At 37.1% G+C, this 113085-nt stretch overlaps 2 protein-coding genes across 2 annotated transcripts; one reads left to right on the top strand and one right to left on the bottom strand.

Moving 5' to 3' along the window:
- Positions 1–606: 606 nt before the first annotated feature.
- Positions 607–53382, top strand: ammecr1 (AMMECR nuclear protein 1). Its single transcript, XM_084386902.1, has 6 exons — positions 607–2261; positions 13925–14035; positions 36020–36134; positions 42157–42247; positions 42387–42483; positions 51496–53382. The coding sequence occupies exons 1-6, from the start codon at positions 1792–1794 to the stop codon at positions 51608–51610; spliced, it is 999 nt and encodes a 332-aa protein (XP_084243028.1). The 5' UTR covers positions 607–1791; the 3' UTR covers positions 51611–53382.
- Positions 53383–56198: 2816 nt separating this feature from the next.
- Positions 56199–96990, bottom strand: tmem164 (transmembrane protein 164). Its single transcript, XM_084386903.1, has 6 exons — positions 95933–96990; positions 86971–87020; positions 66176–66242; positions 64893–64971; positions 60423–60523; positions 56199–57691 (listed from the first exon to the last, which is right to left on the bottom strand). The coding sequence occupies exons 1-6, from the start codon at positions 96368–96370 to the stop codon at positions 57485–57487; spliced, it is 942 nt and encodes a 313-aa protein (XP_084243029.1). The 5' UTR covers positions 96371–96990; the 3' UTR covers positions 56199–57484.
- Positions 96991–113085: the final 16095 nt, after the last annotated feature.

Raw genomic sequence — 113085 nt, 5'->3', positions numbered from 1 at the left:
TTTCTCCATTTTGTATTGGAATTTTTTTTTTCTTAAAGATTTTTGCAATTATCCTGTGGTTTGATCATCTCCAGTGTGAAGAGTGTGGAGTACTTCACTGCTGTTTCCACTGATTGTTTAATTTATGTTTTTTCCATAAGGCTTATCTCATTTTAAGCAGATTTGTGGTAACATGGATTTAACATAATCTAGACTCAATAGTTTCAGAGTAGGTCAGAATATAATCTTATTTAACAATTTATTATTAGTCAGGTAAATGTATCATGCCCTGGGCGATGGCACACCCACAGTAAGCAAAATATCTGATAACTGATTTTATTCTTCATTATTTTTCTGCTTAGTCTTTGATGCTCGGACACTATAACTAAATGTTCTAGCAACACAACTGAAAATCCCCATGACTTTTTAGTGACATTTTAATGTGGTATCATTTTTTATGCATCATTAAAAAATATATATTCTGGGTTTTCTATTGTCATGTGAACCAATAATACGTTTAGTAAGGGGTGGTGAGGCTATCAGGTGAGAATAAGCTGTTTTCATATCGTTTAGTGAGTTTGAAAATAATTCAATGAGTGCAGATTCGACATCACTTTGGCTCGTTTCAGTGACTAGAACATACGTAGCTCGTGTCAGACAGGCTGGATTCTGCTGGGTCATCATGATACTCGCTAACTGCTCTATTCTTTCTCCATTAGGTTGAAGACTCAAACTAATGATGACAAGACAAAAGGATGACTAAACGGATTTATGCGTTTCAGCGCATAACAAATGTCTGTTTCAATGAAATGACTGTCAAAACGAGTCTGTTTCCCTCGATGAAGAAACGGCGCCGTGATTACGTACAAGTTGGTGAATACGTAGAATGCGTATTATACGCAGGAATCTGTCGTAAAATACGTCCTGGGCTCTGTACTCCGGCGTGAAAGTAGAGAATACGAGTGCCTCAGATGATCGCATAGGATATTTTCTCAACCGCAACCGAGCTTAAGTTAGCAGCCGTGAACGGAACACACAGAGAGTCCGAGGGAATCCAGTGGATTTCTGGCGGAGGCCATATTATGCCGTTTGAAAATGTACCCGAATAATCGGATGACAGCACTCCAATCCATCGAAGGAAAACTTTCGAGTTCAGTTTAAACGGTGGGCTTGCAATAAAAGGAGGTGGTGTGGCTAACAGGATCCCGAGGGCTGCTGTGAACCGAGGAGCTGTGGCTAGCATGGTGCTAACATCACACATGCAGCCGAACTACATCGATTGACTGAAAGACTGCGTCGCTTCTCGGGTCTGCTAATGTTCATGAGGCGTGTTTGGGTCCTGCGTTCTCAAGATCCCCACTCCCTTGTAGGGAGACCTGAATCCGATCTGCTTTACGGGCCATAAATTTGCCTAGCTTGACTGTCATTTCATGTATGGATGGACGCGTGCATTCTTTGACAGTATCCTGCGTGCATCGTTGCAGCGGCACAGAGCATCCAAAGGAGGGGCTCTTACTCTAGCAAATATACATTGGATCTGTCGAAGCATTTAATTTGCGGAGACTCGCGGCTGCTCGTCTCCCTAAGAACACTACGTAAGGCTTCAGCGTACCCTACGTCTTTTCGAAGGAATAATATCGGGTGACATTGCAGTCTCTCCCCTCTCTCTTGGAGAGATATAACGTAAGCTATTCTCGCTTGTTACGTCTGTGAAAGGAAGGGAAGGTGGAGCATTGCCCGTCGTACGTGCTGACGCAGTGGGATTTCTACGTGTGGTCTGCGTTTCGACCCGCCCTTCCCGCGGTGACGGTGATGGGTCGGAAGCGGTGTGTCGGTGCAGATTGTTCGAAGATGGCGGCCGGGTGCTGCGGGGTGAAGAAGCAGAAGTTGTCGGGATCCCCCGGTGCGGGGGGTCCCGGCGGGGCGGGGAGCGGGGTAGCTGGGACCGGACATTGTGGATCGGAATTGGGGATCGGGTCGTCTTCGACTGTCGTGGCCGGGAACGTGAATCGGGTGAACGGCCTGGGGGGTTCAGGGGGTAGTAGTAGTAGCAGCAGCAGCAGCAGCGGCAGCAGCGGCGGCAGCAACACCAATGTTCTGTCCCCAACTCCAGGAGGCTACAACTCAACGGGCCTCTCCCCGACTCTCAGTCCCGGACCTGGCTCGGGAGGCAGGAAAATGGTCGTTTCGGCGGAGATGTGTTGTTTTTGCTTCGACGTGCTTTATTGTCATCTATACGGATACCAGCCTCCTCGAACACCCAGGTTTACAAACGACCCCTAGTAAGTAACGTTAGCAAGATGGCTATTTTGACCTGGTTTGCCTCAACAACAGATGGTGTTTCCTTTTTCTGTGCAGTAACAAACAAAGTTTTGAGTATTCATGCTCCTCGGCGAAGTTTTGCTCGTGCCTATCTTGGTCTAATGCCTTTTTTTTCGTAATGTTAATTACTTTGTTTGTCCAAACCAAATGCAGTAAGGAATAGTTTACTCGCTAACCCAAGCGATCCCGATGAGCTGTTGTTTGTCATGTTCCCAAACTCGAGGTTTCTGAGGAGTTAAAAAAAAAAAAAAAAAAAAAAAATTCGTTAATGTATAAACACCCGCTAGTCTAGTCGTATAGATTAATTTTATTTATGGTTAAATGATAATTTTGACATAATATACGTTTGAAGGTTTAAAATATTTAGGATGTATGATTTAGAAGACTGGTGAAATTATCGATCACTAATGTAACGTTACCCGATAATTAGGTAGTAAGTTAGAGCTGATGTATTTTTTTTCTTCTCTGAAAGAGATTAAATGGGTGTTAGCCTGCTCTTCTTTATTCAAGCTTCTCTGCAAGCTAACATGCTAAGCAACGTTAGCCAGCTCACACGGTTCACATTTCGGCGAATATTTGACTTTTTCTGTTTATTTACCCTCAGTTCCCTTTCTTTTTTTAATTCGTTAGATTTTTTTTTAAAGAAACACCGAGTAATATTTCGTTTTGATTCCAAAAAAAAAAAAAAAAAAACACTGCTGTTAGTGGTTAGCCACCGTGAGCTAGTAAGCTAACAAAACCCTGAGTTGTTTACGTTTCCTTAAGAGATTTACATGAAACGGTATTTTTCATTCAAGTTAGTAAAAAAAAAAAAAAAAAAAATACAAGTGATACGAGGACACACTAACATTTCACGTGTTAACTGTTAAATCACAAACAGTTTTATATTGGGGTATTTTGTCACTTGCCAAACACTGAATCTTTATTATTTAGGACCCTTTCAGGTAAGTTATGCTGTTTACTCGAGCTACAGTTCTTTTTTTTCTTTCTTTTTTATTATAAAAAGAACGTTAAAGGAATGTGTATCTTATCCAGTTAGTCAGGGTTCGTCGAACTAATGAATGTCTTCACTGCAGTGCCTCCCTCTGCTGTTGCTGATAGACAATGACCGGATTTGGACTGTGCACACACACATATGCATATTTAAGCTAGATAGTACCTTAAGTTTCTGCATTACAAAAATATGAAACCGTTGTCTTGGTCATAGTAGTCAACTGTTATTTGGCCATAGACAGTTAACTTATTTGCTGACACCTCAAATTGCGTGAGACGATTAGAATTCGGTTTGATTCTGGAGTATGTTGATCAGTAGATTCATATTCTGATATTATGTGCCTATTTTACAAAGAAATATATATTTTTAAACTTACAAATGTAACCAAAATATGTAACATGAACATTTAACTGTACTCTGTTAACATTGCACATCCTGTATCCCAATTGGGACATCCACAACAAAAAAACACTTTAGATTAAAAAATTAAATAAAAATTCTGATGACAGCTTGACAACAGTCTAGAAAGTCTTTCATGCTTCTGTGCTAAAATGTGCAATGTGTAAAATCTAGTGCAAATCCTCATTGGGAAACAGAAGTACTCCACATCATATTTGTAATATGGCTTAAACCGAATTTAGACCTTGAACTGAATTTGATGTGCATGTAAAAATAGTCATTGAAGTTTACAGGGATAGTTTTTAAAGGGATACATTTTTTGGTGCACTATTCCTTTATCAAAGACTTGCTTGCTGTCTGGATGAACCTTTTTGCAAAATGGAAATACTTTTACAAATAGGGATACAGCCTTAAAGGAACACTCCACTTTTTTTTGTAAATAGGCTCATTTTCCAACTCCCCTAGAGTTTTATCGTTTTCGAATCCATTCAGCTGATCTCCGGGTCTGGCGGGTAGCACTTTTAGCATAGCTTAGCATAGATCATTGAATCTGATTAGACCGTTAGCATCTCTCTCAAAAAAATGACCATAGAGTTTTGATATTTTTCTATTTAAAACTTGACTCTTCTGTAGTTATATTGTGTACTAAGACTGATGGAAAATGAAAAGTTGCGATTTTTCTGGGCCGATATGGCTAGGAACTATACTCTCATTCCTGCGTAATAGGAACTTTGCTGCCGTACCATGGGTGCAGCAGGCGCATTGATATTGCGCAGCGTCACGTTGGAAGTTACCTAGCTGGAGACTATTTTCAGTAATATCATTGCGCCTGCTGCACCCATGGTACGGCAGCAAAGTTCCTTGATTATTACGCAGGAATGAGAGTATAGGTCTTAGCCATATGGCCTAGAAAATCACAACTTTTCATTTCTCATCGGTCTTAGTACACGATGTAACTACAGAAGAAACTCTTTGGTCATTTTTTTTGAGAGAGATGCTAATGGTCTAATCAGATTCATTGATCTATGCTAAAAGTGCTACCGCCAGACCCGGAGATTGGCAGAATGGATTCGAAAACGGTAAAACTCAACTGTTTGGAAAATGAGCCTATTTCCAAAAAAAGTGGAGTGTTCCTTTAAGATATAAGTCATGGCTCATATTAGGGCTCCACAATAATCATTAAACTGATAATAAAGATTATTTTGTGCAAAAATTATAATTCCGATTTATTAATCATGATTATGATTATTAATTTGAAGTGTGTGTATTATAGGGCTGCCCCTATTTTTCTAGTTGAATAGTAGCCATTAATTTAAGCCATTAGTCGACTAATTGCACGTTTATATAAAATCAATTAATGTAATAACAAACCACAATGGGCCAACAGTTCACAGAGAACAAGACGGCAGAAAGCTCATCCTGTTTGTTTTCTTTTATACAAAAGCACAATGTTTTGTTATTTTGATTATACAGAAATAAAAGTAGAATTAGGCTATGTTATGAAGTTACTAGTGCTGTCAAAATTAACACGTTAATGCATGCGATTAATTTTCAGTTTAACGCATTAAAAATATTTAACGCACCATCCGTTTTTTCCCGTCATCCTTTAGCTAGCGTTACATTATACAATCACTCTCTCATTCATGCAAATGCTTTTCAAGCGTGGTAAGACACAAAGGAGAACGTAGTGCTGTACTGGCATGCGTCTGTGAATCTCCTGTCTGTGTGACACACATATGACTTGTGCGCACAGAAAGCCACTTCAGACAGCGCTTGAATGGATAAAAACACACAAAATTGTGCCAAAATTCACATTTTGTCGAGTATCCTCACAAGCACAGTCTTAAATGGTTAGTTCGCCAAAAATTTTAATTCTCACCCTCATGTCGTTCCACACCCAAGACCTTCATTCATCTTCGGAACAAAAATTAAGATGTTATTTTTTACGAAATCCCCATAGACTGCAACGTCATAATCACTTTCAAGGCCCAGAAAGGTAGTAAAGACATCGTTAAAATAGTCCATGTGACTACAGTGGTTCAACCATAATTTTATGATGCGTTTATGACGTTGCAGTCTAGAGGGGTTCAGAAAGCTCTCAGATTTCATAAAAAAAATCTTAATTTGTGTTCCAAAGATGAACGAAGCTCTTACGGGTTTGGAACGACATGAGGGTGAGTAATAGAGATGCGCGGATGGGCTATTATTTCATCCGCAACCGCATCACAAAAATCATCATCCGTCTGCCATCCAGCCGCACCAACGTTTTTGACCAATTTTCAAAACCGCACCCGCCCGCCATCCGTTGATTTGTGTATACATATATTTTTCATTTGATTGGTTCAACCGCCCGCCACCCGCCCGAATTTAATTAAAATATTATTTTTCGTCACGTCATCCGCCCAAACCGCGGAGTCCGCGGCTGTAACCGCCAACTCTCTAACATCTCTAGTGAGTAATTAATGACAGAAATGTCATTTTTGGGTGAACAAACCCTTTAAATTAGTTAAATGATGTCTTAAAGGGGGTCCTATTATGTCCTTTTATGAAGTCTTGAGTTTGTTTTTTTGGGTGTACTGGAATATGCTTTTGTGTTTGATTGTTCAAAAAACACATTATTTTTCACATATTTTACATTACTATAGCACCCAGTCTGTCTCGAATGCGCCATTTAGTTCCTGTTTCGATTAAGCTCCTCCTTTCTGAAATACGAAATGTGCTGTGATTGGTTAGCTGCCCCACTGTGTAGTAATTTGCACCGCTTAGTAGGGCTGCAACGATTCATCGAGTTACTCGATTTACTCGATTACAAAAAATCCTCGAGGCAAAAACTCTGCCTCGAAGCCTCGTTAAATTCCTATGACGCGCACTATACGCGCAGGGATCTGATTTCACACGGACCGTTGTTCAGTGTTCAGGAAGCACAATAGAGCGTGATACATTTAGAATTTAGTTGGCGCGATGGCGGAGAGTAAAGATGTCCATAAACGGCAGAGAATGTCTAAAGTTTGGGATCGCTTCCTTTCAGCGTTGCTGAAACAAGGTAACGATTCTGTCCCCCGCATTTTTTTTTTAACCCAGCGCCAATATTTTCGCCCGTGCCTAAGCCTACACATTGATATTCGCTGATTTTAATCCCATACTGTATTTGTAGTGATGTCGTGATGCTGTTTGACTAGATATGATGTTTAGCTTTGATGTTTTAAAGTAGTAAATGTATTCACGTTCAACTGCAAGAGAGCCTAAAAAAGAACCCCTTCACACACACACACACACACACACACGCACCCTCGTCTCTCTTACGCGCCAGTCAGACCAATTGCGGCGGCAATGCATCACATGCTTAAACTTTTATGTAGCCACGCAACAATAATTTCAGCATGCATTCACTGTATACACCGGGACGTGATGGAGGAACAAATATTGCATTGCAGTCTTTGCGAGACCTTGTTTGTCACGTCTGCCAAATAGTTACAGACAACAACAAAACATGAAACTCCCCAGCCTGCTTCTCCAAATCCACTCGTACTTTTGGGGAAGATATAATCGGCTACCAAAGTAATTGAGCATAGAACATTTTCAATTAACAAAAAAATATAATACTACAAAACGTGCTAATATACTTCAACTAGCCTAAGTGAGAAACAAAATGCTGTTCTTTTTCTATTTAACAATGCATATTTGCAATAAAACATTCCCCTTTTCAAAGCTACACTTATTTTTTTAATAAATTGTATACATTATGTACCTGTTTGGCTTGATATTTTATATTCATTTCATTTATTTTTGTTCTCCGGTGGGTAATTTGCAGAAGGTGCAATCCTTTTTTTGTAATGTATTAAGAAGACAAAACTAAGGCCAAATGGCCTTTACTATTTAAGTTTGTATTCATAGTTTTACAAGTTATACATGTTTTACAGTATAAAGTTGACTTAACTGTATTGTTTTATAATTGTTGGCACTGGCACTTATAAACACTAAATGGATAAAAAGTACAATAAATAGGCTTAGTTTTGGAGCCAAATGTTGGAGTTGGAATAAATACCTCTGTTTTTTTTTTTTTGAGAAATAAAAGCCAAATGCTTGATTATTTTACAGCCACATCATTTTCGTTATGCATTATTTGTTTTGGTTGTTTAAAAACACACAAATTTTTTTATCCGATTACTCGATTAATCGATCGATAAGGTGCTAGATTAATCGATTACAAAAAGAATCGATAGCTGCAGCCCTACCGCTTAGTGCGTGTTTGAGAAATTTCACACCCCTTACCATAACAGCGAGCTCTACTCAGATGTAAATATTAAGGATGGCATCAATTTCTAACCAATTTAATCTTGATTCAGACTAGGGCTGCACAATATATCGAAAAATGATCGTTATCGCGATAATAGTATATGCGATATCCGTATCGCAGAGAGGTGCGATAAACTGCATTTATTTTATGTGCCAAGCATTTGTCATGCATGCATGCATAGGTTGTTTATCCAAATTCGACCAATCAAATGTGGCCTTACTATCTTTATACCCGCCTCCCCAGTAGGTGCTATTATGCTGTTGGGCCCAAAGGGGGAACCTAGTGGCTCAGAGCAGAGAGTGGAAAATAAAAACTAATGGCGGGAGTAGAGACAAGCGAGGAAAATGACAACAGTGAAGAACCTGTGCCTTAAGAGAACTGTACGTCTGAAATATGGCAATATTTTGGCTTCAATAGAGAAGACGTGTCATAAATGCAGCCAGGTACTGTGAAAGGGGCCGTTCACATATCGCGTCTAAAAACTCATGGAAAGCGCGGCCGCGCCGCTATCTCCTTCTTTCCACAAGCGCTTGCGTCTGTCGTTGCTATGCAACCATGACCTGCGTGAGCGATGTTTTAATCTCGTCGTGGCATAGGCGGGCCTGGAAAAATGTGCTTCCATTTTCCGCGCAAAAAACGCAATATGTGAACATAAGTGACGGTGTCACTAAGTCGTGCCGAAAAATTTTGCCCACATTGAGAGGAAACTAATCTCCACAGTCGTCTGGAACGCAATCTCAGGGAGCTATATGAAGACTTCAAAAAGTGTAAGCCCAAATCTACCAAAACTGCTAACGAAATGCCAAGTAACAATAACAGAGTCTCACAGACAACCATTAATCAAAGTGTTGCATGTGTAACCTAAACTGTTTATGAAAAAACTGAGATATTCTTCTGAAGATCAAAAGAATATCTATTAGCCTACCTGTTTATTTTAGTAAGCATATTTTCGCTACCCGCATATTTTCCCCAGTATCGTGTAGCCCTAATTCAGACTTAAGAATGATGACAAAAAAGAGGATCTTGCAGAACGGATTTCATGCATGGATTTCACAGGACGTTTCAGAGTGGAATGTTTTTTTTTTTTTTTTGTAATGTTATTATACATTTTAGATAGGATATTATACACAATTTAATCATGATATTTGTTGGAAATCTAATGGTAATACAAACAGTAATCGATCTCAAAACCATGGTTAATTTTCCCAAGGGGTGGTGAATGGCCTTAAAAACAAGAGTTTACAAAAGCTAAAGAAACACTATATAGTGTAGATTAGGGCTGCACGATTTGGGGAAAATGTCATATTGCGATAATTGAGGTCAATATTGCGATTACGATTACGATATGCGATATAATAAACAAATGGTTTCATGAGTCAACTTGCTTGGTTCTCAAGGAAAATAAATGCACACACAGATTAGTGATAATCACCCTAAAGAAAAAAGTTCTTTAGTCAAGAGCAGTGAGTGTTTTTCTCTGTTCCCTTTGTTCTTTGATTAACTTTAGCGACAGATTTTTTTTTTTTTTTTTTTGCATTTTAACAAGAACAAAACATAATTTACATACAAGAGTACATATAACCATACATGTCAGGTTAAAGAAAAATAATAATAATAAAAAAGAAATTGAAAAAAAATAAATAATAATAATAACTTTAGCGACAGATGTAATTAGTGGCTACTGTACTGTCCCTTTAAGACAAGCCGCTGTCAGAGACGCGGATCTCACACGCGCCTCATTCTTTCACGAGTTATCACAACTCTTCGTGTTCATCATAAGACTACTCTTATGTTATGAAGACACTCGACAAAAAGACATTTTTGCATAATTGTGTGTGTTATTGTTCATTCAAGCTCGAAAGATAACTGTATTCTGTCATGCTGTTTTGTGCGCACGCACGATATTAGCGCGAGTCTTTCTGTCTGTCACAGTCAGGACATTCACAGGCAGCGCGTTCAGCATGTAGGCTATGTGTCTGTGTGTTGTTCGTTCTACCGCGAAAGAGAACTTGATACTGGCGCGCGTCTATCTGTGTGTGTGTGTGTGTACATGTGTGTGTGTGTCAGGAGGACATTCACAGGCGGCTCGTTCTTTTATGTCTTATCGCGCATGAATGGTTTAAAAGCATTTGCATTAATAAGTGCGTTAACAGCGCTAATTTGTTTATTTAATATAAAATCGCAGCATTTTGCGTCATATAATCGCGTAGGCTTGACATCGCGATTGCGATACGATTAATCGTGCAGCACTAGTGTAGATATATATCAACACTAATGTTGGCTAGCAGGCGAGCAGAGGCAAAGCTTTGCCCTTTGTTTACATCATAGCAACAACATAAAACTTATAATTGGAACTACAAATAATAAGAAAAACACAAAAGTTGTGATCCACAAACAACTGATTGTCCCGAGAAAGTGGGAACTGCTCCATTTCAGGAGAAGCTTTTGTGTGTAACCTGCATTGTACTCATCTTAGGTCCTGGAAGCTGTTCTCTGTAAAATGTGCACCACACAGATAAAAGTTGGGCATATAATGTTCAGGAACAGTGTTTAAAATAAATTGTAATCACACTAAATTAGTCAGCCTTAGGAAGGTCAAAGAAATTAGTTTTGGAAACGGGGTGGAAAAAATAGTGTCTCTTTGACATAGCTACAACACTGTCTTCTCTAACACAGCTCATCCAGGCCTCGGCCTCTTTTTTTTGCATATTATTTTGGCGGCGATTATTTAAATGTGTAACGTTGTGACTTCACAAAACCTGGAAAAAATGTGTTGTAGTCCAAACGAGTCGTTCGTTGTAGTTCTTGGAAAGTGGATTTTGAGCTTTGTAACCTTGCAGATCTTTTTTTATGCTCAAACAGCAACATTACACATTAACTAAAGTTGAAAAAGTGAAAAAGCATAATAAGGACCCCTTTAACTTGGATGCCGACGCACTGAAGCGTTCTTTGTTTAAATTAGCTCAAAGATACAGATAGATGTAATGTAATGTAATAAGCTTGACAAACTATACATTAAAAAGATCTAAGGGCGTTTTCACACCTGAAAGTCCGCACCAAGGTCCGAACCAAAGTTTATGTTTTGATACATTTTATACATTCGGTAAGTTTTGGTTTGGTTTCACATTGCAATTATGTGAGCGCACTAAAGAACTTTACATGACCTACTTGCGTCCTGTCATCATTATCTATGTGGGCTGCATCTTGACATTGATTGGTTTGTATGTGATTGTATTGGATTGGACGGACGTGCGTCTGACGTCAGCGTGTTGTCAATTCGGCAGGTAACTTTGACAAGAATAAAAAAAAATCCGGACCAAACAAGGTAGGTGTGAAAGAGCCCTATGATTCAAGCTTCAAATGTTGACAACTGTCTTACACTCAAAATCTTATAGGGAACGTAATTTGTAAATATTTGTCTATCTTTTGTTTGAAATATGAGCGTCAGCCGCCCCCATTCAGAAAAAATCTCCTGTACGGTTGTCATGGAAATGACAAAACGTCCCTCAGGGCTTTTAGTTCCGAAGCATGCTCATTTGGAGAAATATTGATAGATTCTCATATGTTTGTCACATTTCTATACAGAGGAGTAATATTTATTCCATTTTTACCCAAAATCATACCTGCAAACTTGTCGCTTTTCGGCGACAATCGCCGTTTTCTTGGTCAATTGGGTCATTTACGTGAATCGCGTAGAACCGGAGAGTTTTTTTTCTGGGGGGGGGGGGGGGGGTGCTGGGGGGTATATTGTTTCTCACAGTAACTGCCATGCAGGCTAGAATTGCGAAACATTATTGGATAATTCTTATAATTGACATTTCTCTGGGCCAATCGGAATCTTAGCACTTTTTCTCTTGGCCAATTGGAATCTTAGGACTTGCGTCCGAATCTTGAAGCACACAGCGTCAACTGAGCTGAGCTCGCCATTTACCTGGCTACCGTGCGAGTCTAATGGAAACTCGCGCATGAATTTTCCTGCATTTTAGCGCCCACCAAAATGATTTTTTGTCCCGCCAAACTCTTATTTGATCGGTGAGTAATGTAGATGAACGGCTGCGTTTGTGACAGGGCGTATGTTTAACTGAAAGAACGAGCAGAGAGAGAGAGAGCCGGTCGCGCGCGCGCACTCTCAGTAAACGACTTCACCGTCTCCAAACTAGGCGCTGTGTTGCTCTCTCTCCCTCGCTCGCACATATTAATCAAAAATAAATCGACACGGTGGTAAAAGGTCGAAAGACCTTTTTTTTCTGAATTACTGCTGGGTGTGACTTTTGCTAAATAAGTTTCCTTATCTTCTCTGAAAAGCGTTCTGGACATTCAGCCGACTTAAACAACACTCTCTTATATCGATAAGAGAATCGATAAAGAATTGGATCGATAATCAGAATCGTCAGTGGCATTATTATTGATAAAATCTTATCAATTCCCATCCCTATGTGAAGACCGTAAAATTATAATCAAACATTAAAGAACATACATGTTTTTTTAAGAGGTTTTTTTTTTTTAAGAGTTAAAAGATTAAAACATTTTGCTAACATGAGGTCTTATTGTGTCACTGTCAGTCTTTTTACATTAGTGCAAAACTAGGGAATGCAGATTAATTATTATTATTATTATTATACATTATTCATCAGCATGCATTGATTAATCCCATGGCATGTAGCAAAAAAAAACATGATATCATCCACCGAACCCCCCCCCCCCCCCCCCGGCGACACTGTCACCTTTTTTAGTCTGAGGAGTTTGCAGGTCTGCAAAATGTGCCGATGTAATCATTATGAGCGCTGGATACTGATGGAGCGCTGGATACTGATGTACTGTGTTTTCAATTCATACTGGCAGCCTGAGGGTTCCCTATGGACATTTACTCCACAAATGGCATACGTGGTGATGAGGCATATCATGTTACTGTATATATGGTTTTATATGTATATAAATATATTTACTTGTTTTTCATCAATGTATTTTATAACAATACAAAGAGCAAGGTGGAACATTTTACCATTTATTTGTTCCTCACTAAATGTTTATTTTCACTAAATGTTCAGGTTTTATAAAATTATTGTGCACTCATGATTTTTCTAAAATGACTCTTGGTGCTGTATTATCCTCTAACCTAATTTTTAATCAAATGTTTGCCATAGATTATGAATATAGTCATCTCTTACTGTGGCAGTCTTACTGTTGCAAATAAATATCTTGCGAAATTTGTTTTGACGGAGATGGTTGGTACTTTTCAATTCCAAAGAATACAAAGCTGACAAAACTTAAATTTATGGGCTCATGCACAACTCTCTCATTCGTCACAAATCCAAATGTTTGTCTGCGATGTAACATTTAATTGCTAACCTATTATTTATTTTGTAAACAAAGCTTTGTGCTTCACTCCTGTCATAATATTCTTGTAAAACTGCATTCACATACAAAAAAATGTGTTTTGGCGGACCACCGCCGGTGCTATTCAGCCACCGTGGTGTCGCTTTACAACCGTAGTGGTACGGTTGTCAAGTTTACCGGTACAGCCCTAGTGTTGATTTGTTTTTCAAAAGCATTTCTCAGAAATCGCTTACTGCCCCTTTAATAAAGTGTCCTCTGTATTTGATCAAATGATTATATAAAATGTCTCCTATCTCCTTGGCATCTTGGTAACGTATTAAGCAAGAATTGGGCAAGTGTCATCTGTTTGTACAGATTTGGATCTCAATCCTATTTGTGGGTGCAAAGCCCTTTTGTATGTGATTTTAGTGGAAGCTGAACAGACTCTGGCTTTTAAGTGATTAATTTGTTTTACTTTCTTCTGTGATTCTAGAATTAGATTTTGTTTTGTTGGTATACATTGTTTGCAGAATGTTCACACTTTGTCCTACTTTATGGTCACTTGTTTAAGTCCTGATTTTACTGATGCTAATAGGTGTTCTTTTCTTTTCCAACAGCCCACTGTTTGTCACTTGGAAAATTGGCCGGGACAAGCGGTTAAGGGGTTGTATAGGTACATTTTCTGCCATGAACCTGCACTCAGGACTCAGGGAGTACACCCTTACTAGGTATGCCACATCTTTGAAATTCTGCTTTTCTCGCTCTAATATGTCCACTCATATCATAAAATTAATTCAAGCTTAATTCAAGCTTATTTATTTGGATGGATGGGGGGGGGATTTGGACTTCTAATTAGATTTATTACTAAAATATGAGGGTTTCCTGTTTTAACACTTATTACTGCATCTTGACTTAATTTCTCTGAAAACTTCTCTAAAAGACCTGCCCTTTTTAAAGTGGTGTGTTATTACTGCAGCATTAGACCAGCTCCCTTTCTTTTTTTTTTAAGTTAACTTTGTCCCACCCCAAACTATTGGTTGACCCAGAATTGTTAGGTTTCGAAATTTAAAATTTTGAAAGCGCCACAGTTTACACCGGGGTGTTAAAGGCTGCGTTTACACTGCAGGCATAAGTGGCCCAAATAAAAAAAAATTGACCCAGATCTCCACATTAATTGTGCTCCCTCTCTACTGATGATGATGATGATAATAATAATAATAATAATAATAATAATAATAATAATAAATATAGCTGCAAGCGGCAATTAAGTGGGCAAGCACAAAGGCGGCACAAGTCATGCAAGCATGGCTGGGCATTAGAGCAACCGTAACAATGAGCAATTAAAGGCATATTAATAGGATTTTAGGCAAAATGCCTGAAAAATAAAATAAAATCAGTAGTAATGAGATTGAATGGTTTATCACTTTTGACCAATAGGTGGAGATGTTACGAAACTGATGTGGTGTGATCAGAATAAGATGACTAACACATGCAAAGTTTGGTGTCAATATGCCAAAACACTGCAGTGATACAGCCTCAAGAGTCATTTTGGCATCATGCCTCAACTTTTTTGCTGCGCTATACGAAAACGGTTTCATCTATCGACACGAAATCCATAACTTTTTGTTGGGGCGGTCTTAAGATGATACGATTAAATTTTGTCATATTCTTTTGCGTGTTATTCGAGAACGGGTAGACGAATTGAGGAAAAAAGGATTTTGTTTCTATCCCTTACGGTTCTAAAGTTATTAGCATAAACGTTAGTGCAACTTTGGACAGTTGGTGGTGCTAGAGGGTTAGAGATTTGCTATGGTGACAGTTTAGACTGTACTCTATGAGTGTGCCAAATTTCATAACTTGAAATGAAATTTCAAGTTATGCAAGCGGTTCTATGGGCTGGCAATGTGGGCAAAAAAAAAATGCACATGTACACTTGGCGAATAAAGCTCATTCTGATTCTTAAGCTCAGTTATAATTTTTAGTGTTCAAGTGAATAAGCGATGGGAATTTGCTTGCTTTGACTATCTCACCTATGTGCATGTGCTGAATATGGTTACGCTTGGCTCTAGTGGAATTATGCCAGTTTGAAATGGCACGCACCTCAGTTGTCTTTTGAGCTGTCATTTCTGTGACGCATGTGATCTGAGGTAAAATAAAAAAAGATTAGGCCCTACTTAAGGTATTGGTAATTATTTTTCCAAGTGTTGTATTTTAATGTGCAATTTAAAATGCTTTTAAATATAAATGTAACAGTGTTCAAGGCTTAGGGAAGAATGGGGAACCGGTGAACGGTAAATGGAAGTTTAAAAAAATAAAACAGAAGTAAACGGCAGGTGCTTCAAAGCCGACTGCTGCCCATACATAGACAAAACGCAACATAAATGTCCCAGGCCTGGTCTTCTCTCGTCTTTTACTGTCGTCACTCCACCTCTTATCCTTTGGAGCTCCAGGGACTTCAGAGTGGTGTAGCGCGCAGTGACGTTCATTAACACTCGTGCCACCGGCCTCTCTCCGTTTCCACAGCTCACGCCCTGCTCTTCACCTTAACATTAAAACAACAGTCATTTGAACAGTAAAATCTTGGGTATTTTTTTCCTGTTGTCGACTAGTAGCAGCTGTTCCGTTTAGTTGTCTAGTCTTGCACATCCCTTCTAAACATGTATATAATATCGCATATAATCATAATAATGTAAATATCGTTTATCGTGTTGACTCATCCCTTTTCTTAAAGGTTTAAAGGCTGTAATGTGAGGCATATCATTTTAGAAAACTTTTCGTTTTTTTTTTTCAAAACTTGTAGTTGAACTAAAGTTTTTACACCAATTTTATGGTTTATGATGTGACCATAGACATTGCTCCACCCCTCCCATATGGTATTAATTTATAGTGCAATTACTACATATGTAATTAGTTTAATAATTAGGTAAATAAAAATATAAAGACCTTAAGATAAATACTTCTGGGCTTGCAAACAATAACTTAAAACTCATTTGAAACTGACCTATGACATGAAATTCATCTAAATTGAATTGACCTCATGGATGTGGCTATTGTGGTTTGTGGTCCTAGTGGCACCTGCTGGCTGTAGTAAATGTGGCATATTCAAATGACTTTGACGTAGTCCTTTTATATTTACTTGCTTTAAATGCATATTGCTCGCCTTGCACAGTTTTCCTAAAGCCATTGGGGTGGCGGTGCCGCTGGGTCTTGGGCCCGTAATCGTTGCTTGCAACTATATTTTTTTACTTTGTTACTTTACGTAAGTACGTGTTTCAAGCATCTGTTCTTTATCAGAGTATTTGAATTTGGGAAACTTTTACTTTTACTTCTCTAAATTCCAAAGTGTAATATCATACTATTTACTCCACTACATTTCATAAAAACGTGTCGTTCCTCGTTATTTTGAACTGAAGAATTTGTTACCCTCTCTGAGATGCAATAGCGGTGTCCGATTCGTGAACAAGCTGATTCTTTTCAGTTAACCTGTCAAATTGGTTCGCAAAGCACACTGAACAATTCATTCGTGAATTGGACCTATCCGACTGCATCTGTTCTCGAGTCAGCAACTCACTGATTCAAATGATCCAGTCAGAGTGAGTCTCCGGTAAACAATTCACTGAATTCAAAAGTCTGACTCAGAATGAGCCAAGAACGGGAGATCCTCTAAGTTACTAATGCCGAATTTTAGGGTTTATTACTGTAAATGAGAATCATATTTAGGTCATGACTGTCATTTGTTTGTGAACTAATCTGTTGTAAAAGGGCGAGCTGTATGAAATGCATTGAATGTGGACATGTCCACATTTGTGTTTTACTGTTTGAACTTGGTAGGTTTTAGGTAAAAACTAAACATAACTTTAAAATAATGCAAATTAAGGCCCATGCATCCTCGCTGTCGTAGCAGTTTCAAATTGTTAATAATTGGTAAAATGTTTTAAATTGTAAACCTAGTATGTTTGCATAGTGTCCCTCTTAAAATGTGTACACGTTTTGCCCTAAGTGACATTTGTTTTTATATTGTTTGTTTATATTTGTTAAAACATTTTGTTTTTCCTCAATTCTGTATACTATATTTTATGATTTTCGCTTGTTTGCACACTTGAATAAATCAGTAATTATCAGTAGTAATAGTTATCAGTGTATGACATGTTTTGGCAATAAAATAAAACATTGTCTTGCAGATCAGTACATGTCTGCATAATCTTCCTTGTTCACTAGTGCTGGCTACTTGACAAATCATTATAATTCATAATGATGTCAGACTGAGCTGTAACCTATTTAAGATCTATCTGTGTGTCTAGTACATTCATTTACGACCCCCTCCCCTCCCTGAAGTTGAGTCTGCAGGAAGGTAACCCTCCAGGAGCAGGGTTGGCTTCCTCTGCTTTAAGGAATCCCTGCAGTTTTCCCCCCAAAATATAAGCTGAATGGTTTAATATCTGTAAATGAAGAAATTAAAACGTAAATATTAGTAGTGAAATTGTACAGTTGTACTATAAAATACAACTATTTTTATTTAAAACTCTTAGTCAGAAGTTGATAAGTACTCTGACATTTGATATAACATCAGAATCGGCATAAATCAAGGAAGGTTATGTCACTAAGAAAACTAATTTGACAATGTTTTCAAAAGCTTTTCTGTAAAAAGCCTTATATCTACTGAAAAACTTTTGTGCCAAAAGGTCAAAGCTTTTAAGAAAATATCACAATTTATGACAAATTTCAAAATGTCAGACACAGGCAATTTGTCCGATCCTGGCAAAATCAGTATCAACTAGGGATGAGCAAGAGTACTCGAACTCGTACGTGACAGCGACGATCGATCATGAAAACGATGATCACCCTGACTTTAACCGATCAGAATTATTATTATATATATTTTTTTTATTGAAGCATTTGGGGCGGTTCCTGAGGTCTGATTTGTTAGCGTTAGACAGCATGCTTTCCAGACCGGCGAAATAGTGAAACTGGATTTGAAAGCGTGCACTGCAGTGATGCCTGGAATCACTTTGATCATGAAATGCAGTTAAGTGCAAGATGTGCAGCGCCAAACTATCATAACATAACATAATGAGAACACGATTGTAATAGAATGTTGTAAATTCTCTGCTTTAGTTTTTCAGCGCAAAGGGAAAGCACATCCACAACAAGTACACATCAGACTAGCACGGTCAAATTCATGTGTGCATTGGCGTCCTTTTTTTGCAGATGTGAGTTGTAAGATTACTTTTGTTTTCTATATCTGATTAATCTCAAATATAAGACATTTGGTTGAGTTTAATAACCAGCTAGCAAAACGCTGCAGTTTACTGACCGTTCATTCATTTTGAGCTCAAATGCATTTTTTCCTCATTTTTTTTAACAGTAAACCTATGTTTTATTTAAAGTTGTTTCTCATTATGGCTTCGATAACGCACAGTGACTGTAATCGCTTTCTATCATGAAAAATAAAATGATGTGCAAGATGTGCAGTGCCAATATACATGCCATATATAGCATTGTAATGAGAACATCATTATAGCATTATAATATCACAACAGGATTGTGATAGAATGTTGTAAATTCTCTTTGCTTTAGTTGCCCGTGTATCATCTGTTAAGGGAAGAGCGCATCCAGAGTTTCCCTTTCAAACCATAGACTGTAAAAAACGAGCACACTGGAGGTCACATGTGCATTTGCGTCCTTTTGTGCAGATGCTAGTTGTAATGTTTATGTATCTAGGATATCTGATTAATCTCATAGGATGTGTCATAGAACGGGCTTCAGTTTACTGGAGATCATTTAGTCTTCAGCTTTACCTCAATCAGTTGTTCCTTTTAGATATTTCTTTTTCGATAACATTGATGCATCATAATCTAGCAGTGTTCTTCTTTTTTTTTTCTTTTTTTTTTTGTACAGTGCATCCGGAAAGTATTCACAGCGCTTCACCTTTTCCACAAGGTATGTTACAGCCTTATTCCTAAATGGATTAAGTTCATTATTTTCCTCAAAATTCTACAAACAATACCCCATAATGACAATGTGAAAAAAGTTTGTTTGAAATCTTTGCAAATTTATTAAAAATGAAAAAATCACATGTACATACGCTTTCACAGCCTTTGCCATGACACTCAAAATTGAGCTCGGGTGTGTCCTGTTTCCACTGATCATCCTTGATGTTTCTACAACTTGATTGGAGTCCACCTGTGGTAAATTCAGTTGATTGGACATGATTTGGAAAGGCACACAGCTGTCTATATAAGGTCCCACAGTTAAGAGTGCATGTCAGAGCACAAACCAAGCCATGAAGTCCAAGGAATTGTCTGTAGACCTCTGAGACAGGATTGTATCTAGGCACAGATCTGTGGGAGGGTACAGAAAAATGTCTGCAGCACTGAAGGTCCCAATGAGCACAGTGGCCTCCATCCGTAAATGGAAGAAGTTTGGAACCACCAGGACTCTTCCTAGAGCTGTCCGTTCGGCCAAATTGAGCGATTGGGGGGGGGGAAGGGCCTTAGTCAGGGAGGTGACCAAGAAACCGATGGTCACTCTGACAGAGCTGTATGGTAGAGTGGCCAGACCGAAGCCACTCCTCAGTAAAAGGCACATGACAGCCTACCTGGAGTTTGCCAAAAGGCATCTGAAGGACTCTCAGACCACGAGAAACAAAATTCTCTGGTCTGATGAAACAAAGATTGAACTCGTTGGCCTGAATGGCAAGCGTCATGTCTGGAGGAAACCAGGCACCGCTCATCACCTGGCCAATACCGTCCCTACAGTGAAGCATGGTGGTGGCAGCATCATGCTGTGGGGATGTTTTTCAGCGGCAGGAACTGGGAGACTAGTCAGGATCGAGGGAAAGATGAATGCAGCAATGTACAAAGACATCCTTGATGTAAACGTGCTCCAGAGCGCTCTGGACCTCAGACTGGGGTGACGGTTCATCTACCATCAGGACAACGACCCTAAGCACACAGCCAAGATAACAAAGGATTGGCTACAGGACAACACTGTGAATGTCCTTGAGTGGCCCAGTCAGAGCCCAGACCTGAACCTGATTGAACATATCTGGAGAGATCTGAAAATGCCTGTGCACTGACGCTCTCCATCCAACCTGATAGAGTTTGAGAGTAAAATACTTGAGGCTGTAATTGGTGCCAAAAATGTAATTATTTTGCAAAGATTTCAAACAAACTTCTTTCACGTTGTCATTATGGGGTATTGTTTGTAGAATTTTGAGGAAAATAATGAATTTAATCCATTTTGGAATAAGGCTGTAACATAAAATGTGGAAAAAGTGAAGCGCTGTGAACACTTTCCGGATGCACTGTTTTCATAGACATGTTTTCATGTTATTTTTATTTGTCATTTTTATTTGTCAACATTAATTTTTGTCAATATCAACCGATTCAACATGACCCAAGGAATCCGCAGAGACCAAGGTTATGATTTTCTGACAAAAATTTCTAAAGTTATGAGCAAAAATATAATTTTCAGATCTCATGGTGCTGTTCCCAACTTTCGCATGTACCCTCAGATCATGATTGCATTTAACTTCATCTTTAAAATGTACAACATTTTCTTCCTGGGGATATATTCTCGGCACCCCATAGAGGAACAAGTCCACCTCTCAAAGTCTCACAAAATCCTGCGGGAAATTCTGATGCGGTGCAATTGCTTGCCAATGTTCTGATGATGAACTTTACTAAAAACAACTATGAGCAGGGCCTGAATTTCTTTTTGGAAAAAATAAGTGATTCTTATGGAGGGGATTTTTGTTTAAAGTTTTTTTTAAATTACATTTATCTTACCTAAATGTTTGCTCACTCATTGTATTTCTATTTTTACAATGGGGTAATTTTGTTGCTCAAGAGTTCAAGGAACTTGCTCAAGGAAGCTTGATTTCAATCTTTGAATTAAATTGAAAAAATACAATACAATAAAATAAAGATACAAGTGAAATAAAGAGAAATAATGAAATGCTTTTTTGGGGGTAGGTCTAACACTAGTATTCAGGTACAGATATAATATAGAAACGGAATAAAAAGTAATCAAATGTAAAATAACACTGGATAGTCTCTTAGTCCTGGATAAATTAAATGCATAGGCTAGTAATCCTGATTCCTAGTTACCATTCAGTCAGCTATATTTTGTTGTTTTATCAACATTAATGACAGACACTGCTGCTGTCACTTTAAGATCTAGTGCATGGATCCATGTTACGTTTTCTTTATCAACTACTTATGTTTAGAAGTCATAATTATGTGTAAGGCATAATCGATTGTGTTAACGAGGATACTCGCTAAGACCAGAATTTTGACTTTTTTGTGTTTTTGACCGTTAAAGCGCTATAGCTGTGCTCAGTTTTGTTACTAGCAAGCTGTTTGTGATGCTGCCTCATGTATGTGCACAGAGAAAACCATTTTTTAGAGAGTGCACAAGTACTGAATAGTTTAAAATCGCTTGAATGTGTAAATTGTTAAGACTTAAAAAGACGACCAAATGATAAACATTAGTGACGATGCAACACTTGCCCAATTGGGCAAACTCGAGAGTCTGGTATCTCCGCCTGCAGCGCGCTTGACGCTTGCCTTGTGCATATGCAATGGTTGATGTGTAGCTCATTTTGAGAGCGCGAGAGAAAGAGAAAGAGAAGAGGCAGCACCGCTGAATCACTTGCACTGTTTGTAAAATTACGTCTCAGAGAAAGTTAAAGTTAAAATGACTGATTTGATTTTTATAATCTGTGTGGATTAATTTACCCATACAACCTACATGCCAATGTGATTAAATGTTTGCGGGAATTTCCCGCATTAAGTGTGAGACCTCAAATGATTAATGATGAATGATGAATTTAATCGAATGATTAAAATTATGCTCAAAATACCCACACCGAAATTCAAGCCCTGACGAGTCTCACATTCAGAGTGCCATGTGACTGAACTTCTCCGCGTGCTGTCTTAAACATTCCTGGTTAACACTGTTCAGGAGGAAGTTGACCTCCAGTTGGTTTACTTGAAGTTGCCTGTGCATATAACTTACACGTGTACATGCATTGCCTATAAAGAACATCTTAGACATCTCTATCTCTAGCAGTTGCTTGACCTTGCTTCCATGTCATCCATCTGTAGATCTACAGCCACATTCTTCCCGCAGCAGGGACGGAGACACCAGAGCAGATGCTTGTGCCTTGGCTCAGTTCAACCCAGTATTCGCTGCCAAATTCCCACTTCTCCATTTTCTCATTAACTTTGTAGCAGCTTATATAACCAATAACAATGTCTGTTTTCTTTTTTTCTTTTTATGTTATGAGTATAGTAACTAGTAGATTAGAATTTAGCATCACAGGTGCTGCTGCTATAAACATAAACATACAATCGTTGCATGTCTTTCTAACACGATCATTTGCTGTAAAGTGATGGTTCACCCAAAAATTTAATTATCATCACCTGTATGCATTTGTTTCCTGTATGCAAATGTCAATTTTTTTTTTTGTCCATACAATAAAACGTTAATGGGGTCCAGTGTTGTTTTGGAAAATGTTAAAATAGACAAAAAGTGAAAATATCAATATTTAAGTTTCTCAAGTGTATTTAGATACATTAAAGGGATAATGAGCTGCATTTTACATTTTTGTTTCCTGAGGTGCATTTTTGTTAGTAGCATTTTTACATCAAAAATAAGATTTAGAAATAAAAAGCCATATTCTACCCTGATTTAAGCCCTCTTATTTGAACACTTAGTTAAAGGGGTCATGAGCTGCTTTATTTATTTAATTTTTGAATAATGTTCTTTGAGGTCCACTTATAATGTTAGCAAGATTTTTACATAAAAAAACATCCTAATTTAGAAGTAATAGGTTATTTTCTATCCTGTTTTTGACCCTCTCTTTGAAACACTCCGTTTTGATAGGCGTGCCGCATTCAAGACTTGGAAGTAACTGCCCACTGGTATGATTGGGTAACAGTTTTGCATATTAGAATAATTTTCAACATACCCACTACACGTGTGGAATTGTTTTGAAAACTTCCGATGTTCGCCATACATGTTGGAGCCAGAGTCTAAACCCGAATCAGAAGACGAACCTACTCCTCAAATACCAAGGATACTGCAGTCTGCGACAGCTTGGTAATCATCTTTATTTATATTTATTCATTATGTATTTGTGAGGTAGTATTGTATTTTATTACATTATATTAGTGTTAAAACGAAGACACTACAGAAAGGTGTTTATCTTGTTGCATAGAAACATTTGCCAACTGTGAAACATATATGCATATTACATATGCTTATGACATTATTACATATTGTAGTGACAAATAAAGTTTAAGTACTTGGAGTTAACACTGTTATAGTTGACAGGATAACTTGCGGTTTTGTATAAATGAAGTATGAATGAATGTACCATCGTTTGTCGCACTGTCATTCTTATATTCATGAGTACATATCAAACGATCTTTAACAAACAAAGCAATAGTTACACATGGTTAAAAGAACATTGCTACTCGCATTACTGTCGGATCCATTATAGTCGGCACTGAATCATCTTTTAGTCTCTGAAAAGCCTGTGTCAAAATGTTTCTCATTTAAAAATTACGCAAACAGAGTAAAGTGTCTTTACTGACGCAGTCTGGAACTTTGTTAAAAATAGTTCAGACATGCTTACTGACTTTAACAAACAATTATTGGCAGAGTCCGATACCTATATTTTTCACTTGATCTCTTTTTTGAACTTTTGTCATTAAAATAGATAGTTTTGATCACATTTTAAACCCGCAAACTTCAAAGGAACCATGCATTAAGTTATACTAGCTAGTTTATTGCTGCATCATCAAATAATTTCTAATGAACATGGATTGGATCTATTTAGTATTCAGCAGGCCTACATAAATACAACAGAACAAAGATACACATGAAATAAACAGTGCTTTTAGGTCGGTTTAACAGTTTTCAGGTAAAGATATATGTAAAACAAATGTAAAATAACTCTGCATATTCTTCACTGTATAAATTAAATACATATATTATCATTACATTGAGACGAAGCTAAATTCTACTGTAAAACTAATATATTTCTGTCACAATTACAAGTTAAACTGAACTTTGATTTTGGCGGGTTACTGTGAAGACCTTCTAGTGTCTGTGTTTGATATGATGATAGATTTTCTTAAATGAATGGTAAAATGCTCAGAAAGTGACTCTTGAAGTTCATGGATTCATGTCCGCGTATAGTGAGGCAGCAGAGGCTTAAAAACACAGTGAGCGTCACGTGTGCTTCAGTGTGTGTGAGGTAAATGAAACCACATGTCTGTGCCATTCATTCACACAGAAACACGCAGAACATGCAGGATTCATATTTAAATTCTCTTTTTGCGGCTCAATATTCAGTACTTTTTATTTATTCATCAAAACGTTGACAAATTCATTAACATTCCGCATTTACAGTAAATTCCATTCCCTTTCGAAAGCGGTCACTTCGACATTGCGTAGTAACGCTGAGGGAACTCTTCCCCTTCTCCAAAATTCCTGAAACCTTATAGGATAATGCCAGTAAAATAACCGGCCAATTGTCGCAAATATGCAAATCGCATGAAAATGCTGACGATCCCTCAGGCAGTATAAAATGCGGCGGAGCGACAATTGCATCAGAATCTTATCCTTCATTCTGCCATTGTTGAAGACAAACACAAAATACTTCACCGCATCCGATGGCTTCCTTCTGTCGACTTTGCGTGGGCCCCATCGACCCGCACAAGTATTACAAGTATACGCCGAGGCTGCTTTCTCTGAGTCCGACTGTGGGCACTGCGCTGACATGCCGCTAGTGGACTTTCTCCCCCTTGGGGTGACTGTGACAACTCTGCCCGGGGCCATCGCCCCATTCCCCAGTCCTCTTCTCTGATGAGAGCCTTCACCCCCGGCCACAGATGTCATGCCCCCCGTCGAGGAGACAGTCGCCACCATCTGTGCCCTTCCTCGACCATGCTTGGCGCGGATCTCAGCCTGCCATCCAAGCCGTGTAGACTGACCGCCCACCTTGCTGACAAGGCCTACATCTCCGCGGGCAAGGTGGCTTCCGCACTGGCCGTGCTGCGGAGACATGGGTTAGTGGTCGGATTTCTCAGGGGGAGAGGAGGTTAGATCCCCCACGCTCACCTTCGGTACTACCATGGGACCTAGCGCTGGTTCTGAAGGCCCTTTTGAGCCTTTGGCAACTATCGCTGTTAAGGAGCTTTCTCTCAGAACTGCTTTGCTTCTCGCACTTTCTTCGGCTAAGTGCATAGGAGATTTACATGCGCTCTCGGTGGGCAGCGATTGTATTTGCTTTGGACCTGGTGACTGTAGTGTTACTCTCTGGCCAAGACTGGGTTATATGCCTAAGTCTCTTTCTACTCCCTTTAAAGCGCAGGTGATTTCTATACCCGCCTTGTCTTCTGAGCCGTCGACCTCGCGTGACGGTGATGCTCAGAGCGTTGTTTGCCCTGTTTGGGCTTTGTGGGGCTACATGGACCACTCGGCTGCCTTTCAACAGTCGGACCAGCTCTTTGTGTGCTACGGTGGCTGTGCTAAGGGACGTGCAGTTTCGAAGCAGAGGCTCTCACACTTGGATAGTGAACGCTATTGCTTTGGCTTATGCGAGCCAGGGACAGGAATGCCCTCTCAACATCAGAGCTCACTTGACGAGGGCTATCGCCTCTTCATGGGCCTGGTCTAAGGGCACGTCCATATACGGCACGTTGTGGGATATGTTTTGTGGCTTGTTGGTCATTACAGAACACTTTCGCCAGGTTTTACAAGTTGGATTGTATTCAGTGCAGCCCGCTCTCTTGAGCTGATCTGATATTGGTGTACCTGAGCTAGCAGTTCATTGGTTTAGGTCCACCTACCAGCTGTAAGCACTCGTAGCGGCATCACTGTTTGTTGAATTGTGTGCTATTCTACTCCGTGATTGGTGGGCTGATCTTTGCTACTCACGCCGGAATTGTACACCGTTCCCGCAGCGTTGCTACGCAATGTCGAAGTGACCGCTTTTAAAAGGGAATGTCTTTGGTTACTGTTGTAACCTCGGTTCCCTGAGAGGCGGGAACAAGACTGAGTATGGCGTCGTGTTTGCTGCTCCATCACCTGTGCAAGCGTTCAGTCTAGGTTCTGACGCATTTGTCACTGCCCCGCATTTTATACTGCCCGAGGGATCGTCAGCATTTGCATGTGATTTGCATATTTGCAACAATTGTCCAGTTATTTTACTGGTGTTATCCTATAAGGTTTCAGGAAATTTAGAGATGAGGAAGAGTTCCCTCAGCAGTGCTATGCAATTTCTCGTTCCTGCCTCTCAGGGAACCGAGGTTACAACAGTAACCAGAGACGTTTTTATGACTGGATTCCGTGATTCCGTCCGCGTTATTATAGGGTCCTATACATACCGTACATATTAATCTTTATGAAAGTCACAAAAGTTATTTAGTCAAGAGTAGTGAGCATATATATATAATTTTTTTTTTTTTTTTATTAAAGGAGAACTCCGGTCAATTTTAACATTGAGCTCTTTTTTTTGTACATTTGGAGTGCTGTCAGTACAGAAAACGACGACAAAAATCGGTGTTGCCTACACTTGTTATCCTCTTTTTAAAATTTGCACCCTGTTGACTTCAATGGGGCAAGTTTTAAACCTGCTTTTAGCCTCTTAACATCCTTGATGTGTCACAGGTCATGTGAGTGATTTCCTTCTGAGTGAACGCGGGTGAATCTGACTGCAGTAGATGTGAAAGAAATATATAAAAAATGATGTTTATTCAGCCAGCGCACATACCTGTATTTACATCCTGTTTTCGGTCGAAGTCCACAGTAATCGATTGTCGAGTTCACGTGCATAGGTTTAGTACCTATGATCACGCGCGTGAACTCGACAATCGACTACTATGGACTTGGACCGAAAACAGGATGTAAATACAGGTATGTGCGCTGGCTGAATAAACATCATTTTTATTCATATCTTTCACATCTACTGCAGTCAGATTCACCCGCGTTCACTCCGAAGGAATCACTCACATGACCTGTGCACTTGTAATGACACATCAAGGATGTTAAGAGGCTAAAAGCAGGTTTAAAACTTGCCCCATTGAAGTCAACAGGGTGCAAATTTTAAAAAGAGGATAACACGTTGTAGGCAACACCGATTTTTGTCGTTGTTCTCTGTACTGACAGCACTCCAAATGTACAAAAAAATGAGCTCAATGTTAAAATTGACCGGAGTTCTCCTTTAACATTAAAACGCAGACAGCAGCACAGCAGAAATATTAGATTATGGATCAATCTTGGATTATGTAGCAGGCATTAAACAGTTTAGTGCTTTTACGCAGTTAAATAATAAACCATTGTTGTAAATTGATAAAAAACCGGCCGATAAATATCGGTGGCCGATACATCGGTGCATCTCTACAAGGAAGGCAATGCAAAGACTGTTATTCCACAACTTGGCACTGCAGAACGTCTTGCAATCCTCTAAGGCATCTCTATAATTTTTGTTGCTGGAGTCTTCTGCAGAGGCGGTCTTTCATCACATTATGATGTGATTTCAATGAGGAAGTTTAGATTTCTGAAACTTGCAGGATATTTTTATTGTACAAAGACCTCATTTATGTCAAAAGATCAAGGAAAATTTGATTTCTCAATTCATGACCCCTTTAAATGAGCAGTCTGTTGTAGTAGTCTGTCCATATAATGTGCAAGTGGGATGGGCTAAAGAGGCAATGATGAAGAATTAAGGCTCCGATATACTCATGGCGAAGTTCTTTTTTGTTCTTCACTTAGGGGTAAATAGAAGTTCAAATGCATGACTGAGATTTCTTTTAAGATTTTTTTTAAGAGGTGTTTCACCTATGGCTGGGAGATATAATTATGTATAGCTCCTTTTTTCAATTATATATATATATATATTCATTTGTTTATTCATTTGTTTGTTCTATTGTCCCTTAAATACAGGTACATGTTAGCAAATACAATGTACACAAAATTGTTTAAATGGAAACCTTTTTAAACTTTTCAGTTCATAACACTACTGTTAATCGGCCAACCATGAAGATAACACCTATTATCTCCAAAGCCCACACATCGGCTGATTAAACAACCTGGGCCACATTTTGCAAAAGCATTATAAGCCTAAGTAGATTGAAGAGACCACATGTGCCAGGCTTACAAAGCTTTTGGGAAACGCAGCTCTGGCCAGTATAATGTTAGATCACTAGTTATCATTAATGGTATAATCAGTGCACATACACAAACAATGGCCCCCTTTACACCTAGCATTACCATCTATATCATATCCAGATCTATTTTGTATTTAGATTGACCATGAATGTGGTCTAAACTGATCCAATCACAAACAAATGCATGGCAAATCCTACTGTACGTTAACTTCCTAATGCCTGGCTCACACTACAGGAGTTTAAGGCCGATTTATCCCCGATTTTCCCCTCCCGAAAATCGGGGATAAATCGGCCTTAAACTCCTGTCGATGACCTTGATCGGTTCCGATGTTCGGCGCAGATTATCTGGTAATGTGAGGTGTTCACAGATCGAATCTTGCACCTCCTGATCTGCTCTCACACAAATCGGGCTCGCCCCGATCACATCAAACACGTTTGATATTTAGGATTTTAAATCGGGATGAGCAAGCCTGTGGTTACGTCAGTACTGTCCAAATAGCCAATAAGAAACAAGTAGGGCTGTTATAGTGAAGGAATTTCCCTTGAGGTAATTTTGAGTGACTCAACAGCGCAATATCAATAAATAAGTGTTACGCTGTGGTCAGCAGGCACGAAGACGAGTACATGTTCCGTAATGAAACCGAAACTAAATTCATGCGTGTTAAAACGAAGTGGAGTAAAATGAAGGTACAATGTCAAAATAAGGGTCGGGTCCACATAATATAATAAACACAACATAAACCTGACAATGAGCTTGTTAGGCCATTGTTTTATAACAGTTAGTTCCTCGAATCTCACTTTTACAAGAGGCTTTCTGCTGATATTTCACCAGTATTGGCATTGATCTCTGCGCATTCTAGACAGGCGGTCACTCAGTCCAGTTACATTGTTACGCCACTAGTTGGCGGGAAGGGACAGTCTTTGAGTGAGTCATTAAAGGGTAACTAAACCCCTGGTCAGAGCCAGACTCCACCCACTGGCAATATTTGAAAAATCCTGGGAAAGTGGGCAGAGCCCAGTGGCGATAGAGGGGACGAACAGAGGGCGGGACTGAGCGGGGGGCGTGCACCTGAGACTCGTTTCAATAGCGCGCACTCTCTGTAGGCGCAGATGAGTTGCCATGAGAACGACTGACATCTCTATCTTTTGTGTAAGTTTAGAGACGTACTCCAGAAAAAAAGTTCACGGAGACGCAGAGGCAGAAAGCACACCCTGTTTATTTTCTTTATTTTACAAAAGCACAATGTTTTATTTCGATTGTAAGTGGAAAAAGTAGACATTTAACAGTTTATTTTTTCATATTTCTTAAGTCTATATGACAATAAATGACAGAGTATTTTAAGTCTATTTTGCTGCTATATGAATAAATCCAGCAAAACGCGCTTGCGCGTTTGTCGACCCGAGGATTAACTTTAACATAAATTGTGACTAAAAATATATGCTCACTCACATCAAGACGCCGCTGCAGTGATGGAGTCCATGCAGGAGGAGCAGCGTTTGGCACTGCGTCGCTTTACAGCGCGAGCTGTGCTGTTGCAACCAGCAACACTACACATACGTCCCATCCTAACCACTGTACTTAATACAGATAAAGCTAATGCAAAAAATCTACCCTAACTTGAAGCTTTCCTAACTGATGCAATACTATGCTTCTAACAATACTACGCTAACTGCGAATTAACTACCTAGGCTACACGAAATAATCTAAATAACTATATAAATGCTATGCTAACTAGATGTTAATATAGGCTATCCTGATCATTTTCAATGCTCGCAATTCCAACTCCTGACTCACTACAGTGGTTTTGATGAAACAAGATGTTTTTATACCAGGGGCTGCCAAGGGTGTGGGTGAGCTGGAACCTGCTTACGTCACGCAGTACCGTGACATCCAATAGGAAAATTCATTCGTTCAACCTGAAGAGGGCAGCACTCAGACATTTTTACACCATATATTGTAGAATTAAAACACTTTACACCCATATGTCAAAAAAATTTACTCGAATCAATGAACAGCACTAATAAAGCCTCAGTCTTACAGATCATTAACTAAAAAAAGTTATTTTAGGGTTTAGTTACTCTGTCCATTCAGCGGAAATGTAAAAAGGAGAGGATTCATTCAAAGATAGATATAATGAAACAAGCTGTTAATTATTTTAATATTTAATTTGAACTTTGAGCTCCACTTACAAGGCTCAGCTGAGCAGCAATGCAGCGCATGGGCAACGCTGAAGCGTCACTTCATGATCAATGGCATTGATTCATTGTATTGACCAGCACTGACGCCATTCATTAGAAATATCTTTAAATGTTTAAGGGATGATTTTTGAAAGATTTCGCTTTCCTTGGTCACGGCTACCTTTTCACGAATATGACTTGATATGAAGGACAGCTGCGTGAGATCACGTGAGGCGCTTCCTCTGGCACGATAATCTTAACATTTTGTAGTGTGTGATGCGCTGTGATTTTCAAATCTTTTAGTGTGAACATGTTTAAGATTTGAGGGAAGGTGCTGCAACCAGATTTTACTATCGGTTAGGATTTTAAAACTCTTGTAGTGTGAGCCAGGCATAAATGTCAAAATTTTCGAGACAGTCTAAGATAAAAACTTTGACAATAGAACTGCATTGACTCTTATATACAGTAGTCAACATTTGAAGTGGATCAAAAAAGTTCATTAAAGCTGTCCTAAAGACAAGAACGAGTATTGTTCAAAATTCATGTAACTTTCATATAACTTTGATCCCCTTCAAATGTTGACTACAAAACTTTTCTTTTTTTTTGTGTTAATTTACTGTTCATGTCTTTAAGCACGTCTTTTTAAGAAAATGTTCTTAGGCATGAATTAGGAGGCAGATATCTACATGGAGCCATTATAACAGCCATTGTCAAGTCACCTTTATTTATATAGCGCTTTTTACAATACAGATTGTATCAAAGCAGCTTTACAGTGATAACATAAATAATACAACAAAGTTTGTTTCTAGAAGAAAATTGCATCATCATCCACCCTAAAGGGATACTTCAGGATTTAGCATTAAGCTTTGTATTAGTAGAAAACCTGTAGTATTTTCGAATTACCGTGCTTTCCACCCTCATATCCCCCTGAGACGAGAGATTTATGTATTTTTTGTCTGGAAAAAATCCTCAGATGATGCAAATATCGTCATAATGCGTCATCGGAGGATTTTTTGGCCAGAGGCTAAAGACTACAGCCAGTAGTAGGGGCTGTCCCGCATGTGTTCAACCCGCCCATAGAGGGTGGGATCTCACTCACAGAATGTACACATAGTTCAGCCATCTTTCTTTGGAAGCTAAGTTAACAGGCTCTTGTTCTGTGGAGAAAACTGAGTAGTAGGAGAAAGCTGAGCAGTAGGGGTTACAATCCTCTTTATCCCGGACATGTCCGGCCGTCGAGATCGTCCAAAATGTCCGGGATTCGGCTTTTGCTTTCTGCAGTCGCCATTCATTGTTTACATGCACACCTTTTGTTTCAATCTAAGTGAATTCATTCCGATTGGTGAATCTGAATGTAGTTTACATGAACGCTAAACAAGTGATCGGTTGATGTGCGTTTTAACATTGCTAAGAAAATTCCCGCTCCTCCGTGAGAGATGCGAGACCCGGCGCGTCTCAGTAATCACACCACCGGCCTCGCGCCATTCTCCCACGCCCTTCAGCCTCGTCCTGCTCGCCACAGTAAACATAATGAATGGCGACTGTAGAACGCAAAAGCCGAATCCCGGACATTTTGGGCAATCTCGAAATCCCGGGCAAACTCATCACGGAGACTCTAGTAGGCTAGCTTTGTTGTTTTCAACTGCGCTCTCTTACTGGTAGGCGTGGCTTGGGAGTGGCCTCCTAGGGCAGCGAAGCAAGTGCATTCTGGGAGTTGTTGTCTTTCATCCACATAAGCCAAAAATACATTTTCTGGCTTTTCTCAGTCTAGAAAGCTCCAAATTCAAAAATAATTTCACATTTCTTCTACATAAATGACCTATTTTAAATACACATTAACCTTTCCAGAGGTGAAGTATCCCTTTAAGTAAGGCAGATCAGTAATATTGTTGAATATTAAATGTCCCCAACTAAGCAAGCCAAAAGCCAAGGCAATAGTGGCAAGGAACCAAAACAAAAAGGTGACAGAATGGAGAATTTTTTTTTTTAGGAAAAACATTGGGAGAAACCAGGCTCCCAGGATATGCATTGTCTGCATATCCTGTCTTTGGTGAAGGAGAGGGTGAAGGATTTTTTTATATTTTATGCTGCTTAGTTCTGGGCGATATGGGCAAAAAAAATTATCACTAATTATTTTCATATCAGTCGATAATGATAATTATCACAGTAAATGTCAGTCTTTATCTCTTCAAAGTTTAAAGGCAGATTTTTGCTCCTAAAGCCCTATTCTGACAGGACTAGTTTTACATGGAGAGGTGGGGTAAAGTAATTATTACCAGAGCTTCTCAGTGATTTTAGTCCTGTTCAAATTGCCATTTCAGTAATCATTACGGACAATGTCAGTTACCAATGCCTATTACCAACATAATCCAATCTGAAGTTAATTCAAATATCGTTCGACCAGACATAACTGTTCCGAATAGGCCATTATTATTACAGACGTCCTGTCGTAAAATTACATTACTCCAACTACACTTGTAGTTGTAGTTAATCCCGTCCGAATAGGGCTTAAGTGACATTTGTAGAAACCAGACCATTAATTAACCATGACAAACACTTCACATTTTTGAATTCTTTCCACTTTTCCACTAATTTTTCCTTAAAATAAATCTCTTAATAGAAAAAATTTATTTATTTTCGTTTCTGCATGTGCTAACAGATATTGTTTCAAGTCATGAAATAGGTTTGTGTTGCCTGTCTTTATGTACCTTCAGCACAGTCTATAATTACACTGTTGAGCCTTCCTTTACCCCTTAACTCACCCTTAAACCTACCCATATGTGAGTACATGGTAGTTAAAGACACCTAAAAATAAAGTGTGACAGATTTCTTTATTTGATATGATAGTGGCATCTAAAATTATTTAAAAATTATCATGGAAAGTATAAAACATCTTTAACTTAAACCTAACATTTTAGAACAATAAAAAAAAATAATGGACAATCTTAGCTTAAATTTATTATTTATTTAGCTGAAATAATGTTTTTTATTTCATATAGTGATATTCATTGCAGTTGCACCACCAGACTTCCTGGTTGCGCCATCCAACTTATGCAACTAATTTGACATTGAACAGGCTTCTATTTGGATGCCTGTATTATCTTTTGCCTGTGGTAGCAAGTTCATACATAGAATAAAGAAGTTTATCATAAAATAGCATTTCCTAGTTTTACATTGGTTGTACCGTCTGACATGGAAAGTGTACCAACCTACCCACACTTGAAAATAGCTATTTTTATCAGTATATGAGAGAAATCTACTTTTTCTCTCTGCCACAAGGATCAATTTGGGTTTCTGGATGCTGCATTATCATGTTTACTATTATTACCTTGTCAATTCCAATGACCCATGTTTGCAGTTGTGCCACCCTGATATTTGAGAATATACAAATTGCTGTTCTCAACAGCTTTAAAACTACTGGTATTTATAAAATTTATTTATATGAAAGGTTTCAAACCTACAATTATGCCACAGTATTTTTTCACTTCTTATTGAAATACCATTTAAAATAGTTTTCTTAGTCTGTTCATTTGTGCGGTTGCGTCACCTCTCATTTTGGGAGTGTAAGATATCAAAACATATTTATTATTTGAATGTACTAAAAATGAATTCAAACAAAATAGGTTTTATAGAATAAAGTGATACATGTCATGATTTTATCAAATTTACAACATAATTATTAGGAAGAATTAGGCTACTGAATTTTTTTAAATGTACAACTTGGAAGCTGGATAGTGATATGGATTAATTTTCATTGCCCAATGGCTTACCCTACACACAATGGCGCAGGGAAGTTTGATTTCAAACTTTTAATTGAATTGATTTATTTGAACAAAAAATGAACCTGGAAAAGGTGAAAGGAGGTTACATTTTTGTTATTCATCAAACCTTAACCAGCAGGCCAAACAGATTTTCATTCTTTTTGGGAAATGTAGGGCTTATTCATAATGGTATTCTAAAAGAGGCTGGATTTATACCTTAAAATAAACATAAAATATGGAATATTTTGTTTGCTTAAAAAGATTTATTTTACTTGAAATTTTGCACTGGTAGATAATCCCTTGTGCCGAGTATAACCAGTAAGTGATAAAGGCTGTTTTAAATATCTGGCTCCATAGCAATAGTCCTAGCATTATAAACATTTTTTTTTTTTCTTTCTTTCTTGTAATAGCATATAGCATTATTGATTCTAAACTCCAACCCCAGATGCGTTCAGACGTGATGTGGTGAATAAAGCCATTTTTGTCGTATTAAGAGAGATCTGTCACTATTTGCCACATTTGTGATTTGGACTGTTTGGAATTAAAAACTAATATTGAATAAAGACTACCACTGAAAGTTTTATTTTATGTGTAACAGACACACACACACACACACACACACACACACACACACACGACAAATGTAATGCAGACTGAAGCTAACGTATTGTGTGTGTGTTTGAACGAGAAGCGACTTGTCGTGTTTGTCGTGCCAAGTTTAAAATTTCAACACATTGTTTTCTATGATTGTACGCACACTGGTGGCTCCACTTGGCTTCTGTCCGCGGCGCCCAGCTACAATTCAGGAGGCTGTTTAAAATCCAGAGCGCCATTAACATTGTTTTCTTTTAAATTACATTATTTTTGTCCCAAAACGTCATTGTACATACTGGTTTTACCCTGTGCTGCAAGATGCATTTAGTTTTACATTCATAATTTTGCAGCTTGAATAAAGTCTAAACATACAGGAAGAAATATATAATAAATTTAGCTCTTTCTAATCTTTCTGTGCCATATTTTTTCATACACTAACCTCAGTGCGAAAGCATTATGTAATGTATGTCGTGTGCTGCCACCTACTGGAGGAACCAGGTACATAGTACATTACAATACATATCGTACAGTACATACATAATCTTAATTTCATGATGTCTGTAAAACATAACAATATTGTTGACCACAAACTGACAACAGAATGTGAGTGTTTGGTGTGTGAGACTAGACGCGACTCTGCGCTTCTTGTCCGGTGTGTGACCACCTTTAGATGCTGACGTGGCATAAAACGGGTTCCCAATCCTGTTCCTGGAGATCTATCTTCCTGCAAAGTTCAGTTCCAACCCTGATCAAACACAGCTGAACCAGCTAATTTAGGTCTTCAGGAGCACTTGATAATTAGTCAGGTGTGTTGGATCTGAACTCTAGGTAGGTAGATCTCCAGGAACAGGATTGGGCACCCCTGGCATAAAGCAAACAAATAAATAAAAATAAAATCTAAAATGTTACCTTAATGTAAATTATACTTTTGGGGTTATACTACTATCCCATGACGTGCTTTGTCTTAAATCTCATCTTCATGTCCCCTTCACAGTGCCCTTAAAGACAGTCGCTTTCCCCCCATGACGAGGGACGAGCTGCAGCGCCTCTTCTGCTCAGTGTCTCTGCTCACCAACTTTGAGGATGTTGGGGATTATTTAGACTGGGAGGTAAGAGCACAGAATCAATTACTACCAGTTATTAATACATGCGTGCTGTGTATATCATTTATTCACAAAATTAACTAAAACAAAAACTTTGTTCACTTAAGGTTTTTTGCTGCACACATTTAAAAAATAAATGACACTACTGAAATGAAATTTCAGGCCTAATACCAGTAACTGATAATTCACAGCTAGTTATGGCTAAAACCAATAGCCAACGATTATAATTTACTTTGACAGTAACACTTAACCCTTTAAAACGAAGCTACTATTTAATAACGTAAAAACTTCTCAGTTTAAACAGTGTGATTGTATTACAAATGGTTCAAAGAGCAATATATTAAAATGTATTTTGTCTATATATATGGTTATAGAGTAGTGCAGGGATGTTAGTCAGAATTATTGTGCTACTATTCTATTGTGCTCCGTCTGTTTGGTGCGCATGCGCGCAGCAGCGCTCATTCACAGAAGCTTGAATTTTTAGCGAAGATTCACTTGCAGAAGGCAAGTGACAGTTTGCCTCTCCTGACAGTGAAATGGACATATTTATTGACTTTCTAACATTTACAGACAGAGAATATACCTGTGAAATGTAAGTTAAGCACTGAAGAAAGCACCACATATCAAACACATTAAACACAACAGCGTAAGTATTTATCTGTCAGTTAGCAACAGATCTGTCAGAGCATCTGACAGGGCAAGCTGCTTTAAACTTGTTAACTATATCTTACCAGTTATTTTGAAGCCCTTAATATAACATGTTTAGGACAAATTGTACTATGTACTATGCTCACACTGCGTCCTACGCTATTTTTCAGATGTGCTCGTATCAAACTACTGTATATATACGGTATTGCTTTATTCCATATCGTTTCAAAAATTTTTATCGATATATCGCCTAGCCCTACGTTCTACAGCTAAAACTGTACACACTCACACCCCATACCATCTTTAGTTACTTATTATAAACGTATGTTTGAAAAAATAAATATAACTGCTTCAATAATTTTGGGGGATTATTTTAATGGGTATGTGCAGTTTGTTGTAGAACAAAACATCAAAGTATTGTCAAGTTATGTTTACCTCAGGTTTTATTTTACTCATAAATTGGAAAAACTCCATAGGAAAATCTTGAAGGAACCACTGGCGAATTAGTCTTCTGGGTTCTGACATCTCTACACCACTCTATTGTATTTGTGTCCTTTTATTTGAGTATTTACTTTACTTATTCAACCCTCTATGAACACTGAAACTCGAGTCGCCATTGGCTAGTACATTTGATTTCATTTTACTCGCTAGACTTTTTACATGGAATGCAAGAACAATGCAAATGGAAAAATGTGCTTTATCTATCGTTGTTTTGCTGTTTTATCGCTGTTTGCTATATAGGCTATAAACTGTTTACACGGATTTAAAAAAATGGCAGGTGCCAATGTTTCACATGTATTTGTCCAATCAATGTACACTTATGTCACTGGTAGTTCCTAAAATATGCCTTTATCACATTTCCTCGTTCAAAAAGCAGAAGCTTTAAATAACGTAAAAAAAAGTCCTCGTTAGGCTGTATCAATGGCTGTGCCCATAGCACAGGATTGTTGTGATTTATGTAGAATTCAGCACAGATACTTCTAAAGAAACCAACCTCAGTTTACCATCAGTGGATCAGTTTATCATTAATTGATTATTGTGAAACAAAGAAAAAAAGGTGTCATAATATTGCAGCCATACTGTATGTGTATGCAATACTCTAGAGTCTGTTTACCTTTACAGATCTGCAAGAATACGATACAAACAACATAACACACTAAAGAGCATTAGAATTAGACAAAACAAAAAATAATAATAATTCTGACTAAAGTATTTTGGGGGATTAAATTAAAGGTTTAGGGAAAACTTTTAAAAACTTTTCATGCACTTATTTTACAATGCCAGAAATTAGATCAAATTGAAGTTATATTTCCAGCCTATGCACAATTATACAAAAATAACTGATTTGAATGTAAAAGAGTCATATCCTCTGTGTTTGAGTGCAATGATTGAATAGCATTATACTGTAGACAAAAATGGGTAGTAATATAATGCAAAAATAACATTAAAAATAAAATTGAATCAGTCAGATTATTCCTCTGGCAGTAACTTGAGATTTGTGCTGCTTGTTAATCTCCTGACTGGCAACACGGGCAGCGCTGACCATCTCGTCTCTCATATGTTACACGATAAAATAAAAGATGACATGCATTGTAGGGTAGGATGTAAGAATAGAATAGAATAGAATAGAATCGGGCATTTATATAGCGCTTTCATATGTACTACTGTACACCCAAAGCGCTTTACAATCATATCAGGGGATCTCTCCTCAACCACCACCAGTGTGCAGCATCCACTTGGATGATGCGACGGCAGCCACAGTACAACGGCGCCAGTGCGCTCACCACACACCGGATATAGGTGGAGAGAGGAGAGAGAGTGATAGAGCCAATTCAATGTAAGGGGATTATTAGGAGGCCATGATTGGTAAGGGCCAATGGTGGAATGTAGCCAGGACACCGGGGTTACACCCCTACTCTTTACGAGAAATGCCATGGGATTTTTAATGACCACAGAGAGTCAGGACCTCGGTTTAACGTCTCTTCCGAAGGACGGTGCTCTTTTTTGACAGTATAATGTCCCTGTCACTACACTGGGGCGTTAGGACCCACACAGACCACAGGGTGAGCACCCCCTGCTGGCCTCACTAACACCTCTTCCAGCAGCAACCTGGTTTTCTCAGGAGGTCTCCCATCCAGGTACTAACCAGGCTCAGCCCTGCTTAGCTTCAGTGGGCAACCAGTCTTGGGCTACAGGGTGATATGGCTGCTGGTAATGTAAGTCTAAATTAACAGTTTTACATATTGATGTTTATTGTTAAGTTAAACTTAATTAGTTTATTTTTCTTCTTAAAACTGGTGTCCGTCCATTGACGATAATGCAGGTGGAAATTCATTTACGCTACTAATCAGAGGTGGATTTGACAACACATGGACTGTGATAAAGGCCTATTATGTTGGGTTAGACCCTACTTTGCAGTAGGAGCTACTTTAGTCCGTTTAGTCCTTTAAGCGTTCATATATCTAAAATCGTTCTTAGTTCCTGCGGTGCGAACATACCAAAAAAAGGGTACATCTGCCAACAGTTATTGGAACTATGAAAATGTTCCTCCGGTGCAAAAGCCACTATTTTTGAGCCCTGCATTTCGATATAGCACATCAATTCTCTTTACGTGGAATGTGTGAAGCCTGGTTTGTACTTGCTGCGTCTGTATGAGCGCGAAGGTATATACGATTATATTGTCATATTGGTCAACCTTACATTTAATGTGTATGAATATAATGACATGGCACAGAGGCAGATTTTTGCAGCAGTGCTCATCATTCATACTACTACTACTACTACTACTACTACTACTACTACTACTACTACTACTAGTAGTAGTAGTAAAATGATTATCCTCACAGGGAATACAAACACTGAACTATATGCAAACCTGCAAAAATTAAGTATAACTATCCCCAGACTTTATGCAAACCCTGAAAACAGCTCCACATGCAGAAAAAAGCCTCCGGACATACTTTTATGGAAAACAATGACAATGGGTCTTATTCACCAAGCATGTGTACGCACAAATTTGTTCCTGAAATCTGCGTACAAACGTTTTCACAAATAAATCATGATTCACCAAAAAAGTTTGTAAAAAAGTAGGAACAACTGAAGCCACACATATCAAAAAGCACTTTCTCTGTGCGGCCTTATAATCGTGTTAAGAAATTATATTTCATCTTAAAATGGTTATATTATTAATAAATAATACAATCTAATTTCATCTGGAATATATTTCATCATATACAGTGGAAGTTGTTGCGTTAAAGCTTCAGCTGCGAGGTTTCTCTGAATTACGCAGATATACGTGTATGTACAGCTGGCTAATGAGAGCTCTGTAATCTGGGTCTGTGTTTGTTCTGGATTGGTTAGTTTTGTTTAAAAAAATTAATTAAAGGAGCTGTATGTAAGATTGTGGCCAAAACTGGTACTGCAATCACTTTCAAATTACTGTAGAGCGGTGTATCACCCCTACAGTAAGAATGTTCTAACTGTGAACAAACAAGTGTATTCTATGACAAAGATTCTTTTAGTAACTCAGTATTTTAGTAACTATGTATTTTTTAATAATTTTTAAATGGTGTAATATTTGTGAATTGGATTATGTACTTATCCATTTCCTTGTGAGTGCCGTCAAGATTAAAAGCCCTGGTGCCGCAAGAGCCCGCCCACACGCTGTTCTTATGGACTTTGGGTTTTTGTTGATTTTGTCGCATCTCAGTCTCTTCGCCTCTGGTGTGGATAGACAAATTGTTTGTCGCTGGAATCTTATCGCGTCTGGTTAGGACACGGTGTTAGTCTTTTATTTTAGTGTTGACTTATTTAAAGAATCGTTTGAGATCCTAAGTAAAGACTGGTATAAAGTCCACCTTTGGTTAGTCTTTTCAAGCTAGTATTTTACTGAGAGTGTGCTGCAGCTCAGTGTGGAGCTCACAACACCTTCAGAGATGAGACACTTTCAAGATCTGCTTACATATGCACAAAAAGCCATCGGCCCTCAGCCTCCAGTTTTGACAAATGGTCCAGCCACTGCAGCTTGTTGAAGTGCAGCTTACAAATTGCATGATCAGAGAGCGAATCTGGGCTGTGCAGAATTAGCACAGAATTCACTTTAGAATGAACCAGTATGCTACCGACTTAGCCTGGCATACTGTGGAATCTTAATGATTCGGGCCATGCAAACAATATGTGACCTTAGACGAAAAGTCCTGGGTAAGAACTGACGACATTGCCGTGTATTGTGCATGTGTCTTTTCTGTAATGTTAGCAGTGTTGGGGGAGATATATATATATGTATGTGTATTTATTTATGTATTTATTTATGTATTTATTTATTTATAATAATATATTATTAAAAACACAATAATATATTATTAAAAACACAATATATTTATAAAAACACAAAACAGCCACAATGTCAGTTTTGTGGAATTTTCTTTTTCTTTTGCAGTGTTTTTCCTCACTGTAATCTGACCAAGACTCCTCTAAACTTGGCTTGCAGGTGTCTGACTTTAGCCATGAAAATGTCACAAGTAACAGAAATAAGCACAAATGTCAGAGCATGTCAGAACACCTCCAGGGCCCAGAAAACACCTCAGACCCCAGAGGGTTTACAGCTGCATCCAGACAATAGACAATCCCACCGTATGAATACTGAGATCGAAAAAAACTAAAAACTTTTATAATTGTTTATAAAAAGTTTATAACTATCACTCAGACTTTTAGAAAACACATCTTGTCTGAATAGTAACAACTTCAAACCTGTATAAAATATTAAAGTAAAATAAACCTATAATCACCTCTTTTGAATAATGTTTGTTTTGTTTCTCTGCTCACACTGCCTTTCTTTGAAAAAACCAAAATAGCATGACAGTTTGATTGAATGTATCATGCAGGTACCAGTCACTATCCTCTTGCCAAATCATTTTCGCATTCTTTTCCCTTCTGTTCAGATCCTGGAAATTAGAACCAAAGTCTTTGTGTTATGTAGTTCTGCTGCCATTACATATGCATTTGTACCTTTTGTCAACAGTGACCCAGTTCGGAGCTAGACTGTGTTTACACATCACAAACCCAGAAGCAAAATAGTCCACTAGAAGTAAAGTGTAGCAGTTGCTTTAGGAATCTCTCATCAGTGGTGTTTTGTAATGCAAGCATCACTATTGCTCATACCTAGGGTTAGGGATTTGAATAAACACTTCAGGTGTGCTGTTTTTTTTTCTAAGTGAAAGTCCTATTGAAGAAACAGATTTTTTGGAAACGTGAGGAGGAAACGTAATGATCTATGCGTCTCATGGTTTTGTGTCAACTTCAACATTTTCTTACATCATTGATGACAGTTACATGGAGATCAAATCGAAAAAAGATTTTTCAAAATGTGTTTATTTCTTAGGTGGGTGTTCACGGCATTAGGATAGAATTTTTTAATGAAAAAGGATCAAAGCGCACCGCCACCTACCTGCCAGAGGTTGCGAAGGAGCAAGGTGAGAAAAAAGTACACTTGCCTGAGTTTTATCTGCATTCAGTTACAATATAACAGCAGAAACAAGATGAAGAATAGGCCAAAAGGTAACACTCAATCAGTATGAAAAAAACAGGATTGAATTTGTTCTCTCTCCATAGGATGGGACCACATTCAGACCATAGATTCCTTACTTCGAAAGGGAGGTTACAAAGCTCCCATCACAAATGACTTCAGGAAGACTATTAAATTGACCAGGTGAGAGAATTACCTTTTCTAAACAATTTTTGATCACTATACAATACAAGGCTATTTTAGTTTAGTTTAGAATATTTTAGTTCTTGTGTCCAACAGTACTAGTCTCTTAAGGGCATTTTTCACAGGATGTCATAGGCAGCAGATTTAGAAGGTTTTTATTTTTTTATTTGTATTTTCTTGTTTAGTAATTCTGAACGGATCTGTTTCTTTTGAACCGTCTTTTGGCATCTCCATGTGGTCCTGTTTGGTATTGCACCTTGACTAGTTAATTATATATTAGCTCTAAACAATTGTAACATTTATTTTTTGTTGTTGCACTGTATACATGCATTATGAAGTATGAAGATTAGTTTGAATTGATTGAACAGATTGAATTTAGGATTTTATTCACTTATTTCATCAACTCACACATCAGTTGTGTTAAACATAAGCTCAAGCATGTGCGCTTGACATGCGAGAACCAATGATGTTCATTGTCATGTTACGCAGCATGTTTGAGCTTCCAAAAGAGGTTTGTTTTTCGCATCAAGCAGGTTTGGTTGTGCTTCTGTTTATGTTAGCTGATCAGTTTATATGTGAATAAAAGTGTAAATTCAATCTGTTCATCATATAAAAGCAATGAGTCTCTTCAGAAAATTTGGACTGCTCAGTTCATATGGATTTAGTTTTACTTAATGAACTTTTAGCGTCAAAGTGTCAGTTGCGTAGCTGTCTATGGAAGGATTTGGAGCTCTCAGATTTCATAAAAAGATCTTCATTTGTGTTCCGAAGATGAAGGAAAGTCTTACGAGTTTAAAACGACTTGAGGGTGAGTAATTAATGAAAGAATAAAAATTTTTTGGCTGAACTATCAATTTAAAGTACAGTGAGGAAAATAAGTATTTGAACACCCTGCTATTTTGCAAGTTCTCCCACTTAGAAATCATGGAGGGGTCTGAAATTGTCATTGTAGGTGCATGTCCACTGTGAGAGACATAATCCCCCCAAAAAATCCAGAAATCACAATGTATGATTTTTTAAACTATTTATTTGTATGATACAGCTGCAAATAAGTATTTGAACACCTGAGAAAATCAATGTTAATATTTGGTACAGTAGCCTTTGTTTGCAATTACAGAGGTCAAACGTTTCCTGTAGTTTTTCACCAGGTTTGCACACACTGCAGGAGGGATTTTGGCCCACTCCTCCACACAGATCTTCTCTAGATCAGTCAGGTTTCTGGGCTGTCGCTGAGAAACACGGAGTTTGAGCTCCCTCCAAAGATTCTCTATTGGGTTTAGGTCTGGAGACTGGCTAGGCCACGCCAGAACCTTGATATGCTTCTTACAGAGCCACTCCTTGGTTATCCTGGCTGTGTGCTTCGGGTCATTGTCATGTTGGAAGACCCAGCCTCGACCCATCTTCAATGCTCTAACTGAGGGAAGGAGGTTGTTCCCCAAAATCTCACAATACATGGCCCCAGTCATCCTCTCCTTAATACAGTGCAGTCACCCTGTCCCATGTGCAGAAAAACACCCCCAAAGCATGATGCTACCACCCCCATGCGTCACAGTAGGGATGGTGTTCTTGGGATGGTACTCATCATTCTTCTTCCCCCAAACACGTTTAGTGGAATTATGACCAAAAAGTTATATTTTGGTCTCATCTGACCACATGACTTTCTCCCATGACTCCTCTGGATCATCCAAATGGTCATTGGCAAACTTAAGACGGGCCTTGACATGTGCTGGTTTAAGCAGGGGAACCTTCCGTGCCATGCATGATTTCAAACCATGACGTCTTAGTGTATTACCAACAGTAACCTTGGAAACGGTGGTCCCAGCTCTTTTCAGGTCATTGACCAGCTCCTCCCGTGTAGTTCTGGGCTGATTTCTCACCTTTCTTAGGATCATTGAGACCCCACGAGGTGAGATCTTGCATGGAGCCCAAGTCCGAGGGAGATTGACAGTCATGTTTAGCTTCTTCCATTTTCTAATGATTGCTCCAACAGTGGACCTTTTTTCACCAAGCTGCTTGGCAATTTCCCCGTAGCCCTTTCCAGCCTTGTGGAATTTTGTCTCTAGTGTCTTTGGACAGCTCTTTGGTCTTGGCCATGTTAGTAGTTGGATTCTTACTGATTGTATGGGATGGACAGGTGTCTTTATGCAGCTAACGACCTCAAACAGGTGCATCTAATTTAGGATAATAAATGGAGTGGAGGTGGACATTTTAAAGGCAGACTAACAGGTCTTTGAGTGTCAGAATTCTAGCTGATAGACAGGTGTTCAAATACTTATTTGCAGCTGTATCATACAAATAAATAGTTAAAAAATCATATATTGTGATTTCTGGATTTTTTTTTTTTGATTATGTCTCTCACAGTGGACATGCACCTATGATGATAATTTCAGACCCCTCCATGATTTCCAAGTGGGAGAACTTGCAAAATAGCAGGGTGTTCAAAAACTTATTTTCTTCACTGTATATCATACAAAAAAATGGTAGTCACTTTTCATTCAATTTGAGGTTCTCTTAAATTGTCAAGTGTGGTTTCAAATGAGACCGGGGTTATGCATGTAGACTGAAGGGTTCATGAAATGCAGCCATTTCATTTTGGGTATGTCATTTTCAGCTTGTGTCCTTGCTGGTTAAGGGGTTAAACAAGCGTCTCTCTTTGACGACTTCAATGCTGTAATTGGGCTATGATGGTAATGTCTTTGCTTATAAATATTACGTGGAACTCTTTTGCAAAACTTTTATTACGGTTTTACTATTACAACTGGCAAGATTAACTAATCGTGAAAAATGCTGGCTATAGCAGTAAGTTTAGATCTACTCCTATTGCACTGCTGAGCATTGTAGCCAACTCGACTTCTGCACTCTCACAAATACTTTCATAATAACTAACAAAGTGAAAACACTATTTAAATAAGATATTCATTGTGCAGTTTGGACAGTGTCGATTATAACGAGTTTTGGTGACAGTGCGGAATCATTCACTGATAAACTTGACAGCTCCTGTAAATACAAAGTGAGTTCCCTTTCGAGAGGGAACTCGCACTGCGTCGATGACACTATGGGGAACACCTTCCATGTGAACCATTGTCTGAAAAGCTATCCAATCACAGCAATTGAAATTGACCGGCGACAGCCTATGATGTCACTACTAGTGCGACCTGGAAGTATAAAAGGGACGCCTAGAGAACATGTCATCCTTTTTTGTCTTCAGGGACTGTTTTGTCTGATTTGATATCACCTGAAAAATGTAAGAAACAATTATGGCAAGTGATAAGCATTTCAAGAAGTGTGTGGGTCTGTCTCTCAGGTATCTGACACCAGATGATACACACACCTTGTGCATTTACTGTTTGGGCGAAGAGCACGCACGATCAGTTCTTGAAAGACCTGATTGTGCAGAATGTGAGTTTTCCGCTAAGAAAACTCCGCTCTCGTTTGGCCCTCTTCTCGAAGGAAGAGGGACAGGCATCTGGGCCCAGTGGTTCGGGTCCCGCTTGTGCTGAGGCACAGTGGAGACTTGGGATCATGGGGTTCCCAGATGGAGCTCGCTGATGAGTTTGAGAGTTGTTTCTCTCTCAAGACCGTCATAAGCTTGCGAGGGTGAGTTGCTGGAAGAGGATGTTATCTCTTACATCCTCTGATCCAGCAGCAAGTGCTCTGCTGGCACCCAGCCCAAGAGAGCAGGAGATGGCTGATGAGGGTGAAGAAGAGGTACTACCTGAAGCCTCACAGCCTCCCTGCCCCGCGCATGTTGAGCTCTTGGGTGTTATGGAGTGCGCTTCTGCGCATGGTTCCTTTCTGGCCATAATTCCCCAGCTCCTGTGAGCCTTCCATTCCTGCCTGATCTGCATACTGAGATCAAGAAGGCGTGGAAGAACCCATATTTTGCACGCATCCATCGCCAACAGCGAGCAAACTATGCTGATGTTGAGGGAATGTGTGAACATGGGTATGTGTCAATGCCCCCATTCGACGAGACGTTCGCAAACTATCTCGCTGTTGGAGAGGCTTCGGCACTGAAAGCTTCCGACCCTGCCTTCCAAACCGCTCAAGATGATATCTCACTTGAATGGCAGGGCATATGCGGCAGCAGGTCAGGCTGGGGCTGCTTTACACACAATGTCTGTCACAGGCATACCAAGCCAACCTGCTGAAGGATTTGGATCAGGATCAGGGTCAGGGTCTCTCCCCTGCGTAGTGGACGAACTGCGCCGCACCTCAGATCTGGCTCTTGGGGATCCCTTTCCTCTGAGGGTGAATAACTACCACCCTCTTCTCTCTTCTTCCTGACCCCCAATTTTCTTTACCCCAGGTGCTTCTTACATCAGGCTTGAGGCCTGGACCAATGATGATATTTTCCCATTAAAATGGAATCTGGCTTGGTAGTGAGCGAAAGGGCGCCTTTCTAGCCTTTGGGTTTGTAGGCCTTAATTCTGAGAATAAAGTTTAGGTAGGTCTTTATTATAAGGTTGTTAAACTTCAGACCTCTGTTCCTTGTTTAGAAAGTATTAAGGGGTATGTTTGATAGGATATGTAAAAATAGGAATTAGGGCCCTGAAGTTCCCTTTTTTATAGGTAGGATTGCATATCTTGTCATAGGCCTCTTGTGTTAGAGTTGTCAGGTTTATGTAGTAGGTGGTGCCAATCTTGGTCACCCAGTGGTGTACAGGTTGGCTTCATCTCATAGAGAAATCTCTAGTAAGGCCACCATGAACGGGAGCTTCAAACAGATTCTGTTCGGCGTGAGATGGCTTCCTCCCATTTGGGGGGTTTTCTTCTGAGGCCATCACTTTGTATAAAGCTCCAGATAGACCAACCAAGCATTGTCCCTCTTCGGGCCACATGGATGGCCACCTTGTAGCAGGTCTCCTCTCACTTCTGAGAGTTGTTTAAGAGACTATAACTTTGAACTTCAGACATGATATTCAAGTGCCATCCCCACGGGGGCTGCCTTAATATCTGGCTTAGGCATGTGTACTAGGAGTTTGTTGGAGACGATCTGCTAGATGCATTTTCGTCTCGAGTCCCCCAGTATCTGAGTTTATCACTGTAAGGTCTAGTTTTTCCCTGGTACTGGTCCTGGTCTAGAGTCGTGTAGCCTAGGCCTACCTTTGCATTAGGCGATAATGCTAGTGAATGTTAAGGGTAGAATAAATAGCAGCATAGGTGGCAGGCTATTCCTAAGCCTCCCAATTTCGATTACCGTGATTGGATAGCTTTTCAGACACCGGTTCACGTGGAATATGTTCCCCATAAAGTTCTGAACAGAGGTTACAGTCGTAACCTAGACGCTTTCTGCTGAAATGTAATCACAGTTTAAATAACAGGTAATTTTCGTGCTACTGTGGGGAACAAAGTAAAGTTGACGGTGTTATGGACGTGACATTAGCAGTCAAAACTTGAAATTTTAATTCTCATAGAATATTCATTACCAGTATATTGAACCATCTGTTTATATATTCCTAAACAACAACTCTGATGTAGAACATCAGAAAAATATCAGTCTATAAACATGTTTTATATTTTAGATGAGGGAAATACACATACAGACATGACAAAAAAAAAACTAAAGTTTTGGGGAGACCTATTTTGTAGATTTGTCTGTAAATTAAAATACACAAACCAGAAGCAACAGTATCCACCGAATGGAGAAGGTTTGGCTCTCCACAGAACATTAAAATATATTTCATTTAAATTTTCGGTTTCACAATTCGGACAAAATCTTGTTTTAATGACATTTATTTAAAACATTAAATAAGATTCAAAACAGGTTAAGTAAAAAAATGCTGGATAAATAATATTGTGCAAATATAAGGAAGTCAAAGTTTTTGTTTTCAAATAGCCACTCAGATAATTCGAATATTATTTGAGTAGAAGATTTGAATTTTGTTTTTCAGCCATTTTGACAGCACTAGTATCTAAAGGGTGTGACGATACACTTAGTGCACGAGACGATACACGATATGGTTTACGAGAACGAGAGTATTTTTTAAATTTATTTGACAAAGTCACAAAGGTGTAATCAGTCAATTATTTTGACGATTAATCGGATATTCTTTGTGGATATAAAAGTAGACCTAAGTGAACAATAGCCTTTAAAATCACTTAAAATACAAATATAATAACAATGAGGCAATAATATAATTGGTTTAAATAAAGGATCAAAAGCAAGTAATCAATATGGTTTTATTGAAATGCCTGCTCTCTGCGCCAATGGCCCGATTGTTGTTGTTACTTTACAGTAGGGCTGGGCGATATGGCCCAAAAAAAAAATCAGGATAATTTTTTTTATATCAGTCGATATCAATAATTATCACGATAAAAGTCAAATCTTTATTTCTTTCAAGTTTAAAGGCAGATTTTTGCTCCTAAGTGAAAGTTGTAGAAACAAGAGCGTTAATTGTGGCTTTAAACTACTCTTTGTTGTCAGAACATATCATGACAAACACTTACCAAACAGGTGAACATTTCACAAATCTGAGGTAGAACATTCAAACATTTGTAATTTTTCCTTAACAAAATAAATATCTTTATTGGACAATTAATTTCTTAGTTTCTGCATGTGCTATTTGGTAAAATGTAATATTCTGACTGCTTGAGTTTTATTAAACTTAACCATTGGTCATCCAGTATCATGCATTTAGATCATGATAACCACAGATAAAACCAGGCATAGCCTGTAGCACCTCACTATCATGGCAAAATGTAACTTTATGGTTTCTATGGTATTTGTATGAAAAACAGTAGCCTAAATACATTATTAAATACTGTAATTATATTCCATTAGTCCTTTAATACATTGTCTACATTAATAATATAATACAATTCAATATGTATATCCCACATTTCATGGTGCAGTTAATATTACTAGGCTACCGTTACATCGAACATCAAACATTATCGAACTCTTGATATCGTTTTATCGAGAAAAATTCTATCGCGATAATTATCGTTATCGTTTTATCGCCCAGCCCTACTTTACAGAATGATCAAATCCTTGTTTAATATTGGCCAAACATTTAATTTAAATGTCCACTTATTTCTTTTAAGATTGAAAATGCTACAGCCACTGTGATTTTCTTGAACAAGAACATGTGGACATCAAAACATGCAAACTCTAAAGGGTTTAAACTTTTATTTTGAAATCGTGATGAGCAGTTCACATATTTAGAAACATATTGATGTATTCTCCTGTGTTGGTGTAGGTTTATTGACAAAAGCTACAGTACAACGGTGCCAATACGCTCACCACACACCAGCTATAGGTGGAGAGGAGAGGGAGTGATGGAGCCAATTGAGTAGATGGGGATTATTTAGAAGCCATGATCCAGGGCTGGGAGTGAGAGCCAGGGCCAATTCATAGAGATTTGGCCAATGGAGTGAATTTGACCTGGACACTGGGGTTTAACTCCTACTCTTTTATGAGAAGGGACAAGGGAATTTTAATGACCACTGAGAGTCAGGACCTCAGTTTAATGTCTTATCCTTATCCATTCTTGAGTCTATGGCAGCCCATAGAACCATTTGCGGGAAAATTATGAAATTTGGCGCACAGATAGAGGACAGTCTCTACATTAATGTGGCTATTTGCCACATAAGCAAATAATTTAACACAAAATATTAAATTTAAATATTAATATAAAATGTTATTACCTCAAGATGACTCGCAGTACCCGCTTGAACTGTGTATGTGTGTATATGTAACTACAGTAGTAGAAATTACACTGGAGAAAGGAAATGAAAGTAAAAGAAAGTAATTTCACAGTTGCCTAATTACAAATCTGTGGGCCCTGATGGCTTTAGTGCCGAATTCTATTAAAAAAAATCTGTAATAATCTTGTACCAATGATCCTGTACCAGTGATCCAGCACTTGATTAAAAGTGCAACAGCACATAGTCAATTTCCACCAACAATATACAGAGTATAGTATTCATTCCAAAACCTGGGCGAGATGAGCTGCAAATGTCTTCCTATCGTCCATTTTCTCTTATGCCAATTGAATCTAAGATTAAAGGTGAAATAGACTGAAAATTACATTTGTTCAATTATTCATCAGTTTTAAGCCCAATAGGCATATATATTTTCATTTGTGTTGGCTGTTTAACAATTTATAACAAGAAAAATGTAAAGGCATGTGCAATTTCACTAGATTGCCCATTTGCACAAATTTATTTCAGCCGAACACAATGTCCAAACTTAGAATGTCCTTACTATATCTATATGCATGCATGCATACATACTGTACATGCATGCATACATACATACATACATACATACATACATACATACATACATACATACATACATACATACATACATACATACATACATACATACAAACCCATTATAAATGTAGCCGCATGAATGCAAGTATTGTTTTAAGTTAAAAGTTTTTAAATCTGAAATGTTCTGTAATGGTTAAAATTATACATTTAAAAAAATCTCATAATTTGCAGTTTAGGACCGGCTTTCAATTATACTGTAATGTTGAATGGATATATTTACACCCACAAATTGAAAAACAATTAATTTAATAGATGCATGAGTGATTGGTATCTGTGATAATGGCCTTCATTCATAGTTCGTAGTAAAAATGCCACTAAACAAATATTTTTAAATATCAACAATTATCTTTGTTTCTAGATTAATTTGGAGATTTATTGTAATTACAAATTGTAATGTTTGCTGTGATTAAATGCAGAAATCTGTGTGATTTGTTTTTTAATAATGTGTTTTGATAAAATAGTTTTATAAAATTCTCATTTAAGTTTTTTTTTTTTTTTTTTTGGTGCTTGACTTGTTGTTCTCATTCAGTTTTATTGCATGGAAAAGAGAACCTTGGAGAAAAATGTGAAATTTCTCCTTTTGTGTTCCACAGAGGAAAGTTAAATGTTTGAAACATGAAGGTGATTGATTACGTCATTTTTACAGTCATCTACAGGCCTGTGTTGTGAACAGTATTTTGACAGTCTTCCACGGTTCTGATGCTTACCCCTTTTTCACCATTGTTTTAGGTACCGTAGTGAAAAGATGACAATGAGCTACGCAGAATACATCGCCCATCGCCAGCATCATCACTACCAGAATGGCATCGGGCACCCTCTCCCTCCATACAACCATTATTCCTGACAGCGAGCCGCATGACCAGTCACTGGACCTCTCTGCGGACATCTTCCCTGGAGAGCCCGCCTCCTCGTGGTCTAGCTATCTGTACTACTGTACCATTTTATGATGATAGTTTCCGTTGCCATGTCCACAGTCAGATGGAGGCATGGCAGCGGGTGCAAATAAGAATTAGGTGATTATAAAGCGAAAAATTCATTTTGTCATTTTTATTATTTGTATTAATTTAGTTTTTGCAGCATATATATCGACCCCTTCCTTTTTTTTTTTTTTTTTTTTTACAAATAAACAAGTACTAAATTTTTTTTGTTGTTTCAACAAATTTCCTAATCAGGTTTCTTAGTCTGTGGATGGAAATAAGTCATATTAAATGATGGGCTAGTTTTGAAGATAGTATAATTTTGCTCAGATTTTATCTATGCTAAGCTTTAATGACTTGCTTTATTTGGCGCACACCCAACCCCCGCGCATGCAACCACAGGGTTTAAGGGATGTCATTTCCTCTCTGTGTTATTCTTCTAACTTTCTTTTATGAGGGGTGATTTTCTGTTTTCCTTTTTTGTCAATTTTGTTGTTGGTTGTAGGGTTGTGCAGTGTGGCTGAGTTAGGCAACGAAGAACTAGTTAAGTCTTGTTCGTTTTTTTCCTGTTGACTCAAACTCATCAGATAATTGAAACCACTATATTAAATTTGCTGTTGGGGATACCAGAATATTTACCATAATGCAAAGGCCTGTTGCTCTTAGCATTATTGGTCCTGAATTGAATTAAGTTTGTCAAACAGTCAGTTAGCCCTTTTTTGTGTGTGTGTAGATTTGCTACTCTTAGGGAAAAAAGCATATTAATCTGTTAGTAATCCATCTCTTATTTAATTTCTCGTGTTGACGTTTTGTATTAGTGTTTGTTAGTGTTGTTCGTGAGATCGCAAGTATAAGTCTGTATTCAGAATAAGGGAGTAAATTAAAGAGTCGGAGACTAAAGTGAGTTAAGGTCAACTGGGCTCACAACTGACCTCATGGCCAAAAAGCTGTCTGAATTTTTGTTTTGCTCCTATTTTGTCACACAGAGAGGAAAACCTTCTGAGAGACCAAGGTCAAATGACAGGGACAAGCTAAAAAAAGCCATACTTTTTTCTTTTTTTTTAATGCAGGCTGTGGCAGGGTGGTTGCTCTAAATGGCTATTTTAAATTCATTTTCTCCTGGCATGGGAAATGCTTCAGAAAGCTCTTTTTTGCTTTGGTTTCAATGATCTGGTCTTATGGATAAATATGATCATTTCTGTCTCGCATAGCAACAATGTTTACATCTCCATACAAAAGCCTCTATATTTACAGTTGCTGTAATTGAGAAGATCATTGAGTAGATACAGTTGCTATTGTGGCTTTTTAATCCCCTCGATATCTTGAACTGAAGTTTGCTTGATTAATGTTGTCGGATCTGCCACTTCACACCAGGAAGTTAATTTATATACAATGGTTATAACCGTCTCCATAGTTTTCTCACTGACAATTTGTGTCACTGACAATGTTAGGTCTATTCTGAAATGACCATGACTAAGCATTTCTTTTTTTAAATCACGTGTCATCTTATCTGTAGATGCAGTGAATTCGCTTTTCGAGGTTTCAGTTTTTAGATTGACTCTGAAAGGAAAAATGGGTGAGGTTCTTTTAAAAAACAAAAACAAAAAAAAAAACTATTTCCTGTCATTTGTTTTCATATGCAAAATGTTAAGGGCTTTTGGGGTTCCATCCACAGTCGTGATTCAGTTCACTATAACCTAAAAAACAAAACAAAAAAAACAAAACAACCTGATTTCAGTTGTGTTGCCTTAAAAATGGTTAAGACATGGACCAGCAAATGTTGCCCAGATTGCTCAACTAGCGCAAGACAGGTTATTTTGGCCAGCATCACAACGGGAAGGTTTTGACCAGTGACTTCAGCAATTGTGCATGAAGTTTTTTGAGCAAAGATGTCTGTTTGCCAAACCGTCACGTGTTAATTCTTTTTTTTTTTTTATTGAGGCCCTCCACTGCCCAGTTATGACCTTTTAAAAAATAATAATAATAATTTGCTTATTTAAATCCTACCTACCAATAAGACACATTTGTGGTGTCTCACTGTCTCAGTCTTTAAAAATCTCTACTTTACTGCCTCAGTTTTGAACCCAGTTATTGTTTTATAGTTGGACAATCCAGGCCTCATTTTTGGTCCATTAAAACAGCACAAACTGAACTGAACTTTTTTTTTTTTTCTGCTGCAAAACCAAGTCTTTGCATTTGAGAAAATTTGATGTATACAAATTTGCAATGCATTTGTTGCATGAATTGGAGGCCTCCTGTTAAACATGGCATGCTTGTTTCACTGCTATATAGATATGAGAAAACAGACTATATAAAATGGTGCTATTGGACCTCATGTTGGGGGTGGTCGCAGCAAATGTGACTGGTCATGCGGACTCATTGATCATATCAGACTTTTTATTATCCTCAAAATATGCAGATCTGTTTTACAGGTGTTTTTTTCCTACCAGTGTAACAAAATCTCCTGCAGGTTTGAAAGGACAAGTAGTGACGAGTCTAACCCCATCTTTCCCTCATGGCCTGGGGGATTCGGGCATATGCTTATATCATCTGTTATAGATGTGCACATTTACGCAATACACAATTACCCTGGAAATTCACACTCTGTATCCGTCAATGTTCGCGTTCATTTACATTGCCATTTTGAACTGCGGCTGGATTTACTGGCTGAACGCTGTTGCCGAAATATGGCCAAAGTGATGATGGTCAATGTGCTGTTTACTTTGCTAACAATGTTTGTTCAAATATCATTGGTTCATTTTGTTGTGGTGATGAAAGAAATTGGTTTCTTTCATAGAACTATATGTATATGTCTATACATTAAGTTTTAAGCAAGGTTTTGAAAAATTGTGAAATGACTAGGAATCACAAAATACTTTAAGCTCTACTTGCAGTGTACTTTGAACATGCACTTTGGGGACATAACTTTAGCAATCTCTGGCACATTTGAACACTGTAGAAACTCTCAGCACCTGTCCTACAGTTACATTGCTCAAAGAGGAGTTAAAAATGTGCTTGTCGTGGCCCTTTTTTTTTTTTTACGTTCTCATTACACTCTCCTTCATTTTCTGTAACTTTTAACACAACTGGGACTAGTGTTTGGTAAGTATAGCTAATGCTCATTTTAGGCATAAATGTTGGGTTGTAACACCTTCATACGAGCTTTAAGTTTACTGTTAAAACCATAGTCATTTGGAAGTTAGGCTCATGTTACCTTTGTGTGTTCAACCGAACCAAAGATGCCTCCAGCCATGTCCAAATGCTGCTCTACAGACCTGCCTTCTTGTCCTTCCAAAAACCTTCCCTGCAAGAGAAATGTCTTTTTGTTTTTGTGTATTTACTTTTTTCTTTTGTACAATTTCTAATATTGTTTTAGGTTTTTAGCTACCTAAGTTCAATGAATTTTCATTGTAGCTGTTTTTGAAACCTTGCACGGTGTCTACGACCGTAATACTAGGTTGCACTTTTTTATTTTGTTTTCATCATTGTTATTATTATCTATTTTTGTAAAGAAAGAAAACCCCATAGCGTGCCTCTTAGATTTATGGGTTTCTTAATGTGTTTTTTTTTTCCCTAAGACCAGCAGTTATACTTTATACAAAAGATGAGCTAATCCTTATTTTTAAATGCCATTTAAAAGGAGAAAAAAAAGAAGCCTTTTTTCTTTACTCTGGACCCAGTAGCTGCACTGGCATACAATCGCACTGGTAGATATGGGTGGGGGTGGGGGGGACACTACTATATATAATAATAATAATAATAATAATAATGATGATGATGATAAAAATAAATGTAAGAACTACAATAAACTTGTTTGAAAACTTTTTTTGTAAAAAAAAAAAAAGTTAAAAAAGTAAACAACGACTGTTTTTGTACATCAAGTTAATTCTTTTCAAAAAATATTTTGGACCTAGTTTCTAATTATTTTAGTGGTTTTCTATGTTCTGGAACTTTGAGAAGATGAGTTTTGAACGTGCCCTTCGATGATTGACATCTTGCAGTGTTGTCATTCCGGGCACTGGGGTTGCCTGGTGTAGCCCTCATGCCCACCACTGGTTTATTTCTGTTTTGAGTTTGGATTCTCTCTTGCTTTACGAACTTGACATTTTTGAAGTAAAGACTTGGTGAAAAAAAAAAAAAAAAAAATAGAAACAAACAAACAAAATTTATCCTGTAGAACTAGATCCTTTACCCCATTGAATTGCTGTTAGAGTGATGAGACTTGAAATGGGCATTTATTATGAATATGGTAGTATGGCTCCAAAAAAAAAAGACAAAAAAGACAAAATCAAAAAAAAAAAAATGTGTTGGGGGAGGGTGGAAAATAGATGGGTTAGATGTGGGTATGTGAGCTATGGCTGTGGCAATGATAATGTAGTTTTAAAGCATTATTGTTATTACCTTTTAAATCATTTATCCAATAAAAAAAAAATCTGAAAGAACAAGCATTGGGTGTCTTCATGCTTCACAGAATACCTTGATTTGATGAACAGACATAAAACCAAGACAATCCTCATGGATGCTACACGTTGGAGAAGACCTTTAATATAGAACACATTTCATAAAAACATATGTACAAAACTGAGATCAGAACTAAGGTTTCCCTTTCAGTCAAGTTGCATACATTGGAATGAGAGTGAGCCCATAATTCACTAGACTGCACTGGATTTCTTACATTAGCTCAACAGCCACAAACTGCTTCGATTTTATGTTTGGATCTTTGACATGGAAATGATGGAATACACTTCAAGTGCTGAGCAGTTTTTGGGACCAAAATATCCTCCTAATGGAACTTGTTTTTCCTTCTCATTTGGCTACACATTGGACTTTTTTTGTACATCGTTTTCATGTATAAGGTAAACACTCAGTCATTCATGTACAGTATAAGGTAAACACTTTAATGCAAGTCTGAAACTTGTTGAAACAAGTCTATCAAGTTCTAATAATCTAGTTAGTTTGTAAAATTAATTTCCACTGAATCGAATCATTTATAGATAGTGTTTAGCTAAATATTGAGACTGTAAAAAATAAGTTTGTAAAATAAAGGGAAAATAAGTTTTTTTTTTTTTAACTGGCCCAGTAAGAAACATCTAAAGAACTATTGGTTAAAAATAAAAACTACCCTTAAACCGATCATTCGGTCTATCTACAAACAACAGTCATTTCCCTTGAATAACATCATCAGTAAATAGTCTAATGGAATCAAATGGACACCTTCAGCCAACAGCTAATGGCTTCAGCGTAGAATGTAGAGGTCTTGACTATTTACATAACGGTATTAAAGAAAGATACTGCCAGAGGATTGGAAATGCCCTGGAAAATCTCCTAGACATACAGTACCGCCACATTTCTGCTTTCCTTAACAGGTCAACAATAATAACAAAGTGTAATTTTGAGACAATCTTTTAAAACTGCATTTCCAGGACGCAAGGCGCAAGGAACTGTGCAACCGCTATTCAGCAAACGAGTTGGCCCCATTTCACTGTTCGATGAGCATAACTAAAGAAGGCAACATGAGAAGAAAGGTTACGTCTGTTGAGAGTTCACCGAATCTTCATTTTGCTAAACATTTAAACTAAAAAGAAAAAGGCAAGGTTGATGTTGTTTGAATCCTGCTGTCCCCTGCTCCTATGGTGTAAAAACAATTCTTCGATCCAGCTATGAGAAACCAGGTTAGGACCAAACAACAACAAATAGGAAAATAAAGGTATGTACTAACGTTACGCTTTTATCTAGGATGCTGGACAAGTCTCGGTTCAGGAGCATGAGCTTTTGTCCATGTGAGACTGCTGATAAAAACACTAGTCCATCTTCTTGTTGCGTAGACGTGCTATATCCAGTAAATCCCGGCATGTGGGAGCAGTGTGTTGCGAGAGGATGGTCAGAGCCTTGCCGTGCAGTAAAGTCAAGGCGGTCTGGTGGCCCGTTGCCCACACTCGATACCAGGGCCCATAAAACGGGTCAGAGACAGCCGGACACAGCATGTTGTTCAAATTCACTTCGGTCAACTGGTGGGAAGCAAAATACAAGATGAGTTAGTATAGGGACACAATAACTAAACATGCATATCCAAAACATATGAACGCAGATTATTCAAGCAGAATTTGATCGATTTCATGCTTAATTTTACAAAACATACCAGGATGCAATTAATAGTGCAGTGCAAGTTGCATTTTCAACACTGCCACAAGGGGTGCTATAGGCCTTTATCACACTCCAACGCTTGAAAAACATAATATAACTTCTGCTCTAGCCTGTATCAGGTTATCAAGTAAGGCTAAATATTTTGAAATAGTCAATTTAAGTTCATTTTCTTGTCAAATTAGCCACCGTCCATTGACAATAATACAGGTGGAAATTTGATCACGCTACTAAACGGAGGGTCAACATGGTCAATTAACATAGTGACCAACCCAATCACAGGAGCTGTTTTGTTCTCCCTCATTCTTATCAACAAGTGTGAATGATCATCAATTTCTTAGGACTCCCAGGAATAGAAAAGTTTTGCAGCAAAAAGGAAGGACAGATCTTCACAGAAGACAACACAAAATGGAAATCCTCTCCATTTCCACTAACAGATCTGTATTCACTTATTGAGTGCTGTTTGGGACACAACAAGGTATACATAAATGCACAGGTGAAAGTTCAACATTACACAATCCTGTGGTGTTCAGTACAATGCCTAGGTGAATCTGGAATTGGTTTGAAAAGTGAATCATGTTGTTATATGAATGTATGCATTATTAGGTTCTAACTGTGAACTTTAAACTATGCAAATAATTATCACTGCAATTTCCAAATCCCTCCTGCTCAAGAAGAATTGAACGATTCACTGAGACACAGAAAAAGTGTTTCTGTGCTGTTGCAAGTTTAAATTTAAGCAGAGAAAAAAAAGGAAGTTCTGCATGAAGAGAGCACAGAAAAAGCAACAGCAACAACGACCAAGCATGTGCCCAAAATTTTCAAAACCTTCTGCACCAACTTCTGAGACTTCTTTTCAGATTATCTGCACTGACTTCAGAACATTCATCTTCAAGGCTTCTTTCCTCTGCATGTTAAAGACAAGAAGCTTGTCTGTGCTCCAGGAGTTCAGTGTTCCTCAGTCTTATTGTTTAAATGGAGTCCAGCTCCTTTATTTCCGTTGCAATGCGACCCAGCACAACCGGTGGAAGACATCACCGGACTCACTTATCACATGTCCAAGCGGAATGCAAATAACACTAATGCCAAGGTCGCTGGAAAGAGGTTCGGTATTAATTTCATACCACCTGTGAGACACACTAAATTCTGGAGCCTGGTGTGAGAAACCGCTGTATGAATGGTGCTGTGCAGACAACAAACCCTTAGCAAAGGCATGTGACAAATATGATACATACATGTAGAGTGTTACAGGTCTCTACATGTATGTATCATATTTGTTACATGCCTTTGCTACATATATATATATATATATATATATATATATATGAGAACTACATCATTCTTTATCTTAATTCTTAAGATAATTCTTTATCTTGAAATGTGAATCTGTAAGAATCTGTCACATGATCCTTCAGAAATCCTTCTAATATGCTGATTAGGTGCTCAATAAACATTTCTTATTGAAAACTGTTTTTGCTGCTTAATATTTTTGTGCAAACCATGAAGTGTGGGGTAAGATTTAAAAAGAAAGAAATAAAGAAAGAAAATAATTCTGCATGGATGCATTAAATTGATTAAAAGAGACAAACAGCAAAAACATTTTTTAACATTGATAATAATGAAAAAACAATAATAATTGAGCGCTGATTATAATTTATAACCAAGCACCAAATTAGCATTTCAGAATGATTTCTGAAGGAATAGCTAGTTATTTTAAATTGTCACAATATTGATTTGATAAAAAAAATGCAGCCTTGGTGAGCATAAGAGACTTCTTTTAAATACTTTTTTTTTTAATTACTCGAAACTTTTGACTGGTAGTGTAATGGTGACAGCAAACATTCACCTTTCTGTGTCCAAATAATCGAGCAGCTTTGAGTGAGACCATAGAAACCTGCTGTCACAGCACTCAACAACATGTGTTCTCTGTACCGTGGGCAACTGTCACCAGGAACAGCCATAAAAATATTTAAGGACATATACTGGAAGTCATTAGCTGATAGTTGATCACCTTGCTTGCTGTGCAAGATACTTTAGTAATGAAGGCTATATTCAGACATACTATACTAACATACTGTACTAGTTACTATTGTCACATATATAGTATGTATATAAATTATGCAAATTGTCATTCATAAAATACCAAGATAATCTTCTACGTTTATTAAAATGAACAGTAAACAACAGAGCATACTGAATTGAATACTGTGTCCCACAATGGATCTGACTTGATATTCCACTTGAAGTGATGAATTGACATGTTATTTGATTAGACGGCCAGAAGTTGACACTTTTACACAATATTGGATTAAAAATGCTAAATAACCACTTGCTGAATTAAACACATAATGTGATGAGGTCATGTGACAATGTAGTGGAATGCTGTGGAAAAATGTCAGCTGTTTCACTTACTTAAAAACAGTGGGAAGCATGCAGTGTGTCTATGTAAGGCAAGTATTCAGTAAGTAGTAAGATAGTATTCCATATTTTACATAAGCTACCATACAACTCTTTGTATTTCTGCCATTCAAAGATAAGGCAGAAACAGTAAGAATAGTATGCTATTCTGGATTCTGCAATAGCGATTGATTGTCGTACCATTCCAAGGCCCTGGAGGAATACAAAGTGGTAGAGGAAGAGGATTCCTGAGGACAGCAGCGCCCACCACATGTCACCCAGCGGCTCTGGCTTATACACACCTGACAAACAAGACACATGACACATGATGTTAAAATGCATGTAAAGTCCAGGGGCCGGTTGCATCAACTGTGCGTAAGTTACAACTTAGCTTAGTTTTGATGTAAATGGGCACTAAGATACAACTTACACACTACTAAATGTTTTTGCTTTGCACCATTAAACTTAGTTGAAGCGTAACTCTATGCATAAACTAAATATTTACGAAAGCCTCTGATCAGGAGTAACGGTTGAGATAAAATAGCAGACAGATTGAACTGCATCTATAAGCTCTTCTTTTACCTGACAGACTTCAATTCTTTAGACATATATGATAATGCTGATATTTACATTTGCTTATATTTTAGGAGAGAGAACATTATATGAATAGATTACTTCGTTAGCGGCTCATCAACATGAACCCGTCCTACAGCGTCGCTGTGACCCATCGGTCCGTGTTGTGCATGTCAAATAAAATCATTCATAACCAATAAATGTTGTTTCTTAAGTTTTCTTTTTGTATCAGTACTTATTTATTTTTCCTTAATAATAATAATAATAATAATTTCATTTCAAATACAGTGTCTAAATGTTATTTACAAATAAAAACACAAGTTATTCATGATGATTAAGTATCGTATGTAATGGAAACGTATTTTTACTGTTAGTTAAGTGAGGCAAAAGAAGTTAGAATGAAGGATAAACTGAAATTCCTAACATTTAAACAACTTATTTTTTACAAACATATTTTAAGGCTTCTATTACAGTGGTTCTCAATTCCAGTCCTCGGGACCCCTTGCGCTGCACATTTTGTATGTCTCTCTTATCCGACACACTCAGTTCAGTTCATGGAGTCTCTCCTAATGAGCTGATGATCTTGTTCAGGTGTGTTAAATAAGGGAGACATACAAAATGTGTAGAGCACCGGGTCCCGAGGACTGGAATTGAGAACCACTGTTCTATGGATCAGAGGCTAAACGTCATATTATGCAACTACGCATGAGTTTACGACCTACGTTCTGCCTTACGAACAAATGGTGCAACGGAATTAAGCAGAGTTAGTTACAAACTAGCTAGTAGTTACTAAGCCTCTAGTGTGGACTTTACGTTCCAATTTAAAGGGTTAGTTCACCCAAAAATTTAAATTCTGTAAGTAATTACTCACCCTCATGTTGTTCTAACCCCGTAATACTTTCGTTCATCTTCTTCGGAACACAAATTAAGATAATTTTGATTAAATCTGAGAGTTGTTTCACTCCTCTATAGGCTTCTCTGTAATTGAAACTTGCCGGCCCAGAAAGTTAGTAAAGACAATGTTTAAAATAGTCCAAGTGACTACAGTGGCTCAACCATAAGTTTATCAAGCGAAAATGAGAAGAAAATGAATAGTTGAATAAAGTCGTTATTTTTGTTTGTTTTTTGCACACAAAAAGAATTCTTGTCACTTGATAAACTTATGGTTGAGCCACTGTTGTCACTTGGACTATTTTAAACATTGTCTTTACTAACTTTCTGTGAGACAACTCTAAGATTTAATCAAAATGATCTTAATTTGTGTTCCGAAGAAGATGACCGAAAGTCTCACGGGGTTGGAACAACATGAGGGCGAGTAATTACTGACAGAATTTTTATTTTTGGGTGAACTAACCCTTTAAGAAAGAACTTACGAACGACTGGTGCAACCCTACCCAGGACTCTCTAAGTCAGAGTAGTATGTTTAGTGCTGGATCACTGATTTATTTTCATGAACTGAAGAAATATTCTGGGTTCAGTAGTACACGTTACCAAGTACCAAATCTGTTACCACACAGAATTTCAACTTCAAGTCCTTCAAAAATAAAAAAGATGTATAGGGTATGATGGTAATAATTACTGTTTTATTTTGCAGTGAAAAGTTAAAGTGTGGTTCATTCCCCAATAGAATTGGGCAAGAAGGCACACAGTGACATGTTTTCATCATTATATTTAATAATTATTAAAATTATTATATAATATTTCCATAAATTACAAATGTATCTCATATATTATTCATCATAACCTACAGTCCAACTAAGGAGAATCATTCAATCAGAATAGTGTACTACTATTATGATATCCTATCAACTAAAAATATAGGCATTTAGCCTATATAATGTAATTCAGAAGAATCTCTTAGACTAAGATTGTGTTATTTGATATATCTGTCATTATTCAACTAAATACTTAATGTAATACTTCTAATTAATGATACCCTTTTCCCCCCAAAAATAATTGTACATTATCAATCCTTCTTTCACATAAAGCATTGATTTCCCAGAAACTGTGGAGCTGTAGTTGTCCTGTCTGAACATTAGGAGACACTACAGGTTTACTTATTTCTCTCTGAGCGTCATTGCTTCACTCATGTATCTTTTACTCTGGGCACATGAAGTGCCGTTCTGACATCAACATTTCAAAATGGCCATATCAGTTAAATTTACATTTATTCATTTAGCAGACACTTTTATAAAAATAAATCAATTAATCTTAAAGAGGCAATAAACACACTAGTAATACAATGTTTTAGCCATCGTTCAGGATAGTACAAGCTAGAAAAAGGGAGGGATTAAGAAATAGTGAGAGCATAGACAAAGGAATAGTGAAAGAGGTAGTAAAATAGAATAGTTTTTTTAGGAGGCTACCGTTAAGTGCTCACGGAAGAGACGAGTTTTCAGCTGTTTCCTCAAAACTGTGATGGAGATCTGCAGTTGATAGAGCTCTATAAATAACGTGCTACTGATTTCAATAATATTTACATCGCTAATTTTTCTCCTGAAAGACACCGACTTTCAGCTACTTTCACCCTTTGAAGCTAAAATGACTCTGTGGTGCACATGTGGACAATGGAAGATATTATCATGTAGGGTAAAAGGGTCCAGGGGTGTATTCCAGAAAGCAAGGTTATTTTACCAAATTGATTCAACCAGACCTTGCTTACTCAAGGTGCAGTATGCTGGTTCCAAAAACGCACCCGGGAGTAAGTTCATCCAACTCAGAATAAGTTCATGGTTAACACACCAGACATTCTCAACAGAGCGACGAATCACCATGGAAACGGACGCTAAGAAAAGGTACGCCATACTACTACTTTTGTTAAATGCTGATTTACTTACTTAAATACATATTCACCACCTATTTTGTGCATTTTATTTTGTGCACCACCAAAATTGATCCAATCCAATCTGACTTCTGACCTATAATGCTGCCTGAATCATAACCATACACTGTTCGTTCATTGGCCAGAGGAGAACTGGCCCTCCGACTGAGCCTGGGTTCTCCCAAGGTTTTTTTCTCCATCCTTCCACCTGATGGAGTTTTGGTTCCTTGCCACTGTTGCCTTTTTCACCTTTTTTCGCCCTTTGTCGCCATTGGCTTTTGGCTTGCTTAGTTGGGGACATTAAATTTAACATTTAATTTAATATTCAACAATATTATTGATCTGCCTGCATTGACACCATTATATGAGAACTGAACTAAGCTGGACGATGAGAGCGGCTTCTCCAGAGCGGCTATATATATAAATTAACTAAATTAATAACTTTTTTACAACAAAAATGAAACATCACTGAACTTACTTAAGCTGGACTGTGATGCTATTTTCTTCTAGAAACAAACATTGTTGCACTGTTTTCCTGTTATCTCTGTAAAGCTGCTTTGAAACAATCTGTATAGTAAAAGCACTATATAAAGAAATGTGACTTGACTTGACCTATTTGGTGGTTGTGCAATCATTTTTCAATCTTTTCATTTAATAATCTTTAATCACTGTGAATAAGAACTATATTGTTTGTTTGATGCCAATTATATAATAAAAAGAAAGACTGTTTAAACTAAATACAGTCCGGGCTGTATAAGTTTATTTTTTGCTTAGACATTTTACTTCCACATTGATTCAAAGGTAAGATAGATCATATATCAGATCATATCATATATGTCTTTTATTATAGAAATACATTTTAGCATAGAAAAATAAAATAAAAAACAAAACATCTGAATTCAGATCAACGATGAGAATTATATAGCTATATATTACAATAAAATTAACATTACCTTGTTTAAATAGCACTTTATATATCAATATAACTATATATATATATAATATTGTGCACAATCTGTCACGCCCACTGGAGCCTCATCAATAGATCACGTATGTGCTGAACACCTCTGAAGTAAACTAACCCTGGAACATGAGCTGCTCCGGAGCAGGTTATGTCCAGAGAGTAAGTTGCTATGGCTACTTACATAACCTGAAAGCTACCTCCATTTTTGGAACCGAAAGTTGAGGTTATCCGATTACTTGCCCTTATACACACACAACCTGCTTTCTGGAATACCCCCCCAGGACTACTGTTTGACCTAACTTCAGAAACTCACCTCCTTTTCTGAAGAGGTAGACAGGCACAAGATACAGCATGGAGTGTTGAATATAATAGATCTCCTTTTCAAATGGAAGCTGTGATGGGGGAAGAAAGTATGTTTAGATAACAAAAACATACAGAGAGCCTTGCATTCTAGTCATATTTGGTGTCAGCATGTTTCACTATTAATTTACTACTGTATATGCTTATGCAATAAGCATCTAAACAAATAGCTAAACCATTAAAAATATAGTATTGATGCAAGCAGTGATGACGGGCTCGAGCACTAGGGTGCCATCGCCATCTGGCGGCTCTAAGAAAACAATTAAAGTCAGGTAAAAAAACAAAAACAAAACTATGACCTTAGCCTACAATAGCCACAAACATGTGATTAGCCCCCATCAACATACAACATACAGCACAATTTAACCTATTTAACAATTTAACCTGTTATAACCAGTCACCAAAATAACCATCACCACCTCCACAAGACAGTGGCAGTAAATACACACAATTCCATCTCTCTGACTACTGTCACAGTGAAATATATTACAGTGATGGAAGTGCTTGACGTGTGCTTACTTTTTACTGTACAGTGCCCAAAAGATCTGAAGAACTTGATGTGAGGATAGAAACTATGAGTAAAGACTCTGGATAGTGTTGCACCCCTCTGTTTGAAGAAAGTTAAAGAGAAACCCCCCACACATTGGTACACATTCACACTCATGCTCTTAAGAAAGCAGGTGGAAGATTACAAATTTAGAGGTATTTCAAGGGGCATGTCTCCAGCTACAGAAAGGCCCGGAAAACGGCGAGATCTGCATATTTCAGAACGCTCATAAAAAATAACAAAAACAATCTCAGGAATTTAATACAGTAGCCAGATTGACAAAAACTACGTTTAAACTGAACAAGACTCTTCCTCAAAGCACAGTAGTGTAATACCTTGTTCACAACTTGTTCAACAATAATATTAAGACAAGCAGGAAGAATTTTAGCATCTCTGAAAATTTTGTCTCATAGTATCTCCAGCGAACAGCTTCAGTCATTTGATGCTATAGGACTGGAAGAGTGAACAAAACTTATTACAATTATGCTGTAACCTTTATCCACTAAGCTACTGAAAGAGTTGTTACCTGTAATCTCAGAACATCACTACACAACGTCATCGTGCTACAGTCTACAGTGAGGAATACTTGACAACTGAAGTGTTTTCAACCACTACTATAGTGTAATTTTAATCAAGTAACTTGGTAACTTTATTTAATAACTTTACATTATTATAATGAATATACTCACCAGTCTAGTGTTGACTACTGGGAAGAGAAGAGCTAGAAGGGCTCCATTCAGCATGTGAACCTGAAGTCTTCAAAACAGAAAAGATTGTTAAAAATCACAGTAGAAAGCTCACAGCAACACTATATCTACACTACAGGATCACACAGTTCTAAATTTCAACCAAACAAGGGAAAACAGTGACATAACTGACAAAGAAATATCATTAAACTGACAATATCAGAAATGTCATTCAAAACCTGAGGCTATTATAGGCCAGAAGCAATTGCAACACAAAAATTACTTCATCACAAACAAACCTATTTATATACTTTGACATACATATGGCTTGCCATTACCAGCACAGTTATGCTGCCTTTAAGCAGCAAAATATATGGCGTGCATAGAGAAAGCAATCCCGCAATACTCAAAAAATAAGTTGTAAATAATAAAAAATACACAAAGATATTCAGGATGGTGGTATGAAACAGGAAATGATAGATAGATAGATTACTCTAGAAAGCAGAAAGAAAAAAAGTCCTGATTATAGACATACGTGACAAATAACAAATACATTATATCTTGACTACGGGTTGAAAAACCTCAGGAACCTAAGGAAATGAAACAGCATTACAAGGGTTAAACCTCAGGAAACATTGCACCTTATAAAAACAAAATAGGCCCATTTTATTCAAAAGACATTGCACTGTGACATCAACATGCACAAATTTGATAAGAACAAAGTGGGAATTATTAGCAACACCAACATAACATTAAAGCTAATGTGTTCTGTTATTTAAGCAAAAACTAAGAAAAGTAAAACAAAACCCTAATGTTTTCAATAATTACATTAAACTAACCGAATCACAGGCTATCATTGATAAAGTGCAGCCAAACTGAACTCTTTGCGCATGAAGGTACCTCCTGAAAATGATTTTCGATGGACTTCTAAGGCAGCATAACAGTTTAATGATCAATCCCAAAATAGACAGACCTTTTGTGATAATTAAGCAAATATTTCAATATTTCTCCAGCCCCACAGTGCTACCCTAAACCCCACCCTTTACACGCCTCAGGAGTACACATTAATAATGCTGAATCAAACAGTATTCAGGGCTCGCAAAATCGCTAGCCCGACGTCCCGGGGCTATTGTGTTTTCCAGTCGGGGAGGTTACTAATACAATGCTAAATCAGATACATGTACAATAACAATTTTAGGAAAAAAATAACATTACGATGTCTAGAAATCAATTTCAATAGTAACGTTACATTGGGTTTAATTAGTCTTTTAATGAAATCTATTAATATAGTTAGTGCCGAGAATTTTGCTTGTGTACTTTAATGGTCTTGTGGTTAAAACTTTTGGCAAGCGTGTCAGAGGTTCTGGGTTCTAATCTGCACTTGTATATTTTGTTTACTTTTTTCTCATCAAAACCGAATATGTTCATCAGTGGTTACAGTCTATATCAAGCAGAGACACGTTTGTGTGCGTTTTGTTTTGTGATTTCACCGGAACGAATAGAGAGTCTCTGCAACGAGTCGCTTCAATAGAGTGAAGACTGTGCGTGAGAACACTATAGCCACAAGATAGCAGCGGCAAGATAGAGCGCTCAGCTTGATTTCAAAAACAACACATTTTAGCACTAGATCTCTTATTTAATAACGAACTAAATGAATGCTCTGCTAGTTAACTGGAGATGTTTTATTTATTTGTATTAGGTACATCATAATGTTTCAAAAAGTGGTGGGGATAATATCGTTCCGGAGAAAAAGTGGTGGGGACATGTCCCACCCCCAAATTACGCCTATGCACATGATCAATAAAAATTAAAGCTCCACTTTCACATGAATGCTTTACTTTGCATGTCAGAATGTTTGAATCCATGTGCTAACACTCTATCACTGTAAAGCTGCTTTGAAAAATAAATAAAGGTGACTTGACTATAAACAGCATAAAATAATTACAGCACCATTTACTTGCCTCAAAAAAGTCTGGAATTGTTATTATTATTATTATTTGCTACACTTCGATATGTGAATTATTCCATCAGAAAATTAACACTTTTAACATTGTCAGACTAAAACAACGTAGCTGCGCACTTCAGTTGATATCTCCGATTCAGAATCTGACACAGACTGATTCATGTTCCATTCTGGTCACACAAATTTCAGGTCAGTTAGAACCAGATGCATATTTGTACTGATGATTCTAATTAGATTCTTTTATATCCAATTGTTGATATTTGTGTTTTGAAAAAGTTTGATTGATGTTTTGACTCCTAACCAATTTTCTACATTAACCCTTTCATGCATGAATTATGATAACCTCAGTCAGGATTTTTTTCCTATGTGTTTTTATTGCTCTTAGGGCATGAAAAACAAGAATTGATTTTTATTTTATTTTTTTACAAATTTTTCAAAGAGATCTTCAGATGTCCACTTGAGTGGACAGCATGCGGTTATGGTTTAAACTGAAGATATACTGTATTAAATATAAGACAATAATCAAACAGATAAAGTATGTGAATTTAACAAACTAATCAATGCAATTATATCAAATCATTACATACATGTGAAAACTATAAAATATATACAAAAAATATAAATGCAAAATATTGCAAAGGCTTCATACAACTTCATACAAGTTGCACTTCGCGTATCTTTGATATCAGAACATGAGGACGTGATTCCATCAGAATTTTCTACAGCCTGTCAAGGTACAACTGTGGAAACCACTCAGATGCTCCCTCCAGTGCACCAGAGTATGGATATTTACCCTTATTAGCTGATAATTCTGATTATGTTCAAGATGGACATGCACATTTCTATCATAGCCCTCCTCTGAGAAAACCTAGCGATACGTTTTTTCAATCTCATCTGAAATGATCAGTGTTGGGGGTAACGCATTACAAGTAACATGCATAACACATTCAGATTACTTTTTTGATGTTACAAGTAAAGTAATGTGTTACAAGTAACATGCATTACCTAATCAGATTACTTTTTGATCTAACAAATAATTAACTACAAGTAATGTGCATTACCTAATCAGATTACTTTTTTATGTAACGAGTAAAGAAACGCATTACAAGTAACATGCATTACATAATCAGATTACTTTTTGATGTTATGAGTAAAGAAATGCATTACAATAATTACATAATCAGATTACTTTTTGATGTTATGAGGAAGGAAACGCATTACAAGTAACATGCATTATGTAATCAGATTACTTTTTGATGTTATGAGTAAGGAAAACGCATTACAAGTAACATGCATTACGTAATCAGATTACTTTTTGATGTTATGAGTAAAAAAACGCATTACAATAACATGCATTACGAAATCAGATTACTTTTTGATCTAACAAGTAATGCATTACAAGTGTCATACATTATGTAATCACATGACTTTTTTCGATGTCAATGAAAATTACATTCTAATAATACAAATACATTTATTTACAGTAGAAAAAGTCAATGCATATTAAGTTTTTAAGTTTTAAATTTCGAAAACAATATTCACATTATAATTATGAATTGTAGCTGAAATATAGCAGTTGATGCATGACGTCCACTACAATGGACATGTGATTAATCAGTTTTCTCTCAATCTAAAATCAAAACTTGGAAAATTTTACTGTGATATGACTCATTAGATATTGCTTGATGCTGCAATATTTTTTTTACCTACAAGAGTCTCCTAGGATAGAAGGAATCGGTGGATATTCTGGAGCAACTTGGCATGTTTGACTGACCCTTGGCCATCTTGGTTTGGAGGGGGAAAAATCGAAACACAAAGGCTTGCCACTTGGTTGCAATTTATAGGATGATGCACAAGGGTCCAATGAAGAGGCTGATGTGCAACTTTGCCATAAAAACCCATGCAAATTCAAGAAAATGCTTTTTTAATAGCTGTCCACTGTTAAAAATTGTCCACCAGGGTTAAAAATTGTCTTTTTATTTTGACTAGTAAAATTAATTTCGGGCTACCAAAATCTGAAGAGTGCCTGCCCGAAAGGGCTACCAGCGATTTAGAAATTTTGCGAGCCATGGTATTTATCATTATTTCACACATAAAAAGAGAACACTCATACAGTACCTATTCAGTAACGCCTGCTTCCATTTATTTGTGATCACAGGAATGCACAAAACAACTCTATTAAGACTTAAGTCCAAAGGCTTACATATTTAGAAAAATATTGATAAAATACCATATGTTTACATCACATTTCTTTAGAAAGAATGATCATTTCTATTAATTTTCTAATAGATCTAAGGAAGTTTGAGTGATCTCTCCCGTATAACTAATACTGTTATCCTTGCAATCAGAGCAACAGAGGAAGCTCACGGACAGAAAACAAGAAGTTAACCAGAGTATGTGTAATTTATGACATATGCGGATGCAAAAGTCTAGTATCAACCAAGGCACAGGGAAGAAACAAATGAAACATGAAACTAAACAAATATATGATTGTAATCATATGATTTGTCCAAGTTCTTAAAACAGTCTCTGGTATTTTGCATATGTGTATTTATTATGCAATGGTTAACATAAGTAGCTTTTAGCATAGCATTTAAATATATTTCTGCCATATTTGGTGATCAGAATCCCCACTGGATTGCAATAGGAAGTTATTTCAGACACTGGCTGGTGCTTTGGACCATGGCATTCAGCAGGCCAAAAAACCCTGGCCCCGTTGGCTTGGAGGAACCACTTTTTGTGTGCAAAAAAACACAAAAATAACGACTTTATTCCACTATTCATTTCCTTCTCTCTGGGCCTCGAGTTAGTTCACGTAGTGTTTTAGCGCAGCGCGTCTGTGTTGTACGTCACACGTAGGCTCACTATTGGCCGACGCTGGTCATGTGTGTGATGCGTGTGACGTGCAACACAGATGTGCTACGCAGTTACACTTTGTGAAAAAACTCGAGGCCCAGAGAGAAGGAAATGAATAGTGGAATAAAGTCGTTATTTTTGTTTGTTTTTGCACACAAAAAGTATTCTCGTCGCTTTATATATTTAAGATTGAGCCACTGTAGTCACTTGGACTATATTAACGATGTCTTTAATGCATTTTCTGGGGCAGCAAGTTATAGTGTCTTAGAAGCCTATGGAGGAGTGAGCCAGCACTCAGATTTAATAAAAAATATCTTAATTTGTGTTCTGAAGATGAACGAAGGTCTTACGGGGTTGGAACAACATGAGGGTGAGTAATTACTGACAGAATTTTCATTTTTGGGTGAACTAACCCTTTAAGAAGGGTAGATTACCTGGGTAGAATACCACCTTAGACATCCATGATCAAGCATCATGATTCTGCATTGAAAACTTCTGTGAGGGACACTTCTTGTGTGTGTATATATATATATATACACACACATACTGAATTTGGGGGTTATTTGAATGTATCTCTGATAGGAACTGACTGTCTTACGAAAAGTTTTGATGCCGTTTTCTTTTCCTGTTTCCGTATAATGCCTATTAAAGTAGTGTTTACAGTAAGTGCAGCGTTGCTTTGTGTACAGCGGTAACCAAGGGAACACTATATCGCAGCTGTTCCATAAGTATTGTCAGAGAGTACATTTGCTTTTTCATTCAGTCCATCTGCTGTTTTGTTTTTGTTTTGTGCAGGTATGTTTTATGCAGTATAATTCCACAAAGCTGAAAGTCAGGCCATTCTGTTTTTCCTTTAAATTTTGAAATGATACATTTTATAAATGTTTTCAAGGTCAGTTTGGCCTGTAATAGAGCAAAAAAACAAATGCATTTGCTTAAAAAAAAAAAAACAGCAATCGCTTGTCCTTGTAAAAAAATGGCAATCGGAATCAGCCATGAAAATTCATGATCAATGTATCCCTATAATTCAGTTAAATTACTAAATATTAAAGAAGTAATATTAGTCTCGTTTCCACAATTCTTTACATTTTAATTTGGACTTTGGTTAAAACTATTTCTTGTAAAACCTCCTCCTTTGCAAATGCAAGCTAACAGGCATCTGATGTCATGAACACTCGTTTACATGCAAATACACACATTAATCTGTCACCCGGCCTCGTTTACACTGCAGGTCTTGATGCCCAATTCTGATTTGTTACCTTTATCCGATTTTTTCGATCGTCCGTTTACACGTTCTTTCAATTGTGACCCATATCCGATTCATGTGTTTACACTTGCCATACTATTTGAAACATCGTGCATGCTTAAAGGGGGTTCTTGCACAGATGGACGAACGTTAAATATGCTTGATGCAAGCTTTGCGATATAGCCTATGCGAAGTTCGCTAAACATCACCATGATTTTGAGGCGGAGGAGGACCAAAAGGGCCATCATCATATGCTTCAGTTATTGTGTGAGATAGAGATCTCAGGACTGGTGGGAGCATATTGTGGCGGGTTTTAAGAGCAGTGGGTCCGAAATTTTAGGATGAGCAAGCCAACCTTTGATATGTTGTGTCAACGTTTCTCCACATTCCTTTGATATGTTGTGTCAACGTTTGTCCACGTTTCATCGGGCCATCCGTCCCTTTGCAGATGCGCATCAGGGTTGCTCTCGTCATTAAACCTGATTTATTTCCACATATGAATGAGGCCTGAAACCGATCTGGAAATATCCGAATGCATGCGTTTTTTCCCATCATAGAGCACATCCGATCTGTGTCACATGTGAGCGAAAAATCGGAATTGGGTCACATTTCACTGACAGTGTAAACGAGGCCCAAATAGAGTTCCTTGGTGGTGTTTTAGTGAATTAATGCTGAATTGCATTAACACTCACCCAAGAGTTGAGGGTCACAATCTATTTTGAAATGTTTAGCCAAAACAGTCACTAAAGAGGTAAATGTCTCCAATACACCTGCTATAGTTTTTCACATTAAAATGCAGAAAAGCGCAAGGAAAGGGGGCTAGATTCAAGCACACGTGATCCATTTTGAAAGAAATCAATTTATAATTCGACTAATCCAAAATTCAGGTCATCCCTGAGCTTATTTATTATTTATTGCCATCTGGTGACATTACCAGCACAGCATGTCTAACATTCAGGACATTACAAGCTCCTGTGAGGACTTTGTTACCACCATGTTAGATATAATGGAAAGTCCAAATAGGGACATTAACGCCGCTCTGTTAACAACGTTTTTTAAATTGCTTACGTTTATGATGTGACATACTACATGAGTGTGTGTGTGTGTGTGTGTGTATATATATACTGTATATATATTATGAGGGGCCGTACACGCCAAAATCCATTCTTCTACTCTCACACACATACATTCTCCTTTCACATGCATACATTTCTACTCTCAAAGTCATACAAGTCATTCATTTCCAATGGAGAGTCGTACGGGAGCTGCGTGGAGTTCCGATCATATGAGAATGTCGTGTGCAGTGGAAAGGCGGCTTTACTATGATTACGGTAAATTCAGGAACTGCAGCGAGAGAACTTTTTTCATCCGACTAGCTACTCAGGCTAGGATGTCTGCGGCCGTGCTGTCGGATTCCACGCGACTTGACAATGTTTAAAAGAGATTCATTTTCAGTGCACTCAATGTTTTTGTAAAGAGAGTTTACAGTTATAAAGTTAAACTGTAAGTGCTTGTATAGAGTTGGTGTATGTTAATTGATTAATCTGATTACTGAAATGTTAATGTCAGTATTGTTTTATTTGCTGGAATTCATTTTCTGTGACTATACAGTATCAGATAAATGTGTAATGTGAGTTTATTGAAAGAGCCTTTCATTTTTTGACATGAAGTCACACTGCCAGCTATTTCAACACTGTGAAACAAAAACGAATTTATTGTTGTCTTTGTTGAATTTGCAGATTGTACAGTGTGTGACAGAAATAAAAATGATATGTGCCACCAGAAAAACAGCCTCTTCTGTGTGTGCAACAGGACATAACTGTTCTCAGACCTGATTCTTTGTCTGGATTCATAAGCAGTCCGCACTACATTTAGAAATCCACATAAGGACTCCAATGTATTTACTGCTGCTCTATTTCTTGAATCCTCAACAAATCTTGAGACTGACAGAAATCCACATAGGGTTTGAATGTTATCACAGAGATCTCAATGCAGCCTATCATGCACAAAATAATCTGTTTCTCTTTGCATTTGGTCAATACATTGGTCAGCACATTATTAAAAAAATGTCTGATTTCATGTTCATTGCTACTTACTCCAAAAAGTAAAAACTGTACTTGAATAGAAAACAGGATTACTTTGAATAGCATTAGCATCATTGTAAAGTTGTGATGAAGAGCTGAGCAAGTCTTGCATATGTATTTCCGGGTCCGAGTGTGACTTCCTGCTTAAAGAGGAAGTAATGGATGCCAAAAAAATATATATTAAACAACATTTGCTTTATACAACACTGATTGTTTCAAAGCAGATTTACATTGTGTCCTATCCAGACACGATGTGATAAGATTCCAGCAACAAGCAATTTGTCAGTCTACACCAGACGCAACATGGCTGAAAAATTACCACAAAATGAACTACAAATGTTAATCGTTTTAACATTACTCAAAATACATACTCTAGACCAGGCATTCTCAACCCTGGTCCTGGAGAGCCACTGTCCTGCAGAGTTTAGGTCCAACCTTGATCAAACACACCTGAGCCAGCTAATTAAGCTAATTAAGCCTTTCAGGATTACTGGAAAGCTACAGGCAGGTGTGTTTGATCAAGGTTGGACCTAAACTCTGCAGGACAGTGGCCCTCCAGGACCAGGGTTGAGAATGCCTGCTCTAGACCGATAATCCATTCATGGAATAGACTTGTTTGCTTGCATAGTTTGCTTACATAGAGTTCACAGTTAGAAGAACATTGTTTAGGATAAATCATCCTCTGTTGCTTTTATTATGGCTAATAAAGTCATATATACATACTATTTTAATAATGAACAAAATGGGTTTAATTTAGCCATTTGAAAAACCGTATGTGACAATTTTCACTGATTTTGATGGTGGTGGCGCGAAGGAGGTGCATGTCGCCATAGTGAGAAGTACCAGCCAGGTAAGAAAATCTTTTTTTTTTTTTTTTGTCAAAGTATTGAGTTCTGAAAGTCTGTTTTTATGATGCTTTTAATGTTTTGTTTAGCAGCCGAGTATTGATTTTGATTGGTTTATTGCAACATTAATGGATGAATGTATACGGTTGGAAGATGTGAGTTTAATTGCCTTTGTGGAAAGCGCATGATTATCTGTAGTGTATGACAATATGCTTATGGAACAAAAGTATGGGACAATATATTAAGTTAAGTAGATCACTTCAATCAACACCCCCAAAGCTTTACAGTCCTATACCTCTTACTGGGTCAACATTTCATTCGGTAACGTTAGGCAGTTTTTAGGGTGCGAAAGCAAACATTTCAGTATATTTGAGATGTACTTTGCACTTGACTGTATCGCAAAACCACACAGCTCTCAGTTCTGGAGAGAGGAAGGGGAATAATGACAGTGGGCGGGGTTTTGTGTGACATCCACCTGTGAATGCAGACACGATGGCTAGATTGCGTTTACATCACACTGAGATCCGATCACAATGCGTCCTCGACTACCTGTCGCAGATCAGATAACATTCTGATCAGATGCACATTTACATTTGTCTTTTCAATGTGTATTTGGACAACATCCGGATACAGGTGGTCGCATGTTAATGCCAAGTGTAAATGCAGCCTAAGATATCTGATTATTAATCTCATAGGATGTGTCATTGAACACGCTTCAGTTTACTGGAGATCATTTAGTCTTCAGCTTTACCTGAATCAGCTATTCCTTTAAGATGTTTCTTTTTCGATAACGTTGATGCATCATAATCTAGCAGTGTTATTTTTTTCTAGTCATACGTTCATGTTTTCATAGACATGTTATATGTCATATTTATGTCAACATTAATTTTTGTAACAGCCTTTCATGTAACATTTCGTAACATTTTTAGACCCTAGTGATGACCACAATAGCCCTAAATGTGACATGACAACTAGACAACAAGCCCATGACAAGGGCTCGATGAGCCCTAGAGACAGGTACCCTGTGAAAAACTCATCGTCACGACAGCCAGACAACAAGAACCAGACAACCAGACAATCTTAAAGCAGAAGGAACTGATGGAGTTTGGGTTCCTTGCCACTGTCGCCTCTGGCTTGCTGTTTGGGCTAGTATATAGTCTAGTTGCTATACTGACACTATTGGATGAGAACTGAACTGAGCTGGATAATGAAATCACCGTTTTATACAGAGCTTCTTTATAGCTGAATTGAACATTTCATATTTGATGATCTTTACAGTAACTGAACAGAACTGAATCAACACTGAACTGACCTCAGCTGAACAATGACACTTTTTGCTTTTTAGAGCTGCTTCACAGCACAATTTAATTAGGGGCCAAGCACCGAAGGTGCGGAGGCACCTATTGTATCTGTTCCCGTTCTTATTATTATTCTTCCGCCATGGGAGTCTATGGCAGCCCATAGAAGCGTTTGCGGGAAAGTTGTAACGGTTTGACATTCTGATAGAGGACTGTCCCAACATTAAATACACCAATTTTGGTGTGTCTAACTCATATTTACGCTAATAACTTTTGAACCATAAGGTCAATCAACAAAATTATTATCCCCTCTAATTCCTGAGCTCATGCTGATTCGATTGCACCCTACGACGTCATTTTCCATCATAAAAATAAAAAGCTACTTTTTCGAACTCGTCCTAGACGGTTTGTCCGATTTGCACGAAAATTGACCCAGGTCATCTTCAGGCAGTGCTGACAAAAAGTTATGGAATTCAAATTGATTCGTCAAACCGTTTTTGATAAACGCACGAACAAATTTTACGTAGTACTTGCAAAAACAGTCGTAAGGCTGTTTCTCCGCAGCGGTTTATCGTATTCAGACCAAACTTGGTACATGTCATCACAAGCATGACCTGAGGCTACATGCTGTGTTTCGGCGAAGCCCCACCTACTGGTCCGGAGATATGAAAAATGGCTAATTTTGCTTATAACTTCTGAACAGTTTGTCCAAAAAATCATAAAATTGGTCTCGTTAGATTCAGGGCAACATGCCGAGTCGACTGATATCCAATTTTACCATATCGGCCATTTTGAATTTTGTGCTAAAATGCTGTATTTTAAGAACGCATCAACGGATTGTTACGAAACTTGGTATGGGTCATCAGCACGATGCCCTGAAGGAGCGTGAGAGGTTTCGAAACAATTCGGTTTAGAATTTTTTTCCCCAAATGCTTATAATTTTGGGTGTGGTCGACTTATTTTTATGAGACTCATCTCATTATACTCCTGAATCCTTGCCGAGTCCAACGATACCAAACATGCTAGGTTTCGCCTTACGGTTTGTGTAGCGTTGTGATTTAGTGCTTAAAAAACATATGCCGATATCTTCGAAACCGCTAGTCCGATCGAGACGAAACCACCGTCAGAAGTTTGGAAAGTTGGAACATCGGTCGATAGCAATACACCAATGCCCAAATGCGAAAATATTGATAGTAAGGAGTAGAAAAATCCAATCAAAGTCATGTGTCAGTCATTTTTTACGTGTTTTTTCATATAAATGTCTATAACTCCGAAGCGAATTGAGATATTTTCACCAAAATTGACACACATATGTATGGGCTCACTCTGAGGACACAGAAAATGGTGAGACTGAGCCTCTTGGTGGCGCTATAACAGAACAAAACATGAAATTCCCATTGACTTCAATACATTTTTGTGAAATAAAATGCTATACTAAACAAATGCATTGGTGTAATTTAATGAAACTCAGAATGTGCCATCAACACCATCCCCTGAAAGTACTCAAAATATTTTGAGACAGCGCCACCTAGTGGTCAAATGTTATAACAAAATTTCCAAAAAGGCTAATAACTTTTGAATATATCTGCCCATTGAAATGTCACTGGTCTTAATAGATTCCTTGGGTCACGTCGAGAACATAGATACCAAGTTTACCTTATTTGACCGAACTTCCTGTCCCCATTCTTGATTTTCATTCAAAACCTACTTTTTCAAAGTCCTCCTAGACCGTTTGTCCGATTTTCACCAAAATCAAATCGTATCATCTCCAGACTGTGCCGACTAAAAATTATGGATTTCGTGTCGATAGACAAAACCGTTTTCGTATAGCGCAGCAGCAAAGTTGAGGCATGATGCTAAAAGCACTATTCAGGCTTTATCTCTGCAATGCCTTGACATATTGACACCAAACTTTATGTCATTGTCTCCTCACTCTGACCACACCACATCAATTTTGTAACTGCGCCACCTATTGGTCGAAAGTGATATTCCATTAAATCATATATTTAGTTAATATATGTGATTTTTCAGCCATTTTGGCAAAATTCATCTTTAAATGTCTTTAATTGCTCCTTGCTGCAGTTGGTCTGACACTCCCAGCCATGTTGGCATGTCTTATTGTCTTTTTTTGCACTTGGCCCCGGTAATGGCTGCTTGCAGCTCTATTTCTGTTTCCATCTATGAATCAATATTTTCCTGTTTATCCCTGTAAAGCTGTTTTGAAACAATCTGTATTGTATACAGCGTATATAAATAAAAGTGACTTGAATCGAGTTATGCAAATGACATTTTATTTGTATTTTCTAAATCTTTATTTTTATTTATTTTTCAATGGAGTTGATGTAGATGATCAAGGAGATGACAGTGGAGATGATCGTGGACTTCAGGAGAAACCCCCTGCACTCCTCCCACCCACCATCATGGACAGCACTGTGGCAGCAGTGGAATCATTCAGGCTCATGGGTTCTACCGTCACTCAGGACCTGAAGTGGGAGTTCCACATAGACTCCACACGGCCCAGCAGAGACTGTACTTCCTTCGGCAGCTGAGGAAGCCACAAGTTCTCAACTCCAGTCCTCAGGACCCGCTGCTCTGCACATTTTGTATGTCTCTCTTATCTGACACACTCAGTTCAGTTCATGGAGTCTCTCCTAATGAGCTGATGATCTGATTCAGGTGTGTTAAATAAGGGAGACATACAAAATGTGCAGAGCAGTGGGTCCCGAGGACTGGAGTTGAGAACCACTGATCTAGAGTGAGTAAAAGAGCTGCCAAAAAATATTCTGGACCCCTCACACCCAGGCCACTTCCTATTTGAACTGTTGCCGTCTGGTCGGCGCTACAGAGCACTGAACACCAGAACGGCCAAGCATACCCTAGTGAAAAATAAATATACTAAAAATGTATTTGAAATACTTAGTTTTTGCTAAGTATACTACAAATACATTTACATATTTATGTACTTAATACAAATACCCTGCAATTGTACTTTTAGTATAATAAATTTATATACTTAAAGTCTGCTAAATTGGAACAGCTAATTTTGTGCTTAATGTACTTTAGTTATCCAGAAATAGTGCTGAAGTTCACCTAAGATATACTTAAATAAGTATATTTGATTGTGCTAAAGTGGAACTATTGCAACTATACTTTAGGTACACTTTAAATATCTTGCATTTAAAAACTGATCTTATACAGTGATCATACTATCCTTACTAATAGTGATAATAAAACACATTTTAAGGCTTAATATTAAGAAATGTGTATTATGCAATAAAGAAAATAAAGTTTAATTATATTTATTTTAGTACATCTCATGCAATATGTCAGTGTGTATGTTAATGGATTTGTAGTATACTTAGTATAGTGTAGTATACTTATTTTAAATACATTTTGTTATATATATTTTTTTTTTACTAGGGTAGGAACAGTTTCTTCCCTCGGGCAACCCAACTCATGAACAGTTAATGCCCCCACTTGGCAATAAACATTTGCAATACACAACACTATTTATACATTTATTTATTTAACACACCATACTTCTTATTTACATTTACTTGCATTTGTACATACATAGCTGTACATACCATTTATATTTTGTATATTGTTGTTTCCTATTTACTTATTCTATTTTTATTATTTTTACTATCTGTGAAAATAGATAGTAAATTGTCATTCTGTTTGTACTGTGGAAGCTTCTGTCACTGTCATTCTGTTTGTACTGTGGAAGCTTCAGTCACCAAAACAAATTTCTCATATGTGCAAACATTCCTGGCAATAAAGCTCTTTCTGATTCTGATTCCTGACCCTGTTAGATCTGTACCTTGCCTCCTTAGAACCGACGCCTTCTCTCGGTTCTCAGGTTATAGGGTGAATTGATCTAAATCATCTAAATCTTGCATTAACTGCGTTTTACCCTGTCACAGTTTTTCATCCTGGCATGTTTCAATGGCCTAAGTTAGGTATTAGATATGTAGGCATTTTATTTACCCCAAATTTAAATGATTTAGTGAGAGTTCATTTTGATCCCTTAATGAAAATAATTTTCTGTGTTATCGATAGATGGGAACCATTCTGTATGTAAATGGATGGAAAAGTCAATGTAATAAAAATGAATTGTTTACTACATTCGCTCCCGTTACAACTACCATTTTCCTACATTAAACAGTTTGAAAGAATATGTAGGCTAAGACTTTTATTTGGAATGGTAGGTTAATAACTAATGATCGTTGCGACGGAAATGAATCAATCAAACTAACTTTAGCTGGACAATAACTTTATTCTAGAGCTGCAGTAAAGCCAAAACAATCTCTGTTACTTTAATTTCCTATTATCAATGTAAATCTACATTGTTAAAAGCACTATATAAATGAAGACGACTTGATTTGACTTGACTTGACTTGAAGTCAAGTCATTTGAACACTCACAGTACTATGGTTAGGGGTGTGCGATATCACGATTTTTCATCGTGGACGATTAAAATGTCTCCACGATCTGCTTTTGAAGAAATATCGTGCTACAGTGCGTTCTATCAGTTGCAGTTCTGGCGCCTCCGTCCCAACATACTGTACAATGCAACGTACATTCACATCACATGTTAATGCAGAGGACAAGTTACACTCACGGGACACTGCAATGCACAAAAGTTCATTATTTGCATGTGCTTTAAAGCCTTGCCGGTAAAACATTTAATTTGTGTGCTGATGCGCTGTTCTAACATGTGCTTTTCTGAGCGCATACACCCAAAGTGCTCAGGCACTTAAATCCTGTCAAACAGCACCTGGTTACTGGACTAAGTTTTCTTTTGAGTCTTATTGGGTTAAAACTGTCACATACACACCAGGTTTACATAAACACAGTTGGTTATGTCTAAAGTGAAAGCAAACATTTGAGAGAAAATCAGGTGCGTGTCATATGCGTGTATATTAGATGCGTGCCGCTCTTAAAGTGACAGTAGCCTAATAGTAAAACATGCTGCCGCTAGTCCTTAAAGGATTAGTTCACCCAAAAATGAAAATTCTGTCCTTATTTACTTACTCTAATGTTGTTCCAAACCTGTATTCATTTATTTCTTGTGTTGAACACAAAAGAAGATATTTTGAAGAATGTGGCTAACCAAACAGTTGCTGGATCCCCATTGACTTACATAGTAGGAAAATACTGTGGAAGACACTGGGGACTAGGGCTGAACGATATTCTGTTTTAACATCGACATCGCGATGTGCGAATGAGCGATAGTCACATCGCCGGAACATGCGATGTGAAGGGTAACGTTAGTAGCACACAGTAGCCTAAACACGAGATTGTTGTATGGCTTTTTGCTGGGGTGACATACGCGTTCCGCGTGCCTGCACAGTGATTGGTTCGCTGTGCCGCAGCTCACCGCTCACAGCCAACATTCACTGGCTATAGAGCTGGTAAGTCCCGCCCCTTCCGCTAATCCCCCTGGACCTCAAAGTTGAAAAATGAGTTTTCAACTTATTTCAACTCATAGTCAAAAATGAGTTTATATTTAATTATTAAAAATTGCCATTATTTTATATGAAAAAGTTTTTTAATTGTATTTTATTTAGAAAATGTTTTAGTTTGTTTTGTATATTTTTTTTATTAGATCAGATAACATTTTAAGCTGTCATATGTTATGTTACAATGTGCCCCTCACATGTTACAATGTACCCCACCTATGGGGCATGTTGTCACATTTCACTTCCATTCTTTCGGGGTATATCAAGAAAAAAGTATACACTGTATTAATAAAACAAAAACACATAATTGTACCAGACATGTGGGAAATTAATGTGGGAAAAAAAATACTCTGAACCATAAGTAGATTTACACAAATTGAGAAAGTCAAAAAGCGTTACTTTGTGCCCCGCTCTCCCCTAATGAAGCTTGCTTATGAGTGAAATTATTAATAACATGGAATGGTAATTATTGACTTTAGCCTGGATTGATGGCTCGCAATATCGCGATATATATCGTTGGAAAAAAAAATATCGCAATGTAATTTTTTTCCAATATCGTGCAGCCCTACTGGGGACCAGCAACTGTTTGGTTACCCACATTCTTCAAAGTAACTTTTCAACAGAATAAATAAACTTGTTTGGGTTTAAAACAACTTGAGAGAGTAAATGATGACAATTTTCGTTTTTGGGGGAACTATCCCTTTAATGTTAATACAACAACAAAAAACAAAGAGAAAATCACTCATTGCTCTTGACTGAGAAATTCCAAAGTAGCTTTAATGAGTATCAATGTATAATTAATCCACTGATGTCTATGTAGTGTTTTATTTTTATATTTGTTAATTTAATTTCTTTCTTCAATGCTTCTGTTAAATACACCTACTGTAGCTGAAAAAATAAAGCACTGTTTATTTCTTTTGTATATTGTATGTTGTGTATATGTAATGTGTATCTTTGTTCTTATCTTTTAATAACAAAGAAAATAATGACTAAGTTCATTTGGCTGCAATGCTCAGTCACAAAATAGTAAAACCAACATGAAAAAGAATCGTGATAAAACAAAACAAAACGTATCACCCACCCCTAACTATGTTATATCTAGATCTCAGTTTTTCCCCGCTATTTACAGTTACAACATTTACTATGTACAACTTTTGGTTCTAGTACACAACCTCCTGGGTCATTGTATGGTAATATCGGCATATGGTAAGGGTCGTGAAGCATCAGTGAACTACTCCTGGTTGATTCAAAGTCTTTATGTTGGAGCTACTAGCTCTTAAGGAAATATGGTAAAGAGATCTGAACCTGATATTCAATGGCGAGGAATGGAATAGAATTTTTAATAATGTTAAAACAGCATCTAGGGGTGTTTTCACACTTGGTCCTTTTCAGGGGAGTTCAGTTATTTTAAAGAGGACTCAAGTGTGAAAACACCCTAGGGATGCAATAGAACACCTTATACCATTTAAGATAATGCACCGTTTTACAAGATTCTTCCAGATTGTTTAGGCTTGGGTTTTAAAAGATACACCATATTTCTGGATATGTAAGGCTGAGGATGGAGATTTAGCTTATGCTCTATGATTGTGTACAAAAAAAATAATTTACAATTCATTAACACATCTGCACGGTTTTAGATATTAATGTTTCACTTTGTCCTAGACAGTTTATATTAGGTGGGTGGACAATGAGAGATAAATGTGTCTCTGCTGGGTCCAAACCAGTTTAATGATTGGCAGAAAAATTATTCTTTGGAGCTGGAAGTCAGAGAAGGCCCCGTGAATCGTGGGAGTAACTTCTGCCTGCTCGACCAAATGGTTGAGCACATTTTGAGTCACTATTTTTATTGAGAGGAGTACCTAACTTAACTCAAGCTGATTGAGCCATCTCTACCATCTGGTTGAGGTATGTTATGCCAAAAAAATCCACTAGATGTCACAGTGTCAATCAACACAACACTTCCTCTAGCAGAAACTGTTTTTGGTTACATTTTGCAAGGTAAGCATTTTTATTTTTTGACATATTACACTGTAAGAGCCCTAACTTTACAAAATGATGTTACTTGGTGCCATGAAAAAACTTTAGTATGTTTTTAATAATTTTTCAAAAGCATGCTCAACCTAACCGTTGATTTGGCACTTTATGGTAAAAGTAGAAAAGCTAAGCTAATGCTTTCAGATCATCCATTTCTGCAGTCAGAATGGACTATTTGCTGAGAAATATAAACTTCTGATCATTCATAGCTATGAATGTGACACAGCTATTGTTGTTTCTTCATGAATATACTGAGATTATTTCTTAAGTATGTATTTTTTTGCCACTTTTGGATATTTTTAATTCATAGAATTAATGTGTGGAAATCATAATTATCAGAGGCAATTACTTCTTAAATGATAAATGCTGGTTTACTAACATTACTAAAATTGTAAGAGATTGTAAAATTTTTAATTACTAGATGGAAGTCAACAGTAGGGGTGGGGGAAAAAATCGATTCTTCGATGCATCGCGATGCGGACGTGGACGATTCTGAATCGATTCACAAATGTCAAAAAATCGATTTTCAAAAAAAAAATATATATATATATATATTCTAATAACGTAATATTGACGGAACGCAAAAGGCGGAACTATAAGCGGACGTGCAGTGTGCGGACAGTCTGTGGCGTGCAACAGACGCGCACATAACAGAGTCGCGCACATACATAACAGACTCATGATGGCTGAGCGCCAAATTCGAACGGCACCTTCTTCGTTAAAAGCTAACGTATGTAAAATTGGCAATTTCATTGTTACCTATTTAGTATTTTTGTATGAGAGCTGCTTTCTGTATTGTTTAGTTTTCACATCAGTACACTGTGTAAACCGATCTGTTACGTTATACTGCAATATGTGCAATTTCAGTCACAAAAAGTTACATTTTGACTGTGCTCTCTGCAGATGTTCATTCACTTTTTTTGTATAAGCTGTTTTTGATTGTAGTATACAGCAAACATTTCAAGTCATAACTCTTTATTATTTAGTTGTGTATAAGAGTGGCTTTAATTTCTACCACCGGTGACATAATCTCTGCTCAGAGGTGTGCTCTTACATCTGAGCATGCTGATCAGTTAGTGTTCCTCAAGAAGAATATGCCTTGATGTGTCCACTGTTTACAGTAACTTACTACTGACGTTTCAGTATTATGGTTTACACATGTTAATGTTCATGTTGTTTTGTAATGTTCATGCACTTTTATCTGTCTAGATGTACAGTGTTTACATTTAAGACCAGGAGGCAGTGAGTTATTATGCAAATGCATATTTCTTTGCACAATGTTGGAAATGTTGGCATTAATAAATGCATAAAATTTCCTTATTTCCTTATTCCTTCTTTTTCTTTTCAGTCACATATATGGTGATATATCGTTGATGAAATTTCTTCCAGTATATTGAATATCGTAGATATCGCGAATCGTGATATTATCATATCGTGGACCACATATATCGCCACAGAATTGAATCGTGAGGTACCTGTATCGTCCCACCCCTAGTCAACAGTTTCTATGGTACAAGGATGCGCACTCTTCAGGCCCTTGTACCAGAAAACGTCTCGGTTACGCATGTAACCCTCGTTACCTGAAGGAGGGAACGGATATGTAGTCGATCAGTTCGGGGAACCAGGTCCGGTTGGGCCAATAAGGGGCAACTAGCAAGACCTAAAATGCCATTATATTACTATCTTTTAGTTTTTTAGTTTTTGATTGCAGAAAGAATGTAATGTCTTTGGTTTTGTTACTTTTAGTTATTTGTTTTATTTATTTTTGTTTATTGTTAAAAAACAAGAAAACATAATTTCCTGTGTTAAAATGAAAATATTTAATGGCATACTTCAATAAATAAAGAAGATTCAATATACAAAAATATTTTATTTTGATTATGTTTCTAAATAAAGTAGTATTATAGTTCATATTTTCATAGTTCATGTGAAAATGTGTAAACAATTTCTTTTACCTTAAAGTGCCATCTCAACCATTTGGTAGAGGCCGATATTTGTAAAATTATGGGATGTGTTGAAAAAAAAGATTGTGGTTACTAGCGACATAAGTAGATAAGAAATGCAAACAAAATTCTCAAATGCCTTTTTCTTGGTAAACAATCAGCGAAAGGTTAGCTCCATGAATGCAATAAGCATTTTCAAAACCTTGGTACAATGAGATGAGAAATGAACATTATTCACAGTCTGTTGTAGTCATTTGTTAATGCTTTTCTTTGAATGTTTGAATTTCCTTTGAATGTTTGATGGTTGAAGGGTGAGTAGAATAATGTCATCTCATTGTACCCAGTTTTTGAAAATGCTTTTTATTGCATTCATAGAATGAATTGTTTACTGTTTAATGGATGCTACTCCCAAATGGGGCGAAAGGAAAAAGTTGGATAGGTGTGTAGTCTGATTCTTTACAAAGTGACATCACCTGTTACACCCGGAAAACACCCTGGTGGTTAGTTCCTAAAACTAAGTTCCTAGAATTACCCAGTGCGAAAGCCCCTATTATTATACCATGCATATTTTTACTTTTTATTTAATTTAATTTAAAGAAGACACCAAACCAATGTATAGTTGACATTTGAGGCTTAATGCTATAGAGAAGCAATACAAGGTTTTCAGGAAGAGTGTTTTCAGCTATTTTTATATAAAAATATGACATGCAGTTGCTTCAAACAATGGTATAAAGCTATTCAAAACATCTTCAATGTAAATTGTGATAATCATAATTAATAATCGCAATTACAATTTTAAGGGAATAATCGACAATTATGATTTTTGTCATAATCGTGCAGCCCTAGATTTAGAGTATCCTAAGCATCCACAGAAAAAGGTGTTGAAAGTTTCAAAGGCTATTTTAAGAACAGCTTCTGGTGATACGCAAAGGTTTGAATTCCTCATAAGCTGGAGAGGCCACATGTTACATTAGTTACTAGACTCACATTGCACAAGACCAAGAGTGAAGTTGACAAAGAAAGCTCACAGTTCTCTGCAGTGCAACCTCTTTCTGAGTACTTACCTAAAGATAACCATTGCAGTTTTACAGGGGGGACATGCAAGCAGGAAGATCTGCAAAAGAGGAAGTAATAAAGCTCAATAACGTACTCTCTCAGACAAAGCAAATATAGACAAAAGATAAATGCAATCTTTGAACCATGGGCCAAATTGTGCTTATCAGTAAAGTTTATCACATTTTCAGTGGCTAAGTGTTAATCAAAGAGACGTTTGGCTCCTGAAAAATGGATACCTGAAGATAACACCACCATTTTGGACCAGTTCACAGTGTTGCATTCAGAACTACTTAAAACCAGCTTGGATTATGTAGCACTTTGATTATGGCAGAAATATACCTATAAATTCTCTGACCATCTTTATTTTACTTATTTATTCTCATGTAGCAATGCAAACACACCAATTCAACAACACTATCAGCAAAAAAAGCTGTTAAAATGACAAATCTAAAAATAAAATTGCATTTGTAATAGAGCCGTTTAAACAATCTTTTTCACGAATTATTTCAGATGTTTCATTTATAAATTTCAGATAAATGTATAAATTTCAATGTTTAAAATTATAGAGACATTTGTTTACTTTCGTATGATAAAAAATGTTTTGTCGGTTACTAAGATTATGAGAATGTGGTTCATGCAGTATTTTCTTTCAGTGATAAAGGCAACTAAGGATGGCTTTGAGCCATATCTACTCCAGGGTTAATGAGATCACAGATTGACATTGTTTAGGATCTGTTGGGAGGGTAGCCAGCGTTTCCCTCTTTGGGAGGATGACACAGGAAGGAAGGAAGTTGAATCCTGTCAGCAGATGTCATCATCCCAGGTGAGTCAAACTAGAGCACAATCTGACGTCACGTTACAGGATGATACCGCTTTCACTTTCTTGTGTAATACGTTCATCCTGAGATTGAGTGAAAAGTTGGATAACACTGTTACAGCAATACTGCAATTAAGATCATAAAACAATGTTGTATGTTCCATTTCTTTAGAAAGTTTCCAAGTGCTTATTTAATTCAATGACAGTCTAAACTCAATTTGGACATTTTCTGAAGAATATATAATGGTGTTTGCCCACGCAAAATTTGCTGACACGATGCAAGGATGTTTTGGAGTGGTTTCTATGTATGCCTCAGTTTAATGAATGTCTTAAATCCCTAGTGAACCGCTTCAAAGGAAAACTTTATAATTAAGTTATTTGAACTTATCCTGATTATGTGTAAGTAACCTCTGTTCACTACATCTCACCATGTAACAGTGATTGGTGCAATTTGTTATTTTGACCACTATTGCAACAACATAGCATAACTCTGAAGACATCTATAGTTACATTTTTTAAAAAGGAAGTATTATGTTATTTCTCTGGATGAAAAAAGTGAGTGTAGAAAAACTGAGTTACACCTGTTTAGTTAGGAAAGTATTTCACCCAGCCTATAGACCTTATGCACCATAGACACAAGGGCGCCGCCATCTTTGGAATATTGTCTTTTAACTTCCGTTTTGCGGTCGCTCTGTATATTTATATGGCATTTCTGTCTAGAAGTAATTAGCTTTTTAAGTGGATTTACTTAATGTAAAGTTAACGAAAGTTATCATGAGGACTGTAATGTTTAAAGCAGATGACTTAACAAATGTAAATCGACCGGGAAGATTTTAAAACGAGCCGTTCATTAATAAACACGCAAAACGCTGTGAAAATACAGACCGGAAGTCAAAAGACAATGAGCGCAGCGCTGAAAAGGGGCGGAGCTACATAAGGTCTATACCCTTTAAAAAAAAACCTGTATTCTGTACAAGCAATCATACATGAAACAGCCATCAACAAGTCTCATTCACAACAGAAACATTACGATTTTCTCATCTATATGTCGTTTCAAACCATGTTTTGTTGTCGTTGTTGTTTATCTTTCTTACCCGGAACACAAAAAAGTGGATGAAAGTGAATGTAGACCAGGGCTATTGATAACTTCCTTGTCACTATTCAATTCTAATCTTCTCCTTCATCAAAGCTCTGAAATATCAACCATGTTTGCACATATTCAAATAGGCGCAGATCACACAAATTTCAGGATATATGGGCAACAAACCAGTTTTATATTCTTTTTTATTTTGTTTTACTGAAGAGATTGACAGAACAACAACACAAAGCAATTGTCTATCTACATCAGTGTCTTCTTAACTGCTATACCGTTAGCTACTCCTGCTCCATTTTTTGGCATTTATTGAGGCTGACATAATTCTGCTTTACATGTCCTATCTGGTGCAATTACACTGTCAAATTAACAATTAGACTGCTTTGTTTTTCATGAGACAGAAGAGAAAATATCATGACAATAAGGTTTGGAGGAAGGAGGTATTTAAAAAAAAAAAAAAGTTTGTTATTGCTACAGTCTATAATGTTTGAGTTACATTCTGTATGCACAGAAGGATTTATAAAGCAAGTTACTTTCCCCTTAATTCCTTGTGTATATTATTGGTTTTGCACTTCATTGAATCTGTTTACAATTCTCCACTGTTCTGGCTTTATTATTTACCAGATGATAAGACTGTGACCTTGTGCAAATAATGTAAGACTTGTACAAATACGTTTATTGACATAAGTGGAACTATGAAGTTACAATGAGATGTTGCGTTTGAGAACACGTATTGGAGGCCTAGTAAAGTGGCATCATAGCGTGCAGTGAAAGACGGGCAACCGGGGGCTGGGCTGCGCAAACAGAACAAGGATTTCCTGATCTAGTTGCTCAATACAACTAAAACCTCAATATGTAAAACCTCACATAGATGAGAGGAACATTCTCACAAACCAGTCATTTACAATAAAACAAAATGCTTTTGTCTGAGTAGGACTGGGTAATATATAAAATATTTACACCTAATATAGCTGATAGGCTAGTATAAAGTTAGGGAACACTTGAATTTGATGGTGCTTCTCATTTGTCCATTAAATTTCCTAAACTCTTTTGTCATTAGACTAGCTTTGAGATCTGTCTCTTTTGCAACAAGTATGAGAACATCAAGAAAGATGTTCCAAAAGTTTGCATGTGGCATTTTTCATATATTAAAATGTTTTAGCAATGATATGTATTTTAGCATAAATATTTGTTTGCACGGTTGCACCATCACTGAAAATTGTGGCATGTGGCATGTGTTAAGTTTTAGAAACTATTTAGCCATTTTTTATTGTTATAATAATGATTTAATTAATAATGATACTAATCAAATCTAAATGAAAACTTGGGAATGGCATATGAGACATTGAGACTCTGAAATTTCATGTTATGTTCATTTTTAAAGTTTTACAGTAGATGGCAGCAATTATTTTTTACTATGTTAACTATTATGAACTATGGCACATTTTCCATGTTATCACATGAATGAAATTTAAAAATGTAGATCTTCTTTAAAGTTAACTTTACATAATGTTGCAGTTTTATATAAGTGAACATTTTTAAATAATTACAAATGAAGGCAAATAAATGATACCATTGATACCAATTGAGGCGAAAAATACCATAAACCTCCCAAAACTGTACAACAGTATAGTAAAACTAAAATTCATAAATATGAATAAAATGATTGAAATAATTTTTTAGCAGTTTAAAAAAAAAAATCATAATTTTGTTACAAAGACCCTAAACATCATGAGTCTACACCCTAAACAGACAGCGCATAAGGTTTGAACCAGTTCAGGTATTACCAAACTTTTTTGTCTGCTGCACCCCAAAACCGTTAAATATTTACTTAAAGTACTGAGATTTAAAGTTCATATTTTTATATTTTTAACACATTTGCATCCTCACCATTCTCTAATGTTGGTTAAAGGTCACATAACATGCAAATAAATATTACCATTTCAGTTTTAGTTCAATTAATTTTGCACTTGTTTATTTTAATGTTACATGTTAAGTAATAATTAGCATAATAATGAACGAATCCCCTGCAGTTCCCTCACAAACCCCCAGGGATTTGCAAACCTCTGTTTGGGACAGATTAATCTAGATTAATGTTAAATAATACTATTATTCATCAATTCATTGTTAGTTCAACTGAATCACAGACCACTTTGATCAATTTCTGCAAAAGTGAAGAGATTAGCTATCTTTGTACAAAAAAAGTGCATAAAACAAACAAACCTTCACACACACAAAAAAAACACCTCCTCAAAAGAATTTCTGTTGAAACAACAAACAACTCCTTTTACAAATTGCCACTGTATTTAACCACTACTGTATTTAACCACTTCTGTTTTTAGCCACTTTAACCAAAAACAGAACCAGTTGAGTACAGAGGTTAAAGAGGAATTACTACCAGTACCAGCCCTTTTCAATTGACAAATGAGCTAGGCATGGAAAAAAACAAAACTGTTTATAGAAACTATGTTTCTGGTATCATCACACTAATAGGGTTCCGTCGATTTAAGGAGTATATTTTAAAACGCATATTATAGTTAAACATTCGTATAATACATCAGTAATGTGTAGATGACAGGGACAGCAGTGACATGCTATACTTGATCTAAAATAGTGTTTTCTAATTTCAGAATTATACACAGTACATGCAGTTTTCACAACCTTAAAATTGAGGCAGAGGTGAAAGATGCTATTTAAACTAAGTGAAAAGTGGAGTGTTTTCTTTGCACTGTATAAATAGTATTATTTAGATGGTATTTATACTTATTGCAAATAGTGGCAAATACTTTTTGCACGTCAGTGTATTGTAGTACTTTATAAAATAGTATGCAATAAATAGTGTGATTATTCAGTAAATATGCAAACATTATGGCCGATGTGCCGATGTCCGATCAACGCTAGGACACCATTTCCAATTTCTTTTATACACTTAGTAAATAGCCGTTATGCATTTCACTACCACTTTTCAAATATTTTCTTCATTTTTATTTAAAATAAACACTTCTCTGAGATGATATGCATTGGGAAAAGGGAGAAGAATGGGACCAGGAAAAGAGTAGGGGGAGTTTGGTTGGTTGGGGAAAATTGACACAGACACAAACACTTCTATCTATCTATCTATCTATGTCACATAAATTGGTTGTCTGGGAGGGTAATGCTTTGTAAAAGTTACAATATGTTAACATAAGATATCTCTTTAAAAAAATAAAATAAACGTTTAAATATCTTTTTAATAGACTTTTGCAAATAACCTTTGTTAAATTTATATAAGTATTTGTTAATATTAATGGACCAGAGCTTAAATAGTTTTATTTTTAACTAACAATTAAAAAAAGATTTATAAATACTAACAAATATATTGCTCATTCATTGTTGTTCATTTGTTCATTTTGACCACGAACCATGCGCTGTCACTTTAATTCAGCGCGTGCAGCACAGCAAAAATAGACTCGGTGTGGAAACGATCTCTGCACTGCTGCATACCCACCGCACCTGGAACAGATCGACGGACTGCAACCGCGTGCAGTGTGAAAGCTCTAACCTGTTAACATGGGTACGAAAAAAATATATACGCACTGCAAACGGAGTATGTGTGAAACGGGCGTTAGACTTGGAGCAGGAGAGCTACTCCGGCTGTTACTCGCAGTAGAGCGAGTGTTGCCATCTTCAGTTCCCTGTGAACGTTTAAAAAACGCAAATATTTTTGTCTGGTTTTCATCTGGTTGACGCAACATATTTCCCGCCGCGCGCTCTCTGTCCGCTAGTGCTCATCTGCACGGTTCGAATTACGGGGGGTATTGGGGGGGTCCGACCCCCCTAGATGAGACTTGGTACCTCCCAAAAGGGAGTAAAATAATAGTTGGGTGGTACTGATTTAAAAAAATAAAAAATATATAATGTTAGCCTATCCAAAATAGTATGTATTTAAATACGATTTCAAACCCTACCCCCCATCGGGCTGTATTGTTTTTCTGGTACGTTCAGCCTCTGTTCTTTACCATGGTTTTTTTATATCACTAACGTTAGCTGCGTTACATACGTAGGCTACTCGATAGTTTGTCGATAGTGCTGCACAGATCATAATCCGCGGGTCGAGCGGGCCAAGTAATAACAACATTCCATTCAATCGAGGGTGGATGACAGATAAATCATTATAATGTGTTGAGTGTAATAAAGACACGGGACTCCCATCATGGTAACTTATCTAATGTAGGCTACAGACGGTAACAAAGTTGCGCTGTTGAGGTTCGCGCAGTTATTTATAACATATTAATTATAGTTAAGAAACAATAACATTATAGTCTACACACGACCAGAATGCTGTTTTCCTGAATGCTATCACGATTGAAACCGAGATATTGATTTCATAACAGTTCAATAAACAAATAATTAAAACTAAGTTAGGCTACTTACATTTTTAGACGCAATGACAGTTTTTGTTCTGTTTCAGCAGCGAAAATAGTTCCAAACAACAGAACCATAGCGCATCTCACAGCAACACGCATCCATGATTCATTACTGAATGATTCAGCATTTTGAACTAATCGCTCGAGTCAAAGATTCAATTACCCATTATTAAACTGCCTCATTCTGAATAAATCAGCCGTTTGAACGAATCGTTTAAATTAATGACTCAATGACTCGCTCATTAAGACGGTCGCCTGCCGCCTCCTACTGGCGGTTTAGTTTAATAAAGTATGATTCTTTTCAACATTCCTTATTTGTATATTCAAAAAATATTCAAAACAATCTCATAATCTCATTTAATACAGTAATAATTTTTCAATGTAAATTATTTAATTTGATTAGTAACAGCCTAGTGTCTTATTATTTTAATTGAATGTATTGATAAAATGTAAGAATTTGAAATTTGAAATTTAGAGCATGCATTAAATAAAATTAGGGGAAAAATGCCCTTTATAAAGGTACAAAAAATTATTCCGATAAGTGTTTTCAAAAATGAAACATTGACAATTTAAGTTTAAAGGGAGTAAAGCCTCTGTTTAGGTTATAAAGGAAATGTAATTTTGCCAAAAGAAGAACTTTTATTTTAAATAAATGTTCATTTTAAATCAGCCTACTTCAGTGTGATATGTTACCATATTATCATGCTTAATTGAATAATTGTAATGGGATGATCAGATGCAGATATCTAAATCAAAGAATATAGGCGGTTGGCGGGTGGATTATTATTTATTTTTAAAAACAGATTCGAGTGACTCAAAGTGCACCAGATTAATGAATTTAACTTTAAAATGTACAAAATTTTCTCCCGGGGGGGCATGCCCCCGAACCCCCCTAGAGTTACGATTTTACCACCTCCGCCTCATTTTGAGCCAGGAAAAACTCTGATATAGATTAGTGGTTCTTCTGTGTAAGCCTATAAAATGGGCAAAAAAGTGACGTCACCAGTCGAAATAGCGGTACCCCTCGAAGCTCAAGGTATAATTCGAACACTGCTCATCTGTATGTGACGCAAGTGTTTGTTTGTGTGTGAGTGTGCGCGCGTGCGCACTCATTGGGATAATTGTAAACGCGCAAACACAGACAGAAAAGACATGCCATCGTGGAAATAAGATAAATAACATATTACTTAAGGGCTATTTAGTTTGTTTAATAAAATAACAAGTTGTAATCTGGTGCTATAAAGAAAATCAAATCAAATTTACTTGACCTTCAAGGGGGGCGGGGGGCGAGCCGTTAGGAGGGCGGGGCGCCCCCCTTATATAATGGTAGGGGGAACACTGGGCCATGCAATTCATATTTTAATTTGGACCAGTTACAATACTACAGTAGTAGACCAACATTTGAAGTGGATCAAAAAAGGTCATCAAAGTTGTCCTAAGACAAGAACGGGTGTTGTTCAAAATTCATTAAGAACTTTGATGAAAGGTTTTGATCCACTTCAAATGTTGACTACTGTATATACAAATTTGGGCCAGTTACATGGGTGCATTACTTCAGGGTATTCTGCATCACAATTTCTATTTCAAGTATGAAAGAAATAAGGTTTTCAGTAATGAACAGAGCTGTACTTGAAGCATAAACAAACCTGTTTGTAGAGGGATTGTAATAGAGCTCAGCTTTAAAAGGGCTACAGTCAAAATATTCTGAATGTTTTGTGCTGGGAGTCTATAGCTGTAGGCCTGTAAATGACATCACAATGGACAGTAAATCATAAAGGCAAGCCCCGATTTGGACTCATGTGTGTCCAGTGTCAACCTACACACATCTGCGCTACCACTGCTGACCTTTAGACAAATATATATATAGGCAAAAATCAATCACAAATAACATGGACATGAGCCTTAACATTTTTTAGATAAAAAAAAAAAAGACAAAAAAGAAAATCAAACTGAGAGTTAAAGATTATTATTGTAACAATAAGGAACGAGAGGAAATATTATATGGTGAATGTAGTCAAAGTTAAAGACTGCGGTTAAGTGACTATTATTCACTAATATAGTTGGGTCTTGAGTGCCTTATTGCTTTTGGACAGTAGTTATTACATCCTTTTGAAAAAAAAAACAACAAAAACATGACTATATGGAAAACAGATTCCTCTTCATTCAGCTAGTAAAATTTTTGAGGAGAAATTGTACACCAGTTTAAACCGCTGCAAATAAGCGGTGCAAAAATGTACACTACACTTCCTCCTTTTTACAACCGATCTATCATTTCCTTCATGTGTTTTGAGAGCCATGGAGAGGTATAACAAGTTATGATTCGCCTCTAGCTATGTGGTATGCAATTTAACCAGTGCATCCAATGACACTCAAAGCTTGGAAACTAAAGGAAATAAACTGCCGCAAGCCCTCACTACTTCAACATCATTAACTAGTTTAACCAAAGCAACTTATGATACAAATACAGGTTCAGATCATTCAAGTAACCTGAAGTTGAGTGCTTTGTTTAAGGCCACAGTGTTGATGGATGAAGCAACCCTTTGGGATTTTGAACCCGCAATCTTTCAGTTACCAGGCCAAATCATCTGCAATAAAAGCAGAACCACATCTCCACAAATTATAATAGTTTATGATTGTATCATAAAAATACTTACTTGCACCATTGTGACCACGTGACATGGATTGAGGAGGTAGATCACAGTCTTTGTGGCAAACTTAAACCCAACCTCAACACCAAAAGTCATGCACAGAGCCACAAGCAACAGGTTCTTGCCCCAGCTGTCTTCCTTACTCCTCTTGCCATCTCTCCCAACATCTCGGACCTCTTTAGGGACATTGAGCTTCTTCATGGCCACCACCACTTCGAGAATAGAGAACAACACAATGACCAGAGTCTCCAGTATTCTCTGCTGTGGAGAGAGGAAGGCGGCGCACTCTGGCCCTCCATTACCCTCAAACATGGGGTCCACACCTCCATAGATCCAGTCCAGCAGACTGTAGATATTATACCGAGACATGTTCCTCTGCTCGTATTGAAAAAGGTACGAACAAGACGGTATAAAGGACAGGACACCAACCTCCTGGCGAAACATTAACTTCAAATCTGTCTTCGGTGCAAGAATAATAAAATGCTCAAGGAGGAGGGCAGACTCAGCTGTTTCAACAGATCGGTCTCCTTTATGTGAAAGACACCTGTGGGAGAGACCTAACGTTACACACTCTGATGCGGTGTGTTATTCACAGATGATCGTCAGGGCTGGGCTGTAGTTTGTATGCAAGGAGGAAGACGCATTTCCAAACGTAACGTCTTGACTGGTAAACGTTTTCTTCGCTAAGAGGAGAGTCCAGAATATTCCTGGCCAGAGCGGACCATTACATAAAAGCTTCAAAGAGGCTCTTGTTCCGCGCGAGAGGCCTTAAATATATCAACAACACTGTAAAACACGACCACGACCGATGGAACAGAGTTCGGTGTAGCTCGCTGCTACAACCTATCATCCGACCAAATGCGTTAAAAGCAGATGCAGAAGATGCGATATACCCAGGTCCATGTGGCGAATAAAAGAGAAACCATAGAAACGCCGCCCTGTTCACGCGGGCCCCCACATCCACCCAGCACCCACACTGCAACACGCTTGCGCGCTGTTTCCCCCGAAAACCATCAGCATATTGATGTGGCCGCACATTTCCTGGAATGGGACTGGACGAGTGCGATGGCCCCTCCTTCTTTTCACAAGTTGTTAACTCTCTCACTGCCGTGGTAGCTGTACTTTTTAGGGTCAAATTTTCTAAAATGATACAGTGTCCCCACTCCCCACAAATAAAAAATGTGGACACACTAATTGACAGGATGTGGCACACTAATTGTATAAAAAAAGGCTAGATATAGGCTATATATATATATATATATATATATATATATATATATATATATATATGACTTATATGTCACATGTATGTAACCAATATGCATTTGTGTAATTTGTAGCCTACATTACACATTTATACAAAGACATGTCATTTTTATTTGAAAAAAAATATATAAATATGACTTATATGTCACATGTATGTAAACAATATGCATGTGTGTAATTTGTACATTACACATTTATACAGAGATATGTGTATACTTCAAAATATATATTATATACATTGACATAATATTTATATTGGCTTGATTTATATGTCAATATATAAAATTGTTCCTGTTTAGGTTTCATATTGTTACGCTTTAAGCAGGGATGAGGAGAGGTGAGAATCCAAGTGCAGCAACAGTTTATTCAAAAAAACACAAACCAAGATAATCCAAAACAGAGTCAGGAACATACTCCACACAGGGGAAACCAGGAAGGCAACAGTTTAAGGGTGAGTCTCAATCAGCTCCCTAATTCAGCAGTCAGGGCACTGATTGCCATTTTAAGGGCTGTATCAGTCGCATAATACTTCCAGGGCACTGAAACGTTCACTCCCTTTTTTAAATAAGATGTAATTCATGCCCTAGTTACACTTAATGTTGTCACATTCTCCTGGTTAAATAAACATCACTTTACATATGTAAAGTACATGACAACAATGTAATTAATGTTTATTAAAACCAAGTCTCTCATCAAGTGTTTTTAATCATTTTTATATTTATTCCAAAAAACAACTAAAGGCAGTAACAATTTAGTTTAACAATTTTAATAGTCAACTTATTTTCAGATCATCAATCATCAAGCTCAGAAAACAGATGTAGGCCTACTTTTAACAGTAGAGGCCTTTATGTTTCATCCGTTTCACCTGAAAAGGGCCTTGCAACACAAGGGGCCTCTACGTCTGCGTCTACCAACACTGGCTGCATCCGAAATCGCATACTCTTTTGAGTAGATACTTATTCTGAATAAGTAATTACTTCGCATTACTACATTATTATTTTATTTTGAATGTTTTATATAGTATGTGATTGCTCACTAAATCCCCCACAGTCATCATGTTTTGAGGCAATTTCAAGTTTGATTGTGACGTGATATAAAGCGGTGATATCTAAGTGGGTGGGAAAACAAGTGGCGGGATTAATCGCTCAAACCAATCATATCCAATCAGAGACCGATGGAGGCGTTGCCTCCTCTCACATGACTTTACCTGCAGGTGTCGCTGTTGGACAGTGTTACTTTAGAAAAACTAGTGATTTGTGTCACATTTTGTAATATTTGCGTTGTTTTATTTTTCTAATATGCTCCAAGCCATATGCTCCAACACAACAAATGACAAGAAAGCACACAGCCATGGGAAAGAAAACTCAAAGTCATGTGTCAACCAAACACAAGACAAAGACAGGAACATTTTGTCAGGATCCTGTCATAAACCCCAAACAGTTACAAGACTCTAAAAGCATCAGCCAATACATTTTGTGATTCTACATCAGACAATCAGCACTATAGCACAGCCGAAATTCATAATTGTCCTAGTATCACTGTAAAGCTGCTTTGAAACAATCTGCATTTTATAAAGTGTTAAATAAATAAAGGTAACTTGACTTTAGCATCTCATTCCTTACTTAGGGAACAGGGGTTACATGCAAAACCCAGATGTTTTTGGGAGGAGAATGCTGGCCACACAGAAAAACCTGGGGCCAAATACCATGAAGCCATGATAGCCAGGTATGTTTCAGTTTAGTTTGTGCCAACCCTTGGTTTTAGGCACCATGATAATGGTTTGGTGTCACGGGTGGTTGCAGGAAGGCTGACGAAGATGAAGAATAAAGTTCCAATACAAAGTTTAATGAGGATAATACAAAATAATCAGACAGGAAGGGCAACACACACTAAATGCAACATAGACCGAACAGAGAATGAATGTGAGGGATCAACTTACAGTATATAGCAAACACAAACAAGGATAAAAAAAAAAAAAGGGGGCTTCATTATGGGAAAAACTGAATGGCGAACACATTCATCTCACATTTTTCTGATTCACATTTGCAACATTTTGCATATTTAAATCAGATATTTTAGTACAGAGTTCAGTATTACTTTGATTTCATTTAGGAAGTATTATTTAAACCTCAATCTGTTAAACCTCAATCTGAAAATATCACGAAGGTTATTTATGATGACCAGTTGAGATCGCCTAAAGATAAATTGTCCGATGCTGAAGTGCTGAATTTGCCTGTGTCACGTGATGAGGTCATTTCAGCGCAGAGGGCTGATCCGTCGCTGTGAAAGTGTTTTCTAGCTGCGGAAAATCCAGACACTGTGAAAAACGAGAAAGTGAGGTATGTGTTAGATCAGGGCTTGCTTATACAAGAGTGGCAAGGAAATTTCAGTGAAGAGACTGACTGGAATATTCTCAGGTTGTACCGTCAGTTTATAGATGGCATGTCTTGATGTTAGCACATGATCATCCATGGTCGGGACATATGGGGATTACAAAAACCTATAATCGAATCCTCAGATATTTTTTCTGGCCAGCACTGAAGAAAGATGTCTCGGGGTACTGCCGTACGTGTGATGTTTGTCAGGTTACTGGGAAGCCCAATCAACAGATTCCTCCAGCTCCGTTAATCCCAGTACCTGCGGTTGGCGAACCATTTGAAAAGGTTCTTGTGGATTGTGTGGGCCCTTTACCAAAAACAAAGACTGGTAACCAGTTTTTACTGACAATAATGTGCACCGCAACTCGTTTTCCGGAGGCAATTCCGTTAAGAAAAATTACCTCCTCTGTCGTAATTAAAGCATTGGTGAAGTTTTTCACTACTTTTGGCTTACCAAAGGTGGTGCAAACTGATTGGGGAACTAATTTTCTTTCTTCTCTTTTTGCGCAGGTTTTGAAAACCCTTGAAATTCAGCATAAAGTTTCGAGTCCGTATCATCTCGAGAGTCAGGGAGCAATCGAACGCTTCCACCAAACATTAAAATCGATGTTATGAAAATACTGCCCATATCTTTCCCCGTAACAAAGGGAACAGGGAATTCCTCTGCTTTATTATTATTACCACTGTTTGTATTGTACTTTCTAAAGATATTCAGTGACAAAATAAATGTTGCTCCCTTAATGTCCTTAGACAAAATTAAATCATCTTGGGACGTAACAGGTACACACACTGAAACATGTGATGTGAACAAGTGAGGGCAGACAAATTCACCATCAAACTAAACCTGTGGTTCTCAACTCCTGTCCAGGGGACCCACTGCTTAGCACATTTTGAACATCTTTATTTAACACACTTGATTCAGATTATCACCTCATAAGGAAAGATCTGTGAAATGAAGGTACGTTTACACAACAACAATGTATTGAAAACGGAAAAGTAAAAGAAAAAAAAAAGTATTGTTTTCAAAAACCTCCACTTTAAAACCCATTTTAGAGTAACGTGTAAATGGCACCTCAGTGTTTCAGATCAGAGAGACACACAAAATGTGCAGAGCATTGAGTCCCCAGGACTGGAGTTGAGAACCAATGCACTAAAACAGTGCTACTCAAACCTGTAACCTAACTCCTCAGCAGGTGTTATGTGGCTGGTTGGAGCTAAACTCTGAATGACTGTGGCCCTCCAGGTACTGAATTTGACCCCTGATCTATATTATTGTAATGCGCCATGAGCATAGAAAACCAGAGAGAGCAGGATCTATGCGCAAGATGTACATTTATTAACAAAATACAAAATAAATTACAAACAAGATAAACTAAGGAAACCGCAAAAAACAAAGACAAACAGGTTCTGACCTCAAAAGCTCAAACAGTAGAGCGTTGGCGCTTGCAACGCTAAGGTCATGGGTTCTATTCCCAGGGAAAGCAAGAATTGATAAGAATGTAAATGTATAGTTTGAAATGCAATGTAAGTTGCTTTGGATAAAAGTGTCTGCCTAATGCATTAATGTAAATTTATAGGTAACTATGCAGGAAGTTATGTAGAACTACATTAACACTTCAACTACTACTATTAACTAGTATGGAAACAGTAATCAGTAAGTAATATCAAATTTAGGACTGAGATATTCCTTATTAAGTAATAAATTATTGAATGAGATTGGCCTCAGAACTAATAGCTAACTATGACTAATTATAAAGAATTTCTAATGATCACAACATTAAGATGTCTGAGATTACTTCCAATGTGGTCATAAAATGCATCACCAATTACTCAAATGTTACCTAATCACTATGCAGGAACTACAAGTGATCTGAAACATTTAAATTAAAGTGAAAAAAAAGTTGAGTAATTAGTGATGCATTTTATGACCACTGAGTAAAAAACAAACAAACAAACAAACAAACAAAAAACACAATTACTCTCATCTCAGACACATTAATGTTGTGATTATTAATTATTTATAATATGTCATTGTTAGTTATTAGTTCTTAATGAGGCCATTCTCATTCAGTAATTATTAATGACCTAATAAGGAACTATCTCAGTCCTAAATTTGATATTACTTACTGATTACTGTTTCCATATTGGTTAATAGAAGTAGCTGAAGTGTTAATGTAGTTCTACATTAGTGACTATAGAGTGACTAAGTAACACTTAGTAATTATGATGCATTTTAATATTAAGAACTAACTATCTTAGTCCTAACTTTGATATTACTTACTGATTAGTTAAGCTTTTTTCCCCATGCATGTTAATAGTAGTAGCTGAAGCATTAATGTAACTCATTTGTCCTGCATAGTTAACTATTGTTACAAAACTGCTCTGAAGCACAGGTTGAAGATCCAAATGCAGCTTTTATTTAGGGTCATCCACAGTCGTAATCCATAAACAGGTACAGGGTCAAAAAACAATCCACACATACAACAAGGTCCAAGGAAAACAAGGTAATCTAAAGAACAGGGAAATATTAAAACCAGGAAAGAACTCTCATAAGAACAAAACTTTGCAATGAATTAGTGGAAACAGGGCATATAAAGGCAGAGCTTAACAAGGTAATCACTCACAGCTGAACATAATCACATATAATGAGTCAGGCAATGGGTTCTGGGAAATGGAGTTCATGATGAGGTAGCATCATGATGGAAGGAGTGCCCTCTGGTGGCGATCATGGGCACTTCAGCTGGATGATGTTGACACTATGAGGGTTTCTGTCACTTCGGTCTATTTTGTTCTTGGTTTTGTGACAGAGCCCTGACACTCCTGTATTTGCTTGTCTGTCTGTGTGCCTGGTTTCATGTTCGGAGCGTGGTGTTCGGATTCCGGCACTCATGTCATGTTTGGTATCAGTTCTGTGTCGGGATTCGGACATTCATGCTCAACTTGCATTTGCTCAATCTCGTGTGCTCTTCTGTCTGTCTGTTTTGTGCTTTCATGTCATGTTTTGTCTTGTGCTGTGTTTGTGTTTAGCTGTGTGCTTTCATGTTTTCATGTTTTTTGTTTTGTTTTGTTTTTTCATAAAATTGAGGTTAAACCACTGGAGTCACATGGATTACTTGGTAATTCTTTACAATTTGGTTTCATTAGTTAAAATGAGTTAACTACATTAGTTATTAACATGAACAAAAAATTTACTGAAATTCTACAGCATTTAATAATATTTGTTAATGTTAATTTCAACATTTACTAATACATTGTTAAAAAAAGTTGTATTTGTTAACATTAGTTAATGCACTGTGAACTAACATGAACAATGAACAGCTGTATTTTTATTAACTAACGTTAACAAAGATTAACAAATCCATTGCTCATGGTTAGTTAATAATGCTAGTTAATACATTAACTAATGTTAACAAATGAAACCTTATTGTAATGTGTGACCGATTACTTTAATGATGTCTTTAATACCTTTCTGTGGTAGTAATAATAAGGCTGTCAATGCAGGGACAGAAAGCTCATCAGATTTCATTAAAAAGATCTTCATTTGTGTTCCCAAAGACCAAAGTCTTGCGGATTTGGAAAGGCATGAGGGACTGTTTGCTTTGTTTTTGAGAGCATATACAGCATTCCTTTTACATTCTTTTCACCTCTTTCGCTAGAATGCACTTTGGTCTGATGTAAATTCCATTGTGCGGGAATATAAATTCCTAAAATGTGTTACACACTGCTGTTTTCATTTTATTGTTAAAGATGCTTTTCTTTATTCGTTGAGTGGCAAGCGCAGATCTTGTCAAGTTGTGTGTAGAATATATTTGGGATAGAGAGAGTGTCGGTTTATTGAAGACATTTACTAGTAAATTCTATTGCAGATGCTCCTTTTGCAAAGATAAGCAAGTAAATATCTTTGTAAACAGTGGGAGGTCAGTCATTTCAACAGTAAAGATGACCTGCATTGAGTTTACTGGCTCCTCTAGGGTGGGGAGAATACTGTTTTTTTTCTTCTTTGCTTTTCAATGTAGATTCATTGAAACCACAAATCTGCCCCCCTACTTTTGAGCTGGGAAATTTTAGGGGCAGATAGTTACTTCTTCATTTTGTTAGTATTAGCCTAAGCTGTCATGATTACCACTGTGACTGATGCATTTACAGTACAGTCAATTCAACACAGCTAAAGAAAACACTATCTAAAAAGTTTGTCAAGAGTCTTGTGAGTTCTATTCATTTTTTCCCCAGATGTTCCTCTGATGTCATTTTGCAATTACTTTAAAATATTAACATGCGCTCAAGCAGAATTATTGTCAGCCATGTGTCACGGGCTGTAGTGCGATCCACAATAAATGCAGAATGAAAGGAACAAGGAGACTATAATGAACACCAAGATACTTTAAGCACACAAACCCATACACAAAAGAAATATATTTGAAATATATTTTCAGTATATATTTTGGAATATATGCAAATATTTGAAATTGGCCCAATAAATATATTTCACACTTAACATCATATATTTTTGTTATATTTCAGAATATATTTCAATGTATTTTTTTCTGTATGGGTCCCCAAAAGTGTCAAAATATATGTGGCATATATTCCAAATACATTGAAATATATTCTGAAATATAACAAAAATATATGATGTTAAGTGTGAAATATATTTATTGGGCCAATTTCAAATATTTGCATATATTCCAAAATATATACTGAAAATATATTTCTTTTGTGTATGGGAACACAACTACCATTAATAACTCCGAACAAAGAAACTGAGAAAACTAAGTGTGTATATACACAGGGATGATGATCAATGAAACAAGGAACTGGCGTGAAACTGAAACCATGGTAACAAAAAAATAGGACAACTATATGTCTCTGTCCCACGACTACAATTGCAACCTGTGCCAAGTGGCCGTCATATCTCAAGGATTATTTGTCTGCATGCCCTTTCAGTCTTTCACAAGTAACCTCACAAATCTCAGACATTTAATTCTTATGGTCCATTCTGTACAGTTATTGTACGTACTGTACGTACATCAAGATACTGAAGCTAACTAATTTTGACATTATGTATAGCCAGAGTAAAACTGGCCCTCAGTGTAGCCTGGTTCATCCAAAGTTTTGATGGTCATCCATTTTTAATTATTTATTTATTTTGTATTTTTTATTATTGTTGCTCCTTGCCACAGTCGCCTCTAGCTTTCTCACTGGGGGACTGAACTAATCAAAAATCCATCATTCTATCAAATTCTTGTACGACAAGATACCGGTAATGATTTAAAACTACAGTATGTGTGGTGTGATGTGAAAAGCATTATCCAAATAATCCTGACTTTAGACCTGACCAGGCAACATCAAAGACAAAAAAAAAGCCCCATCTACCAGTTAGGAGGATGGGTGGTGATGAAAATTGCGCTGACTTCCTGTACGCAATACGCGCAAACTTTGCTTTGACTTCCTGTATGCCACACTCTCTCTATTTTAGATGGCAAGGTACTTTATGATTCACCAAAATGTTTATGCAAATAGAAACCTTCTAGGGGACAGCAAAATGATGACATCAGTGCAGAACCCACAGAAGGTCAAATAAGTACATGAACAGAATGAGATACAGAATGATGTAATGCTCTCAAGGCATACATTCGCCACTAGATTTTAATGTAATATTCAGCAATATTATTGATCTGCCGTCATTGACACCATTATATGAGAACTGAACTGAGCTGGATGATGACATCACGGTTTTCTCCAGAGCGGCTGTATATATAAATTAACTAAATTAATAACTTTTTTACAACAAAAATGAAACATCACTGAACTTAAGCTGGACTATGACGGCATTTTTCTTCTAGAAACAAACTTTGTTGCATTATTTTCCTGGTATCTCTGTAAAGCTGCTTTGAAACAATCTGTATTATAAAAAGCGCTATATAAATAAATGTGACTTGACTTGACTTGACTTGACTAGATATAACTGTTTCACATGCTGTCCTTGCCCTTCATTATTGAAACTGCTTTTCGTCATCATTTTGTTCCATCACACACAATAGACAACAAAACTTTTTTAATTTTTTTTTATAAATTGTTCTTAACTTAAACTAAACTTATCTTTGGCCCTAAACTGTTCTGTTGTCTCATTTATCAGTTACAAGCAAATAAAAAAAGTCAAGAAAAAAAAAAAAGCGTTGTTGAGACAATGAAATATTAATTAATTTCAAACCAAATGAGAATGAAAAAGAGCTGCTTCTTTTTTTACAATTCTTCTTTTTCAATAATTTTTTTTATTTAAAAAAAAAAAGAGAATATCTTTTTTATTCACCCCAAAAATGTATGCACCAAACTCCAAATGTAATAAATTGGAAACAAACTTCTTTCTTTCTTTCTTTCTTTCTTTCTTTCTTTCTTTCTTTCTTTCTTTCTTTCTTTCTTTCTTTCTTTCTTTCTTTCTTTCTTTCTTTCTTTCTTTCTTTCTTTCTTTCTTTCTTTCTTTCTTTCTTTCACACTGACATGAATGAGGCAACCAGGACTGCTTCTGTAATATTATGTCTCCTGCAAAATATACCTCAGCTAAATTTTCGAATTGCGCAAGTGTCCCTGTCCAAGGTATTGCCTGTGAGCTAAGATGCTTATTGATATTGTCTAAAGGGACTGTCCCTTGTAAGGTGACTAACACACACAATTCCCAGCCAGGTGAAGGGAGAGACCCAGGGGAAATTTATAGAGGGCCAATAAACTCTGGCCACCCGCACACCCGACACACTCTCAAAAAGACGTACAGACGAGCACAGAGGTCTTGTGCAGACACAACATGCTGAAGCGCTTCTGCAACCAAGGAAGTCACTTTTTTCCGTATTCTTAGAATTCGGATTAGACTACATGCAGCAGGAGGAAGGATGTGGAGCAATAGACAGTTTGCTTGAGACGTCAACTGAGGAGTTCAGTGGAAATTGGTGTGGTTGTACTACAGGTAGGTTTCTGAGCCAACAAATGTCTTTGTTAGAGTTTGAACATGTCTGTTGAAGAGCTCAGAGAGTTGCAGCACTGCAGGAACAAGATGTAGCAACACAAGAAACAACAATGAATGGCTCAATGAGATGAAGTAAGTAAATTCTAGATAGACTTAATAGACTTAAAACTTAAAATGTAGGGGCTAATTATCAAATTGTTGTTTGTCTATTGTGCATTTTGTAACTCTGTTGATTTCTTTGTTAACTTCAAACACAACTATATTTAAAAAGTGAAATTGTTTGTTTATAAACAAAGAAAGAAGTCTCCCAGAAGAATGCTATAAAAGCAGCATATGTATGTTTCCTCTGTCACAAAAATTGTGAATTACTTGACATTTTATGTTCAATTTGTATCCAGTAAGTGTGGATGCTTTTGGAAATAACCTAATATGCATGCATAATAAGGGCATGGTATTCCCCCTTACAGACACCATCAGTTTCACTTTTTCTGAACAGCTCTTTCAAAGAGAAAGCAAAGAACAGCCACAGAAGAATAGCGTGACACTTTATTTGCTGTCAAGTTGGATTATTATGAGTGGACCTGTTAATTATTTTATAAAACAATAATGACATAATTGTAGGATGTTTGGTGGACATGGAAGATGCTTCTATGAGTAATTTATTTAATCTTTAAATTGAATTTTATTGTGTTCACTACTGTTCTGAATGTATCTAACGGGGAAATGATTATGTACTGGGTACGGTGGAGAATTGCACTGATGTCATTTGCTCACTCAGTACTCAGTGTAGAGTCTGTTTGATATCAAAATGCAGCTACATCTGATTACTGGGTCAGTAAAGATTTCACACGCTTCAATCAAATGTTCTTCAAGAAAAACTAGAAATTATATTTTGTACCTATATAATTCTTTCTTTCTTTCTTTCTTTCTTTCTTTCTTTCTTTCTTTCTTTCTTTCTTTCTTTCTTTCTTTCTTTCTTTCTTTCTTTCTTTCGCACTGACATGAATGAGGCAAGCAGGACTGCTTCTGTAATATTATGCTTTATAATCAATGATGTAATACCCAGTTCATGTAACGAAATAAAATGTTGTAAAAAATGAGTCTTATAGTCATTCCTATAAGAACAACGCTGTCCCACAGAGAAACGTTCAAGAAACCCTTTTTATGGTTTATGGTAATTATTTTTATGGCAATGAACATTTGGTTTAATCACCGAAACACAACAATATGATCTTCTTTCAATTTAGTACTTTTACAGTTTTTCTCAATTGATTTGACACATTTCTCCAAATTAATGTAGTTGCTCTCAAAACAATTAACACAGCTAACTAAACACACTCTTATGGTGGCAAAACATTTCAGCATTCACTGTATAATGAAGCACTGCATTTTATTCTAGTAATGCATTTATCAAAAATAAATAGTAACATCAAAACTACAAGTGTGCTTTCTGTTGATTTGATAACAAATTCAGCTGTAGATAGACAAATACAAGAATGAAATGTTTTTCGTGTTCTTTAATCGTGTTCTCCAGGGACATTGGGGCACAATGTTTATATTGGGCTGAACTTTCTGTCCAGCTTCCCTCAAGGAAAGACCATCATTTATGACATGGTCAATTAGGGTGGCTCTGATTTCATTTGAAACCTGTCTGTACTTTATCCTTCAACCTCTCCTCCCTCCTCTTACACCTTGCTCTCCCCTTCCTCTCTGTACATGTCTTCTTATATTTTCTTCTCTTGCCCTTTCCACTAATACCATTGCCTTCCACTCTACCATCTCTTCTCCCTCTTCCTACATCCTCAACTCTTCTTGCTCCATCTCCTCTTCCTATACTATTCCTTTCCCCTTATCTCTTTCTACCTCTTCCACTGTTCCTCTCTCTCAATATTACCCTTCCGCTATCATCTACAAAACATCTCACTCTTACACCTCTTCCTTTTCCCATTCTTCTTTTTTGTTTTGTTTTTCTTTTCCCCTTTTATAGTTTTTGTAATTGAAATAGCTGTGTAAACAATTAGGAAATTTGTATTTCCTGTGTTGTGTGCATTACTAACTCAGCAGATATTTATTTGAGGCTAATTGAGAACATTCCAAGTGCAACTGAGAATTTACAGTTTTTCTCGATTGTTTACACACATTTTCTGAAAGCATGCCTCATATTCTCAGAACTCTACACACAAATCAAAAAACACACACACAATGGGCAAAACCCCTCAATTCTCCTGCAAAATTAAACTTTACATTCAAAACAATGTTATTTCTTCTCAAAATGTTATTTTGTTTTCAAATGACACACACAAACCATCATATGAATAGACATTTATAAGAACCAGTTGAACACTGATGTGCTCAATGTAAAACATATGATGAATGGAAAACACTTCTTCTCCATTCATCATAATGACTTAGGCCTTTTTTTGTTCAGTGTTACACTTACTACAGACAGTACATACATAAAGTGTGTTGTAAAATATTTGAGAATATTGTTTTTATACTCAGAACACACAAATACACGGTAACAAATATATTTTATTTTTCCCACAAAAACATTGTACACAGTGTACATGCCAACCAACACAAAGTTGTACATACAGTGGTCTACATACAAAACAACAGAAGAATTGACTGTATACAGTTACAGTAAATTCCAACGTTGGCATCCATTGCTCCATTGAAGCGCTCACCTGTTGCCCTTTTATGCTAAAGCTCTGATTGCTAATTGTAAAACTGTGTGACGGGTGTTTGCCCATGTGATGAGTCAGTGTGCATATTTGAATGGCAGTGTGTTCCTTGTGAAAACAAGAGATTTTCTGCATGAAAATTGTGCCAAAAGCAGAGAATTGTGTGTAGTGTTTTGTAAAAAGGTGTGTTTTAGAACTGCAATTTGAGTGTAAAGCAGGAATTGTGCTTGTAGTTCAGCAGAATTGGTTCAGGGGGTTGGTGAATGAGTTACATGTTGTGGTCATTGTGTCTCAAGTACCAGTATTTGTGTGTAAACAATTGAGAAAAACTGTAACAAATAACAGAGTTTTGATTGTTGTGTTTGGAAAAATGGTGCGCAAATGATTGTGATTTTTGTAAAACCAATTAAAAGAGCTGCAATTGTTTTTTCCTGATATTTTAAAGTTTTGGTTGGCTGTATGAACTACTTTGAAACCATTTGATAATTTTGTGCACAGTGTTTTGAGAAAATGATGCATGTGATTTGTAATGTGCATGAAATGAAGGAACATTTACAACCTCTTCAGGACAATTACAAAGTGTTCAGATTACGGTGTTAAAACTGTTTTGAGAACAGTGACCTGAGTTTGGAGAAATGTGTCAAATCGATTGAGAAAAACTGTAACAATTAGTTCATTTAAAAGCAACAATGCATTAAATGCAATTCTGATGCATCTAAGATAAATCACTTATATTCATGACATCTGTTTATCCATCTCATAAATTGCAAACAAGTAGAAATCTATAGAATCTGTGTCTATAGAAATCAATAGGTGTTCTAAACTATTCATTGTTTAACCATTAAGATCAGTTGGATTAAATACAGTTTTTCTCAATTGTTTACACACATTTTCTGGTACTTGAGACACAATGACCACAACATGTAACTCATTCACCAACCCCCTGAACCAATTCTGCTAAACTACAAGCACAATTCCTGCTTTATACTCAAATTGTACTTCTAAAACACACTTTTTTCAAAACACTACACACAATTCTCTGCTTTTGGCACAATTTTCATGCAGAAAATCTCTTGTTTTCACAAGGAACACACTGCCATTCAAATATGCACACTGACTGATGAGTCAAAAAAAAAAAAAAAATCCAATGTTGGCATTCATTGCACCATTGAAGAGCTCACCTGTTGCCCTTTTATGCTAAAGCTCTGACTGCTAATTGTAAAACTGTGTGACGGGTGTTTGCCCATGTGATGACGTGATTTTGAACACAATTGAAAACATGCTAATATGTTTGAAAAAGTGCACTTTTGATAATCTGGTGTGATGTTGGTACTACAGTTTTTCTCGATTGTTTACACACATTTTCTGAAAGCATGCCTCATATTCTCAGAACTCTACACACAAATCAAAAAACACACACACAATGGGCAAAACCCCTCAATTCTTCTGCAAAATTAAACTTTACATTCAAAACAATGTTATTTCTTCTCAAAATGTTATTTTGTTTTCAAATGACACACACAAACCATCATATGAATAGACATTTATAAGAACCAGTTGAACACTGATGTGCTCAATGTAAAACACTATGATGAATGGAAAACACTTCTTCTCCATTCATCATAATGACTTAGGCCTTTTTTTGGTTCAGCGTTACACTTACTACAGACAGTACATACATAAGTGTGTTGTAAAATATTTGAGAATATTGTTTTTATACTCAGAACACACAAATACACGGTAACAAATATATTTTATTTTTCCCACAAAAACAATGTATACAGTGTACATCCCAACCAACACAAAGTTGTACATACAGTGGTCTACATACAAAACAACAGAAGAATTGACTGTATACAGTTACAGTAAAAAAAATAAAAAAATCCAATGTTGGCATCCATTGCTCCACTGAAGAGTTCACCTGTTGCCCTTTCATGCTAAAGCTCTGATTGCTAATTGTAAAACTGTGTGACGGGTGTTTGCCCATGTGATGAGTCAGCGTGCATATTTGAATGGCAGTGTGTTCCTTGTGAAAACAAGAGATTTTCTGCATGAAAATTGTGCCAAAAGCAGAGAATTGTGTGTAGTGTTTTGAAAAAAGTGTGTTTTAGAACTGCAGTTTGAGTGTAAAGCAGGAATTGTGCTTGTAGTTCAGCAGAATTGGTTCAGGGGGTTGGTGAATGAGTTACATGTTGTGGTCATTGTGTCTCAAGTACCAGTATTTGTGTGTAAACAATTGAGAAAAACTGTAAGAGTTTTGAAAATGTAACTCACTTGTGAAAAATGTAACTCTTGTAAAATGCTTGTGAAAATTGCGCTAACATTTTTTCTTTTGAAAGCTACATTTAATATAACATTTTATCCCTGGAAGAAAAAAGTTAACAAGTTAAATCAATACAGTTTTTCTCAATCGATTTGGTACATTTCTCCAAACTCAGGTAACTGCTCTCAAAACAGTTAACACAGTGATCTGTACACTTTGTAATTGTCCTAAACAGATAGTAAATGCTCCTTCATTTCATACAAATTACAAATCAAAAGCATAATTTTCTCAAAACACTGTGCACAAAATTCCCTAATGTTATCACAGCAGTTCATACAGCCAACCAAATCTTTAATATATCAGGAAAAACATTTGCAACTTTTTCATTGGTCTTCACAAAGATCACAAGCATTTTTGTACCATTTTCAAAACACAACAAACAAAACTCTGTGAATTGTAAAATAGTCAGTTGCACACCTTATGTCCTCAATTAACCCAAAATTGATATCTGATGAGTTAGTAATCCACTTAACACAGAAAAAGCCAATTTCCTAATTGTTCACACAGCTGTCTTAATTACAACAACTACAAAAGGGGAAGAGAAAAACAACAAAGAAGATGAATGTGGAGAAAAGACAATAAAAAAGAAGAAAAATGAGCAGTGGAAATGGAAGAGGTGTAAGAGTGAAAGGTGGTGGACAGGGTAGAGGGAGAAGAAGAGGAAGAGGAGATGGAGAAAGAGCAAGAAGAGCTGAAGATGTAGGAGAAAGAGAAAGAAGAGCTGAAGATGTAGGAGAACGAGAAAGAAGAGCTGAAGATGTAGGAGAACGAGAAAGAAGAGCTGAAGATGTAGGAGAAAGAAGAGCTGAGGATGTAGGAGAAAGAGAAGGAAGAGCTGAGGGTGTAGGAAGAGGAGAAGATAGAGGAGTAAAGGGAGAAGAGCTGGATAGATTGGAGGGCAATGGTATAGTGGAAAGAGAAAGAGTAGAAAATATAAGAAGAGATGGACCGAGAGGAAGAGGAGGGCAAGGTGTTAGAGGAGGGCAAGGTGTTAGAGGAGGGCAAGGTGTTAGAGGAGGGCAAGGTGTTAGAGGTGGGAGAAGAGGTAGAAGGATAGGGTACACACGTGTTTCAAATGAAATCAGAGCCACACTTATTGACCATGTCATAAATCATGGTCTCTCACTGAGAAAAGCTGGGCAGAGAGTTCAGCCCAATATAAACAGATCCACAGTGGCTTCAATTATCCGCACATTTCAGAGGGAAAACCGGTAAGTAACTATATCATTCAACTTCTACAATGAGAGTCCATGTAGTCTTGTTTGACACAGGTTTAGATTTCTACAGTAAATGTTCCTGCTTGTCCAAACATTTTTCAGAATTGAAGTTAGAGAACATTCAGGTGGACAAACAAGACTTTTTTCAATTGAACAAGAGCATGCCATTGTTGACATGGTGGTCCAGAACAACACCCTTCGCCTCAGAGAAATTCAGCAAAGAATAACAGAGGACAATCAACTGTTCCACAATATCCACCAATGCAGTCTCTCCACAATTGATCGTGTTCTAAGGAGAAATGCAATCCGAATGAAGCAAGTATACAAAGTGCC

Source organism: Rutilus rutilus, assembly GCF_951802725.1.
Source record: "Rutilus rutilus genome assembly, chromosome: 18".
In the NCBI taxonomy this organism is placed as follows: domain Eukaryota; kingdom Metazoa; phylum Chordata; class Actinopteri; order Cypriniformes; family Leuciscidae; genus Rutilus; species Rutilus rutilus.
This window is presented reverse-complemented; position numbering and strand designations above follow the sequence as displayed.

Coding starts and splice junctions, on each gene's coding strand:
- ammecr1 (XM_084386902.1), top strand. CDS start 1,792: ATGGGTCGGAAGCGGTGTGTCGGTGCAGATTGTTCGAAGATGGCGGCC. Junction 2,262..13,924: donor AGGTTTACAAACGACCCCTA/GTAAGTAACGTT, acceptor CTTTTCCAACAG/CCCACTGTTTGTCACTTGGA. Junction 42,484..51,495: donor AAGACTATTAAATTGACCAG/GTGAGAGAATTA, acceptor CCATTGTTTTAG/GTACCGTAGTGAAAAGATGA.
- tmem164 (XM_084386903.1), bottom strand. CDS start 96,370: ATGTTTCGCCAGGAGGTTGGTGTCCTGTCCTTTATACCGTCTTGTTCG. Junction 64,972..66,175: donor CAGTAGTCAACACTAGACTG/GTGAGTATATTC, acceptor CCCCCATCACAG/CTTCCATTTGAAAAGGAGAT. Junction 57,692..60,422: donor TCCTCCAGGGCCTTGGAATG/GTACGACAATCA, acceptor GCTTCCCACCAG/TTGACCGAAGTGAATTTGAA.